At 43.0% G+C, this 143,521-nt stretch overlaps 8 protein-coding genes across 16 annotated transcripts; all 8 read left to right on the top strand.

Annotated features, from left to right (window-relative positions):
• The first annotated feature begins 740 nt into the window (after positions 1 to 740).
• Positions 741 to 14,226, top strand: LOC135507640 (ras-responsive element-binding protein 1-like). Its single transcript, XM_064927217.1, has 7 exons — positions 741 to 1,029; positions 1,262 to 1,392; positions 1,587 to 1,757; positions 3,992 to 4,153; positions 4,498 to 4,609; positions 9,708 to 9,835; positions 11,452 to 14,226. The coding sequence occupies exons 1-7, from the start codon at positions 741 to 743 to the stop codon at positions 12,376 to 12,378; spliced, it is 1,920 nt and encodes a 639-aa protein (XP_064783289.1). The 3' UTR covers positions 12,379 to 14,226.
• A 3,531-nt stretch (positions 14,227 to 17,757) lies between these two features.
• Positions 17,758 to 30,521, top strand: LOC135507670 (neurotrophin receptor-interacting factor homolog). Of its 3 annotated transcripts, none has more exons than XM_064927266.1 (6): positions 17,758 to 18,262; positions 18,669 to 18,799; positions 18,999 to 19,163; positions 24,270 to 24,434; positions 24,818 to 24,929; positions 27,434 to 30,521. In XM_064927266.1, exons 1-6 carry the CDS (start codon positions 17,980 to 17,982, stop codon positions 27,661 to 27,663), a joined length of 1,086 nt encoding a protein of 361 aa, XP_064783338.1. In that variant the 5' UTR covers positions 17,758 to 17,979; the 3' UTR covers positions 27,664 to 30,521. The 3 variants fall into 3 exon arrangements, with proteins under 3 accessions (XP_064783338.1, XP_064783337.1, XP_064783336.1); XM_064927265.1 differs by lacking the exon at positions 27,434 to 30,521 and adding an exon at positions 25,900 to 27,183; XM_064927264.1 differs by lacking the exon at positions 27,434 to 30,521 and adding an exon at positions 25,855 to 27,183.
• An 867-nt stretch (positions 30,522 to 31,388) lies between these two features.
• On the top strand, positions 31,389 to 52,938 carry LOC135507664 (specificity protein transcription factor 3-like). Its single transcript, XM_064927254.1, has 6 exons — positions 31,389 to 31,971; positions 35,429 to 35,559; positions 35,761 to 35,937; positions 49,299 to 49,460; positions 49,839 to 49,950; positions 51,614 to 52,938. The coding sequence occupies exons 1-6, from the start codon at positions 31,689 to 31,691 to the stop codon at positions 52,558 to 52,560; spliced, it is 1,812 nt and encodes a 603-aa protein (XP_064783326.1). The 5' UTR covers positions 31,389 to 31,688; the 3' UTR covers positions 52,561 to 52,938.
• Positions 52,939 to 66,507: 13,569 nt separating this feature from the next.
• Positions 66,508 to 78,809, top strand: LOC135507632 (uncharacterized). Of its 5 annotated transcripts, XR_010450683.1 has the most exons (9): positions 66,508 to 67,358; positions 67,707 to 67,837; positions 68,045 to 68,227; positions 70,664 to 70,804; positions 71,221 to 71,332; positions 71,573 to 71,700; positions 71,983 to 72,311; positions 72,555 to 72,629; positions 76,868 to 76,955. XR_010450683.1 is itself a non-coding variant. In XM_064927204.1 (7 exons), the coding sequence occupies exons 1-7, from the start codon at positions 67,076 to 67,078 to the stop codon at positions 72,564 to 72,566; spliced, it is 990 nt and encodes a 329-aa protein (XP_064783276.1). In that variant the 5' UTR covers positions 66,508 to 67,075; the 3' UTR covers positions 72,567 to 73,523. The 5 variants fall into 5 exon arrangements, 3 of the variants coding, with proteins under 3 accessions (XP_064783276.1, XP_064783275.1, XP_064783274.1); XR_010450685.1 differs by lacking the exon at positions 71,983 to 72,311; XM_064927204.1 differs by lacking the exons at positions 71,983 to 72,311; positions 76,868 to 76,955 and having other exon boundaries at positions 72,555 to 73,523.
• Positions 78,810 to 82,629: 3,820 nt separating this feature from the next.
• Positions 82,630 to 85,619, top strand: LOC135507689 (RE1-silencing transcription factor B-like). Its single transcript, XM_064927290.1, has 3 exons — positions 82,630 to 83,129; positions 83,291 to 83,421; positions 83,600 to 85,619. The coding sequence occupies exons 1-3, from the start codon at positions 82,853 to 82,855 to the stop codon at positions 84,773 to 84,775; spliced, it is 1,584 nt and encodes a 527-aa protein (XP_064783362.1). The 5' UTR covers positions 82,630 to 82,852; the 3' UTR covers positions 84,776 to 85,619.
• A 3,792-nt stretch (positions 85,620 to 89,411) lies between these two features.
• On the top strand, positions 89,412 to 99,417 carry LOC135507654 (zinc finger protein 76-like). Of its 2 annotated transcripts, XM_064927243.1 has the most exons (4): positions 89,412 to 89,893; positions 90,496 to 90,620; positions 90,808 to 90,993; positions 96,044 to 99,417. In XM_064927243.1, exons 1-4 carry the CDS (start codon positions 89,635 to 89,637, stop codon positions 96,089 to 96,091), a joined length of 618 nt encoding a protein of 205 aa, XP_064783315.1. In that variant the 5' UTR covers positions 89,412 to 89,634; the 3' UTR covers positions 96,092 to 99,417. The 2 variants fall into 2 exon arrangements, with proteins under 2 accessions (XP_064783315.1, XP_064783314.1); XM_064927242.1 differs by lacking the exon at positions 96,044 to 99,417 and having other exon boundaries at positions 90,808 to 94,278.
• Positions 99,418 to 100,323: 906 nt separating this feature from the next.
• LOC135507621 (zinc finger protein 35-like) lies at positions 100,324 to 108,889 on the top strand. Its single transcript, XM_064927179.1, has 3 exons — positions 100,324 to 100,843; positions 104,275 to 104,405; positions 104,592 to 108,889. Exons 1-3 carry the CDS (start codon positions 100,549 to 100,551, stop codon positions 105,873 to 105,875), a joined length of 1,710 nt encoding a protein of 569 aa, XP_064783251.1. The 5' UTR covers positions 100,324 to 100,548; the 3' UTR covers positions 105,876 to 108,889.
• Positions 108,890 to 109,756: 867 nt separating this feature from the next.
• On the top strand, positions 109,757 to 126,942 carry LOC135507701 (zinc finger and SCAN domain-containing protein 21-like). Of its 2 annotated transcripts, XM_064927309.1 has the most exons (3): positions 109,757 to 109,864; positions 117,119 to 118,082; positions 123,929 to 126,942. In XM_064927309.1, exons 1-2 carry the CDS (start codon positions 109,762 to 109,764, stop codon positions 118,072 to 118,074), a joined length of 1,059 nt encoding a protein of 352 aa, XP_064783381.1. In that variant the 5' UTR covers positions 109,757 to 109,761; the 3' UTR covers positions 118,075 to 118,082; positions 123,929 to 126,942. The 2 variants fall into 2 exon arrangements, with proteins under 2 accessions (XP_064783381.1, XP_064783382.1); XM_064927310.1 differs by lacking the exon at positions 123,929 to 126,942 and having other exon boundaries at positions 117,119 to 121,653.
• Positions 126,943 to 143,521: the final 16,579 nt, after the last annotated feature.

Raw genomic sequence — 143,521 nt, 5'->3', positions numbered from 1 at the left:
TTCAGTAAAGGAGAGGCCAAGGTCTTAATAAGAAGTTGTTTTTGAATTGAAGGACTTGTGGAACAGCGAGGGAAAGGGAAGACCCCTGTTTTAAGATCCAGGAAAGGGTGGGGGAGGACCTCAGGTCAAGAGAGAAGAGAGGGAAGTCTAATCACAAGGCTGAGACTCATAAGGCTCAACAGCACTTTGAAATCAGAAGGGAAACATTCAACTGGAAAGTGTGATCACTGCCAGAAGATGGAGACAGTGGAACAGATACCATTTCAGTGCCAGCAATAACGGGAGGGAAAAATACAATTTGTTACTAAGAATAAGGAATAATGGTATTGAGGAGTTAAATTGAATTTAAGAAAACCTTAAGCTGATATTGTATTTAATTCTGTATTTAATTTCCTAAGAGAAGGCAGGGTTTAATTGGGTAGAGCTCAACTTTAGACATCCCATGTCGCTGGTTCACACTCCAGTCCAGTTGGTGGAGGTAATGCATCACTAATGTTGATTGCCAACCGCGATTTAAAAACCACAGAAGTGTAAACGGAACTGAACGGTGACCAAGAAAAAATGTCAATGTTAGCGATTTTATTAGTTATTTAGAAACTTATTAACACACGAACTCAAAACATGACTCTTAACTAAACAGCATCACCTACTTACCCCCCAGGTAGTCTTTCATTCGTGTTGGAGACAGGACTTGGGTGATACATCTGTTATCTAGGTAACGCTAACGTTAGCTGCTAACAATGGCTAACTGTATGGTTTTTCACACTCAAATAGCCTCCATTATGGAGGTGCTAGCAAATGCAGCCGTGGCAGACATCTGTAAACTCGTAGACGATGACTATGCAGTGTTTCGTTTGGAAATAACTCAAAGCCAGAAAGAAAACAGGGTATTGCAGAGGAAACTACAGCAACTCGAATTGAAGATGGCACGGGAGCGTGTAGAGAGGACAACGCGAGACCGCGTCGTCGCCAGTCGTCCCAGTAACGTTAGCGCTAAGATCCTCGACCGATACAGAGGGATGGCAAGAGGTACATTTTTGCAGAGGTCGAGGGGCCTGTCGCCCCGTTCACATCTGCACGTTTGACTTTCGATGTGTTAATCACATATAGTAGGCTATAGTTCCCCTGATTACTAGCAAACTTGCTGAAAGACACTATCACATTCTATCCTGATAATAGATTTCCTATTATTTGCTCTTTGAAAAAATGAGCATTGACGACGTAGTACCTAACCACCTCTTTCCCCCAATCACTCTTTAAGGTGAAGGACATCTCACTGGAGGCCACAGAAGCTTTGTGAAGCCAGCGGAACACAATACATGGAGACATGACCAACCAATCAATGTTGATGAGGGGAATGGAACCTCAACCCAGGATGTTATTGTGATAGAGGTTAGTGTCATAGTATTACATCAAAATGACAGTACATCAAATATGGCCAGTTTATTTCATAAAGACTCCCATCAGCTATTCACTTTCTTATATTTACATCCTCATTTATTTGCCATAGGGGAGCTTGTGAGACTTCCCTATGACATTGTTATCCAATGCTACTCATGTACCAGTAATAACCTCTCTTGTGTCAGTCTGCAGAGGCTGCAGGTCCTGGGGTGAAGCAGGAGACATCTGAAAGAGAGGAGGACATACGGCACAGCAGAGACATCCAGACTGGAGCAGTGCCTGGAGTGGTTCCCCCTGTAGCTACTGGGTCCCCTGCCAATGTGCCCCAGGACAGGTCCCGATGCAGCATCACGGAGGTCAGTTTAACGCCGAATGCGGTCCTCAACACTACAGCGATGGACCCTGGCAACATATCCTTGGCTTTAGAGACCCAGACTGATCTGTCTAGAGGGGACTGGAAACAGTACAGTAGTAGTGTATACTCTGAAGGGTGCCTGGATATGAAAGGGGAGGCTCTAGTGGGAGATGGCAACTGTGAAAGATGAAGGTGATGTTCCTCTGACATGGAATGCAGACGAGACTCACTTAGGGGAGGACACTCACAAGGCAGAGATTTCTTAGACTACAGGGAAAGCTTAGAGACAAATCCAAATGTTGCAACCCACTCCCTTTTACACACGCTCAGGGGTCGCGACCCAGTGTCCTTGTCAATAGGGCCTTCCGATTCACATTACTGCTATCAGTTATTGAACTCAAAGGGCCAAGGCTCGGGGAGGGCGAGCAACATCAGGCAGTAGTAAAGATAAACGGTTCCTCTGCATGTTCTGTAACATAGGCTTCAGCAGCCCCCAGAAGGTGGAGATCCATCAGAGGGTCTACAGCTGTCCGTAGTGTGAGATGAGGTTCTCCTACCAGCCCCAGCTGAAGATGCACCTGAAGGTCCACGTTGGAGAAAGGCCGTTTGCCTGTACGCACTGCAGTTAGAGGTTCTCTAAGAGAAGCTACCTCAGGATACACCAGCAGAAAAAAACATTCCACTGTATAACATAGAAAGTAATCATTCCACTCGATAGCTTCTGACGTTAAATCAAACCCTGCATTGAAGACAAAGATTACTTTTAATTTTTGTCAGCATAAAAGATCCACAGATGCATTTGTAATAACGGGAGTAACAGATTTTAGTGTTGAATAATCCTTGGTAGAATGTTTTATCCAGAAATTGTAGGCTGTGATGTTCACAAATACCTATTTCATTACTTACATTCAACAACTTAAACTACATAAATTGCCATTAAAATTATCAAGTTAATGCAGAATTTTAGTTTAGACATTACATTTTTTTTGGGGGGGGGGATTCATTTTAAGATACTCTTTGAAGAGGTAGGGTCTCAGACGTCTTTGGAAGATGGGCAGAGACTTTGCTGTCCTAGCTTCAGCGTTAAGCTCGTTCCACCATTGTGGTGCCTTGACAGAGAAGACAAGACTGGGATGGGCAGATGCAGCCAAGAGACCAGAGGTGACAGAACGGAGTGCTCAGGTTGGGCTGTAGGGTTTGAGCATTGCCCCTCCATACCTTCAGACTGTTCCCCTTGCTGCTCCATAGGCAACCAAAATGGTCTTGTAGTGGATGCGAGCCACGACTGGAAGTCAGTGGAGTGTGTCAAGGAGCGGGGTGACGTGGAAGAACTTGGGAAGGTTAAATACCGGACTGGCTGCAGTGTTCTGGATAAGTTGCAGGGGTTTGATGGCACAAATAGGGAGCCCAGCCAACAGTGAGTTGCTGTAGTCTAGATGGGAGAAGACCATAGCCTGGATTAAGACCTGGGCTGCTTCCTGTGTGAGGAAGGCTTGTACTCTATGGCTTTTGTAGAACATGAACCTGCAGGAGTGAGTCACTGATTTGATTTTAGCAGAGAATGACAGGTTGTTGTCAAGGGTCACACCAAGGTTCTTTGCACTCTGGGAGAGGGACACCATGGAGTTGTCAACAATGATGGAGAGGTCTTGGAGCGTGCAGGCCTTCCCCGGGAAGATGGGCAGCTCTGTCTTGTCGAGATTGAGCTTGAGATGGTGGGCTGACATCCAAGCTGAGATGTCTGCCAGGCAGGCAAACATACATATCTATGTGTGGTTTTCATATGGTGTGTATATAATTTTTGTATGCTTAATGAACACAAAATGGGACTTTTCATTTTAAGACTTTCATTGAGACTCTCTTTAGTATACGTCACATCTAATCTCACCCTATTCTACGTAAACACGACAGCGTGTTATAACCAATATACACTTACGAAATAGACCTACACATACCCACACACTAACAAACACCTACTGTACACGTGAAAATAGTTTAGTCAGGTTTGTCTGATGATGACTTTTGACTTATCATAGTTGACTTGTTTTTATCTACAACAACATGTTTATGTCCACCATGATGGGTTTAACAACAATTAAGTAATTCTTTAACTACATTATAGGACTCAAACCTAGTGGGGATGGGTGAAGACTCCATGTTGAAAGTGTGTTTTTCTGTGTGTATGTACCTGAGGGAGTGTATGTCTGTGTAATCTGTATCACCTGTCTCTTCCAGGAGGAGGAGGGTCCAGAGGTGCTGCTGGTGAAGGAGGAGGGGTGTGAGGAGGGTCTGTGGAACCCAGAAGGGACCATGGTCATGGAGGACAACCAGACTACACCTCCTGAACCTGCAGAGGAACCAGCTGAGCAGCACAGGACCACACACATTCTCACTGAGGTGAGCCCACTGTAAACTACTGTCTGAATGGTATTAGGTCAGGGCCTGTATCCACAGAGCGGGAGTGCTGATCTGGATCAGTTTTGTCTTTTTAGATCATAATGAGTGACTATATAGGCAGGTGGGAACCTGATCATAGGTCAGCACTCTTACTCTGATGCTTTGTGAATGCGGGCCCAGGTCTTGACATGCCTTTGAATTTATAAAATTATTAAAGAGTGACAAGTGATCAAATTAACTAACATGTTTGCAATCCCTCATTGCCCAATCAGAAGATGCTCCATAGCAGGGTGCTCATATCAGATTTCTTAATCCAACATCCTCTCACTCTGTATCTCTTACAGTCAGTAGACATGGAGGATGGGAAGCCTGATCTGCTGCTGGTCAAAGAGGAGACAATAGAAGATGAACCAGAGAGCATTGATCTGCTGAGTGGAATAAAGATGGGGGAGCAAGGTAAGGGAGAAATACACACACTGCCTTCAGAAAGTATTCATACCCCTTGACTTAATCCATATTTGGTGTTACAACCTGAATTCAAAATGTATTAAATAACAACTCCTCATCCATTTACACACACTACCCCATAATGACAAAGTGAAAACATGTTTTTAGATAAAACAAAAAAAAATGAAATTCAGAAATATCTAATTCACAAATATTCACACCGCTGTGTCAATACATCCTATAATTACCTTTGTCAGCTATTACAGCTGTGAGCCTTTCTGGGTAAGTCCTGCTAAAAGGTGATTTTGTCTCCCAATGGAAAGCAGACTGAACCAGGTTTTCCTCTATTATTTTGACTGTTCTTAGCTCTATTCCATTTATTTTCATTCCCAAAAACTCCTGAGTCCCAGCATACCCATAACATGATGCAGCCACCACCATGCTTGAAAATATGAAGAGTGGTTCTCAGTGATGCGTTGTATTGGATCTGCCCCAAACATAACCCTTTGTATTCAGGACGTAGTTATTAAAATTCCTTTGCCACATTTTTTGCAGTTTTAGTTTAGTGCCTTATTGCAAAAATATTTTATTTTTATTTTATTTATTTTTTAGGGGGAGGGGACTACTTTTTACCCAATTTCTCACCAATTTTGTGATATCAAATTGGTAGTTACAGTTTTGTCCTATGTGCAACTCCTGTATGGACTCGGGAGAGGCGAAGGTCGAGAGCAATGCATCCTCCAAAACACAACCCCTCCACGCCGCACTGCTTCTTGACACACTGCTCACTTAATCTGGAAGCACCAATGTGTCGGAGGACCGAAATCAGTGCATGCGCCCATGGAGTCGCTCGAGCGCAGACAAGGACATCCCAGCTGGCCAAACCCTCCGCTAACCCGGACTACACTGGGCCAATTGTGCGCCGCCTCATGGGCCTCCCAGTCGTGGCCCGGCTTGAACCTGGGATTGAACCCGAATCTGTACTGACGCCTCTAGCACTGCGAAGCAGTGCCTTAGACCGCTGCACCACTCGGGAGGCCCTACAGGAAGCATGTTTTGAAATAGTTTTTTTCTTTACAGGCTTCCTTCTTCTCACTCTGTCATTTAGGTTAGTATTGCCGAGTAACTACAATGTTGTTGATCCATACTCAGTTTTCTCGTGTCACAGCCGTTTAACTAAACAAACTATTTTAAAGTCACCATTGGCATCATGGTGGAAATCTGAGTGGTTTCCTTCCTCTCGGCAACTGATTTAGGGAGGACGCCTGTATCTTTGACTGGGTGTATTGATACACCATCCAATGTGTAATTAATAACTTCACCAGGGCTCCCGAGTGGTGCAGCGGTCTAAGGCACTGCATCTCAGTGCAAGTGGTGTCACTGCAGTCCCTGGTTTGAATTCAGGCTGCATCACATCCGACTGTGATTGGGAGTTCCTTAGGGTGGTGCACAATTGACCCAGCATCGCCCGGGGTATGCCGTCATTGTAAATAAGAATTTGTTCTTAACTGACTTGCCGAGTTAAATATAGGGTAAATTCATTTGTTAATTTATTTTTATTTTTAAAAATGCTCAAAGGGATATTCAATGTCTGCTTTTTTGTTGATCCATCTACCAACAGATGCCTTTCTTTGTGAGGCATTGGAAACCTTCCTGGTCTTTGGTTGAATCTGTGTTTGAAATTCACTGCTTGACTGAGGGACCTTACAGATAATTGAATGTTTGGGGTACAGAGATGAGTCATGTTAAACACTATTATTTCACACAGTGAGTCCAAGCATCTTATTATGTGACTTGTTAAGCACATTTTTACTCTTTTACTCCTGAACTTTTTAGACAAAAGGTTTGAATACTTATTAACTCAAGATATTTCAGCTTAGAATTTTTTTATGAATTTGTAAAAATGTCTAAAACATAATTCCACTTTGACATTATGTCGTATTGTGTGTAGGCCAGTGACACAATCTCAAGGGGTGTGAATATTCTCTGAAGGCACTGTATAGCCTACATACTGTACAGTAATAGATATTCAATTTTCTTAATTCATGAAATCAATAGAACTTATGTTTACATAGAAAAACACACATTATAATGCATGAACTTGACTCAAAAAACATTGACTTATCAATGACCCAAGTCCAGCTCAGATAATCCCTACCATTGTGTCGCTGCAAATGTACATTGTCCCAGCGGTGTTGTCAGTCATAAGTAACTTAATTCATGTCACTCTAACTGCCCTGAGTGCCTCTGTTTATCCTACAGCTATTGTATGCTGTAATGTGCCTATGAACTAGAGTTCTACTCTTAGCACTGAGGTGGTGTGCCCTAGTAGGAATTCCACTGAGTGCAGCTCACCCTGCACTATCAACTCAAGCATAAATAACATTGTCATGTCTACTTATAAGCTTCCCAGAAAAGTGCTGAAAGCCCACATTAAGAAGCAAGGTTCATGAAATAAATAACTTGCTAGTAACAGATGACATTCATATTTTGACTCTGAAACGCACTTAGATAATACCTTTGATAATACAGTGGTAGCAATACATGGTTATAACATCTACAGGAAAGACAGAAATGCCGATGGGGGCGGTGTTGCGGTCTATATTCAGAAGCACACTCCTGTAGAGCTTAGAGAGGATCTCATGTTAAATATTGTTAAATACTGTTGAAGCAGGTTCATCTGCCTCACCAAAAGCCCTTCTTGTGGGAAGCTGCTATAGACCCCCATCTGCTAACAGTCAATATCTAGATAATGTGTGATGCTTGATAATGTATGTGATATCAACAGAGGTGTATTTTCTGGGTAATTTCAATATTGACTGGCTCGCATCAAGCTACCCACTCAAGAAAAAGCTTCAAACTGTAACCAGTGCCTGCCATCAGTCAACCTACCAGGGTAGTTACAAACAGCACAGGAATATATTCATCGACATGTATTGATCACATCTTTACAAATGCTGCCGAAATATGTTTTAAAGCCGTATCCAAATCCATTGGATGTAGTGATCACAATATAGTAGCTATATCTAGGAAAACCAAAGTTCCAAAAGCTTGGCCTAATATAGTGTATAAGAGTTTTGTAGTGATTTGTATGTTGTTGATGTAAAGAATATTTGCTGGTCTGTAGTGTGTAATGAGGAGCAACCAGACACTGTACTTGACACATTTATGAAATTGCTTATTCCAGTTACTAATAAGCATGCACCCATTAAGAAAATGACTGTAAAAACTGTTAAATCCGGATTGATGACGAATTGAAACATTTTATGGTTTTGAGGGATGAGGCAAAAGGAATGGCAAATAAGTTTGGCTGTATAATCGATTGGCGAACATACTGCAAATGTGACTAAACTGAATAAAAAGAAGAAACTGTACTATGAAACAAAATAAATTATATAAATAATGATCGTAAAAAGCTTTGGAGCACCTTAAATAAATGTTGGGCAAAAAGGAAAACTCAGCTCCATCATTCACTGAAACAGACATTCATTATATTGCCAACTACTTACCAATTATTTTTTTTCAATATTCAAGATTAGCAAGCTTAGGCATGACATGCCAGCAACAAACTCCAACACTACACATCCAAGTATAACTCACCAAGTTATGACAAGCATTGCAATTTTGAATCCCCTAAAGTGAGTGTGGAAGTAGTGAAAATATTGTGTTCTATCAACAATGACAAGCCCCCAGGGTATGACAACTTGGAGGTAAAATGACTGAGAATAATAATGGATGATATTGCCACTCCTATTTGCCATGTCTTCAATTGAAGCCTACTAGATCGTGTGTGCCCTCAAGCCTGGAAGGAAGCTAAATTCATTCATCTACCAAATAATAATAAAGCCCCCTTTACTGGCTCAAATAGCTGACCAATCAGCCTGGTACCAACCCATAGTAAACTTTTTGATTTTGTTTTGGAGGGGGGGGGGGGGGTCAGATACAATGCTATTTTACAGTAAACAAATTGACAAGACTTTCAGCACACTTCTTGGGAAGGACATTCAACAAGCATAGCATTTACACAATTTACTGGTGATTGGCTGTGAGAAATTTATGATCAAAATATTGTGGGAGCTCTCTTGTTAGACTTCAGTGTGGTTTTTGACATTATCGATCATAGTGGCTGGAAAAGCATGTGTGTTATGGCTTTACACCTGCTATATTGTGGATAAAGTGTTATCTGTCTATCAGAACACTTGAGGGTGCTCTTTAATGGAAGCCTCTACAACATAAACTAGGTAGAATCAGGAATTCCCCAGGGCAGCTGTTTCAGCCCCTTACTTTTCTATATTTACTAATGACATGCCACGTGTTGATACAACAGTGGGGAGAAGTCTGTCCATAATAAAGTGCTGCTCTGCCTTAGCACTATCAACAAGGCAAGTCCACCTGGACTACTGTTCAGTCGTATGATCAGGTGCCACAGAAGGACTTAGGAAAGTTACAATTGGCTCAGAACCTGGCAGCTTGGCTGGTCCTTAAATGTACATAGAGAGCTAGCATTAATAATATGCATGTCAAATTATAATGGCTCAAAGTGGAGGAGAGGTTGACTTCATCACTACTTGTTTTTGTAAGAAGTGTTGTCAAGCTGAATGCACCGAGCTGCCTATTTAAACTACTAGAACACAGCTATGACACCCATTCATACCCTACAAGACATACCAGCAGAGGTCTCTTCACCGTCCCCAAGTCCAGAATAAACTATGGGAGGTGCACATTACTACATAGAGCCATGACTACATGTAACTTTATTCCACATCAGGTAACTGATGCAAACAGTAGAATTAGATTTTTTAAAAACAGATAAATACACCTTATGGAATAGTGAGGACTGTGAAGAGACACACACAGGTACAGACACACGCACTCTACACACAAATATATTGTTGTATGGTGGTATTATACATCTTGTATTGTAGATATGTAGTGGTGTAATAATGCTATATGATGTACTGTTTTAGCTTTTGTTTTATGTGTGATGTAAGTGCCTTAATGTGTTTGGACCCCAGAAAGTGCAGCAGCTAATGGGGATCCCTAATAAATACATATGTAGAGTTCTCTACCATGTTTGTAAAGTCTACTTTGTAACCTCTTCCTGCAGGTGGTTGGCTGGAGGCTAACAGAGGAGACTGGGCAGCCATATTGGATTCCCAGATCCAGACGGATGCAGCCAAGGGCCCAGGGATCAACATCACTGAGCAGGTCAGGAACAGAGGCGACATAGTGGAGGTCAGTGGATGGGACAGCATCCTCAACTCTGGGCTGGGGAACAACACTGTTAACTACAACCAGAAACAGACAGTGGAACACAAAATGACAACCAAAATTAGTCTCCATGACAACAGACTGGCTGAGACCAGGGCGAGGCTTAGATTTGGTCTGCGGGGACAGGGAGGTGTCCGTAAAGCAACAGACACAGACTCGGCTAGCGATGCTCCATCCTGCTCCTATAGTTGTGATTCAGAGAGACTGATGACGCCTCAGGTTAACCCCCTACCAGGTGCTGCCTTCAGCCTGCCTTCTATAGGATCTATCAACTGGAACATGGACCCTGCGACGACACAGACACTCCCTGGCCTTAATCCTCCTCACACTCTCCTAATGTTAAACCAGACCTCAGACAATGCCAGTGCCTCAACACTAAATGGCTACACAAACCTATTGACAAATGACAGTAGTAGTAACACTATCAGTCGGTCCAGTGGCAAAGAGAAGCGCTTCCCTTGTTCATTCTGTGGGAAAACTTTCAGTTTTCCTAAACAGGTGGAGATCCACCAGAGGATGCACATAGCAGAGACATCGTTCAGCTGCCACCTGTGCCGGGCCTGTTTTTCACACTTGTCCAGCCTAAAGAGGCACCAGAGGGTCCACACAGGGGAGAAACCATTTGGCTGCCACCTGTGCAAGGCCAGTTTTTCACACTCATCCAACCTGACGAGGCACCAGAGAGTCCACACAAGGGAGAAATCCTAGAGCTGCCCCAGTGTGAGAAGAGGTTCTCGCACCAGCTGAAGATCCACACAAAAGAGCCCGTTCGACTGTACGCACTGCGAGAAGAGGTTCTCGGAGAGGAGCTACCTCAGGATACACCAGCAGAAAATGCACACAGCCCATGTGTAGTGACATGTAATTTAGTACTAGTTGGTTTGTAGTCAATTCTGTTTGTTTTGGATGTAAGTAGGGAAACTGAATGAGGTGAATTGAGAAAAGAATGAGTATGATGAGACAGAGTTGATGATATGGTGATCGTTGGTGTGATGGTGTCTCTAAAAATGCTTCACTAATGTAAAGTGAACCTTGTCCTGTTTTGATGCTGGTGTTTTATAATGAGGAAATGATAGTGCCTTAATTCATGTTTACTTGACTTGAAGTAGTGATGTTTCTAATGTTGAACCTTTTCCAAAGTATTCTAAAATTAATTTTCTCAAAGCGAGTGTCCAAGAGTTACAGAAAAAGTCAAGTGTTACCATAGTGAAGTTATTCTACTTGTCACATGTTTTGTACAATTATGAAGTACTGTCCTTCACTGTGTGAGTGTATGACCATTTTGTTGAAATTAAATACAACATTGACTCTGTTCTGACTGACTTGGTTATTTTTGTGTCATTGCAGGGACTGAGTTTTCCTTATCTCAGTTAAGCCAAAACATTATACTTCACTTTTTTAATCAACACATGGACATTTTTTATAATGAACTCCAAGGCTCCATATTGTTAGCTACTTGAATCACAGTGATTGAGATGGGCTTGACTGTGGTTATTTTTACTATCATGTCATGTTTCTGTGTACAGCAGAGAGTTTCTTATATAAACCTTTATGCTTTTCTGTTCAATTTGTGTTTACAGTCTGCAGTCCATGAGGACCTGCTGATATCCGGTGTTACTGGCGGGAGAGACTGGACCTCTGAAGCGGCTGGTCACAAACTCTGGCCCCGGATCAGGACCCTGGATCAGGAGCCGTCACTCTTCCTTCGTGAGTCGGAACCAGGACCCAACCACGAAGGACAGAGACCCCACCACCACACAGAACACAACCAGTGGACAGGTGGACTCAAGACCCTCAGTCCTGATGGTCATCAGAGAGACCGAGGATCTAGTCAGCAATTGAGGCTCTTGTCTTCACAGTCTCAGTGCAGGGATGAAGCAGGGCCTGGGGATGATAGAGATAGACCCTCCTGTTCCTATGATACAAACACCACAGTATCCATGATGAACAGAGCAGGTCACCCTGGGCTTCAGCCTTCACAGAGAGTGGTGGGAGACCCGCCTAGTGGGAGTCTAACAGGAAGTCTTTCTCCTTCAAGATCTCCTCTAATGCCTGGTGACTGGGTTCATAGAAAGCCTGGACCTGGGTCTAGCCTTTCTCAGCTGCCTCATAGTTATCCCACCAATACAGACAGGGTCAGGATGGGCTTTCACCATGAGAGGTACCTAGCCTATAACACTGCAGACAATCCCAACAACACCGAAACCATGGCTAGAGGTCAAGGAGGGAGCTCAAAGACTAACCACATGAGGGTGGTGGCTCCTGCTTCTACCTCCTCTGGTGTCATTGGGTCACAACGTGGGAGACCTAGTTTTAGGACGGACGCCGACAAGCCGTACGCCTGCCCCACATGTGGGAAGCGCTTTGCTGAGGCAAACTATGTGAAGAAGCACCAGACCGTTCACACCAAGGAGAGGCCCTTCAAGTGCAAACTATGTTACAAGAGCTTTTCCTTCCAGAGTAACCTTATCAAACATAGGAGTGTCCACAACGGGGAGAAATCGTAGCAGTGTGGCCATTATTTTTTAGGTCAATTAGGGTAATGTCTGTACTGAGCTTGAAAGAGACTCATCATGGCCTTATCTCATTTGGATTATCTCAACTTCTGCGTCTTCTGTCTTCCGACCTCTCTCGCCTCCTTTTGAAAAAGGTAATCGAGTAGAGCGAACGTGGATGAAAATGCGCTTGTTTTAAAATTGACTCACCTTCTCCACTTGTGCGTCATCAGGCAAGTGACGTTTACAGGGATGGATCCCAAAATAGATAAATGTGTAAAGTGATAAAAACAAATTTAGTTGTGAGAGACAACTAGCATACAGATCTGGGATAACTATAGTTTTAACTGTGCTTTGTGGAAAGTAACTATTTGTCAGAGGAAAAAAGTTACTTTGGAGATGACTACAATTATTTGAATATAGATCCCAAAAAATCACTACTTTTTAAAACTATTTTGAAAATATAGATCTCAGAAAGCAACTACTTTTTAATGTTTTGTAATACAGATCTCAGGAAGTGACTACTTTTCTGAAACTGTTGGATTGGCTGTCTTCAACTAATAGCAGGGTTGTACAGTGCCTAATTAGAAAGTATTCACACCCCTCGACTTTTTCCACATTTGGTGTTACAGCCTGAATTTAATTGTGATTTTGTGTCACTGGCAATACCCCATGTCAAAGTGGAACATTTTTTTTTTTTACATATTAAAAGTGAAAAGCTGACATTTCTTGTCAGGTATTCAACCCATTTTGTTATGGCAAGCCTAAATAAGTAGAGTAGTAAATGTTTGGATTGTACCTTTTTTCAATTCTAGCCTAAAATGACACACAAATCAAACTGCCTGTAGCTCTTAATATGTCACAATAAGTTGCATGCAATATTAGTGTAACATTATTTTTCAATTACTACCTCTGTACCCTGCACATACAATTATCTTTAAGGTTCCTCAGTCGAGCATTGGGTTTTTAACACTGATTCAACCACACAGACCAGAGTTTTTTTCCCCCCAATGCCTCGCAAAGAAGTGCACCTATTGTTTTAGATTTTTTTTAAATATACATTTTTTTACTGACATTCAAAATCCCTTTGAACATGGTGAAGTTATTAATTACACTTCGGATGGTGTGTCAATACACCCAGTTGCCGGAGAGGAAGGAAACCACTCAGGGATTTCACCATGAGTCCAATGGCGACTTTAATACAGTTACAGAAATGAATGGCTGTGATAGAACACTGTGGATGGAGCAACAACATTGTAGTTACTCTACAATACTAACCTAAATGACAGAGTGAGATGAAGGAAGCCTGTACAATATAAAAAAATGTTCTAAAACATGGAGCCTGTTTGCAATAAGCCATTAAAGTATAACTGTATCTGGAACTGCATGTTGAAGATAATGAATAGAGCACACACAATCTCCTATGCTATTCCAATATACTTGACAGTCATTTGATCTACACAATACATTTCTATCTGAACATTTTGTAAATGACCATTCTCCTGAATGTCCATTGCCCTTGGTCAGGGCTGCCCAACCCTCTTCCAGGAGATCTACTGTCCTGTGAGTTTTCAGTCAAACCCTAATTTAACACACCTGATTCTACTGATTAGCTGATCAACAAGACCTTAACGAGCTGAATCTGATATACTAAATTAGGGTTGGACTGAAAACCTACAGGACAGTAGATCTCCAGGAAGAGGGTAGGGCAGCCCTATCCTAGGTGTACAAAATTAAGTCATACCAATTAACCAATGATATTTTGTACAGATAAGTATAAATACATTGACGCTCAACTACTGTATGACTCTTTCAACATGCCACTGAAATGTTCAAAGCTCCAATACATTTTATGATACCTGAAAATACTGCAGAGTAATTCAAACCCATTTGCAAATGGCAAGTTGAATGCTTAGCAAAAACAACTTAGAACCTCTACGTTCATCTGAAGGTAAGTGTTCTTGTTTTGAGCATACCATCTTTAAATGGATAGTTTACTCAGAATACAAACTAAAATGATTTTCCACCTACCTTTTGCCGTAGTTGATAAAAGAAGGCAGTTTTGGGATATCTAGTTTACTAAATATACATATTTTGTTACTGTTAGCATTCTCAGTAATACTCTACGTTAAACTGTCATTGTGCCTGTGTAATAAAACAAACTACTTTTGGAGCAACATTTTACATTTACTTTTGTAAATGGATTTTGATTGCATGGCAATGAGCTTAGAGTTTTTAGCTACTGTACCTGAGGAATAGGGACTTCCTTATTCCACTTATGTAATAACTCCATTATGCTATTATAAACCCATTTCCAAAGGCCTATGTAACAATGTTGCTATTGTAACAAGTTACTACACATGTATAAGAACTTGTTGTCAAGTGTTACTGTATTACCTTATGTCTCACTCATGAAAACATATTTGTTAGTCATTTTGAAGTTGCAAAAGGAGTCTAGTGTAATGTTGAGGTGATTCCATGTTCCTCTATTTAATTCTAGGCTATAGGCTATATTAAGATTCATATCTGAGAGCCCTCGAAACCATGTGCTTATGATCATCTATTTAGACTAATTCAACTAACTGTTAGTTACTTTTCAAATGATTTGCCTAGATTCAAATACTTCCAAGTATGATTTGGTTTTCTGAGACCTGTATTTGAATGTCAAACAACAGTTGCCTTTTAGTTGAAACTCCATATAAACTATATTTGACTACTTCGAATTGGTATTTTCAAAAAAACAAACAAAATACAACTACTTTCTGCCGAGGACTGGTAGCATATTGTTTTTAAACGTGTGCATTCTTTTCCCCCGACAAAAAAGCTCAATTCAATAAACATGACTATCGTCAATGAAAGGTGGCTATCGAGGAGGGGAGGACACTGCAGTCAATACGTTAGTAATTAAACATCTCCTCGACCACGTCGATTTCCCGGTGTTGTGCTGAATATCTCCCTCCTGACAGAATCCCCCCGCGTGAACGCGCACACACTCAATTCTTCATTGCTGCGACTTGTTTCTTGCTAGTTGAGATTTCTGTTCTTCACTCCGTTGTCAGTTTAGCCTACAATTCTCTGATCTTAGTAGCAGAAAGCATTTTTTGTTTGGCTATTACCCTTAATCTTGTAATAAATCAAATCTAGTGATACGGAACTTGACATTTCTTCCATCCATTGTGATATTGTGGGAGCAATACCAACCTTCCAATTAATGGCCATGCTTTTCTTAGCCGCTATAAATGCTAGGTTACACAGTTTCTTCTGATAACTGTAGTGTCTACATTTCCAAGCAAACAAAAACAGGGTGAAGGGTGGATCTGTAGAAGTGTTGAGAAAAATAACACATTCTTTGCCGGAATTCAGCGAGCCTTCACAATATCATAGCATATGCAAATATGTCCCCTTTTGTTTTGAGAGCATATATTCAGTTTTACTGGTATAGGATTTTCTGTGGATGGTTTTAAACTGCAGGAATTTGTCTGAGATTATATGAACATGACTTGGCATTCAGACATACACTACATGACCAAAAGTACGTGGAAACCTGCTTGCCGAACAGCTGATTCCAAAATCATGGGCATTAATATGGAGTTGGTCACCCCATCGCTGCTATAATAGCCTCCTCTCTTCTGGGAAGGCTTTCCACTAGATGTTGGAATATTGCTGCGGGGACTTGCTCACATTCAGCCACAAGAGCATGAGTGAGTTTGGGCGATTAGGCTTGGCTCGCAGTCGGCTATCAAATCAAATGTAATTGGTCACATACACATGGTTAGCAGATGTTAATGCGAGTGTTGCGAAATGCTTGTGCTTCTAGTAACGTCAGCGCAATAATATCTAACAAGTAATCTAACAATTCCACAACAACTACTTGTACAGACAAATCTAAGAAAAAAGAAATGGAATAAGAATATGTACAAATAAATATGGATGAGCGATGACCGAGCGGCATAAGCATGATGGCATAGAATACAGTAATGCAAGATATGTAAACATTATTAAAGTGACTAGTGATCCATTTATTAAAGTGACCAATGATTTTGAGTATGTACAGTGGGGCAAAAAAGTATTTAGTCAGCCACCAATTGTGCAAGTTCTCCCACTTAAAAATATGAGAGGCCTGTAATTTTCATCATAGGTACACTTCAACTATGACAGACAAGATGAGAGAAAAAATCCAGAATATCACATTGTAGGATTTTTAATGAACTTATTATGCAAATTATGGTGGGAAATAAGTATTTGGTCACCTACAAACAAGCAAGATTTCTGGCTCTCACAGACCTGTAGCTTCTTCTTTAAGGGGCTCCTCTGTCCTCCACTCGTTACCTGTATTAATGGCACCTGTTTGAACTTGTTATCAGTATAAAAGACACTTGTCCACAACCTCAAACAGTCACACTCCAAACTCCACTATGGCCAAGACCAAAGAGCTATCAAAGGACACCAGAAACAAAATTGTAGACCTGCACCAGGCTGGGAAGACTGAATCTGCAATAGGTAAGCAGCTTGGTTTGAAGAAATCAACTGTGGGAGCAATTATTAGGAAATGAAAGACATACAAGACCACTGGTAATCTCCCTCCATCTGGGGCTCCACGCAAGATCTCACCCCGTGTGGTCAAAATGATCAAAAGAACGGTGAGCAAAAATACCAGAACCACACGGGGGGACCTAGTGAATGACCTGCAGAGAGCTGGGACCAAAGTAACAAAGCCTACCATCTTTAACACAATACGCCGCCAGGGACTCAAATCCTGCAGTGCCAGACGTGTCCCCCTGCTTAGGCCAGTACATGTCCAGGCCCGTTGGAAGTTTGCAAGAGAGCATTTGGATGATCCAGAAGAAGAATGGGAGAATGTCATATGGTAAGATGAAACCAAAATATAACTTTTTGGTAAAAACTGATCCGTGTAAAGGAAAGAATGAATGGGGCCATGTATCGTGAGATTGAGAGTGAAAACCTCCTTCCATCAGCAAGGGCATTGAAGATGAATCGTGGCTGGGTCTTTCAGCATGACAATGATCCCAAACACACCGCCTGGGGCAACGGAGTGGCTTCGTAAGAAGCATTTCAAGGTCCTGGAGTGGCCTAGCCGGTCTCCAGATCTCAACCCCATAGAAAATCTTTGGAGGGAGTTGAAAGTCTGTGTTGCCCAGCAACAGTCCTAAAACATCACTGCTCTAGAGGAGATCTGCATGGAGGAATGGGCCAAAATATCAGCAACAATGTGTGAAAACCTTGTGAAGACTTACAGAAAACGTTTGACCTATTCATTTTTGGAGGTTTGTTTGAATATACCCGTTTCCATCCCGCACTGTAGGTGGCAGCATGCGCAATACATTCTGCGAACTCAATATACCATGGAATAAGAAAATCACACGAGGAAGAGATAAGCGGATGTGAACAGTGACCAATAACAATTTCCACTTTGGCGTATTGTAATTTGTATTGTTGTTATTTAGACGTTTATGAACACACTGGAACTCGACATATCACTACTTTAACTGCACATCATCACTTAATCTAGTTCCCAAATTTGTGTTGGAGAAAGGACTTGGTGGATAGATTTGATCTAGGTAAGGCTAGCCTAGATGCTAACGTTAGCTAACAATGGCAAACTGCATGGTTTTTCACACTCAAATAGCCTCCGTCATGGAGGTGCTGGCGAATGCAGCCGTGGCAGACATATGTAAACTCGTAGACGACGACTATGCAGTGTTTCGTTTGGAAATAACTCAAAGCCAGAAAGAAAACAGGGCATTGCGGAGGAAATTACAGCTACTTGAACTGAAGGTGTCACGGGAGCGCGCAGAGAGGACAATACGAGAGCGCGTCTTCGCCAGTCGTCCCAGAAGTGTCAACATTCTTGACCGATACAGAGGAATGGCAAGAGGTACATTTAGCTTCGTTCCCCACTGCACATGTGTTCAGATTCTAGCTATGTGTACATGACCAATACATGTGATTTGATGTGTTACCCAGAACTGGGTCTTGATCAGTTTTTGGATAGTATGCAATAATTCCTCTGATTACTTAACTATCTTGTGCAAAGAGCCAATGTCATATTCTAACCAGATAATTTATTACTGTATTTCCTATTATTTAGTCCTTGAAAACAATGTGATGCATGGATCATAATACATTAATCAATAAATAGTATGTCAATAAGTTATGCTTAGTGTTACCTTACATCATTGCCAATTCTACACAGTATCAAAACTGTCAATAGTGTACAATATAGCGTTGACCATTGCCTTTTGCTAACCTAACCACCTCTTTTCCCCCAATCACTCTCTCAGGTGAAGGACATCTCACTGGAGGTTACAGGAGCTTTGTGAAGCCAGCAGGACACAAAACATGGAGAGATGACCAACCAATCACTGTTGATGAGGGGAGTGGAACCTCAACCCAGCACATTATCATGATAGAGGTTAGTGTAATGGTATTACATAAAAATGACAGTACATCAAATGTGGCCATTTTATTTCAGAAAGGCTCCCCTCAGCTTTTCACTTGCTTACATGTACACCCTCATTTATCTGCCATAGGGGAGCTTGTGAGACTTCCCTATGGTATTGTTATGCAATTCTACACATGACCGGAAATAACCTCTGCTCTTCTTGTCTCAGTCTGAAGATGCAGAGGCTGCAGGTCCTGGGGTCAAGCAGGAGATGACCAAAGGAGAGCATCCACCACACAGCAGAGACAACCAGACTGGAGCGCCCCCTGTAGCCACAGAGGAACTCAACACTGCCACCACTCCCCACGCCAGGACCCAACACAGCATCACGGAGGTCAGTGGAATGCCGAACACCGTCCTCAAGTCAGAGACCGACACAGAGACTTTAACTGTAACACACAGGCTCTTACACACAGGATCTGACCACAGATCAGCCCCAGTGGACACTGGGCTATCCTCTTGTCCCTGGCTCATAGTATTTACTTTGACCCGTTAGAGACCGGTAATGATCTGTGTTTTTCTTACACTACAGAGATGGACCCTGGCAAAATGCCCTTGGCTTTAGAGACACAGACTGATCTGTATAGAGCGGACTGGAACCGGTATAGTAGTAGTGTACACTTTGAAGGGTATCTAGATAAGAAAAGGGAGGGTCTGGTCGTAGATGAAGTGACTGGGAATGTTTTCGGGCGACGTTCCACCCACACGGAATGCAGATAGTCACAGAGGAGATGGACACTCATATGGGAAGAGTTCTTAGATTACAGGGAAAGCTTAGAGACAAATCTCGCGACCCACTCCCCTTTACATTCGCTTAGGGATTGCGATCCAGTGTCCATGTCAATGGGGCCTTCCGATTCACACAGCTGCATTCTTTTCAATTGGTTATTGAACTCAAACCACAGGGCTGGAGACCACTCGCAGGGAGTGGGAGCAACATCAGGCAATAGTCAAGAGAAATGGTTCCTCTGCATGTTCTGTTACAAAGGCTTCAGCTGCCCCCAGGTGGCGATCCACCAGAGGTTCCACACAGGGGAGAAATACTTAAGCGGTACCCATTGTCAGATGTGCTTCCCCGAAAGTGGCAACCTGAAGATGCACCTGAAGGTCCACACAGGGAGAAATCATTCGGCTGCCACCTATGCCTGGTCAGTTTCACCCATTCGTCCAGCCTGAAGCGGCACCAGAGGGTTCACACAGGGAAGATATCATACAGCTGAGAAGAGTTTCTCCCCCCAGCACCTTCTCAAGATACACCTGGAGAGAGGCCATTCGCCTGTATGCACTGCGGGAAGAGGAGCAACCTCAGGATACACTAGCAGAAAAAACATTCCACTCAATAACATAGAAAGTAACCGTTAAACTCGATAGCATTCAATATTTATATCAAATCCTTCATTAAAGTCAAAAAATGAATTCATTATTGTCAATAGAAAAGATCCACAGAAGCATTTGGAATAACGAGATTAACAGATTTCAGTGTTGAATATTCCTGGGTAGAATGTTGAATCCAGACATTGTGTGATACTCTGAGTGTACAAAACATTAAGGACACCTGACTTATTGATTTACATCCCCCTTTGCCCTCAGAACAGCCTCAATTCATCGGCATGGACTCTACAAGGGTCAAGTGTTCCACAGGGATGCTGGCCCATGTTAATGCCAATGCTTCCCACAGTTGTGTCAAGTTTGCTGGATGGGTGTTGGACCATTCTTGATACTAGAGGTCGACCGATTATGATTTTTCAACGCCGATGCCAATTATTGGAGGACCAAAAAAGCCAATACCGATTTAATCGGACATTTTTTAAATTTATTTTTTCCCCTCTTTTTTTTAAAATTTGTAATAATGACAATTACAACAATACTGAATGAACACTTATTTTAACTTAATATAATACATCAATCAAATCAATTTAGCCTCAAATAAATAATGAAACATGTTCAATTTGGTTTAAATAATGCAAAAACAAAGTGTTGGAGAAGAAAGTAAAAGTGCAATATGTGCCATGTAAGAAAGCTAACATTTAAGTTCCTTGCTCAGAACATGAGAACATATGAAAGCTGGTGGTTCCTTTTAACATGAGTCTTCAATATTCCCAGTTAAGAAGTTTTAGGTTGTAGTTATTATATGAATATTATATGTTCTTATAGGCACTTTAGTATTGCCAGTGTAACAGTATAGCTTCCATCACTCTCCTCACCGCTACCTGGGCTCGAACCAGGAATACATTGACAACAGCCACCCTCGAAGCATCGTTACCCATCGCTCCACAAAAGCCGCGGCCCTTGCAGAGCAAGGGGAACAACTACTCCAAGTCTCAGAGCGAGTGACGTTTGAAATGCTATTAGCGCGCACGCCACTAACTAGCTTGCCATTTCACATTGGTTACACCAGCCTAATCTCTGGAGATGATAGGCTTGAAGTTATAAACAGCACAATGCTTGAAGCATTGCGAAGAGCTGCTGGCAAAGCGCACGAAAGTGCTGTTTGAATTAATGCTTACGAGCCCGCTGGTGCTTACCATCGCTCAGTCAGACTGCTCTCTCGAATCATAGACTTAATTATAACATAATAACACTCAGAAATATGAGCCTTAGGTCATTAATATGGTCGAATCCGGAAACTATCATTTCGAAAACAAAACGTTTATTCTTTCAGTGAAATACAGAACCGTTCCGTATTTTATCTAACAGATGGCAACCCTAAGTCTAAATATTGTGTTATGTCATAGTTACGTAAAATTCTGGTAAATTAGTTCGCAATGAGCCAGGTGGCCCAAACTGTTGCATATACCCTGACTGCGTGCAATGAATAGGTACACTTCAACTATGACACAAAATTAAAGAAAAAATCCAGAAAATCACATTGTAGGATTTTGTAATGAATTTATTTGCAAATTATGGTGGAAAATAAGTATTTGGTCAATAACAAACGTTTATCTCAATACTTTGTTATATACCATTTGTTGGCAGAGGTCAAACGTTTTCGTAAGTCTTCACAAGGTTTTCACACACTGTTGCTGGTATTTTGGCCCATTCCTCCATGCAGATCTCCTCTCGAGCAGTGATGTTTTGGGGCTGTTGCTGGGCAACACAGACTTTCAACTCCCTCCAAAGATTTTCTATGGGCTTGAGATCTGGAGACTGGCTAGGCCACTCCAGGACCTTGAAATGCTTCTTACGAAGCCACTCCTTCGTTGACCCAGGCGGTGTGTTTGGGATCATTGTCATGTGAAAGACCCAGCCATGTTTCATCTTCAATGCCCTTGCTGATGGAAGGAGGTTTTCACTCAAAATCTCACGATACATGGCTCCATTCATTCTTTCCTTTACACGGATCAGTCGTCTTGGTTCCTTTGCAGAAAAACAGCCCCAAAGCATGATTTTTCCACCCCCATGCTTCACAGTAGGTATGGTGTTCTTTGGATGCAACTCAGCATTCTTTGTCCTCCAATAACGACGAGTTGAGTTTTTACCAAAACGTTATATTTTGATTTCATCTGACCATATGACATTCTCCCAATCTTCTTCTGGATCATCCAAATGCTCTCAAGCAAACTTCAGATGGGCCTGGACATGTACTGGCTTAAGCAGGGGGACACGTCTGGCACTTCAGGATTTGAGTCCCTGGCGGTGTAGTGTGTTACTGATGGTAGGCTTTGCTACTATGGTCCCAGCTCTCTGTAGGTCATTCACTAGGTCCCCCCGTGTGGTTCTGGGATTTTTGCTCACCGTTCTTGTAATAATTTTGACCCCACGGGGTGAGATCTTGCGTGGAGCCCCAGATTGAGGGAGATTATCAGTGGTCTTGTATGTCTTCCATTTCCTAATAATTGCTCCCGCAGTTGGTTTCTTCAAACCAAGCTGCTTACCTATTGCAGATTCAGTCTTCCCAGCCTGGTGGAGGTCTACAATTTTGTTTCTGGTGTCCTTTGATAGCTCTTTGGTCTTGGCCATAGTGGAGTTTGGAGTGTGACTGTTTGAGGTTGTGGACAGGTGTCTTTTATACTGATAACAAGTTCAAACAGGTGCCATTAATACAGGTAAAGAGTGGAGGACAGAGGAGCCTCTTAAAGAAGAAGTTACAGGTCTGTGAGAGCCAGAAATCTTGCTTGTTTGTAGGTGACCAAATACTTATTTTCCACCATAATTTGCAAATAAATTCATAAAAAATCCTACAATGTGATTTTCTGGATTTTTTACCCCCTCATTCTGTCTGTCATAGTTGAAGTGTACCTATGATGAAAATTACAGGCCTCTCATCTTTTTAAGTGGGAGAACTTGCACAATTGGTGGCTGACTAAATACTTTCCCCCCCACTGTACTTCTGTGTATTGATTTTAATAAAGGAATTCGTAACAGGCAGGCTCCTCGTGAGGCAGGTGGTTAGAGCGTTGGACTAGTTAACCTTAAAGTTACAAGATTGAATCCCTGAGCTGACAAGGTAAAAATCTGTTGTTCTGCCCCTGAACAAGGCAGTTAAACCACCGTTCCTAGCCGTCATTGAAAATAAGTATGTGTTCTTAACTGACTTGCCTAGTTAAGTAAAGTTGTAAAAAAATATATATTATAAATAAAAAATCTGCGCCCAAAAAATACCGATTTCCGATTGTTATGAAAACTTGAAATCGTCCCTAATTAATCGGTCGACCTCTACTTGATACACGCGAGAAACTATTGAGCGTGGAAAAACCCCGCAGTGTTGCAGTTCTTGACACACTCAAAAAGGTGCACCTGGTACCTTCTACCATGCCCCGTTCAAGGGCACTTAAACTATTTTTGTCTGGCCCATTCAACCTCTGAATGGCACACATACAAAATCCTTCTTTAACCTCTCTTCCTTTTCATCTACACAGTGGATTTAACAAGTGATCTCTCATTAAGAGATCTTTGCTTTCACCTGGTCAGTCTGTCATGGAAAGAGCAGGTGTTCCTTTTTTTTCAAGTCTTACATATTGTGTTTATACTGTGTATATGATGTTCACAAATGCCTATTTCATTACTTCCATTCAACTCATTACTTCCATTCAAGTTCATGCAGATTTTTTGTTGAGACGTGTATGTGGTTTTCATTTGGTGTATTTAAAAACATTATTTTAAATCTAAGACTTTCATTGAGACCCTCTTTAGAATACATCACCTGATCTCACCCTATTCTGAGTACACAGACAACGCTTTATAACAATTAGACTTAATAAATATACCTACGCTCTAACAAACACCTACTGTAAAATAGTTTAAGGTTTGACTGACTTTTGAGTTATCATAGCTTACCCACAACATCATATTTATGTCCACCATGATGGGCTTAACAACAATGATGTAATTCTGTAATTACAGTATAGGTAAACACTTCATGTTGAAAGTGTGTTTATTATCTGTGTGTATGTACTTGAGGGAGTGTATGTCTGTAATCTGTATCACCTGTCTCTTCCAGGAGGAGGAGGGTCCTGAGGTGCTGCTGGTGAAGGAGGAGGGGTGTGAGGAGGGTCTGGGGAACCCTGAGGGGACCATGGTCATGGAGGACAACCAGACTACACCTCCTCCTGAACCCACAGAGGAACCAGCTGTGCAGCACAGGACCACACACAGCCTCACTGAGGTGAGCCCACTGTGAACTACTGTCTGTATGGTATTAGGTCAGGTTCCACAAAGCCTCTCAGAGTAGGAGTGCTGATCTAGGATCAGTTTGCATTTGAGATCATATTGAATAAGACTTTAGACAGGTGCTAACCTGATCCTCGATCAGCACTCCTACTCTGATTCTCTTTGTGGATACGTGCTCAGGTCTTGATTAATTTGGTCTTAAGTGTGGGACCATGTCTTTTGAATTATCAAACCATTTAAGAGTGTTAAATAATTAAATTAACACGTTTGTATAGTACTCATAGCAATCCCTCATTGCCCAATCAGAAGATGCCCCATAGCAGGTTGCTTATATCAGATTTCTTGATCCAACATCCTCTCACTCGGTATCTCTTACAGTCAGTAGACATGGAGGATGGGAAGCCTGATCTGCTGCTAGTCAAAGAGGAGACGATAGAAGACGAACCAGAGAGCATTGACCTGCTGAGTGGTCTAAAGATGGGGGAGCAAGGTAAGAGAGAAATACATATAGCCTACATATAGTAATAGGTCTTCAATGGCTATAGTGATGCGCCTGATTTATTTTTGTATGAAACAATATGAGTACTTCATTTATAAATCAACATCAATACAATTTGTATGAAATACAAATAAACAATATGATGCAACATAAGTCATAAGCTAGGTTTCCATCTGATTGGTGAAAGATTTTAATTAGAATATTATCAAATCTGCATTTTCCCACCAATGTGTTTCCAACAAACTGACTTGAGGGTAAAAAGCAGTGTGTAATGACATAGTGCACATAAAAGGTACTTATTCCACTTTCATAAATTAAATGTTTCTCCATCACATTTTGAACTCTACTGATAGTAAACTGTTGCGTTATACGCGAATATGCCCACTCTGGTCTTGAGGAGTGCGTTCTAGGCAACAGCTCGCAGATACAGTGCTGGTAAACCAGCCTACATGATGAGATAATTATGGATAAGAGCAGGATTTTTATTTGTCAAATGGCAGCCAAGCATCGATCATGTCACCAGAATAAGTAGCTTCAAGCTGAACACTGTGCACTTTCACCACCCTGTGAAGTCCATCTTAACTTATTTGTATCTGTAATAAACTGGATGCTTTCCCAAGTGGTAGTGGGAGGACCACAAAACATCACGTGACTCCATGTTTATATCAATATTTTCGTATAATTTGTTTTACAGATGAAAAGATCCCACCATGTCTAGCATATTTTCTTTTGTCCACTTTTGGAAAGTTTAACAACAAAATTGCTGTTTCCATCAGGCCGTTTTTTTTAAATCGTAAATGTACGTTACTCACATAAGAGGTTGGATGGAAACCTGGCTATAGACATCACCAGGCCATGTCAATGATTTTTTTCTGTTGTGTCATGTTTAAGTCTGGATTGTAACATTTGCCTATAGGTGTTTGGTTGGAAGCTAACAGAGGCGACTGGGCTGCCATCTTAGATTCCCAGACCCAGACGGGTGCAGCCATGGGCCCAGGGGATGACATCACTGAGCTGGCCAAGACCAGAGGCAACATTGTGGAAGTCAGTGGATGGGACAGCGTCCTCAACTCTGGGCTGGGGAACAACACTGTAAAGCACAACCAGAAACGGACAGTTGAACACAAAACAACAACCAAGCAAAGTCTCCATGACAACAGACTTGCTGAGACCAGGGCGAGGCATAGATTTGGTCTGCGGGGACTGGAAGGTGTCCCTATGCGGCCGGAGAGAACAGACACAGACTCAGCTAGCGGTGATCCATCCTGCTCCTATAGTCATGATTCAGAGAGACTGATGGTGCCTCAGGTTAACCCCCTAACGGGTGCTTCCTTCAGCATACCTTCTATAGGATCTATCGACTGGAACATGGACCCTGCGACAACACAGACACTCCCTGGCCTTCATCCTCCTCACACTCTCCTAATGTTAAACCAGACCTCAGACAATGCCAGTGCCTCAACACTAAATGGCTACACAAGCCCATTGACAAATGACTGTAGTAGTAGCACTATCAGCAGATCTGGTGGCAAAAATAAGTGCTTCCCGTGTTCGTTCTGTGGGAAAGCCTTCAATTTCCCTAAACAGGTGGAGATCCACCAGAGGATGCACACGGGGGAGAAACCGTTCGGCTGCCACCTGTGTGAGAAAAGGTTCTCCCACCAGCACCACCTGAAGAGGCACCTGAAGGTCCACACAGGAGAGAGGCCATTCGCCTGTACACACTGCGGGAAGAGGTTCTCAGAGAGGAGCAATCTCAGGATACACCAACAGAAAATGCACACAGCGCATGTGTAGAGTGTCGTGACATGTAATGTAGTACGTGCTAGTTTGTTTGTAGTTAATTCTTTTGGTTTTGGATGTATTTATTTATTTTACTAGGCAAGTCAGGAACAAATGTAGTAGGGAACTGAGGAAAGAAAGAGTATGATGAGACAGAGTAGATGATATGCTGATGGTGTCTATAAAAATGCTTCACTGATGAAATGTGACTATGACCATTTAGTTTGATACTGGTGTTTTATAGTGCCTTAATTCATGTTTACTTGCCATAAAGATCTGTGTAATCTTTTTCTTTTTACTAAGTATTCTGAAAATATATTTTATCAGAGGGTCCCAGATTTACAGGAAAGGTTAAGTGTTACCATAGTGAGAAGTTATTGTTTTGTACAATAAAAGTGCTGCACTTCATGTTATGTGAGTGTATGACCATTTTGTTGAAATAAACATGTGCTGATTGACTTGGTTATTTTTGTATCATTGCAGGGACTGAATTTCCCTTCTCAGTCGAACCAAAACATTCATAATTCTTGAATCAACACATATGGAATAGTTTTTATAATATACTCCAATCACTCCATATGGTTAGGTACTTGAATCACAGTGTTAGAAATGGGCTTGACTATGATACTACATTGTATGATGTCATGTTTTTGTGTACAGCAATGAGTTTCTTATAAATATTTATGCTCTTCTGTACAATTTGTGTTTTGCAGTCAATGAGGACCTGCTGATATCCAGTGTTGCTGCTGGGAGAGACTGGACCTGTGAAGCGGCTGATCACAAACCCTGGCAACGGATCACGACCCTGGATCAGGAGCCATTGTTCTTCCTTCCCGAGTCAGAACCAGGACCCAACTGCAAGGGACAGCGACTCCACCACCACACAGAACACAACCAGTGGACAGAACAATCTCATTCCTGGTTGTCATCCGAGAGATGTTGACTCCAGTCAGGGATCAACTCTGCAGCCTGAAAACATTGTTTTTATGGGCAGAGGCAACTCATTCCATTCTGAGGCTCAAGTATACAAGAAAGTACATTTCCCACCATTACTCCTAAACCTGTATAAAAACCAATAGCGTGCCGTGGTTCTGGGGCCTGGTCCTTCAGTGAAGTCCTACACAGTCCCACCCAAATTAATCCACCTCTTATTACCATCATTATGATGCCATGGCTCTAGACACTATACATTTAGACAGAAACGCAGTATAACCAGGCGTTGCGTCACCTTGAAATTGACATTTTTATTCAGAGAATTGCAGGGGAAGAGTACAATACCTTTTCATTGTGCAGCTTTGTTGCCCTGCGCGCTTGTTCTTTGAGCTGTAGACCCACTCGGGTGTCCCCAAAAGTTTTCAAAAGCACCATTGTTTGTAAGTGCCCAGCCGTACTTTGGTGTCTCGTTGCTGCCTTGGTTAGACAACTCAGGTTTGCAAAGCCAGTGTGGCTCCAAACACCAAATCGATCACTTGCAAATAATAGGCATTCCCAGCAGTACAGTTTGCAGTGCTTCTCGGAGCCTGTCTTTGTAGCTTCGGCTTTGTAGCGTCGGCGTCTAGATTTCAGTTTCCTAGTTCTGAGACCTGCCCATATAGGACCTGCCTCTCAATATTGGTAATCCAATCAAAAGACGTGCAGGCACTACGCCTGCTAGCTGGCTCCTGTGTAACACTGGAGCCAGCCAGCAGGCGTACAATAGCCAACTCTAAATCTGATTGGTTGACACTAAATTTTAATTTCCATTCACTTTAAGCTACAAGCGCCCACACTGTTGATTCTGAAGGCCTGAGGGCAGATTTTAGACCCCTGGCAACACATGATGGCTGAATATGATTGGATAAAAGATCTAACATAAAGACCAGCCCTCCAAATCTCAACCTGGGGCTGGAAGCAGTGCAACCAAGAGGAACGCTATGAAATGAAGAGTGTAACTCTTGGGGAATAATTGAATACATATTTGTGGGAAAATATATTTAAAAAAAAATGTATATTCTGATGATGTTTAGGCCAGCAGAGAAGGCCTTGCTGGCCCTGATGGCCCACCACTGATAAAAACACATTAGCAACACCTGATCTGGTGCTGTGATTATGTGCATCCCTAAAACGGCGAAAGTAATCAGTTAGATATCTGGGCGCAGAACCATATATACTCCTGTAAACCAAACCTAGTCTCATCTGGGACACCCTAGTGGATGGCAGCCAACAGGCAGCCAGTTTAGTTCCAGAAAGCAGCTCCTGCCTATGTGAGTACATGGACTCACCTTCAATACTACCCTGATCAGCTTATACTGGGCTATCTGGAGCTTCCCCTTCATAAGTTTAGATAAGCCCCCAAACCAGGAAGTACTAGCGTAGTCAAAATGGCATTGAATGAGGGCAGTGGCTAGCACTTACACGGAGGCCTTATCAAGCAGCTTGGACTTTCTAGCCAAAAACGTAGTCCTGGCATTTACCTTCCCTAGCACTTTATTGGCCACCCTCTCACCTCCCAAACTTCCATCTAGAATGCATCCCAGGTAGCTAACAGAGGTTTTAGTAGTCACCCCCTAACTCCACTCTGATTTCAGAAAATCTACTCAATTTAGGTCTGGATCCAAAAATAATTGCCTCAGTTTTCCCTAAGTGCAGAGAGAGCTTATTATCTCCAAGCCATTTGCTATTGTTAGTAAGCTCTGTGCTAAGTATGCTCTCCAACAGAGTTTTACTTTTGTATGACTCCAGAAGTGTAGTCATTCGCATAAAGGAAAATAATATTTCATAACGTTAATATACACTAAAAACAGTAGAAGCCCAAGCACGCGCCCCTGCGGAATGCCACAACTCATTCATTTTGCCTGAGACAGTGAACCATTAACCTCTACTACTTGCTCCCTACCTGATAAATAGGACTTTACCCAGCCTTGCGGGATGCTGCATTACCCCAGTGCCTCCATTTCGAGATTACTGTGTCAAAAGCCTTTTGTAGGTCAAGCAGTACCATTCCACAGAGATTTCCTTCAATCTCTTTCCTGATGAAGTCAGTCAAGTAAAGTAGACATGAATCGGTGGAGTATGTTTTTCTAAAACCTGACTGAAAATCATACATTAGACTATGTTGACATATTCATAAATTTGCTCATGTACAACTCTCTCCAGGATCTTTGATGTTACACTGGGGATAGATACAGGCCTATAATTCCCATATTCAGACGTTATGCCCTTCTTATACAGAGGTATACCTTTAGCTTGTTTCATATCCCTGGGAAAGATGCCTTGTTCAAGAGAGAGATTATATATGCCTAATACAAGGGCCAATTTGCTCAACAGAATCTCTAAGAAACCTTGCAGGAATATTATCCAGGCCTGTGGCTTTGGAGCATTTAAGCTCTGCTAGCATACTGACTATTTTGGCTGTTGCTACCTTTGCAAAAGAGTTTGGCTGAACCCCTAACTCTGCATAATAATTCTTGACTTGGTTGTTTCCATGCTCGCCAGCTTGCCAGTCAGGATGGGCGTTCAACACAAGGTGCCTAGCCTATAACACAGCACACAATCCCAACAACACCCAAGCAATGGCAAGAGTTCAAGGAGGGAGCTCAAAGACTAACCACCTGAGAGTGGTGACTCCTGCTTCTACCTCCTCTGGTGTCATTGGGTCACGACGTGGGAGGCTGAGGATTAGGACAGACACAGACAAGCCGTACACCTGCTGCACGCGTTGAAGCGGTTCGTTAGGGCAAAATATTTGAAAGAACACCAGACCGTTCACAACAAGGAGAGGCTCTTCAAGTGCAAACTATGAGCTTCACCTTCTTGACTAACCTTATCAGACATAGGAGTGTTCACAATGGGCGAAATAGAAGTGTGGCTTGAGATGTGCACAGGGGCTATCTGGGAACCATTCTGTAGCTGACATACTTAATCCTATAAAACCGTTTTTCCAGGTTCTCTCTCGAAATCACATTTTTTTTAAATAGAAAAACAACATTTGATAAGTCCACCTAAGGTCTGGGAAAAATAGAAGATATTTAGTTTGTGTAGTTACCCTTTAATGCAAATGTGCACCAGCAAGAGACTATCTTTTGGTTGTGATGTTTCTGTAGCGCTCATGTGATTGCATAGTTTGCTAAACAAATGGCCGCTGGATTGATGCAAATAATCAAGCCAGGTCGTCATAGGCTACATTGTAGTTAACATTTGAATTAGTTTTTTGGGAAAGGCTTTCCATCTCTATCAGAAGAAGGTTATCATCAGCATCCTCGCTAACCGCTACACAAAGTGTTGACACAGACACACACACATTCATGTTGTAGGAAAATACGAATCACATGCATTCTTTATCTCTTATGATTCATATTTTAAATATCGTTGAATTACGTTTTAATGTATGGATTATGTGATTTCGTCCGATTTTATAGGGCTCCACATATCATGTGAAGTGTCTTGGTAAGAGGATAATTAACACAATCACTTTTTATTTGAAACATCCTTGTCTAAATACCTGTTTTTAGAGACAGTAAACCTAGGCTAGAACAAGGACAGTTTAATATTTACCGTACGGAGGAAAGAATAAAGTAATTATATTTTCTACTCTATTCTTACTGACACACTGTTCTAAATAAGTCTGGGTTGAGCTTGGAAAATCATGAATAGAATAGTTGACGTAAAACGTAATAAGCAGTACCGTAATTTAACAAACAGCGCGCATTCCTATTCCATTTCACCACAGCATTTTAGCTATGACGCCAACCAATAAGATGCCTTCTCTTTAGTGCGAAGTTAAGCTAACGTAACCAAGCTTAGTGAACGGATGTGCAGTAACCAAGAACAAATTCCACGTTAGCGTTTTTGTTATTTAGACGTTTATTGACACCGTGGAACTCAAACTATGACAGTAGCAGCACACACTTGCCTCAGGTAGTCTTTAATTCGCGTTGGAGACGGAACTTGGTTGGTAGATGTTATCTAGCTAGCTAGCTGCTAACAACAATGGCGGACTGTATGGTTTTTCACACTCAAATAGCCTCCGTCATGGAGATGCTAGCAAATGCAGCCGTGGCAGAGATCTGTAAACTCGTAGACGACGACTATGCAGTGTTCCGATTGGAAATAACTCAAAGCCAGAAAGAAAACAGGGGATTGCGGAGGAAACTACAGCTCCTGGAACTGAAGGTGGCACGGGAGCGCGCAGAAAGGACAATTAGAGAGCGCGTCCTCGCCAGTCGTCCCAATAGTGTCAAGATCCTCGACCGATACAGAGGAATTGCAAGAGGTACATTTAGCATTCGGCTGAGGGGAGTGTCGCCTCTGCACATATGTTACCCAGAATTGGGTATTGGTCCGTTTTTGGATAGTTTTGTAAAGAAACAGGCAGGGAGTGCAGCTCTAACCCTTAACCTTCAGGTCCATTGCCCCGCGGAAATCGATACATGCTCAAGTGGCAGAGTAGATATCCGCTACTTTCTTGCTAGTTATTGTTTCTGACCCTCTCATGATAAATTACTTTTAGTTACATTTTAACATAGACTGCACACATTGACTGTCTGGACTCAGCCATACCTTTTCTTACCCCCTTTTCCTGGTATCCAATTGGTAGTAGTTACAGTCTTGTCTCAGCGCTGCAACTCCTGTACGGACTCGGGAGAGGCAAAGGTCGAGAGCCATGCATCCTCTGAAACACAACCAAGCCACGCTGCTTCTTGACACAATGCACATCCAACCCGGAAGCCAGCCGCACCAATGTCTCGGAGGAAACACCGGACACACCAACCTGCATACCACTGCTGGCTTGCTTCTGAAGCTAAGCAGGGTTGGTCCTGGTCAGTCCCTGGATGGGAGACCAGATGCTGCTGGAAGTGGTGTTGGAGGGCCAGTAGGAGGCACTCTTTCTTCTGGTCTAAAAATATCCCAATGCCCCAGGGTAGTGATTGGGGACACTGCCCTGTGTAGGGATGGGACGTTAATCGTGTGTTCTGACTCTTTGAGGTCATTAAAGATCCCTTGGCATTTATTGTAAGAGTAGGGGTGTTAACCCCGGTGTCCTGGCTAAATTCCCAATATGGCCCTCAAACCATCACGGTCACCTAATAATCCCCAGTTTACAATTGCTCATTCATCCCCCTCATCTCCCCTGTAACTATTCCCCAGGCCGTTGCTGCAAATCAGAACGTGTTCTCAGTCAACTTACCTGGTAAAATAACAGCTAAATAAAATAAAAACACCTGGCGACCTGGTCAGCGTGCACTGTGCCCGGCCCGCCACAGGAGTCGTTAGTGTGCAATGAGACAAGGATTTCCCTGCTGGCCAAACCCTCCCTTACCAGGAAGTCGCTGGGCCAATTGTGCGCCGCACCATGGGCAACCCGGTCGCGGCCAGCTGCGACGGAGCCTGGGCTCGAACCTAGAATCTCTCGTGGCACAGCTAGAATCTCTGGTGACACAGCTAGCACTGCGATGCAGTGCCTTCGACCACTGCGCCATCTAGGAGGCACACACACACATCTTTAATCTCCATGTCTCTCTGGCACCCCCACTGCTCTGTTTGGTTTAATCCACCCTGTCATGGAATGTATGCGTGAAGGGCATGGGGCTTGTTGCTGTGCATTGATGACATGACACTTGGGTCCTGATGGTTATAATATGGGATGTCTTCTTTACACTGAACTGTCAGTGTCTGTGGGGTGGGCAAGTGGGGGAATGTGGTGTCATGTACAGTACCAGTCCAAAGTTTGGACACACCTACACATTCCAGGGTTTTTCTTTATTTTTCCTATTTTCTACTTTTTTGAATAATAGTGAAGACATCAAAACAATAAAATAATTATGTAATAACCAAAAAAGTGTTAAACAAATCAAAATATATTTTAGATTCTTCAAAGTAGCCACCCTTTCAAAGCTTTGCACACTCTTGGCATTCTCTCAACCAGCTTCACCTGGAATGCTTTTCTAACAGTCTTGAAGGAGTTCCCACATATGCTGAGCACTTGTTGGCTACTTTTCCTTCACTCTGCAGTCCAACTCATCCAAAACCATCTCAATTGGGTTGAGGTCAGGTGATTGTGGAGGCCAGGTCATCTGATGGAGCACTCCATCACTCCTTCTTTGTCAAATAGCCCTTACACAGGCCAGAGGTGTGTTGGGTCATTGTCCTGGTGAAAAACAAATGATAGTCCCACTAAGTGTAAACTAGATGGGACGGCGTATCGCTGCAGAATGCTGTGGTAGCCATGCTGGTTAAGTGTGCCTTGAATTCTAAATAAATCATGGACAATGGCACCAGCAAATCACCATCACACCACCTCGTCCATGCTTCAAGGTGGGAACCACACATGTGGAGATATCCGTTCACCTACTCTGCATCACAAAGACATGTCGTTTGGACCTGAAAATCTCAAATTTGGACTCATCAGACCAAAGGACAGATTTCCATTGGTCTAATGTCCATTGCTTGTGTTTCTTGGTCCAAGCAAGTCTCTTCTTATTATTGGTATCCTTTAGAAGTGGTTTCTTTGCAGCAATTCGACCATGAAGGCCTGATTCACAAAGTCTCTTCTGAACCGCTGATGTTGAGATGTGTCTGTTACTTGAACTCTGAAAATAATTTATTTGGACTGCAATTTCTGAGGCTGGTAACTCTAATTAACTTATCCTCAGCAGCAAAGGTGGTCCTCATGAGAGCCAGTTTCATCATAGCATTTGATGGTTTTTGCAACTGCACTTGAAGAAACTTTAAAAGTTCTAGAAATATTCCAGATTGACTGACCTTGTCTTGGTGGACTTCATGTCTTGGTGGACCAAGTAATGGTGGACTGTTGTTTCCTTTACCAAGTAGGGCTATATTCTGTATACCACTCCTACCTTGACACAACACAAATGATTGGCTCAAATGCATTAAGAGGAAAATACATTTCACAAATTAACTTTTAAGAAGGCACACCTGTTAATTGAAATGCATTCCAGGTGACTACCTCATGAAGCTGGTTGAGAGAATGCCAAGAGTGTGCGAAGCTGTCATCAAGGCAAAGGGTGGCTACTTTGAAGAATCTCAAATAAACAAATCAAAATATATTTTATAACACTTATTTTGGTTACTACATGATTCCATGTGTTTTTTCATAGTTTTGATGTCTTCACTATTCTACAATGTAGAAAATAGTAAAAATAAAGAAAAACCCTTAAATGTGAGTAGGTGTGTCCAAACTTTTGACTGGTACTGTAGGCAAGAGGAGTAGTGGTGCACATGCTCGTACACGCACTGTTGTGGATGCGATGTCCGACTCGTATCACTTCTGACACCAGTGTAATGAAACAGGCAGGGAGTGCGGCGCGAATCATCAACCTTCTGGCCTGTAGCCCTGCGGAAATCGACTGTGCCCCAAAAGCATGCTCAAGTGGTAGTCTATCCACGCTTATACATCCAGGGTAGCTACAGTATGCAACAATACTTCCCCTGATTTCTGAGCTATCTTGCACAATTTATTTTACCTTTACTTTACCAGGCAGGTCAGTTAAGAACAACTTCTTGCACAAAGAAACAATATCATATTCTATCCAAATTCTTGATTTACTGAATTTCCTATTTTCATACTCAATTAAAACAATGTGATGCATGGAATGGAACAATAAATAGTATATCAAGAAGTTATGAGAAGTGTTAGCTTACATCCTTGCCAATTGTAGACATTGTACAATATAACTTAACCATCCCCTTTCCCTCAATCACTGTCTTAGGTGAAGGACATCTCGCTGGAGGCCACAGGAGCTTTGTGAAGCCAGCGGGACACAATACATGGAGAGATGACCAACCCACACCTATAGGTGAAGGAAATGGAACCTCAACCCAGGACGTTATTGTGATAGAGGTTTGTGTCACAGTAAAACATTAAAAATGACAGTACATCAGATGTGGCCCATTTTATTTCAGAAAAGCTCCCTTCAGCTTTTAATTGGCTTACATTTACATCCTTATTTATCTGCCATAGGGGAGCTTGTGAGACTTCCCTACAGCATTGTATCCAATTCAACTCATGTACCGATAATATCCTCCTCTCTTCTTGTTTTAGTGTGCAGAGGCTGCAGGTCCTGGGGTCAAGCTGGAGAGGTCTGATGGAGAGGAGGACCCACAGCATAGCAGAGACATCCAGTCTGGAGCAGTGGCTGGAGTGGCGCACCCTGTAGTCACGGAAGACCTCGCCACCGCTGCAGCGCCCCAGACCAGGACCGGACGCAGCATCACGGAGGTCAGTGGAACGCTGAACGCCGTCCTCAAGTTGGAGACTTTAACTGTAACACAAAGGCTCTTACACACAGGATCTGACAACAGGTCAGACCCAGAGAGACTGGGGCAGGAAATGCTGGGCTGTCCTCCTCCTCACGACTCAGAGTATTTACTTTATGGTAACCCGAGTTTGAGGAAGGTTCCTTCCTATCGGGACTCAGATGACACGTTAGAGACCGGCAATGATTCGTCTTCTTCTTACACTCCAGAGATGGGTTCAGAGAGACAGGCTGATCTATCTAGAGGGGCCTGGAACCGGTACAGTAGTAGTGTATACTCTGAAGGTTGCCTCGATAAGCAAGGGGAGGTTATAGATGAGGTAACTGTAAAAGTGGAGGGCGATGCTCCTCTGACATGGAATGTAGACGAGACTCACTTAGTAGAAGGACACTCGCAAGGAAGATATTTCTTAGATTACAGGGAAAGCTTAGAGACAAATCCAAATGTCATGACCCACTCCCCTTTACAGGCGGTCAGGAATCGCAACCCAGTGTCCACGTCGATGGGGCCTTCCGATTCACACAGCAGTGTCCTTTTCGATCAGGTATTGGACTCAAACGACAGGGCTAGAGCCCAGGCTCAGGAAGGGGGAGACACATCAGGCAATACTAAAGAGAAACGGTTCCTCTGCATGTTCTCTAATAAAGGCTTCAGCTGCCCCCAGAAGGGGGTGTTCAACAAGAGTGTTCACACAGGTGTGAAATCTTTCAGCTGTACCCAGTGTCATATGCGCTTTGCACAGTCCGGCAACCTGAAGAGGCACCAAAGGGTCCACACAGGGGAGAAACCATTCAGCTGTACCCAGTGTCAAATGCGCTTTGCTCAGGCTGGCCACCTGAAGAGGCACCAAAGGGTCCACACAGGGGAGAAACCCTACAGCTGCCCCCAGTGTGAGAAGAGGTTCTCCCATCAACACCATCTGAAAATGCACCTCAATGTCCACACGGGAGAGAGGCCATTCAGAGAGGAGATACATCAGGATACACCAGCAGAAAAAACATTCCACTCTAACATAGAAAGTAATCATTCCACTCGATAGGTTCTGGTGTTTAGATCAAACCCTGCATTAAAGAGAAATATACATGTTCATTGTCAGCATAAAAATATCCACAGATGCATTTGGAATAGGGAGAGTAACAGATTTCAGTGTTGAATATTCCTGCTTAGAATATTGCTTCCAGGCATTGTGTGATTTATAAAGCATATAGAAGCCTAAAAAGTCTTACATATTGTGTTTTACTCTGTAGGCAATATGATGTTCACAAATGCCTATTTCATTACTTCAATTTAACTACATTTTTAATGAGAAAATGAATGCAGTTTATCACATTATCATGCAGATTGAGACGTGTCTGTGTGTTTATCATATGGTGTATTTACAACTTGTTTGTTTAAATAATAAACACAAAATGGGACTTTTAATTCTAAGACTTTCATTGAGACTCTCTTTAGTATATATTACATCTGATCTTACACTATTCTCTATACACCGACAGCGATTTATAACCAATATACTCTTAAGGCCAACTAAATATACCTACACATACCCACACACTAATAAACACTTGCTGTACACATCAAAATAGTTTAGTCAGGTTTGTCTGATGATGGCTTTTGCCATAAGTCATAGCTGACTTGTTTTTACCCGCAACATCATATTTATGTCCACCATGATGGTTTTAACAACAACTAAGTAATTCTCTAACTATCTAAAATATGATGGGGTCATTGCTGTGAGCCGGCAGCCTTCTGTGAGCCGGATGGCACCGCAATCGTTTCTCCTTCTTCCTTCAAGGCACTCTGAATCAGAATCACTTTTATTTGCCAAATATAAACTCATCAAAAAAAGAAATGTCCCTTTTTCAGGACCCTGCCTTTCAAAGATAATTTGTAAAAATACAAATAACTTCACAGATCTTCATTGTAAAGAGTTTAAACACTGTTTCCCATGCATGTTCAATGAACCATAAACAATTAATGAACATGCACCTGTGGAACGGTCATTAAGACACTAACAGCTTACAGACGGTAGTCAATTAAGTTTCATCATGAAATTTTACTATCTCTTCATTTTATTTTGGTGATTAAATGTATTTTTCCTGTTATTGTTAACTGTAGGCTATAACAATTTAATTGAAGTTCTATCACAAACCTTTTTGTCCTGAATGCCAAGCATCACATCTGGAGGAAATCTGGCACCATCCCTACGGTGATGCATGGTGGTGGCAGCATCATGATGTGGGGATGTTTTTCATCGGCAGGGACTGGGACCCTAGTCAGAATCAAGCGAAATATGAACAAAGCAAAGTACAGAGAGATCCTTGATGAAAACCTGCTTCAGAGCACTCAGGACCTAAGACTGGGGCAAAGGTTCACTTTCCAACAGGACAACGACCCTAAGCAGACAGCCAAGACAATGCCGGAGTGGCTTCGGGACAAGATTCTGAATGTCCTTTAGTGGCCCAGCCAAAGCCCGGACTTGAATCCGATCGAACATTTCTAGAAAGACCCGAAACTAGCTGTGCAGCGACGATCCCCATCCAACCTGACAGAGCTTGAGAGGATTTGGAGAATGGGAGAAACCATTTTTGCTTTGTCACTCTGGGGTATTGTGTGTAGAGTGATGAAGAAAAAAACAGGTTTAATCAATTTTAGAATATGGCTGTAATGTAACGACATGTGGAAAAAGTCAAGGGGTCTGAATACTTTCCAAATGCACTGTTGCCATCCACACACTGGATGTATTTTTCAAAATGTTCTTATTCTATTCTCCTTTGTCGTTGTCTATATTATGGCTATATTCAGCCTAATATTCCTTTATGTAGTTAAGGTCTTACCCACTCTCACTCTCAATGCACATGTGAAGCTTGTTGGGGCTTACTTCTGTGCTCAAATCATTTCACAGTTGCAGTTTGAGCTTATTTATTCCCTTTTATTTATGAAAATAAGCCGATACTTGCTTTTATCATTTACGATTTATTTCTGATATTTTAGATTAATTAAATTAATTTATATTATGGGGGTTTGAAAATACATGAAATACATTGTGCTGCCACAAAAAAAACAGAATATACAGACAGACAATAAACAAACAGAATATACGGAAAAGATAGACATGCATTCAGAACGTTTTCAAACCCCTTAACTTATTCCACACTTTGTTGTGCTACAGCCAGAATTCAAAATTGATTTAATATATGTTTTTTCTTAACCATTCGACACACAATTCCCCATAAGAGGAAAGTCGAAACATGTTTTTAGAATTTTCGCAAATGTATTGAAAATGAAAAGCAGATCTCTCATTTACATAAGTTTTCACACCCCTAAGTCAACACAAGTCAATGCAGCACCTTTGGCAGTAATCACAGTTGTGAGTCTTTCTGAGTAAGTCTCTAAGAGTTTTCCAAACCTGGATTGTGCAACATTTGCCCATTTTTCTTTCAAAATTCTTCAAAAATCATGTTAAACACTATTATGTGACTTCTGAACTTATTAACGAAGGAGTTGAATAATTATTGACAAAAGACATTTCAGCTTTTCATTTTGAATTAATTTGTAAAAATTGTTTTTAAAAAACAGATTTCCAGTTTGACATTATGGGGTATTGTGTGTAGGTCAGTGACAAATACATATACATTTAATACATTTTAAATTCAGGCTGTAACACAATTTATATATATTTTTTAAGTTAAGTGGTGTGAATACTTTCTGAAGGCATTGTATCGACACAGAATTTACTCAACCCACATACAGTATGTACATACCAGGCAAAGAAAACTACAGAGTACACTATAAACAGTCTAAACAACAGACTACACTATATGCCACGACACCTTAGTGGGGCTTGACAGCAGAACTGGCATCCTGGAACTACCCCCTCGATCCACCACTCATCTCTGCCCTGCCTCCTTGGCGCTGACACCGCTCATTCCACTTCAGGCAGATCCAACAGGATGTTCACTTCTGCCTGCTTGCTTACGTCAGCCACTAGCTTCTTCCTTGCCACTCCTTCAATGCTTAGTAGCCTCAGGGCTCTCCAGAGTGATTGGCCCGCGAAGCCCCTGCAGCCGAGCTAAATGAGGACCACCTGCTTGGTGCCTCTAGACGAGAGAACGATAACCATTGGTCAGACCTGCTTTGCAGTAGGAGAGCACATACTCGAGATAGGCTTGTCATCCACATATTGTGCAGCTGGGCTCCACATGTGGAGATTTTTAGTGTGGGCAAAACATTGTACACAGAGCAAGCCAGAAACTTAATCTGCTGTCCTTTCATGTTCTAGAACTGTTGCCAGGTGAATGCCCTGTCTGGCATACTCTCTCGACGTGTCCAGCTGCCCTATTTTTTCATGGCTACAGCTCTGACATGCCTGCTTTCTTCCTCAGCCATTGTGATCTCCCTCTGCACCATGCCTCAGCACTCTGCTTTCTTCCAGCTTGGCCTGGTTCTGCATACCAGACCCAGTCTGCCTTGGTTTACCGACCCAACAATGTCAGTCTGTTGTTGCCGTTGCTCCGCCTGTATGAGCGGTCTGCTGGCTGACCACTTGTGACCCGATCTGACCTCAATCTCTCACCTCCGTTCTGACCTCTCAAATAAAATAAAATCTATTTGTCACATGCTTTGTAAACAACAGGTGTGGACTAATAGTGAAATGCTTACATACGGGCCCTTGCCAACAATGCAGAGAGAAAGAAAATTGAGAAGTAATATAAAAATAAAATGCATAATAATTAAAGTAATAATAGATTCACAATGAGTAACGATAACTTGGCTATATACAAGTGGTACCAGTACTGAGTCGATGTGCAGGGGTAAAAGGTAATTAAGGTAGATATGTACATAACTAGGAATGAAGTGACAGACAGTAAGCCGTAACAGAGGTGTATGTGATGAGTCAAAAAAGTTAGTGTAAAAAGGTCAATGCAGATAGTTAAATGGTTAAACAAATAGCTACCTGGACTAACTATTAAGCATTCTTATTGCTTGGGGGTAGAAGCTGTTCAGGGTCCTGTTGTTTCCAGACTTGGTGCATTGGTACCGCTTGCTGTGCAGTAGCAGAGAGAACAGTCTACGACTTGGGTGGCTGGAAGACTTTAAAAAAAATGTATGGCCTTCCTCTGACACAGCCTGTTATTGAGGTCCTGGATGGCAGGGAGCTCGGCCCCAGTGATGTACTGGGCCATACGCACTACCTTCTGTAGCGCCTTGCGATCAGATGCCATGCAGTTGCCGTACCAAGCTGGGATGCAGCCAGTCAAGATGCTCTCCATGGTGCAGCTGTAGAACCTTTTGAGGATCTGAGGACCCATGCCAAACCTTTTCAGCCTCCTGAGGGGAAGAGGCGGTGTCGTGACTTCTTCATGACTGTGTTGGTGTGTTTTGACCATGATAGATCCTTAGTGATGTGGACACAGAGGAACTTGCAGGTCTTGAACCGCTCCACAACAGCCCCGTCGATGTGACTGGGGGGCGTGCTCAGCCCTCCGTTTCCTGTAGTCTACGATCAGCTCCTTTGTCTTGCTGACGTTGAGGAAGAGGTTGTTTTCCTGGCACCAGACTGGCAGGTCTCTGAATTCCTTTTATGCTGTCTGATCATCGTCGGTGATCAGGCCTACCACGTCATGTCATCGGTAACTTAATGATGGTGTTTGGAGTCGTGGTTGGCCAAGCAGTCGTGGGTTTTTTATTTATTTTTTATTTCACCTTTATTTAACCAGGTAGGCCAGTTGAGAACAAGTTCTCATTTACAACTGCAACCTGGTGTCGTGTCTTTGGCTATGCCGGATTAAGTGATATGACATGCTATTCTATAAAATAATTTCTCCGTAATTAATATCACCTGATTGAGCTAATCCTGTAAATGTAATTAACTAGAGAGTCGGCACCACAAAATAATATGTATAGAGCTGTTATCTTCCGAATAAACTCTTAAAGACCTAGTAATATTTTACATCAATAGCAATCAATATCAATCGTCATCTTAATTCAGTCTCATCTGAAAGTTATAAATTCTTGGTTATCTGCACGAACCCTGGCTAACAATTTGAATCAGCAATACAAAATTGGGTTTAATTATTTATTTACTATATATTCTAACTAATCACACAGAATTACACATACACATAATTAAATCAGTTATATTGATTACAAATTACGTCATAAAGGAAAACGTCCCTAGCGGGCGGAACAGATATGACAGCTTGTTACACAAAAGAAAAGGGGCTGGGTTTGAGAGAAGGAGCGGGAAAACTGAGGAACAAAGGCCGAAGCTGTGCTATCGTAAATACAGTATCTTGTGCATTCTAAATTACCGCCCATTTGGAAAAGGAAAATGCAATAAATATTTACTCTGAGCTGTGCTTCGGTAGGTTGGTGGTAGATGGAAGGCTGTGTTGCCCAACCGAGTCCTTTGAAGAATGTCTCTGGTTGTCAATTGGATACGTTGTAGTAATGCCGTTGTGTGGTGGACCGGATACTCTGTCTGTTCCTTCCTAACCTGCATTTGCAGTTGCTGTTGCTAACACAATGGCTAGGAGGTATCACTTCTGTAGTGAATAAGAGTTCAAAGTTCATACCATTCGCAACCAAAGCTCACGCTGAGGTTGGCTTCATTCTGTAGTTATTATCTGAACCATTCTGACATCGGACCGTCGTCCTACATCCTCGGAACAGGAAGTTATATTGTCGTCAAGGGCTTATATAGGAAGGGAGAGGAGGGCGTGTTTGAAAAGTTTTATAACCCATGTCCCTTCACAGGGGCGGGCCACTGATTGAGCAGAGCCCTATACATTTATGAAAACCCAAATCTCACATCTTAGAAGATAAAATCACATTTCATCCCATCACAAATAATTTCATATTCAAACATTTATATTGAACAACAATTCCATGTGAATCTGATAACTCTGATGTGTAGACTTTCCACTGTCGAGTTTATGTCATCTTATCATTGATGAGAATGTCTCAGATGACAACCGAACTGACATCATATTCATTAAGTACCACCGCATCTGTTCAATTGTTCGGATTACCAGGATATAGTTAATTTCCCCCCACCTTCTGATGTTCCCAGAATCTCTATGTTAACCAAGGGTTTTGCAAATATAACCTCAGTAGAGTAGAGAGAGGAAAAAGGGGGAGAAGAGGTATTTATGACTGTCATAAACCTATCCCCCAGGCCAACGTCATGACACTGGCCAAGATAAAGCAAAGCAGTGTGACAAAAACAACGACATAGAGTTACACATTAACAAACGTACAGTCAATAACACAAAAGAAAATTAAAAAAACAGGGAGGATGAACAGGGAGTACAGGAGCGTACTAAGCACGCACCCCAGAGGGGCCCCTGTGTTGAGGGTCAGAGTGGCGATATGTTGTTGCCTATTCTCACCACCTGATGTTGAACGCTGAACTATAGTCAATAAATAGCAGTCTTACGTAGGTCTTCCTTTTGTCCAAGTGGGGAAGGGCAATGTGGAGTGCAATGGAGATTGCATCATCTGTGGATCTATTGCGGAGGTAGGCGAATTGGAGTGGGTCAAGGGTGTCTGGTATGATTGTGTTGATGTGAGCCATGACCAGTCTTTCAAAGCATTTTATGGCTACAGAAGTGAGTGGTACGGGGTGATAGTAATTTAGACAGGTTTTCTTGCCGTTCTTGGGCACAGGGACTATGGTGTTCTGCTTGTAGGTGTTAGACTGGGGTCAGGAAGAGGTTGAAAATGTCAGTGAAGACACTTGCCAGCGGGTCATCTGCTCTGCGGCCCTGTGAATGTTAACCTTGTGACAGGCTTTGGTTTTCCATTTATATTTTGAGGTTGGGCGTTAGCACTTTCGCAAGTGGGGCGCACTGATTGGTGTCACCTCGTTAGTCAGTATGTATTCCACCTGTGCTGGCTTGTTCATCTCGTTAGTCGTAAGGTGTTTTACCTGTGCTGTCCCAGGTAATATTTGAGAGTGGCTGGCCCAGTGCTCAAGTTGTCTTGAGAGACATGGAAAGTTAACACCTTTAGTTGGCTCTCCCTATTTGATTTGTAGACAAACAATCCTTTATCTGATCTTCCCTGTTTTGCTCCACTTTTTCCTTTGCTTCCTGTCTTTAAGTTTGGTGTGGGTTTTTGTTTTGTTTGCCTCTTCTTGGGAAAATTTTGTGAACCCCTCCTAAAATCCCACCTGTTTTGTTTTGGTTGTGGTCAGTGACTCTTTGTTAGTTCCCCCTTCTGTTTGAGCGACATTTAGTTTTTCTTGCTGGGGAATGTAACAACCTGTTTAAAGGTCTTACTCGCATTGGTTACGAAGACCGTGATTACTGTCATCTAGAACAGCTGGTGCTCTCACGCATGGTTCAGTGTTGCTTTCCTCAAAGCGAGTATAGAAGGCATTTAGCTTGTCTGGTAGGTTAGTAGGCTCGTGTCTCTTGGCAGCTCACGGCTGGGTCTCCCTTTGTAATTTGTGATGGTTTGCAAGCCCTGCCACATCCGAACAGCGTCAGAGCCGATGTAGTAGGATTTGATCTTAGTCTTGTAATGACACTTTGCCTTTTTGATGGTTCGAATGGTATAGCAGGATTTGTTATTAGCATCTGGGTTAGTGTCCCTCTCCTTGAAATCATCAACTCTAGCCTTTAGCTCAGTGCAGATGTTGCCTGTAATCCATGGCTTTTGTTGGGGATATGTACGTACAGTCGGAAGTTGACATACACCTTAGCCAAATACATTTAAACTCAGTTTTTCACAATTCCTGACATTTAATCCTAGTAAAGATTCCCTGTTTTAGGGCAGTTAGGATCACCACTTTGTTTTAAGAATGTGAAATGTCAGAATAATAGTAGAGAAAATTATTTATTTCAGCTTTTATTTCTTTCATCACATTCCCAGTGGGTCAGAAGTTTACATACACTCAATAAGTATTTGGTAGCATTGCCTTTAAATAGTTTAACTTGGGTCACACGTTTCTGGTAGCCTTCCACAAGCGTCCAACAATAAGTTGTGTGAATTATGGCCCATTCCTCCTGACAGAGCTAGTGTAACTGAGTCAGGTTTGTAGGCCTCCTTGCTCGCACATGCTTTTTCAGTTCTGCCCACAAGTTTTCTATAGGATTGAGGTCAGGGCTTTGTGATGGCCACTCCAATACCCTGACTTTGTCGTTCTTAAGCCATTTTTGACTGATGTCTTGAGATGTTGCTTCAATATATCCACATCATTTTCCTACCTCATGAGGCCATCTATTTTGTGAAGTGCACCAGTCCTTCCTGCAGCAAAGCACCCCTACAACATGATGCTGCCACCCGCCGTGCTTCACGGTTGGTATGGTGTTCTTCGGCTTGCAAGCCTCCCCCTTTTTTCTCCAAACATAACGATGGTCATTATGGTCAAACAGTTCTATTTTTGTTTCATCAGACCAGAGGACATTTCTCCAAAAAGTATGATCTTTGTCCCCATGTGCAGTTGCAACCCGTAGTCTGGATTTTTATGGCGGTTCTGGAGCAGTGGCTTCTTCCTTGCTGAGCGGCCTTTCAGGTTATGTCGATATAGGACTAGTTTTACTTTAGATATACAGTGGGGCCAAAAAGTATTTAGTCAGCCACCAATTGTGCAAGTTCTCCCACTTAAAAAGATGAGAGGCCTGTAATTTTCATCATAGGTACACTTCAACTATGACAGACAAAATCAGAAGAAAAAAAATCCAGAAAATCACATTGTAGGATTTTTAATGAATTTATTTGCAAATTATGGTGGAAAATAAGTATTTATTGGTTCCTGCACGTTGGCCTCTATCACCGTCTCTTTCTTTCCGAGTGTTGGGGATTAGGGCCTGGTCTGGGGTGAGGAAATTGAAGAATCCGATGGCGACAACATTATGTAATATATTTTTCTTATATATCAGTGCAAAGAGTCACAACAAATATCAGAATTGGTCAGGAGCCTGTAAAACATCTGCTATACATTCCACCGCTATTCCTAATTTTTTTCTCATTCTAGCTGTCCCACAATGGAGCAGAAAATTCTTGGGACGACCAGCCATCTCCTGAGGAAGTGGTTCATTTTCCTGTCTCACGCCTCCACTGTTGAAAGAGCTACTTCATAGACATGCAGTGTCCAGAGGAGTTTAGGAAGTACCCAGTGTTGGTAGCCCTATGCCTTAAACTTTCCTGTTAGGCCGCTCTTCTCCAGAGATGTCATCCACTTGTCGGCTTGAAAGAACATCTCTTTCACACAATCTTTGTCATTGAGATCGGCCCTGTACCACTTTCCCAGGCTTCTCTCTGATGGTGGGAATGGTCTCCTCTCTGATTTTGAATTGTCACTTTTTCAGGACTAGGCTTCTTGACTTTGCAGACTTGAACTCCATTCTGGCCCATTTGATGAGCTCTTCCAGATCCTCCAAAATCAGCCTTCTGGAGCTGACTTCATTTTCAGATCGTCCAAGAATGCTCTGATTGGTGCCTGCTGGACGCCGCTTGCCGGTACTGCACCCTGTCTGAGCTTCTCTGCTGATATAACGAGGAAGTTCATAGCTGCAGAAAACAAAATGATTGTGAGTGCACCCGGCCACAATACCTACCTCCAGCCTCTCCACTTGTGAAGCGCATCTTGAAGTAGCATTGGAGGAGCTTCTGGAATCTTGCAGGTACATGAGTTGGGTTTGCACCAGCTTTTGGGGTATGGTTCTGTAGGCATTGGTTAGGTCCAGCCACAGGACTGCCAGGCCTTCTTAGTTCTGCTTTGCATCCTCTATCTTTGAGATGAAGATTGTGTGTTCAAGGCAGCCGGAGAGCTGGAACTCTGCCCTTTTGTATGGATGTGTCGATGTAGTTGTCCAACATGAATGTTGTCAACCGCTTTGCCTGGATTCCAAATAAGATTTTACCTTCTTCATTGAGGAGTGAGATGGTTCGGAATTGCTTGATGTTTGTGGAGTTATCTTCTTTGGGAATGAAACAGCCCTCAGCAACTTGCCAGCTTTCTGCAAGATAATTTTTCCTCCATGCCACTTTCAGCAGCCTTGTACTGAATACCATTAGACCTTGGTGCTGATCTTCCCCTAGCCTTCTTGAGAAAGTAATCTCCTGCCAGCTGGGTTCCGACACCTCGAAGGAGATGGTGGCTTCATTGGTTTGACGAGTGTTGACATCTCTTCCAGCTCCTTTTCATGCCTGAGGTCACTGTGGACTCCACGAAAGTGCTCCTCCACCTCTTCCTTCGTTGCTTTGAGTTCTCCTGATCTTTTGTCCCCCATGGGTTTTGATAGATACTGGAAGGGTAAAGTCGGTCCTCTTCTTCATCCGCCTCCTTCTGTCCCTGCGATGGTATTCAGCTCGGCACACGGTATTAATACGCTCCCTCAGATTGTCTCAGATGTCCTTCAATGCTGGTTTTGCTCCCTCCCTTGCTTGGTGAAAAGCCTTCTTCAGCCTCCGCAGGTCGCGTCTTAGGGTTATGTTCTTCAGATGTCGGTTTTCTCTTGTCTTGATGTTTTTTTCCAAGGCTGTCAGACCCTATGCTCCAGATGATAGTTGACATGGCTCGGATTTTCTTCCCAACATCTCCAGCACTTGATCCACGTCTCGGTCGAACATGTCCCATTCCTTCTTTGCTGACGCAGCAGACCATCTTAAGAACGATCAGGGCTTAATGATCGTGTACTCTGATAATCTCCAATCAGCACAGCCAGAAAAGAACTGGCAACCCCTCGGAGCCTAGTTCCTCTCTAGGGTTCTTCCAAAGGAGTTTTTCCTAGCTATTATGCTTCTGCATCCGCATTGCTTGGGGTTTTAGGCTGGGTATCTGTATAGCACTTTGTGACAACTGCTGATGTAAAAAGGGCTTCATAAAATAAATGTTATTGATTGATTGATTTCACAGGCTCCTTCCTGGTCTCTCGTGTTGTTCTGTACATATTGTATTGTATGTTGTGTTCCTTCCCTCTCCTGCTGGCCCTCTGTCTCCCCTGGTGCATCAGTGATGTTGCGATTGCCACCCCTTTTGTCATGCGCACGGCGATTCTGGGGACTGTAGTTTGGCTCCTGCCATGGCCTCTCCTCCATCTCATCAGGTTTCCCTATGCGTTGCACATCCCTATTGGGTAGTGTACACTATATCCTTGTCTGATGTGTTTTCAGACCTCTCGTTTTTACAAATCTTCACACATCTGTAGACCCTAGATAAATTGTTTAGCTGTTCGGTTGTCCTTCATGGTCTGTCCTGTACGTCAATCCTTCTCCTCCGCTTTCGCCCGAGAGTGCTATCTTATTAGGTATCTTTCCATAGTGATTGATAGTGGGTACCTTCTTGGGAAGGTTGTGCTTAAGCCTGCCAAGAAATATCTTTAATGTTATGGGGCTATTTTGCTTCCACTGGTCCTGGGAATCGTAAGGTCAATTGCATCATGAACTTTACTACCAGGAAATTTCAGCTAAAAACCTGGTTGCTTCTGCCAGGAGACTGAAACTAACCCCAAGCACATATCAAAATCCACAAAGAAAAGGTTATTTGACCACAAAATGTACATTTTGCAATGACTTGAACCTCATTGAAAACCTGTCGTTTGAATTGAAGAGGGCAGTCCATAAGCGCAGACTAAGGATTTCAAGGACCTGGAAAGATTATGCATGGAGGAATGATCTAATATCCCTCCCAATGTGTTCTCCAATCTCATAAAATATTTTGGAAAAAGGCTCAGTGTCGTTATCGAGGCTGCTGGACTATTGGATTTATTTAATTTTAGAAGAAAAAATCCTTGTTAAAAAAAATCTTTCTCGGAGCAATTCTATTAGTATAAAATAATAGAATTTTCCCAGTTTTGGGAGCGTATCATTTATCTTAGTATTTTTTTATACAGTCTTTTTTTGCTCATATTTATTAAGGGTGCCAATAATTTGAGGTGACTGTACATTTGCATGTTCAGGAATTGTACTTGGTGAAATGGTATAGGACTGAAAGGTATTGGGGGTGGGTAAACATTCCATGTTGAAAGTGTTCTTATTATAGTGATGGGGCAAAAATCAGTACAGTTACATATTGGGATATTATTTTGGGCAATATATTATATCGTTTTGACTATCACAATATTATTTTTGCACTGGTTGGCGCACCAAAACTCCAGTATGTTTCCTTCATAGCTTGTTCTCCATCTTTTTTTAAACAGGGAGCCAATTTGTTTTTCTCATGGTTCTCTCTGGTTCTCTCTGTTTGGAACATCAAAACGCAATATTGTATCGTGACATCCTTGGCAATTCCCAGCCCTAGTGTATTATCTGTGTGTGTATGTACTTGAGGGAGTGTATGTCTGTGTAATTTGTATCACCTGTCTCTTCCAGGAGGAGGCGGGTCCAGAGGTGGTGCTGGTGAAGGAGGAGGGCTGTGAGGAGGGTCTGGGGAACCCTAAGGGGACCATGATCATAGAAGACAACCAGACTACACCTCCTGAACCCACAGAGGAACCAGCTGAGCAGCACAGGACCACACACATTCTCACTGAGGTGAGCCCACTGTAAACTACTGTCTGAATGGTATTAGGTCAGGGTCCACAAAGCCTCTCAGAGTAGGAGTGCTGATCTATGATCAGTTTGCATTTTAGATCATAATGAATAAGATCATATGGAAAGATCCTAGATCAGCACTCCTACTCTGAGATTTTCTTCTGAATACAGGCCCAGGTGTTGATTCATTTTGTCTTATGTGTGGGACCATGCATTTGAATTATCAAACCATTTTAATGAGTGTCAAGTAATCAAATCAACTAATATGTTTGCATAATACTCATAGAAATCCCTCATTGCCCAATCAGAAGATGCTCCATAGCAAGGTGCTCATCAGATTTCTTGATCCAACATCCTCTCACTCTGTATCTCTTACAGTCAGTAGACATGGAGGGTGGGAAACCTGATCTGCTGCTGGTCAAAGAGGAGACGATAGAAGACGGACCAGAGAGCATTGACCTGCTGAGTGGACTAAAGATGGGGGAGCAAGGTAAGGGAGAAATACATATAGCCAACATAGTGTTTATAAAAGTATTCATATGCCTTGACTTATTCTACATTGTGTTGTGTTACAGCCTGAATTCAAAATATTATTTCTCCCTCATCTACATAATGACAAAGTGAAAACCGTGTTTTTAGACATTTTAGCTAATTTATTCACCCCTGAGTCAATACTTGTTAGAATCACCTTTGGCAGCGATTACAGCTGAGACGGCAGGTAGCCTTGTGGTTAGAGCTTTGGACCAGTAACAGTTAATTGCCGTGTTCAGGGGCAGAACGAAATATTTTTATCTTGTCAGCTCGGGGATTCAATCCAGCAACCTTTCAGTTGCAACGCTCTAACAGCTAGGCCATCTGCCGCCCCAGCTGTAATTGCTGCCAAAGGTGATTCTAACATGTATTGACTCAGTGGTGTGAATAAATTAGCTAAAAGGTCTAAAAACATGTTTTCACTTTATTATTTTGGGGTATTGTGTGTAGATGGGTGAGAAAAAATATTTTGAATTCAGGCTGTAACACAACCCCATTTCAGTTTAATCGTCACTTGTGTCAGGTACAACTTGTGTACTTATTACAGTGAATTGCTGTCATAATATGTATCTAGTATCTCTCATAGTAGAATAATAACAGAGTCATGATAATACAACATTAGATCAATAATAACACAAGGATAACCCGGATGAAAAAGTTTCAAGACAAAGTTTCATACTTGTAATTGGATGGAACTACATGAGTTTTCATAGCCTACTGTTATATTACATCAAGACAAACCCAGTTGGTCAGATCATCATCAAGTATGCTAGACATTTATAGAATAAATCCAACCTAGTTTGATGTTTCTGTGACAAACGGTAAATTAGTTATTGATTTATACCACTTTAAAATGGCATTTGATAGATTTTGATTTTGTATTTCTATCAAGTCAAAACTGGAATTTTTCATCAAAACAAAGGTTTGTAAAAGTATGCTAGACATTTATAGAATAAATCATCCCTAGTTTGATGATTCTGTCATAATCAGCGAAAACCAGTGAAACTGTTTCAGATGCAAAGTGTTAGCCATCCTGATCAGCTTACTAGCAGTAAAACGAACGTAACCATCAAAAGGCGGCAGATGACGTGTGACGTCCACAGGCAGGAGCGAGCTCTGTCTATACTCCTGCCTATCGCATTACTTCTTTCGTGCCAATACGCATTTATTATTTGAGTGCAATGAAAATGAATGGGACATATTGACACATGAAAGGCAGCGAAGCTCTCTGCCTGCCTTTTGGCGTCCGTTAGCTGCCAGTATAAGGTAGAAAAGACGCACGCGCAAGTCATGTCAATGCCTTGCATTGAGTTTGGAGTTTTGAGGGGCTGGAAAAAGGGATACAGCGAGGCTGCCTTTCTCCCTGGCCTGCTTGCTCATTTTGTACCAGATCACTACACACTTCCCAAATGAAGATGACAAGACACTGCCTACCCTGAATGCATGTCACTGCTACATACAGTAATATTTTTTCTTCATTCATAACATTTAATCAATGCATCTTATTTTTACATACAAAACACACACGTTATAATGTATGAACTTGACCAGGTAATTGACCAAATACACTCCATGTATAGAGTTTTCTGACATATTTTTGAAGTCTATTTTCTAACCCGCAGGTTGTTGGCTGGAGGATAACAGAGGAAAATGGGCGGCCATCATGGATTCCCAGACCCAGACCGGTGCAGCCAAGGGCCCAGTGGACAACATCACCAAGCAGGCCAGGACCAGAGGTGACATAGTGGAGGTCAGTGGATGGGACAGCGTCCTCAACTCTGGGCTGGGGAACAACATTGTTAATCAGAAACAGACAGTTGAACACAAAACAACATCTGAACTTAGTCTCCATGACAACAGACTGGCTGAGACCAGGGCGAGGCGTAGATTTGGAGGTGTCCGTATACGGCTGGAGAGAACAGACACAGACTCTGCTGGCGATGCTCTGTCCTGCTCCTATAGTTGTGATTCAGACAGACTGATGGCACCTCAGGTTACCCCCCTAACAGGTGCTGCCTTCAGCCTGCCTTCTATAGGATCTATCAACTGGAACATGGACCCTGAGACAACACAGACACTCCCTGGCATTCATCCTCCTCACACTCTCCTAATGTTAAACCAGACCTCAGACAATGCCAGTGTCTCAACACCAAATGGCAACACAAGCCCATTGACAAATGACAGTAATAGATACGGAATCACTAAAGGAGGCAGCGCTAAAGAGAAGCGCTTCCCGTGTTCGTTCTGTGGGAAAACCTTCAGTTTCCCCAATCAGGTGAAGATCCACCAGAGGATGCACACAGGGGAGAAACCATTCGGCTGCCACTTGTGCGGGGACAGCTTCTCCTATTTGTCGAGCCTGAAGAGGCACCAGAGAGTCCACACAGGGGAGAAACCATACAGCTGCCCCCAGTGTCAGAAACGGTTCTCCCACCAGCACCACTTGAAGATACACCTGAAGATCCACACGGGAGAGAGGCCGTTTGCCTGTACGCACTGCGGGAAGAGGTTTTCAGAGAGGAGCTACCTCAGGATACACCAGCAGAAAATGCACACTGCCCATGTATAGAGTATTGTGACATGTAATGTAGCTTGTTTGTATTTAATTATGTTGGTTGTGGATGTATAAGGAACTGGATGAGGTGAACTGAGGAAAGAATGAGTATGATGAGGCAGAGTAGATGATATGGTGATGGTGTCTGTAAAAATGCTTCACTGATGAAAAGGTTGATATTGGTATGTTATTATGAAATAATGATAGTGCCTTAATTGATGTTTACTCGTCATGAAGTAGTGAAGATGTGTAATGTGATGTTGAACCTTTTTCCAAAGTCTTCTAAAATTAATTTGATCAAAGCGAGTCTACCAGATTTAAGGAAAAGGTCATGAGAAAAGTGATTATACTTGTCACGTGTATTGTTTTGTGTAATAAAAGTACTGTACTTCATGTTTGGTGAGTATATGCCCATGTTGAAATTATATACAACCTGACTCTGTGGTGACTGACTTAATTTTGTATCATTGCAGGGACGGATTTTCCCTCATCTCAGTTGAACCAAAACATTATACTTAATTCTTCAATAAACACATGGACATTTTTTTATAATTAACTCCAATGGCTCCATATTGTTAGATAAACTATACAGTGCATTCTGAAAGCATTTAGACCCCTGCCCTTTTTCCACATTTTATGACGTTAGTCTTATTCTAAAATGTATCAAATATTTTGTTTTTCATCAATCTACACAGAATACCCCATAATGACAAAGCAAAAACAGGTTTTTAGAAATGTTTGCTAATTTATTAAATATAAAAACCAGAAATACCTTATTTACATAAGTATTCAGACCCTTTGCTATGAGACTCGAATTGAGTCCCGCTGCATCCTGTTTCCCTTGATCGTCCTTGAGATGTTTCTACAACTTGATTGGAGTCCACCTATGGTAAATTCAGTTGATTGGACATGATTTGGAAAGGCACACCTGTCTCTATAAGGTCCCACAGTTGACAGTGCATGTCAGAGCAAAAACCATGCCATGAGGTTGAAGGAATTATCCATAGAGCTCAGAGACAGGATTGTGTTGAGGCACAGATCTGGGAAAATGTACCAAAACATTTTCTTAAATGGAAGATGTTTGGAACCACCAAGCCTCTTCCTAGAGCTGGCCACCCGGCCAAACTGGGCAATCGGGGGAGAAGGGCCTTGGTCAGGGAGGTGACCAAGAACTCGATGGTCACAGACAGAGCTTCAGAGTTCCTCTGTGGAGATGGGAGAACCTTTCAGAAGGACAACCATCTCTGCAGCACTCCACCAATGAGGCCTTTATGGTAGAGTGGCCAGACGGAAGCTACTCCTCATTAAAAGGCATATGACAGCTTGCTTGGAGTTTGCCAAAAGGCACCCAAAGGACTCTTGGATTAAACCAAGATTGAACTATTTGGCCTGACTGCTAAGCGTCACATCTGGAGGAAACCTGGTGCCATCTCTACGGTGATGCATGGTGGTGGCAGCATCATGCTGTGAGGATGTTTTTCAGTGGCAGAGATTGGAAGACTAGTCAGGATCGATGGAAATATGAATGGAGCAGAGTACAGAGAAATCCTTGATGAAAACCTGCTCCAGAGCGCTCAGGACTTCAGACTGGAGCGAAGGTTCACTTTCCAACAGGACAATGACCCTAAGCACACAGCCAAGATAACGCAGGAGTGGCTTCGGGACAAGTCTTGAGTGGCCCATCCAGAACCCAGACTTGAACCCGATCGAACATTTCTGGAACATCTCTGGAACATCTAACCTGACAGAGCTTGAGAGGATCTGCAGAGAAGAATGGGAGAAACTCCCCAAATACAGGTGTGCCAAGCTTGTTGCATCATACCCAAGAAAACTCAAGGCTGTAATCGCTGCCAAAGGTGCTTCAACAAAGTACTGAGTAAAGGATCTGAATACTAATGTAAATGTGATATTTCATTTTTTTTTTTTTTTTTACATTTGCAAAAAAATTTAAAACTATTTATTTTTTTGTCATTATGGGGTATTGTGTGTAGATTGAAGAGGGAAAAAACGATATAATCCATTTTAGAATAAGAATGTAACGTAACAAAATGTGGAAAAAGTCAAGGGGTCTGAATACTTTCTGAATGCATTGTATATAGAAACATACACTACTATTCAAAAGTTTGGGGTCACTTAGAAATGTCCTTGTTTTTGAAAGAAAAGCACATTTTTGTTGATTAAAATACCATCAAATTGATCATAAACACAGTGTAGACCTTGTTAATGTTGTAAATTAATATTGTAGCTGGAAACTGCAGATTGTGTTAGCTAATCCAAGTTTATAATTTTAAAAGGCTTATTGATCATTAGAAAACCCTTTTACAATTATTTTAGCACAGCTGAAAACTGTTGTGCTAATTAAAGAAGCAATAAAACTGGCATTCTTTAGACGAGTTGAGTATCTGGAGCATCAGCATTTGTGGGTTCGATTACAGGCTCAACATGGCCAGAAACAAAGAACTTTCTTCTGAAACTCGTCAGTCTATTCTTGTTCTGACAAATTATGGCTATTCCATGCGAGAAATTGCCAAGAAACTGAAGATCTCGTACAACACTGTTGTCACAATCGTCGTTGGAAGCATACTCGGACCAAATTGCAGCGTGATCTGGGTTCCACATATATTGGAGTGAAACGCACAAAAAAACAATAAAGAATACACAACACGTGAAGCTCATGCAGTGCTCACAGGCAACTACACAGAAACAAGATCCCACAAAACACAGTGGGGAAATGGCTGCCTAAATATGATCCCCAATCAGAGACAACGATAAACAGCTGCCTCTGATTGGGAACCATACCAGGCCAACATAGAAACAAAACAACCTAGATAGGAACAACCCTCCTAGTCACACCCCGACCTAACCAAAATAGACAATAAAAAAAGGCTCTCTATGGTCAGAGCGTGACAACTGTGTACTACTCCCTTCACAGAACAGTGCAAACTGGCTCTAACCAGAATAGAAAGAGGAGTGGGAGGCCCCGGTGCACAACTGAGCAAAAGGACAAGTGCATTAGAGTGTCTAGTTTGAGAAACGGATGCCTCACAAGTCCTCAACTGGCATCTTCATTAAATAGTACCTGCAAAACACCAGTCTCAACGTCAACAGTGAAGAGGCGACTCCGGGATGCGACTCCGGGATGCTGATAAACTTGGATTAGCTAACACAACGTGCCATTGGAACACAGGAGTGATGGTTGCTGATAATGGGCCCCTGTACACTTATGTACAGTTGAAGTCGGAAGTTTACATATACGGTGGGGCAAAAAAGTATTTAGTCAGCCACCAATTGTGCAAGTTCTCCACTTAAGAGGCCTGTAATTTTCATCATAGGTACACTTCAACTATGACAGACAAAATTAGAAAACAAAATCCAGAAAATCACATTGTATGATTTTTTATGACTTTATTTGCAAATTATGGTGGAAAATAAGTATTTGGTCAATAACAAAAGTTTATCTCAATACTTTGTTATATACCCTTTGTTGGCAATGACAGAGGTCAAACGTTTTCTGTAAGTCTTCACAAGGTTTTCACACACTGTTGCTGGTATTTTGGCCCATTCCTCCATGCAGATCTCCTCTAGAGCAGTGATGTTTTGGGGCTGTTGCTGGGCAACACAGACTTTCAACTCCCTCCAAAGATTTTCTATGGGGTTGAGATCTGGAGACTGGCTAGGCCACTCCAGGACCTTTCCAACAAGTCAGTTCATCAAATGTCTGCCATGCTATATCTGCCCTGGTAGGCCACACAAGCTCACAGAACAGAACCTCCCGAGTTCCAAACTGCCTATGGAAGCAACACCAGCATGAAATGTGTTTCCATGGCCAAACAGCCGCACATAAGCCTAAGATCGCCGTGCGCAATGCCAGTGTCGGCTGGAGTGGTGTAAAGCTCGCCGCAATTGGACTCTGGATCAGTGGAAACGCGTTCTCTGGAGTGATGATTCACGCTTCACCATCTGGCAGTCCGACGGACAAATCTGGGTTTGGCGGATGCCAGGAGAATTCTAACTGCCCCAATGCATGCTGCTGACTATAAAGTTTGGTGGAGGAGGAATAATGGCCTGGGGCTGTTTTTCATGGTTCGGGCTAGGCCCTTTCCCCCCGAAGGGAAATCTTAATGCTACAGCATACAATGTGACATTCTAATCTAGACTAATCTGTTTCCAACTTTGTGGCAACAGTTTGGGGAAGGCCCTTTCCTGTTTCAGCATGACAATGCCCCTGTATACAAAGCGAGGTCCATAAAGAAATGGTTTGTCAAGATCAGTGTGGAAGAACTTGACTGGCCTGCACAGACCCTGACCTCAACCCAATCAAACACCTTTGGGATGAATTGGAACGCTGACTGTGAGCCAGGCCTAATCGCCCAACATCAGTGCCCGACCTCACTAATCCTCTTCTGGCTGAATGGAAGCAAGTTCCCGCAGCAATGTTCCAACATCTAGTGGAAACCCTTCCCAGAAGAGTGGAGGCTGTTATAGCATCAAAGGGGGACCAACTTTGATATTAATGCCCATGATTTCAAAATTAGATGTTCGATGAGCAGGTGTCCACATACTTTTGTCCATGTAGTTTACTTAAATCACAGTGTTAGAGATGGGCTTGACTATGGTTTGCATTTTATACTATCATGTCATGTTTCTGTGTGTACAGTAAATACTTTCTTATATACATATTTATATGCTCTTCTCTACATTTTGTGTTTACAGTCTGCAGTCCATGAGGACCTGCTGATATCTGGTGTTGCTGGCGGGAGAGACTGGACCTCTGAAACAATTGGTCACAAACCTTGGCTTCGGATCAGGACACTGGATCAGGAGCCTTCGCTCTTACTTCCTGAGTTGGAACCAGGACCCAACCACGAGGAACAGAGACTCCACCACCACACAGAACACTACCAGTGGACAAGTGGACTGAACCACCTCAGTCCTGGTGGTCATCAGAGAGACAGAGGCTCCAGTCAGGGATCCAGTCTGCAGCCCAGACCCTTCTCTTTACAGTCTCAGTGCAGGGATGAAGCAGGGCCTGGGGATGATAGAGATAGACCCTCCTGTTCCTATGATACAAACACCACAGTATCCATGATGAACAGAGCAGGTCACCTTGGGCTTCAGCCTTCACAGAGAGTAGTGGGAGACCCCCCTGGTGGTAGTCTATCAGCAAGTCTGTCTTCTCCTTCAGAGTCTCGTCTAATGCCTGGTGACTGGGTTCATAGAAAGCCTGGACCTGGGTCTAGCCTTCCTCAGTTACCTCATGGTTACCCCACCAATACAGACAGGGTCAGGATGGGCGTTCACCACGAGAGGTACCTTGCCTATAACACAGCAAATCCCAACAACACCCAAACAATGGCTAGAGGTCAAGGAGGGAGCTCAAATACTCATGTTTCTACCTTCTCAGGTGTCATTTTGTCACAACGTGGGAGGCCGAGCGTTAGGACCGACGCCAACAAGCCATACGCCTGCCCCACGTGTGGGAAGTGCTTCGCTGAAGCGTATTATGTGAAGATGCACCAGACCGTTCACACCAAGGAGAGGCCCTTCAAGTGTAAACTATGTTACAAGAGCTTCTCCTTCCTGAGTAACCTTATCAGACATAGGAGTGTCCACAACGGGGAGAAATCGTAGCAGTGTGGCTTGAGATGTAAACAGTGGCTATCTGGGAACCATTCTTTTGCTGACATATTATAGTAAGAGGGTAATCAACCACATACCCTTCATTAACTTTTCATTTGAAACAGGCTTGTAAATACCTTGTTTTTAGAAGTCGTATTATTTTCTATTCTGTTCATGCTAACGCCGCTCTTTCTTTCTCTCTGCTTGAAAGATACTAATCATAGGAGATCTGATGTGTAATGTCATTAGAGGTATTTGAAAGAACAGCGAGCTTACCTTTTTCATTTAACCACACCCTTTGAGGTATGACGCAAACCAATAAGATCGGTAGGTGGAAACCGGAAGAGATGACTCTGGCACAATGTCGGAAACGGATGTTTTGTTTGAAACTGCTGGCGAGTGAAGATGCCAGTGAGAATGAGTGGGTTTCACTGGCGAAAAAGAAAGGAAACAAGAGAAGTAAAATTGTGATGTAAAATAGGAAACAGGTTTTTGGTTGAGGTGAAGGTTAAGGTTTTGGACCAATGGAACCTGGGAGATCTGTTTGAAGTCTCCATAAATAAATACATTTAAATTGATTTGATTTGATTTGGGAAAAAATGTCTTGGGTGCGTCAGTGGCGTCAGTGAGTCAGAAGAAGTTGGCTTATTTAGATTTTTTGGTGTGTGTCGAGACAAGATCAGGTGTCACGGTCAATGAGAGAAGACTTGAAATAGACAAGATGGCGGCGTACACATTGTTGGATTACTTCATGGAGCAAAAAAAGTATTTATTTTAATAACAGATCATTTTCATCTGAATTCAAACGGAACCCTTGCAACTGGACACAAACATTTTATGGGACTCCTGTTTCCACGAATTGAGGACGAAGACAATATCACCAAACTAAAGTTGGTCGAAAAGGATCTGTGCTACACCAAACAGTACTTATCCTGTAACACCCATTAATGGATACCAAAAGTCTTCGGATAAATCACATCTGGTGTAACAATCTGTAGCTTAGGCAGTACAAGGAATCCTGTACCCTGAACCCGTGTAGGGATTTGATTTGGATTGGACTGTGAGTGACTGAAGAAGTGGGATGGTTTTGATTGATCTATATTTGTATTTAGTGTATTGTCATTTCTACCCCCCTCCCTCTTTCCCGCAATGGATTCTAGAGGGTTCACACAGGGGGAAAACCCTAAAGTTTCCACCAGCACCACCTTTAGATGTACCTGAAGGTCCACATGGGAGAGAGGCTGTAAGCCTGTACGCACTGCAGGAAGAGGTTCTCAGAGAGGAGCTACCTCAGGATACACCAGCAGAAAAATCATCCCACTCTATATGATAGAAAGTCACCATTCCACTCGATAGCTTCTGACGTTTAGATCAAACTCTTCATTAAAGACAAAGATTCATTTTCATTGTTGTCAGCAGAAAATATCATTTGGTATAATAAGAGTAACAGATTTCAGTGTTGAACATTCCTGGGTAGGATATTGCATCCAGAATTAAAGAATCTTTTATATTGTGTTTGTACTGTGTAGGCTGAATGATGTTCACAAATTAATTTGTATTACTTCCATTCAACTACTTAATTTTTTCCAAAAGCCACTTTTAATGAGAAAAAGTTCATGCAGTTGTTTTGTTTAGACTTGTGTATGTGTGGTTCTATTGCTAATACTCGTTTCAATGTGTCACTATGGGATTTGCTCGGGGGTGGATTATTTGTTTGAAGTCTCCAATCACACAGCATTTGTTGGAGACAGAGAAGTCGAGTGGTGCCCACTGGTCAACAAGGATTATCCCTCATCTTGGTAGCCCCTCGATGACCAGGGAAACTCTGTTTAGCGGAGATCAGTCTCCTGCTTTACATCGATCCCTGGCAACTACTGTTACGCAGAGATCTTTTGACCCAGGCGAACAGAGATTTTCCACCCTCACCCAGAAACCATGGCCCTCTGGGCCTGGCCTGTGAGAGGGTACATCTGAATGTGGCAGGCTTGCCTCTCTGAGTCATTGAGGCTATCCAGAATGCAAGAGCCCCTTCTACACGTTCACTGTATGGAAACAAATGATGCGCTTGTGATGAATTGGTGAGACCAAAACAGATTATTCCTTACCAATGCTCTGTATCCGAGGTTTTATGCTTCTCACAGGACTTTTTGGACATAGACCTTGACAGTGGAGAACACCTTCCCTATCTAGCCACTATCTTGGGCCATGTCATATAGGATTCGACAACAACACAGTAGGGAACACCCTCTGTTATGTTGTTTCATGAAGGGAGCTCGTCGCTTATGCCCAGTCTCCAAGCCTTCAGCCCCGTCTTGGGGTCTGTCTTTTGTGCTTGAGGCGATTTCACAGCAACCTTTTGAGCCGACTTGAAAACTTAGTTGAAAAATCTCTCCTTCAAGATGGCTTTGCTGATTGCCCTTACATCCGGAAAGCAAGTGAGTGAGCTGCACGCACTGTCAGTCCACCATTCGTGCCTACAGTTTGCCCTGGGGTTATCCAAGGTAACATTGTTACCCAACCCTGCCTTTATGCCGAAGGTTAGCAGCAATTGCAATTGTCTCCGCTTGGAGCTTATGGCTTTCCGCCCGCCACCCTTCACTTATATGGAAGAAGAGCACCTCCACCGTTTATGTCCAGTATGTGCTTTATGCATCTACTTAGATAGAAGTCTTGGGCATCCCCCTGTAAGTGCTGATCTAGAATCAGATTTGCCTTTTAAATCATAATGAATAAGACTATTTAGACAGGTTGGGACCTTATCCTCGATCAGCACTCCTACTTGGACTCTTTGTGAATACAGGCCAGGGTCTTCAATCATTGTAAGTGTGGGACCACACCTTTGAATTATCAAACCATTTAAAGTGTCAAGTAATCAAATCGACTTACATGTTTGCATAGTATCAAATGAACGAAAACGTTTTGCATAGTATCAAATGAACGAATAATTTTTGCATAGTATCAAATGAACGAAGACGTTTTGCATAGTATCAAATCAACTAACATGATGTTCTCAGAGGGGAGCTACCTCAGGACACACCAGCAGAAAACACACACAGCCCATGTATAGAGTGATATGTAGTACTAGTTTGTTTATTTGTAGTTAATTCTGGTGGATTCGAATATTGCAGGGAACTGGATGAGGTGAACTGGTGAAATAATGAGTGTGATGAGGCAGAGTAGATGATATGGTGATGGTTGATGTGATGGTGTCTGTAAAAATGCTTCCCTAATGAAGAGTGACAACTATGTCCCTTTTGGTTGAGACTGGTGTTTTATAGTGAGATAATGATAGTGCCTTAATTCATGTTTACTTGACATGAAGTAGTGAAGCTGTGTGTAATGTAATGTTGAACCTTTTCCAAAGTATTCAAAAAGGAATTCTATCAAAGTGAGGGTACCAGATTTACAGAAAAGGTAGTGTTACCATTGTGTCACGTATCGGTTTGTGCAATAAAAGTACTGTACTTCATGTTATGTGAGTGTATGACCATTTTGTCGAAATTAAATACAAAATTGACTCTGTGCTGACTGACTTGGTTATTTTTGTATCATTGCAGGGACTGCGTTTCCCTTCTCTCAGTCGAACCAAAACATTGTACTTAATTATTGAAACGACACATATGGAGAAAATATATCATAATAAACTCAACTGACTGTGGTTAACATTTTCTAATATGTCATGTTTCTGTGAGTACAGCAACAACTTATTTAAACCTTTATATGCTCTTCTGTACAATTTGCGTTTACAGTCTGCAGTCCATGAGGACCTGATGATATCTGGTGTTGCTCGCCACAGTCTCAGTGCAGGGTTGGAGCAAGGAATGGGGCTGAAAGAGATAATCCCTCGTGTTCCTATGACACAAACACCACAGGGTCCACGATGAACAGAGCAGGTCAGAGCAGGTCACCCTGAGTGGTGGCAGACCCCCCCTGGTGGTAGTCTTTCAGCAAGTCTGTCTTCTCCTTAAGGGTCTTGTCTAATGTGTGGTACCTAGTGTGTAATTCAGCCCGCAATCCCAACAACACCCAAACAATGACTAGAAATCAAGGAGGGAGCTCAAATACTGACCACTTGAGAGCGGTGGGTCATGCTTCTACCTCCTCAGGGTGACGTGGGAGGCCGAGCATTACGACAAGCCGTATGCCTGCCCATGTGTGGGAAGCGCTTTGCTAAGACAAAATATGTGAAGCAGCACCAGACTGTCCCCACCAAGAAGCCCTTTCTGAATATCCCTATGAGACATAGGAGTGTCCACAATTGGCACTGGGTCGTAGGTAGGAGTTGCCCGTAATCAGATATTTTGTCATCCTCCCCTCTATTAACTTTCATCATATCTGTTATGTGTAGTATTGTTATGAATCTCCCATGGCTGTTGCAAACATTGTCACTCAATAATTTACTTACTCAGCCACACAAGTCACACACTCAAATTTGACTGTATTTATACTGATGTACACTCACATATTTATTTGGACAGTGAAGCTAAAACTTTTAATTTGGATCTGTACTCCAGCATTTTGGATTTGAGATCAATGTTTCATTAGGCGACAATACAGAATGACACCTTTTATTTGAGGGTATTTTCATACATATGTTTTACCATTTAGGAATGAATTACTTTATGTATCTAGACCCCCATTTGAAGGTGTCATACAGTGCGTTCGGAAAGTATGTTTGTCTATGGAGATTGCATGGCTGTGTGCTCGATTGTATACACCTGAAAGCAACAGGTGTGGCTGAAATAGCCGAATCCACTAATTTGAAAGGGTGTCCACATACGTTTGCATATAAAGTGCATTCAGACCTCTTGTCTTTTTCCAAATTTTGTTACGTTACAGCCTTATTCTAAAGTGGATTATATTGTTTTTTCGACTCATCAATCTACACACAATACCCCATAATGACAAAACAGGTTTTTAGAAATGTTTGCAAATTTATTACAAAATAAAAAACTGAAATATCACATTTACATATGAATTCAAACCCTTTACTCTGTACTTTGCTGAAGCACATTTGGCAGTGATTACAGCCTCAAGTCTTCTTGGGTATTACGCTACAAGCTTGGCACACCTGTATTTGGGGAGTTGCTCCCATTCTTCTCTGCTCTGTCAAGTTGGATGGGGCTCGTCGTTGCACAGCTATTTTCAGGTCTCTTCAGAGATGTTCGAGCGGGTTTAAGTTATGGCTCTGGCTGGGCCACTCAAGGAGATTCAGAGACTTGACCCAAAGCCACTCCTGTGTTGTCTTGGTTGTGTGCTTAGGGTTGTTGTCCTGTTGGAAGGTGAACCTTTGCCCTAGTCTGTCCTGAGAGCTCTGGAGCAGGTTTTCATCAATAATCTCTTTGTACTTTGCTCCGTTCATCTTCCCCTTGATCCTGACTAGTCTCCCAGTCCCTGCCTCTGAAAAACATCCCCACAGCATGATGCTGCCACCGCCATGCTTCACCATAGGGATGGTGCCAGGTTTCCTCCAGACGTGACCTTTGGCATTCAGGCCAAAGAGTTCAATCTTGGTTTCATCAGACCAGAGACCTTTAGGAGTCTCTTGGCAAAATCCAAGCGGGCTGGCATGTGACTTTTACTGAGGAGTGTCTTCAGTTTGGCCACTCTACCATAAAGGCCTGATTGGTGAAGTGCTGCAGAGATGGTTGTCCTTCTGGAAGGTTCTCCCATCGCCACAGAGCAACTCTAGAGCTCTGCCAGAGCAGCCATCGGGTTCTTAGTCACCTCCCTCACCAAAGCCCTTCACCCCCGATTGCTCAGTTTGGCCTGGTGGCTAGCTCTTGAAAGAGTCTTGGTGGTTCCAAACTTCTTCCATTTAGGAATGATGGAGGTCATTGTGTTCTTGGGGATCTTCAATGCTGCAAAAATGTTTTGGTACCCTTCCCCAGATATGTGCCTAGACACAACCCTGTCTCGGAGCTCGACGGACAATTCCTTCAAACTCAAGGTTTGGTTTTTGCTCTGACATGTACTGTCAACTGCGGGACCTTCTATAAACAGGTGTTTCCCTTTCCAAATCATGTCCAATCCATTGAATTTACTACAAGTGGACTCCAATCCAGTTGTAGAAATGTCTGAATGATGATCAATGGAAACAAAATGCACCTGAGCTCAATTTCGAGTCTCATAGCAAAGGGTCTGAATACTTATGTAAATAAGGTATTTCAGTTTTATTTTTTTTATTTTTTTAACCAAAAATTTTTTTTTAAATATGTTTTTGCTTTGTCATTATGGGGTATTGTGTGTTGATTGATGAGGATGTTTTATATTTTTCATACATTTTAAAATAAGGCTGTAACATAAAAACAAAATGTGGAAAAAGTGAAGGGGTCTGAATACTTTTTCCGAATGCACTGTACATTTACAGAAAAGTGTTCCCATAGTGAGAAGTTATTCTACATGTCACATGTATTGTTTTGTGCAATACGAGTACTGTACTTCAAATTATCTGTGTATGACCATTTTGTTGAAATTAAATACTAAATTGACTCTGTGCTGACTGACTTGGTTCTTTTTGTGTCATTGCAGGGACTGAGTTTCCCTTCTGTCAGTCGAACCAAAATTCTTGAATCAACACATGGATTTTATATAATAATAAACCCCAATGGCTCCATATTGTTAGGTACTTGAGTCAGTGTTAGAGATGGGCTTGACTGTGGTTAACATTTATAATATCATGTCTCTATGTGTACAACAAAGAGTTTTTCATATAAACCTTTATGCTTTTCTGTTCAATTTGTGTTTACAGTCTGCAGTCCATGCAGAAAAAAGTAGTAGCTGGTCAATTTCCACAAGCGTGTGGCTAAACTTCTCAGCTGTTTTGGTTCAACCAATCCTTAGAGTGTTTTTGTTTGACCCACGCGAACATGACCAAAGCCATGACTGAAACAGGAATTAATTTACCCTGGATATTTACAAATAAGTGTGATATTTGAGGCTCTCTGTCACTAAGTGATTGAACAATGTACACCTGGGTTGGGCTCAATTCGAATTGAAGGCAATCCTTTCAGGGAGTAACCTGAAATTCCAATTCAATGTTTGAAAAAACAGCATCTATTTTCCATTACTTCTCAAACTGTAAATGAGAAGCCATTTACGTCAAAAGTAATAAAAAAAAAATATATATTTTAAATTCAAATTCCTTCCTGAATTGACTGACTGCAATTCAAATTGAGCCCAACCCTGGTGTACACACATCATGTTATGATTTCAGTTTGTGAGTGTGTAATATGGGGATTAGAATAGATGTTTATTTCGACATTATAAAGAAAACCTTTCATAAACAATGGCAAAGCTGCCATGTTGATCTGAGCCTTGCTGTTGGAAAACCACATTAGTTCGCAGATACGCCTCCCCTGACTTAACTCATCGACGTTCGTCAACTTATATCTGTGGTGCTGCTTGTGGCAACATCATCTCGCTGAATCTACCTTTAAAATATGAAGTCAATTTATACACCACCAAACTTAGTTGGAAGTGTTTTTGAGAAAGATGTGGCTTGCAGTGCAACCGTCCATTTAAAGTCTCCCAGTTTTCACTCCACACAGTAGGTGGCAGCAATACAACTTTTTGGTGCAGCCCAACTTGAAGAAGTAAACAGAAGGGAAAATCTGTACTGGAGATAGTATCATACAATGGAAACAGAAGGGAGGCGGTTATGTTGTTTAGGGTGAGATTAGGGCGTACTGGATTAAATTGATAGGGAAACATGGAAGAGGAAACGGTTGAACATGTATTATTATTTTGTGAAATGTATGATGTAACAAAGGAGAGGTGTTTGACAGGGTCAATCAAATTTTATTGGTCACATACACATATTTCACGGATGTTGGTGCGGGTGTAGCTCCAACAGTGCCAAGAGTATCTAACAATTCACAACAACACAAAAAAATCTAAAAGTAAAATAATGGAATTAAGAAATATATAAATATTAGGATGACCAGTGTCGGAGTGGCATTGACTAAAATACAGTAGAATAGAATACAGTATACACATATGAAATGAGTAAATCTGAACGTAAACATTATTAAAGAGACCAGTGATTCCAGATATATATATATATTACTATTTAACAGTGATGGCCTTGAGATAGAAGCTGGTTTTCAGTCTCTCTGTCCCAGCTTTGATGCACCTGTACTGACCTCGCCTTCTGGATCGTAGCGGGGTGAACAGGACATGGCTCGGGTGGTTGATGTCCTTGATGATCTTTTTGCCCTTCCTGTGACATTGGGTGCTGCTGTTATTGTACTGGAGGGCAGGCAGTGTGCCCCCAGTGGTGCGTTGGGCAGACCGCACCACCCTCTGGAGAGCCCTGTGGTTGTGGGCGATGCAGTTGCCGTACCAGACGGTGATACAGCCCGACAGCATGCTCTCAATTAGGCATCTGTAAAAGTTTTTGAGGGTATTAGGTGCCAAGCCAAATTTCTTCAGCCTTCTGAGGTTGAAGAGGCGCTGTTGTCTGTGTGGGTGGACCATTTCAGATTGTCAGTGATGTGTACGCCGAAGAAGTTGAAACTTTTCACCTTCTCCACTGCAGTCCAATTTGGGTGGGGTGATGGAAGTAGGAAGGTTTGTAGGGAATTATTTTATTTTATTATAAATGTAATGGGTTAGTTAAGATAGTATAGTGGAATAGATGTCGTAACGGTCTCACACTCCAGTACAGTAGGTGGCGGTGTATGCACATGGCAGTTGGTTGCGATTCTCCAATAAAACTTAAAATAAGAAAAAAAGAAAACAGAACTGAAAAGCTTTTTTGTTGTTATTATTTTGACGTGTATTAACTAACACCCTGGAACTCAAAATATGATCAATTTAAATTCACCGCATCGCGTTGGAAACAGGACTTGGTTGATAGATGTTATCTTGGTAACGCTAGCTAGCTGTTAACGGCTAACGTTAGCCAACAATGGATAACTGTATGGTTTTTCACACTCAAATAGCCTCCGTCGTGGAGGTGCTAGCGAATGCAGCCGTGGCAGAGATCTGTAAACTCGTAGACGACGACTATGCAGTGTTTCGTTTGGAAATTTCTCAAAGCCAGAAAGAAAACAGGGCATTGCGTAGGAAACTACAGCTACTGGAACTGAAGGTGACACGGGAGCGCGCAGAGAGGACAATGCAAGAGCGCGTCCTCGGCAGTCATCCCAGTAGTGTCAAGATCGTCGACCGATACAGAGCGATGGCGAGAGGTAAATGTAGCAGGAGACTGCGGGACCTGTCGCCCCCTTCCCCTCTGCGCTTGTGTGGCTTTAGATGTGTCAACCCCATCTATCTTGGTCAGTTTTAGGATAGTATGCAATAATTCCCCTGACACAATATCATATTCTCACCAGATTCTTGATTTACTGCATTTACTATTATTTGCTCATGCCTGGAACATAATACATGTATCAATACATAGTATATCAATAAGTTGTGAGAAGCATTACCTTACATCCTTGCCAATTCTAGACAGTGTCAAAACGGTCAATAGTATACAATATAGTGTTGAACATTAGATAACCTGACCACCTCTTTCCCCCCAATCACTCTCTCAGGTGAAGGACATCTCACTGGAGGCTACAGGAGCTTTGTGAAGCCAGCGGGACACAATACAAGGAGTGATGACCAACCAATCACTGTTGATGAGGGGAGTGGAACCTCAACCCAGAACATTATCATGATAGAGGTTAGTGTAATAGTGTTATGTAAAAAAGTACAGTTACTTTGTAAGTCAAATGTGGACGGTTTATTTCAAAGGCTCCCCTCAGCTATTCACTTGCTTACATTTACATCCTAATTTATCTGCCATAGGGGAGCTTGTGAGACTTCCCTTTGACATTGTTATCCAATTCAACCCATGTACTGATTGGAATGTCCTCTCTTCTTGTGTCAGTCTGCAGATGCAGAGGCTGCAGATGCTGGAGTCAAACTGGAGAGGTCTGGAGGAGAGGAGGACCCGCGGCACAGCAGAGACATCCAGACTGGAGCAGCATCTGGAGTGGGGCGCCCTGTAGACACGGAGGACCTCACCACCGCCGCTGCGCTCCAGGCCAGGAACCGTTGCAGCATCACGGAGGTCAGTCGAATGCTCTCCGACACAAAGACTTTAACTGTAACACACAGGCTCTTACACACACGATATGAACACAGATCAGGGCCAAAGAGACGAGGGCCACCAGTCTGACCTCCTGATCCTGGTTTCTACTATTTACTGGTGATTCACCAGAGCCAGAGGATGGTTTATTCCCGTGGAGATGCGTTAGACACTCGCGGTGATGATCTGTTTTGTCCTTACGCTACAGAGATGGTCCCTGGAAACATATCCTTGGGTTTAGAGACACAGACTGATCTGTCTAGAGGGGACTGGAACTGGTACATTTCTGTATGGACCTCGCTTAGTGCACAGGGGCATTGTCATGCTGAAACAGGAAAGGGCCTTCCCCAAACTGTTACCACAAAGTTGGAAGCACAGAATCATCTTGAATGTCATTGTATGCTGTAGCGTTAAGATATCCCTTCACTGAAACTAAGGGGCCTAGCCCGAACCTTGAAAAAATAGCCCCAGACCATTATTCCTCCTCCACCAAACTTTACAGTTGGCACTATGCATTTGGGCAGGTAGCGTTCTCCTGGCATCCGCCAAACCCAGATTCGTCTGTCGGAGTGCCAGATGGTGAAGCGTGATTCATCACTCCAGAGAACGCGTTTCCACTGCTCTAGAGTCCAATGGCGGCAAGCTTTACACCACTCCAGCTGACACTTGGCATTACCCATGGTGATCTTAGGCTTGTTTGCGGCTGCTCGGCCATGGAAACCCATTTCCAGACAAACAGTTATTGGGTAGACGTTGCTTCTAGAGGCAGTTTGGAACTCAGTAGTGAGTGTTGCTGCTGAGCTGCTGTTGCTTGTAAATGTTTCTACTTCACAATAACAGCACTTACAGTCGACCGGGAGGCTCTAGCAGGGCACTCTTACGTAGGTGTCATAACCAGCCATAAAATAACGCAAAACATGTCTCAACAGGTCTAAATATGTGTTATGACCATATTATTACAGGTTATAACGTGTTATGACACTGGGTGTCAAGTGAAGTGTTACCAACAATCCTTCTTTACCTTGTCTCCTCCACTTCATCTACACTGATTGAAGTGGATTGAACAAGTGACATCAATAAGGAATCATAGCGTTCACCTGCATTCACCTGGTCAGTTTGTCATGGAAAGAGCAGGTGTTCATAATGTTTGGTATACACTCAGTGTATAAGGCACGTAAAGCCTAAAAGTCTGTTTCATATTGTGTTTGTACTGTGTATCTGATGTTCGCAAATTTTCCAAAGACACTTTTTGTAATGAGAAAATGAATGCAGTTCATTAACTTCAGGCAGATATTTTTGTTGAGACATGACAAGTATGTGTGGTTTTCATGTGGTGTATTTAAAACTTGTTTGTTCAATGAACACAAAGTGGGACTTTTCATTCTAAGACTTTGATTGAGACTCGCGTTAGCATACATCACATCTGATCTTACACTATTCTGCAAACACACAACAGTGCTTTATAACCAATATACACTTAGTCCACAAAACATTAGGAAAACCGCTATTTCCATTACATAGAATGACCAGGTGAATGCAGGTGAAAGCTATGATCCCTTATTGATGTCACCTATTAAATCCACTTCAATCGGTGTAAATGAAGGGGAGGAGACAGGTTCAAAATGATTTTTAAGCATTGAGACAATTGAGACATGGATTGTGTATGTGTGGATGGGCAAGACTAAATATTTAAGTGCCTTTGTATGGGGTATGGTAGTAGGTGCCAGGTGCACCCGGTTTGATTGTGTCAAGAACTGCAACGCTGCTTGATTTTTCACGCGTGTATCAAGAATGGAACACCACCCAAAAGGACATCCAGCCAACTTGACACAACTTTGGGAAGCATTGGAGTTAACATGGGCCAGCAACCCTGTGGAACGCTTTCGACACCTTGTAGAGTCCATGCCCCGATTAATTGTATTTGGAAGGTGTTCCTAATGGTTTGTACACTCAGTGAACACTCACCAAATATACCTACAAATACCCATACACTATACACTAGTCAGGTTTGTCTGATGATTACTTGACTTATCATTGCTGACTTTTTACCCACAACATCATATTTATGTCCACCATGATGGGTTTAACAACAATTAAGTCATTCTCTAACTACAGTATAGGACTCAAACGTAGTGGGGATTGATAAACACTCCATGTTTAAAGTGTTTATTATCTGTGTGTGTACGTACCTAGGGCGGCAGGGTAGCTTAGTGGTTAGAGCATTGGACTAGTTGCAAGTTCAAGCCCCCGAGCTGACAAGGTACAAATCTGTCGTTCTGCCCCTGAACAGGCAGTTAACCCACTGTTCCTAGGCCGTCATTGAAAATAAGAATTTGTTCTTAACTGACTTGCCTAGTTAAATAAAGGTAAAATAAAGTACCTGAGGGAGTGTATGTCTGTATCACCTGTCTCTTACAGGAGAAGGGTCCAGAGGTGCTGCTGGTGAAGGATGAGGGATGTGAGGAGGTTCTGGTCATGGAGGACAACCAGACTACACATCCTCCTGAACCCACAGAGGAACCAGCTGAGCAGCACAGGACCACACACAGTCTCACTGAGGTGAGCCCACTGTGAACGACTGGCTGAATGGTATTAGGTCAGGGCCCATATCCACAAAGCCTCTCAGAGTAGGAGTGCTCTGATCTAGGATCAGTTTAGCCTTTTAGATCATAATGAATAACATAGGTAAAGAGTAGGAGTGCTGATCTAGGATCAGTTTAGCCTTTTAGATCATAATGAATAACATATGTAAAGATCCTAGATCTGCATTCCTACTCTGAGAATCTTTGTGGTTACGGGCCCAGGTCTTGACCATACCTTTGAATTATAAAACTATTAAAGAGTGTCAAGTAATCAAATTAGGGTTAGCTGCCAAACTAACCCTGATTCAGAAGACCATCCTACCCATGCTCCATAGCAGTGTGCTGATATCAGATTTCTTGATCCAACATCCTCTCACTCTGTATCTCTTACAGTCAGAAGACATGGAGGATGGGAAGCCTGATCTAATGCTGGTCAAAGAGGAGACAATAGAAGACGAACCAGAGAGCATTGACCTGCTGAGTGGAGTAAAGATGGGGGAGCAAGGTAAGAGAGAAATACATATAGCCTCCATACAGTAATACATCTTCAATGGGAATAGTGATGCACCTGGCTATGTGTTGTTATTTTTCTTCATTCATAAAATGAAATCAATACAACTTGTATTTACATACAAAAACACACATTTATAATGTATGAACTGGACCTGGTAATTGATGAAAGAAAATCCATATGTAGAGTTCTCTGCCATGTTTATAAAGTCTATTTTGTAACCACTTCCTGCAGGTGGTTGGCTGGAGGCTAACAGAGGAGACTGGGTGGCCATCTTGGATTCCCCGACTCAGACGGGTGCAGCCAAGGGCCCCGGGGACGAAAACATTGAGCAGGCCAGGACCAGAGGCGACATGGCTGAGGTCAGTGGCTGGGACCGCATCCTCAACTCTGGGCTAGGAATAATAAAACTGTTAACCACAACCAGAAACAGACAATGGAACACAAAACAACATCCTAATTTAGTCTCCATGACAACGGACTGGCTGAGACCAGGGCGAGGCGTAGAATTGGTCTGCAGGGTCGGGGAGGTGTCCGTATGTGGCGGGAGAGAACAGACACAGACTTGTTTAGCGATGCTCCGTCCTGCTCCTATAGTTGTGATTCAGAGAGACTGATGGCACCTCATGTTAATCCCCTAACAGGTGCTGCCTTCAGCCTGCCTTCTATAGGATCTATCAACTGGAACATGGTCCCTGCGACAACAGACACTCCCTGGCCTTCGTCCTCGTCACACCTTCCTAATGTTAAACAAAACCTCAGACAATGCCAGGGCCTCAACACTAAATGGCTACACAAGCCCATTGACAAATGAGAGTAGTTGAGACGGAACAGGTGGATATCCACCAGAGGATACACACGGAGGAGAAACCGTTCAGCTGCCACTTGTGCCGGGCCAGTTCCTCCCACTCATCCAGCCTGTAAAGGCACCAGAGGGTCCACACAGGGGAGAAATCCTACAGCTGCCCCCAGTGTGAGAATCAAATCAAATGTATTTATGAAACCCTTTTTACATTAGCAGATGTGACTAAGTACTTATACAGAAACTCAGCCTAAAACCCCAGGGTTTAGAGCTTAAGGTAGTCACCTCATACAAGTACTTGGGAGTATGGCTAGACGGTGCACTGTCCTCCTCTCAGCACATATCAAAGCTGCAGGCTAAAGTTAAATATAGACTTGGTTTCCTTTATCGTAATCACTCTTTTTTTCACTCCAGCTGCCAAACTAACCCTGATTCAGATGACCATCCTACCCATGCTAGATTACGGAGACGTAATTTATAGATCGGCAGGTAAGGGTGCTCTCGAGTGGCTAGTTGTTCTTTACCATTCGGCCATCAGATTTGCCACTAATGCTCCTTATAGGACACATCACTGCACTATATTCCTCTGTAAGCTAGTCATCTCTGTTTACCCGTCGCAAGACCCACTGGTTGATGCTTATTTTTAAAACCCTCTTAGGCCTCACTCCCCCCTATCTGAGGTATCTACTGCAGCCCTCATCCTCCACATACAACACCCGTTCTGCCAGTCACATTCTGTTAAAGGTCCGCAAAACACACACATCCCTGGGTCACTCCTCTTTTCAGTTCGCTGCAACTCGCGTCTGGAACGAGCTGCAACAAACACTCAAACGGGACAATTTTATCTCAGTCTCTTCATTCAAAGACTCAATCATGGACACTCTTACTGACAGTTTTGGCTGCTTTGTGTGGTGTATTGTTGTCTTTACCTTCTTGCCCTTTGTGCTGTTGTCTGTGCCCAATAATGTTTGAACCATTTTTTTTGCTGCTACCATGTTGTGTTGCTACCATGTTGTTTTGTTGTGTTTCTACCATGCTGTGTTGTCATGTGTTCCTCCTTGCTATGGTGTTGTCTTAGGTCTCTCTTTATGTAGTGTTGTTTCTCTTGTTGTGATGTGTGTTTTGTCGCATATTTATATACGCCTTATGCGTTTTGGTAGTTTGTCATTGTAAATAAGAATTTGTTCTTAACTGACTCGCTTAGTTAAAGAAAGATTAAATAAAAAACTATTAAATAAAAGCCAGGAACTTAGGAAGAAACCTAGAGAGGAACCAGGGCCTGAGGAGTAGGCAGTCCTCTTCAGGCTGTGCCAGGTGGAGATTATAAGAGTACACAGCCATTAAGGCCAGATCATTCTTCAAGATGTTCAAACATTCAAAACAAAGTTTATTTGTCACGTGTGCCAAATACAACCTTACAGTGAAATGCTTACTTACAGGCTCTAACCAATAGTGCAAAAAAGGTATTAGGTGAACAATAGGTAAGTAAAGAAATAAAAACAACAGTAAAAAGACAGTGAAAAACATTGTTTAGTCAGGCTGATTGAGGTAGTATGTACATGTAGATATGGTTAAAGTGACTATGCATATATGATGAACAGAGAGTAGCAGTAGCGTAAAGAGGGGTTGGTGGGTGGTTGGTGGCGGGACACAATGCAGATAGCCTGGTTAGGTAATGTGCGGGAGCACTGGTTGGTCGGGTCAATTGAGGCAGTATGTACATATGTACATGAATGTATAGTTAAAGTGACTGTGCATATATGGTAAACAGAGAGTAGCAGCAGCATAAAAGAGGGGTTGGGGGGGCACACAATGCAAATAGTCTGGGTATCCATTTGATTACCTGTTCAGGACTCTTATGGCTTGGGGGTAAAGACTGTTGAGAAGCTTTTTTGTCCTAGACTTAGCACTCCGGTACTGCTTGCCATGCGGTAGTAGAGAGAACAGTCTATGACTGGGGTGGCTGGGTTTTTTTTAACCATTTTTAGGGCCTTCCTCTGACACCGCCTGGTGTAGAGGTCCTGGATGGCAGGCGGGCTTAGCCCCATGTGATGTACTGGGCCGTACACACTACCCTCTGTCGTGCCTTGCGGTCGGAGGCCGAGCAATTGCCGTACCAGGCAGTGATGCAACCAGTTAGGATCTCTCGATGTTGCAGCTGTGGAACCTTTTGAGAATCTCAGGACCCATGCCAAATCTTTTTAGTTTCCTGAGGGGGAATAGGCTTTGTCGTGCCCCCTTCACAACGGTCTTTGTGTGCTTGGACCTTTCTAGTTTGTTGGTGATGTGGACACCAAGGAACTTGAAGCTCTCAACCTGCTCCACTACAGCCCCGTCAATGAGAATGGGGGCGTACTTGGTCCTCCTTTTCCTGTAGTCCACAATAATCTCCTTAGTCTTGGTTACGTTGAGGGATAGGTTGTTATTCTGGCACCACCCGGCCAGGTCTCTGACTTACTCCCTATACGCTGTCTCATTGTTGTCGGTGATCAGGCCTACCACTGTTGTGTCGTCTGCAAACTTAATGGTGTTGGAGTCGTGCCTGGCCATGCAGTTGTGGGTGAAAAGTGAGTACAGGTGGGGACTGAGCACGCACCCCTGGGGGGCACCAGTGTTGAGGATCAGCGTGGCAGATGTGTTGCTACCTACCCTTACCACCTGGGGGCGGCCCATCTGGAAGTCCAGGATCCAGTTGCAGAGGGAGGTTTTTAGTTCCAGGATCCTTAGCTTAGTGATGAGCTTTGAGGGTACTATGGTGTTGAACGCTGAGCTATAGTCAATGAATAGCATTCTCACATAAGTGTTCCTTTTGTCCAGATGGGAAAGGGCAGTGTGGAGTGCAATAGAGACTGCATCATCTGTGGATCTGTTTGGGCGGTATGCAAATTGGAGTGGGTCTAGAGTTTCTGGGAAAATGGTGTTGATGTGACCAATTACCAGCCTTTCAAAGCACTTCATGGCTACGGACGTGAGTGCTACGGGTCTGTAGTCATTTAGGCAGATTGCCTTTGTGTTCTTGAGCACAGGGTGGTCTGCTTGAAACATGTTGATATTACAGACTCAATCAGGGACATATTGAAAATGTCAGTGAAGACACCTGCCAGTTGGTCAGCACATGCCTGGAGCACATGTCCTGGTAATCCATCTGGCCCCGCAGCCTTGTGTATATTGACCTGTTTAAAGGTCTTACTCACGTTGGCTACGGAGAGCGTGATCACACAGTCGTCCGGAACAGCTGATGCTCTGACCAGCAGGGTCAAATAATAATCACAGTGGTTGTGCAACAGGTCAGCACCTCAGGATAAAATGTCAGTTGGCTTTTCATAGCCGAGTATTCAGAGGTCGAGACAGCAGGTGTGGGGGATAGTGAGATAGAGGGTCGAAAACAGCAGGTCCGGGACAGATTCGCACGTCTGGTGAACAGGTCAGGGTTCCATAGCAACAAGCAAAACTGGATGACCAGGTGGACTGGGAAAGGGGACAGCCAGCAGTCATCAGGTGAGGTAGTCCTGAGGCATGGGAGAATTAGAGGGAGCATAATTCATACAGGACAAGAGATAAGACAGGATAATTTCACCATACAGACTGACCCTAGCACCCCAGCACAGACTATTGCAGCATAGATACTGGAGGTTAAGGTGGGGCGGGGGACTCAGCTCAGGGGACACTGCGGCCTTGTCCAACGGTACCCCCGGCCAACCAGGCAGGATAAAACCCTGACCACTTTGCCAAAGCACAGCCCCCACACCACTAGAGGGATATCAACAGACCACCAACTTACTACCCTGACACAAAGGCTGAGTATAGCCCACAAGATCTCCTCCACCGCAGAGGGGGTGCATAACCGGACAGAAAGATCACGTCAGTGACTCAACCCACTCAAGTGACAAACCCCTCCTTGGGGTGGCATGGAAGAGCACGAGTAAGCCAGTGACTCAGCCCCTGTAATAGGGTCAGAGGCAGAGGATCCCAGTGGAGAGAGCAAGGGCAGTTCGTCATTCCAGTGCCTTGCCATTCACCTTCGCTCCCCTGAGCCAGAGTTATTCGCAGTCATGTGAAATCCATAGAGTAGGGCCTAATTTATGTATTTACATTGACTGCTTTTCATATATGAACTGTAACTCTGTAAATCTTTTAAAATGTTGCATGTCGCGTTAATGATTTTGTTCAGTATATGTTCCTTTAGGAGGATACTGTTTTTTTAATAGTGAGTTGAGGATATTGCCTTAATTCATGTTTACTTGACACAAAGTATTGAAGGTATTTGTAATGTAATGTTTAACCTTGTACAACATTTTCAAAATTTTATTTTAACAAAGCGAGGGTACCAGATTTACAGAAAAATGTAGTGTCAAAGTGAGAAAGTTATTCTTCTTGTCACGCATCGTTTTGTGCAATGAAAGTACTGTACTTCACGTTATGTGAGTGTATATATACCATTTTGTTGAAATTCAATACAAAATTGACTGTCTGACTTGGTTATTTTTGTATCATTACAGGGATCGAGTTTCCCTTCTCTCAGTCAAACCTAAACATTATACTTAGTTCTTGAATCAACACATGGATATTTTTTATAATGAACTTCAATGGATCCATATTGTTGGGTACTTGAATCACAGTGTTGGGGATGGGCTTGACTGTGGTTATTAATTTTCATGTTTCTGGGTGTACCGCAAATAATTTCTTATATAAACCTTTATGCTTTTCTGTCCAATTTGTGTTTACAGTCTGCAGTCCATGAGGAACTGTTGATATCCGGTGTTGCTGGCGGGAGAGACTGGACCTCTGATGCGGCCGGTCACAAACCCTGGCCCCAGATCAGGACCCTGGATCCGGAGCCGTCACTCTTCCTTCCTGAGTCAGAACCAAGACTGAACCATGAGGGACAGAGACTCCACCACCACACAGAAGACAACCAGTGGACAGGTGGACTGACCAACCTCAGTCCTGGTGGTCATCAGAGAGACAGAGACTCCAGTCTGCAGCCCAGACCCTCTTCACATTCTCGGTGCAGGGATGAAGCAGGGCCTGGGGCTGATAGAGATAGACCCTCCTGTTCCTATGATACAAACACCACAGTATCCATGATGAACAGAGCAGGTCACCCTGGGCTTCAGTCTTCACCGAGAGTAATGGGAGACCCCCCTGGTGGGAGTCGAACAGGAAGTCTGTCTTCTCCTTCAGGATCTCATCTAATGCCTGATGATTGGGTTCATAGAAAGCCTGGACCTGGGTCTAGCCTTCCTCAACTACCTCATGGTTACCCCACCAATACAGACAGGATCAGGATGGGTGTTCACCACAAGAAGTATCTAGCTGATAACACGGCACACAATCCCAACAACACCGAAACAATGGCTAGAGGTCAAGGAGGGAGCTCAAAGACTAACCAGATGAGGGTGGTGGCTCCTGCTTCTACCTCCTCTGGTGTTATTTGGTCAAAACGTGGGAGGCCAAACATTAAGACAGACGCTAACAAGCCATACGCCTGCCCCACATGTGGGAAGTGCTTTGCTGAGGCGAACTATGTGAAGATCCACCAGAGGGTCCACACAGGGGAGAAGCCGTTCAGCTGTACCCAGTGTCACATGCGCTTCTCAGAGGCTGGCACCCTGAAGAGGCACCAGAGGGTCCACACAGGGGAGAAACCCTACAGCTGCCCTCAGTGTGAGAAAAGGTTCTCCCACCAGCACCATCTGAAGAGGCACCTGAAGGTCCACACATGAGAAAGGCCATTCGCCTTCTCTGAGGTTCTCAGAGAGGAGCTACCTCAGGACACACCAGCAGAAAAACCATTACACTTCATAACATAAAAGGTAACCATTCCCTCCTCAGGGTACAGGAATCACTCCTGTAACCCCCTCGTTCCTTAGGGCCACCCAATAGCACATTGTCTTCCCATCATTGGTGTTAGAGAGGTGACATACTGCCGACCTTCACTTTCTCTCATTAGCTTTAGTCCTGCCCTCTAACCTCTCATTCCCTATTTGTGTTTTTGATCTTCTCTTCCTCTAAGCTAACCCTTAAATATTTCTACCTCACATTTAATAGTTCTCTCCTTTAGTCCACCTAACCATGCATGTACTCTTTGAGGGTGTCTCTTTTTCTGAGTTCCTTTTATTTGTGTGTACAGAACATGATTCCTTTCTCATCTTTATCTACCCTCTTATCTTCCTACTTCATGCTGCTCATTGGTTAACTGTCACCGTGGAAGCCCCCATTGGGCCCACCCCCAAGCCACGCAGCAAAGCTCTGGATAAGCTTGGTCAGGTGGACCAGATCCATAGAGCCAATCGGGATGCTTCTTAATCTTCTCTCAAGACAAAGATTAATTTTCATTACTGTCAACAGAAAAGATGCACAGATGCATTTGGAATAACGATAGGGACAGTGTTGAATATTCCTGAATAGAATATTGCATCCAGACATTGTGTGATATAAACAGTATAATGCATATATAAGTCTAAAAGGTATATTATAGTGTTTGCACTGTGTAGGATATATGATGTTCACCAATCCCTATTTCATTACATCCATTTAACTACTTTATTTTTTACTAAGACACTTTTAATGATAATAAATGCAGTTTGTTGAGACTTGTATGTGTGGTTTTCATATGGTGTATTTCATTTTTTTAAAATGTTTAATAAACACAAACTTATATTGAGACTCTCTTTAGTATACATCACATCTGATCTCACCCTATTCTACATACACCCAACAGCTTATATACACTTACTAAATATACCTACACAAACACCTATTGTACAAATAATTTAGTCACGTTTGTCTGATGAATTTTGATGTATTATTACTTATATTTTACCCATATTTATGTCCACCATGATGGGTTTAACAACAATGAAGTCATTCTGTAACTACAGTATGGGACTCAAACATAGTCAGCCTGGTCTCAGAGAAAAATGTTATGTTTTACTAAAATCAATGCCACACCATTTAGCATGATATGTTACTTTAGATTAGAGTTATGGTTAGGTTTAGGGGAAGGGTTAGCTAACATACTGAGTAATTAAAGTAGCAAGTAGTTGCAAATTAGCTAAAATGCTATATTTGTCCATGAAAACACGCAACCATTGGGTTGCTAGAAGTTTGCTTTATCCACCCATCCCATCCCCCCCTGACCAACCACCTTCTTATCGTCTTTTGCTTTAAGTAACCTACTGTCATACCAAGAGTAACATATACTAATTTGAGTGTCCCGGATTTATGTAGGCCAATGTAATGTAACCTAATCTAAAAAAGGTACAGAGGTTGTTCAGTCCACTGGTGGATGTAAATATTTTTCCTCATAATCCTGGACTATCGGACCAAAATTGTATTATGTTTGCAATCGTAACAGATAATCTGCTCAGACCACAACCAAGGATTATCAAAAGTTGCACTATAAATTCTCGGACAACCCAAAGATTCCTAGATGCCCTTCCAGACCCGCTCCACCTACTCAAGGATGTCAGAGTACAAAAATCACTTAACCACCTAACCGAAGATTTAACATTGAATAGATGGAGTCGCACCTCTTAAAACTAAAAACATTTGTCACAAGAAATCAGCTCCCTGGTATACACTAAATACACAAGCCCTGAAACAAACTTCCAGACAATTGGAACGGAAATGACGCTCCACCAAACTGGAAGTCTTCCGACTAACTTGGAAAGACATTACCGTGCAATATCGAAGAGTCCTCACTGCTGCTCGATCACCCTACTTTTCCAACCTAATTGATGGGAATAAAAACAATCCATATTTGATTTTTGATACTGTCGCAAAGCTAACTAAAAAGCAGCATTCCCCAAGAAAGGATGCCATTCACTTCAGCAGTGATGAATTCATGATCATAAAAAAAAAAATGTAAAATAGATTTCTCAAACTCAGTTGTCCAGAACTACTTAATCCTGTATCTCTCGACTCATTAACGAAAATAGTCATAGCCTCTAAACCTTCTAGCTGCCTACTGGACCCTATTCCAACTAAACTACTGAGAGAGCTACTTCCTGTGCTTGGCCCTCATATATTGAACATAATAAACAGCTCCCTGTACTCCAGGTGTGTATCAAACTCACTGGAAGTGTCAGTAATAAAGCCAAACCTGAAAAATCCAAACCTTGACTCGAAAATGTAAAAAACGATCAGCCTATATTGAATATCCCATTCCTCTCTCAAAAGAAAAGCTGTTGCACATTGACTCATACAATTAATGTAAAAACGGTCCAGTCTAATTTGACACCATCATAGTACTGAGACTGCACTTGTGAAGGAGGTAAATGACCTTTTAATGGCGTCAGACCAAGGCTCTGCATCTGTTCTCGTGCTCCTAGACCTTAATGCAACTTTTGACACCAATCACCACATTCTTTTGTAGAGATTGGAAATCCTAATTGGTAAACATGGTTTAGTTCTTGCCTGTGTTAGATCTTATCTGTCGGAATGATATCAGTTAATCTCTGTGGATTTAAGTTGATAAAAATATCTAACACAACATTAGGTAATAATATATGCATTATCAAGGATTTATAATCATCTACAATGGGGTGGTCATTTTGGACCAGGAACACAGAATTAATTAATATGAAACAAACACAACAGGAGGGTTAACCAAACCCTTTGAACTATGACCCCAACCAATAAGATCCTTTCTCAGTGTAAATGGAAGTGGGGTATCTTGATTTGGCTCAGAGAATGATTTAAACATCTAGTGACCAAAAGGACATATTAGCATGGGCAGCGCCATTGAGGGCTTCCACCATTTTAATGTAGTCAACATGGGACTTCCTGGTAACCCTGTTGGAGTCATGTCCAACCGGGACATCAGGAGGGATCAGCCAATCGTGAATAAGAAAATGTACAAATTCAAAATGGAGATAGCATGGGCAGTGCCATTGAGGCAATCACTGAAGCTATAATGGCACAGATACAACTATGAGTCCTCTACCTATCTCTATGATTTGTCGAGTTCTCTCTGACTTATAAACGCAGACGTGGAAGAATGGGAAGAAAGGCGCCAGGCTCAAACCTACGTCTCCTGAATATATACCTCGTAATGGTGTTAAAGAGTACAAATCAACTACTGAGTGTGAGACCCTGTCTCCTGTTACAAGTCACCAACGAGGGTGTGACATGGTGTTTGGAAGTGAGCCAGACCAGGATGAAGTACCTGAGGTGACAGGTGTGGTAGAGACTTCCAACGTTTGCCCTGAGAGGTGGATTCTGTTTTTTTGGCCAACCCGTACATTGTTTCAAGCGGTGTAAAGGACAAACTGGGAACTGTACATCTGTCAAAGTTTTGAGAAGTGGAATTGTTTAGCTTTTTTGTGCATCCTCCGGCACAGAGGCAGCGGGGAAACTGTGTCACGTGCCTCTGGGATCGACATGTGTAGTGCTTTGTTCTTCAGAGCAGGGTGCCACTCAAAAGAGTGATCAATGGGGTAGCGTTGAGTGTAGAGGTGGATCAAATGAAAAATAATATTCCTGGTGTTTGTGACACCCGCTGTTTGGTGAGACGTAGACCCGGTGCCAATGGCAAGACTGAGAATACGATCTGTCTCGTTGAGCTTTGACACAGAGTTTCTACCTGATACGGTCAGGTTAGGTTATATTTGCTAAACTGTGATGGCATCTGTTCCGAACCCGCTACGGTGCTTTATGTGCTAAGGACTCTGACATATTGCAGCAGTGTGTAGAAAGGAGATCCCGTGATGTGGGAAATGTACAGGAGGGCATAGTCGGAGATGGTGTAAAGTTGGGATAAAGAAAGCAGTCTCCACTGTGGGGGCACCCATGCAACTGGAGATCCGAAGTGCCCTTTGAAGGAGAGACAGGTTGAGATTGCCAGAGTTAGAGTGGGGTAGAAGTGTCCTATTCTGAGGCAGTGAAGAGAGGATAGCCCAAGGGTGAGTGATTAGACTGGGAGCCCCCCTGTGAATAAGAGAAAGATCCAGAGAGGATGAGTTTTAGTAAGGTAGGATTTCTTGTGTTTATTGCTATGGTTAATTGTACTGCACTGATGAAGCGTGAATCCCAGAAAATACATGTGGTAGTGGAAGTAGCAGAGACATTTGTGGGTGCAAGAGATCTACAAGGGGTTTCATGCTCCTGGTCAGTTGGCCTGGAGTATGATCTGGTAGGGCTAAAGTAGTGGGATAGGGGGTGGTGTGTTTTTTAGATATAGTGGTGTATATGTGTAGGATGATCAGGAACAGGCAACTCCAGTCTTTAGGGACCAGAGTGGTGTCACACTTTTTCTCCATCCCAAACACAGCTGATTTAACTAATTGCATTCTAAACTGAAGGTCATAATTAGTTGATTATTTGAGTCATGTTTGTTAGCTGGGGAAAAAGTGTTACAAAAATCAGGTCCCATCCCTGGATTAGATGGTGGTGAGATTAATTCCCCTTTTTGTGTGACAATGTGCAATTCACCCTCCGACCTGTGAAAGGCAGCAATACTTGTATAGTCTTCCGGAAACTCACACAAAGAAGTACACGGAAGTCAACAAGAACAATTTCCATCATAGCGTTTTTATTGTTGTTATTTCGACGTTTATAAATACCCCGGAACTTAAAATATGATTCATCTAACTGCACAGCATCACCTACTTACCATATGTGGTGTTTAATTGGCGTTGGAGACAGGACTTGGTTGATAGATGTTATCTAGGTAACGCTACCTAGCTATCTGCTAACGTCAGCTAACCATGGCTAACTGTATGGTTTTTCACACTCAATTAGCCTCCATCATGGAGGTTCTAGCGAATGCAGCTGTGGCAGAGATCTGTAAACTCGTAGACGACGACTACGCAGTGTTTCGTTTGGAAATAACTCAAAGCCAGAAAGAAAACAGGGCATTGCGGAGGAAACTACTGGAACTGAAGGTGGCTCGGGAGCGCGCAGAGAGGACAGTGCGAGAGCGCGTCCTCGCCAGTCGACCCAGTAGTGTCAAGATCCTCGACCGATACAGAGGAATGGCAAGAGGTACATTTTACAGAAGGCCGAGACTGGGTAGTATATCAGGAAGTTAGAGGTGTTACCTTACATCCTTGCCAATTGTAGACAATGTCAATATTGTACACTATAGTGTTGAGCATTGACAGTGCCTAACCTAACCACCTATTTCCCCCCAATCACTCACTCAGGTGAAGGACATCTCACTGGAGGCCACAGGAGCTTTGTGAAGCCAGCAGGGCACAACACATGGAAAGACAACCAACAAATCACTGTTGATGAGAGGAGTGAAACTTCAACCCAGCATGTCATCGTGATAGAGGTTTGTGTAATAGTGTTGCATAAAAAAATGTGTTACTTGGTAAATTAAATGTGGCCCATTTATTTCAGAAAGGTTACCCTCAGCTATGTACATCATCATTTATCTGCCAATGGGGAGCTTGTGAGACATTGTTATCCTGTTCAACTCATGTACCAGTAATAACCTCTCTTCTTGTCAGTCTGCGGATGCAGAGGCTACAGGTCCTGGGGTCAAACAGGAGAGGTCTGAAGGAGAGGAAGACCTACAGCACAGCAGAGACATCCAGGCTGGAGCACCCCCTGTAGCCACAGAGGACCCCGCCCCAGCGCAGCCCAGGACCCGACACAGCATCAGTGGACTGCAGAACGCTGTCCTCAAGTCAGAGTCCGGCACCGAGACTTTAACTGTAACACACAGGTTCTTACACACAGGATCTGACCACAGATCAGACCCAGAGAGACTAGGGCCACAGGCCTGTCCTCCTGCTCCCGGCTCAGAATATTTACCAGTATTTCACCAGAGCCAGAGGACGGTTAATTCCTGTGGGGATGTTGAGGGTGATGCATTAGACATTGGCAGTGATGATCCATCTTGTTCTTACACTACAGAAATAGATCCTGGCAAAATGCCCTTGGGTTTAGAGACACAGACTGATCTGTCTAGAGGTGACTGGATCCGGTACAGTAATAGATTATACCCTGAAGGGTGCCTAGATAAGAAAGGGGAGGTTATAATGGTAGATGAGGTGAAAGTGGAGGGCGACACTCCTCCCACATGGAATGCAGATAGTCACCTAGGAGACAGACACTCACAGGGCAGAGATTTCTTAAATTACAGGGGAAGCTTAGAGACAAATCTAAATGTCGCAACCCACTCCTCTTTACATGCGTTCAGGGGTCGTGACCCAGTGTTCACGTCGATGGCACCTTCCGATTCACATAGCGACGTCCTTTTCGATCAGTTATTGAACTCAAACAACACGGCTAGAGCCCAGGCTCAGGGGGAAGGAGCCACATCAGGCAATAGTAAAGAGAAAAGATTCCTCTGCATGTTCTGTCACAAAGGCTTCAGCTGTCCCCAGAAGGTGGAGAGGCACCAGAGGGTCCACACAGGGGAGAAACCCTTCAGCTGTACCCAGTGTGAGAAGAGGTTCTCCCGCCAGGACAACCTAAAGATGCACCAGAGGGTCCACACAGGGGAGAAACCCTTCAGCTGTACCCAGTGTCACATGCGCTTCGCCCTGGCAGGCAACCTGAAGATGCACTTGAAGGTCCACACGGGAGAAAGGCCATTCGCCTGTACGCACTGCGGGAAGAGGTTCTCAGAGAGGAGATACCTCAGGATACACCAGCAGAAAAACCATGCCATTCTATGATATAGAAAGTAACCATTCCACTCGATAGCTTCTGACATTTAGATCAAACCCTGCATTAAAAATAAAGATGAATTTGTCAGCAGAATAGATCCACTGATTACTTTTGACTTATCATAGCTGCCTTTTTTCAGTATAGGACTCAAACGTAATGGGGATGGGTAAACTCTCCATGTTGATAGTGTGTTTATTATCTGTGTGTTCATATATGTCTGTGTCCTCTGTATCACCTCTCTTCCAGGAGGAGAATCCAGAGTGTCGATTTATATATTACACTAGATGACTGATAAGGGGCTCTGTTTTGAAACCGCGCCTCCATCTTGGCACTCCCCCACCCATGTAAAAAATATTATGGAAGCTCCAGAAATGCATTTATTAATGTCTACATTTGTTTTTGCCTTGTTTATTATATTACAGACATCTTAATGCATACTTTAAATTATACTATGTAAGCTAAACATAATTTGTTTGAAAGGAAAATGAAAAAAAAAATTATACTTAAGGAAAATGTTAAGGTTCTAATATTACTGTCCCTACTAGGAAAATAAATACTTAAAGCTGCAATATGTAACTTTTTGGTGACCTGACCAAATTCACATAGAAATGTGAGTTATAGATCTGTCATTCTGATTGAAATCAAGTCTAAGAAGTGATCATTTTTGCGTCTTTTACTTTCCGTTTTGTACACCGGCTTCAAACAACTGAAAGTATAATATTTTTGGTCATGGAAAATATATTTCACAGCGGTTTAGATGGTAGATTGATTCTCTGCACTATACTTACTTGTTTTGTCACAAATGGAAATTAGGTTAACTATTTAAGCAATAAGGGCAGAGGAGGTGTGGTATATGGCAAATATACCATGGCTAAGGGCTGTTCATATGTGCAACGCGGAGTGCCTGGACACAGTCCTTAGCCATGGTATATTGGCCATAAATCACAAACCCCCGAGGTGCCTTATTGCTATTATAAACTGGTTACCAACGTAATTAGAGCAGTAAAAATACATGTTTTGTCATACCCGTGGTATAGGGTCTGAAATACCATGGCTGTCAGCCAATCAGCATTCAGGGCTCAAACCACCCAGTTTATAATTGAATTTGAACAACCAGGAAATGGGGGAGCGATTTCTGCATAGTGCAGCTTTAAAAACATATAATTTTGTCCTTGAAACATTTTAATTGAAAAACTGTGGAACTCCATTCCTTCCTATGGAGGACATGCTCCTTCTGGGGAGTGCCAATATGGCTTACCGGTGGCTTCAAAGCCGCTCACTGGCCAATAGGTCGTAATCAATAAAACATCACAATAAGATGCAGTGTTCGATTTGCCTGCTTGAGGGGCAAGGAGACCCCAGCTCCTCTAAAACCATTGACAACTGTGTGCCGTTTTCAAGGGATTGTTAAATAAATGTTAACCTGTCTAGGACTGAGGTTCTGCTAGCGGAAAAGCAATGGAACGAGAGCTACCTCTCGTGTGAATGCGCGTGGCTGAGATCGAGGCTGCTGCTGGACCTCTGACTCAATCCCCTCTCATTTGGCCCCCCTTCACAGTAGAAGCCTGAAACAACCTTCTAAAGACCGTTGACATCTAGTGGAAGCCTTAGGAAGTGCAAAATGACACATATCCCACTGTGTATTTGATAGGGACTGAGTTCAAAAACTACAAACCTCAGATTTCCCACTTCCTGTTTGTATTTTTTCTTAGGTTTTTGCCTGCCATATGAGTTCTGTTATACTCACAGACATCATTTAAACAGTTTTAGAAACGTCCGAGTGTTTTCTATCCAATACTAATAATGATATGCATATATTAGCATCTGGGACTGAGTAGGAGGCAGTTTACTCTGGGCTCGCTTTTCATCCAAAAGTGAAAATGCTGCCCCCTATCCCAAAAATATATTTGGTTGTAACATGATCACCTCGTCAGAACTATACATTTCCATGCAAAACAATTGTGCAGATTTAGTCACATCAAAGTTATACAGCAAATATACAGCATGCTTTTAATTATCAGTAAACATCAATTGATCATGTCATTTCAGATATTTGATGTTAGCCCACGACATCTCTCAGTAGTGGCCACTATTCATTTGATAATGGCATGATATAAAAGTGAACTATATCTGACAAGTATGAGTGGTTTAGGTTAATATCCCATCCTTTGTGGGCTCTGCCAGTCAAGTGGCAGAAGGGCGCACTTGCCGTTGCAATGTTAGCAGATAATGTTTACTTCGCAAGTTTTTCAGTGTATAATCACGATTGATGCTGACAGACATGATAGGCTATATTGATTGATGAACCAGGTGAAATTGGCTAGCTAGATAGGAAATAACAGATCACGTCAATATGGCTGGTTAACAAGCCAACTTTCAAAGAATTAACTAGATGGCTATATCCAAATCATGTTTGATTTGCGGGCCATCTATAATGGTGATGACAGTAGTCCGACTGACATCCTTACCAGGATGAGGATTTGACGATGTCAAGCTAAATTACGTATGTTGTTTGCTTAGCTAGCTAACTACATGCCAAATTGGTTATCTGAAAATACAGTGCCTTTTTAAAAAACATTTATTTCACCTTTATTTAACCATTGTACAAACAATACTACGCAAGTATAAACACCATGGGACCACGCATCCGTCATACCGCTCAGGAAGGAGACGCGTTCTGTCTCCTAGAGATGAACGTACTTTGGTGCGAAAAGTGCAAATCAATCCCAGAACAACAACAAAAGACCGTATGAAGATGCTGGAGGAAACAGGTACAAAAGTATCTATATCCATAGTAAAACGAGTCCTATATCGACATAACCTGAAAGGCCGCTCAGCAAGGAAGAAGTCACTGCTCCAAAACTGCCATAAAAAAGCCAGACTACGGTTTGCAACTGCATATGGGGAAAAATAACGTACTTTTTGAAAAAAATGTCCTCTCGTCTGATGAAAAAAAATTGGAACTGTTTGGCCATAATGACCATTGTTATGTTTGGAGGAAAAAGGGGGAAGCTTGCAAGCCGAAGAAGCACGGGAGTGGCAGCATGATGTTGTGGGGTTGCTTTGCTGCAGGAGTGACTGGTGCACTTCACAAAATAGATGACATCATGAAGCAGGAAAATTATTTGAAGCAACATCTCAAGACATCAGTCAGGAAGTTAAAGCTTGGTCACAAATGTATCTTCCAAATGGACAATGACCCCAAAGTTGTGGCAAAATGGCTTAAGGACAACAAAGTCAAGGTATTGGAGTGTCCATCACAAAGCCCTGACCTCAATCCTATAAAAAATGTGTGGGCAGAACTGAAAAAGTGTGTGTGAGCAACGAGGCCTACAAACCTGACTTAGTTACACCAGCTCTGTCAGGAGGAATAGGCCAAAATTCACCCAACTTATTGTGGATGGCTATCCAAAACGTTTGACCCAAGTTAAACAATTTAAAAGCAATGCTACCAAATACTAATTGAGGGTATGTAAACTTCTGACCACTGGGAATGTGATTAAATAAATCAAATCTGAAATAAATTATTATCTCTACTATTATTCTGACATTTCACATTCTTAAAATAATCTGGTGATCCTAACTGACCTAAGACAGGGAATTTTGACTATGATTAAATGTTAGGAATTGTGAAAAACTGAGTAAATGTATTTGGCAAAGGTGTATGTAAACTTCCGACTTCACCTGTATGTGGCTAAATCTAGTGCGCCTACTGCGATGACCAAATGAAATAGCTCAAATGACCAATCGAATAGCTCAAATCATGACCCGGCCAGAGCAAAGCTGATACTAGAGAATTAATAACTTTTTTTAAAACCATTACCAGAGAGAGACTGTCAAAGAATATAGCAAAGAGCTGCTGTTTTTATGTGTGTTCATGTCTCAGATTTTATTCAGAAACACAAAACGTGCATCTCCCTACTTACACTCGCGCTGCAATGAATCAGTAGCGAAGTGTATCGATAGCATTTTTATTATTAGCAACAGCTAGTCATGTTTATTTTAATATCAAGGAATATTTCACTTTCTCTGGTCTTAGGAACAATATGCATATGGGCACGAGGTAGATGCGGTGCGACTCAGGTTTCGGCATCAAGTGGAATACAGTGTCCCCTCTCTCTGGTCAGTCTCACAGGAGGAACAGAAAGAAAGAGCTGGAACAGAAGGAGAGAGCTGGAACCGCAAGAGGCGGACCCTCTGCTGCTCTCTCCCTCCCTTCGCTGAGACTAATGCCTTGTTCAAAACAACTAGGAACTCGGAAATCCCTCTGATTTCAGTGCATTCTATACAACTAGGAACTGAAAAAAACTAGATCCGACTTGGGAAAATCGTTTTGAACAGTCATCCAACTAGGATTTCCAAGCCAGAAACTCGGGCATCTTTCTAGAGCTCTGACTTTTAGACCTGAAGGTCACTGAAGTCATTATTTCATCTCTAGTTCCCAGTTGTCTTGAAAGCACCATGAGTACCATCAGTCCCGTAAAATAGTAAAGCAAAGTATTTGCAAATTGTATCCACGATGAACAGTTTAATTAGGTATGGTTCAACTTTAGAACTACCCTGTCTCTGTTCCACATCCCAGTCGGTGGCGGTAATGCATCACTAAAGTTGGTTGCCAACCGCGATTTAAAAAACACTGAAGAAGTGTAAACGGAAGTGAACAGTGACCAAGACAAATTTCTACGTTAGCGTTTATATTGTTAATTAGACATGTATTACACCATGGAACTCAGAATATGAGTCATTTAACTGCAGAGTATCATAAACTTATCCCATGTAGTCTTTCATTCGCGTTGTAGACGGGCCTTGGTTGATCGATCTGTTATCTAGGTAACGCTAACTATCTAGCTGCTAATGTTAGCTAACAATGGCTAACTGTATGGTTTTTCACACTCAAATAGCCTCCATCATGGAGGTGTTAGCGAATGCAGCTGTGGCAGAGGTCTGTAAACTGGTAGACGATGACTATGCAGTGTTTCGTTTGGAAATAACTCAAAGCCAGAAAGAAAACAGCGCATTGCGAAGGAAAGTACAGCTACTCGAACTGAAGATGGTACGGGAACGCATCCTCGCCACTCGCCCCGGTAGTGTCAAAATCCTTGACCGATACAGAGGAATGGCAAGAGGTACAGTTTACCGAGGTTGAGGGGCCTGTCGCCCAGTTCACATCTGCACATGTTTGACTTTAGATGTGTTAACCACATATGGTTAACCATTGTCCAGAAACCTGATGTTAAATTTCATGACATTGGAGCCCACGCCAAATGAGCGTTTGAATCAGGAAAGTTCTCTCTCAGGACCTCGACAAGCCAGAATGTTGAATAAAATACGTTTATTTATTTTGCCTGATGTCTGTGCAGTTGGTCATTTTGCAGGTAGGAATGTTAGACAATATATCCAAAGAAATTATGATTATGTCAACTTTTTAAAATATGAATGCACTTCCAGCACATTTATCACCCATAGCGGTAAAGTAACATAAAATAACTGTATTCAACATACTGGCTTGTAAAGGTCGTGAGAATAAACTTTCCTTATCCAAACGCTCATTTGTGCCTTTAGTAGAATTCAATGTAATTCGACATAGTTTCCAGGCTAAGTTAACCGGAATTGGGTCTTGGTCAGTTTTTTGTTAGTATGCAATAATTCTCCTTCAGTATAAGTATTAAGCATTGACAGTAGATAACCTAACCACCTCTTTTCCTCCCAATCACTCTCTCTGGTGAAGGAAATCTCACTGGAGGCCACAGGAGCTTTGTGAAGCCAGCGGGACACAACACATGGAAAGATGACCAACCAATCACTGTTGATGAGGGGAGTGGAACCTCAACCAAGAATGTTATCGTGATAGAGGTTAATGTAATAGTATTACAGTACATCAAATGTGGCCAGTTTATTTCAGAAAAACTCCTCAGATATTTGCTTGCTTACATGTACATCCTCATTTATCTGCCATATGGGAGTTTGTGAGACTTCCCTATGACATTATTATCCAATTCTACTCATTTACTGGTAACAACCTCCCCTCTTCTTGTGTCAGTCTGCAAATGCAGAGGCTGCAGGTTCTGGGGTCAAGCTGGAGAGATCTGAAGGAGATGAGGACCCGCTGCACAGCAGAGACATCCAGTCTGGAGCAGCTCATGGAGTGGCGCTCCCTGTAGCCACCGAGGACTTCACCACCACTACTGCTGCGCCCCAGACCAGGACCCGATGCAGCATCACGGAGGTCAGTGGAACGCCGAACGCCGTCCTCAAGGCAGAGACGGAGACAGAAACAGAGACTTTAATTGTAACACAAAGGCTATTACACACAGGATCTAACCACCAATCAGACCCCGAGAGACTGGACTGTCTTCCTGCTCCACACTCAGAGCATTTAATGGTATTCCATCAGAGGCAGGGGACAGTTAATTCCCGTGGAGATGGTGATACATTAGACACTGGCGTTGATGATCTGTCTTGTTCTTACGCTACAGAGATGGACCCTGGCAACATTCCCTTGGGTTTAGAGACCCAGACTGATCTGTCTAGAGGGGACTGGAACCGGTACAGTAGTAGTGTATACTCTGAAGGGTGCCTAGATGAGAAAGGGAAGGTTATAGTCATAGATGAGGTGACTGTGAAAGTAGAGGGCGACGCTCCTCCCACATGGAATGCAAATAGTCACCTAGGAGATGAACACTCACAGGACAGAGATTTCTTAGATTACAGGGGAAATCTAAATGTCGCCACCCACCCTTTACACACGTTCAGGGATCGCGACCCAGTGTCCACATCAATGGCACCTTCCGATTCACACGGCCATGTGATTTTTGATCAGGTATTACATTTAAACGATAGGGCTGTAGCCCAGGCTCGTGGAGGGGGAGCAACAACGGTCGGGAAAGAGAAACTGGCTAACTGGAATGCAGACGAGACTCACTTAGGAGAAGGACACTCGCAGGGCAACACTAGTGACTTCTTAGACTACAGGGAAAGTTTAAAGACAAATCTAAATGTCGCAACCCACTCCCCGTTACACACAGTGTCCATGTCGATGGAACCTTCCGATTTGCACGGCCGTGTTTTTTCCAATCAGGTATTGAACTCAAACGACCAAAGGGCCAAGGCGCGGAGAGGTGGAGCAACAATGGGCGGAAAAGAGAAGCGGTTCCTCTGCATGTTCTGTAACAAAGGCTTCAGCTGCTCCCAGAAGGTGGAGATCCACCAGAGGGTCCACACAGGGGAGAAACCATTCAGCTGTACCCAGTGTCACATGTGCTTCACCCATGCTGGCAACCTGAAGAGGCACCAGAGGGTCCACACAGGGGAGAAACCTTTCAGCTGTGCTCAGTGTCATATGTGCTTCGCTCAGACTGGTGACCTGAAGAGGCACCAGAGAGTCCACACTGGAGAGAGGCCGTTCGCCTGTACGCACTGTGGGAAGAAGTTCTCAGAGAGGAGCTACCTCAGGATACACCAGCAGAAAAACCATCCCACTCTATAACATAGAAAGTAACCATTCCACTCGATAGCTTCTGATGTTTAGATCAAATGCTGCATTAAAGACAACAAATAATTGTAATTGTTGTTAGCAGAAAAGATCCACAGATGAATTTGGAATAACGAGAGTAAGATTTCAGTGTTGAATATTCCTGGGTAGAATATTGCATCCAGACATTGTTTCATATACAGTGAGGGAAAGAAGTATTTTATCCCCTGCTGATTTTGTATGTTTGCCCACTGACAAAGAAATGATCAGTCTATAATTTTAATGGTAGGTTTATTTGAACAGTGAGAGACAGAATAACAACAAAAAAATCCAGAGAAACGCATGTCAAAAATGTTATAAATTTATTTGCATTTTAGTGAGAGAAATACGTATTGACCCCTCTGCAAAACATGACTTAGTACTTGGTGGCAAAACCCTTGTTGGCAATCACAGAGGTCAGACATTTCTTGTAGTTGGCCACCAGGTTTGCACACATCTCAGGAGGGATTTTGTCCCACTCCTCTTTGCAGATCTTCTCCAAGTCAATAAGGTTTCGAGGCTGACGTTTGGCAACTCAAACCTTCAGCTCCCTCCACAGATTTTCTATGGGATTAAGGTCTGAAGACTGGCTAGGCCACTCCAGGACCTTATTGTGCTTCTTCTTGAGCCACTCCTTTGTTGCATTGGCCGTGTGTTTTGGGTCATTGTCATGCTGGAATATCCATCCACGACCCATTTTCAATGCCCTGGCTGAGGGAAGGAGGTTCTCACCCAAGATTTGACGGTACATTGCCCTGTCCATCGTGCCTTTGATGCGGTGAAGTTGTCCTGTCCCATTAGCAGAAAAACACCCCCAAAGCATAATGTTTCCACCTCCATGTCTGACGGTGGGGATGGTGTTCTTGGGGTCATAGGCAGCATCCCTCCTCCTCAAAACACGGCGAGTTGAGTTGATGCCAAAGAGCTCCATTTTGGTCTCATCTGATCACAACACTTTCACCCAGTTGTCCTCTGAATCATTCAGATGTTCATTGGCAAACTTCAGACGACCATGTATATGTGCTTTCTTGAGCAGGGGGACCTTGCGAGCGCTGCAGGATTTCAGTCCTTCACGGCGTAGTGTGTTACCAATTGTTTTCTTGGTGACTATGGTCCCAGCTGCCTTGAGATCATTGACAAGATCCTCCTGTGTAGTTCTGGGCTGATTCCTCACCATTCTCATGATTATTGCAACTCCACGAGGTGAGCTCTTGCATGGAGCCCCAGGCCGAGAACAGATGACAGTTCTTTTGTATTTCTTCCATTTGCAAATTATTGCACGAACCGTTGTCACCTTCTCACCAAGCTGCTTGGCGATGGTATTGTAGCCCATTCCAGCCTTGTGTAGGTCTACAATCTTGTCCCTGACATCCTTGGAGAGCTCTTTGGTCTTGGCCATGATGGAGAGTTTGGAATCGGATTGATTGCTTCTGTGGACAGGTGTCTTTTATACAGGTAACAAGCTGAGATTAGGAGCATTCCCTTTAAGAGTGTGCTCCTAATCTCAGCTCGTTACCTGTATAAAAGGCACCTGGGAGCCAGAAATCTTTCTGATTGAAAGGGGGTCAAATACTTTTTTCTCTCATTAAAATGCAAATCAATTTATATCATTTTTGACATGCTTTTTCTGGATTTTTTTGCTGTTATTCTGTCTCTCACTGTTCAAATAAACATACCATTAAAATTATAGACTGATCATTTCTTTGTCAGTGGGCAAACGTACAAAATCAGCAGGGGATCAAATACTTTTTTCCTCACTGTATAAGCCTAAAATGTCTGCTACATATTGTGTTTGTACTGCGTTGGTTATATAACTATTTAATTACTTCCATTCAACTTCTACTTTTTCCCAAGACACTTTTAATGAGAAAATTATTTAATTTATGCAGTTTATCAAGTTCATGATAATTTTTATTTGAGGCATGTGTATACTGTATGTAGTTTTCATGTGGTGTATTTTAAACTTGTTCATCTTTAATAAACACAAAATGGGACTTTTCATTCTAAGACTTTCACGTCACATCTGATCTCATCCTATTCTGCAAACACCGACAGCGCTTTTGAACCAATATACACTTACTAAATATACACTACAATTCTTCTTCTGAAACTCGTCAGTCTATTCTTCTTCTGAGAAATGAAGGCAATACCGTGTGAGAAATTGGCAAGAAACTAAAGATCTCGTACAACACTGTGTACTACTCCCTTCACAGAACAGCGCAAACAGGCTCTAACCAGAATAGAAAGAGTGGGAGGCCCCGGTTCACGACTGAGCAAGTGGACAAGTACATTAGAGTGTCTAGTTTGAGAAACAGACGCCTCACAAGTCCTCAACTGGCATCTTCATTAAATAGTACCCGCAAAACACGCGTCTCAGTGTCAACAGTGAAGAGGCGACTCCAGTATGCTTGCCTTCTAGGCAGAGTTCCTCTGTCCAGTATCTGTGTTCCCTGAGTCGCCTCTTCACTGTTGACGTTGAGACTGGTGTTTTGTAGGTACTATTTAATGAAGCTGCCAGTTGAGGACTTGTGAGGCGTCTGTTTCTCAAACTAGACACTCTAATGTACTTGTCCTCGGCTAGCGATTCTCTGGTCCTGCCCCTATAGTTCTGATTCAGAGACTGATGGCGCCTGAGTTTGACCCCCTTACCGATGCTGCCTTTAGCCTGCCTTCTATAGAATCTATCAACTGGAACATGAACCCTGTGACAATTGACACTCTCTAGCCTTCATCCTCCTTACACTCTCCTTATGTTAAACCAGACCTCAGACAATGCCAGTGCCTCAACACTAAATGGCTACACAAGCCCATTGACAAGTGACAGTAGTAGTAACGCCATCAGTAGATCCGGTGGCCATGATAAGCACATCCTGTGTTTGTTGTGTGGGAAAGCCTTCTGTTTCCCCAAACAGGTGGAGATCCACCAGAGGATGCACATGGGGAAAAATCTTTTGGCCTGTGTGAGAATATGTTCTCCCACCAGCACCAGCTGAAGATGCACCTGTAAGTCCATAAGGGAGAGAGACCATTTGCCTGTACACACTGCTGGAAGAGGTTCTCAGAGAGGAGCTACCTCAGGATACACCAGCAGAAAATGCACACAGTCCATGTATAGAGTATAGTGACGTAACATAGTACTAGTTAGTTTATTTGTAGTTAATTCTGTTGGTTTAGGATGTAGTAGGGAACTGGATGAGATTAACTGAGGAAAGAATGAGTATGATGAGACAGAGTAGATGATTGTGATGGTTGGTGTGATGGTGTCTGTAAAAATGCTTCACTGATGAAGAGTGACAACCTTGTCCTGTTTGATGGTCATGTTTTATAATGAGGAATTGAGTGCCTATGTTTACTTGACATTAAATAGTGTGTAATGTAATGACAGTGTTAAATATGAATTTGATCAAAAGCGAGGGTACCAGATTTATAGAAAAGGTCAAGTGTTACCATAGTGAGATTGGTTATTCTACTAGTCACGTATCGTTTTGTGCAATAAAAGTACGGTACTTCATGTTGTGAGCGTATGACTATTTTGTTGAAATTAAGGTTTTTCTTATCTCAGTTGAACCAAAACATACTTAATTTGAGTCAACACATTGCCATTCTTTTTTAGAATCTCCAATGACTCCATATTGTTTGGTACTTGAATCAGTGTTAGAGATGTGTTTGACTGTGGTTAACATTTTATCATGTCATGTTTCTGTGTGTACAGCGAAGAGTTTCTTATATAAACCTTCATGCTTTTCTTTTCAATTTGTCTTTACAGTCTGCAGTCCATGAGGACCTGCTGATATCCGGTGTTGCTGGCACTTGAGGAGCGGGACACTAATCTGGACCCCTATAAGAAATCCAGCTATGCCCTCAGACGAACCATCAAACAAGCAAAGTGTCAATACAGGATTAAGATTGAATCATACTGCACCTTCTCTGACGCTCGTCGGATGTGGCAGGGCTTGGAAACTATTACGGACTACAAATGGAAACCCTGCCGCGAGCTGCCCAGTGATGCGAGCCTACCAGACGAGCTAAATGCCTTTTATTCTCGCTTCAAGGCAAGCAATACATAAGCATGCACGAGATTACCAGCTGTTCTGGATGACTGTGTGATAATGCTCTCTGTAGCTGATGTGAGCAAGATCTTTAAACAGGTCAACGTTCACAAAGACACGGGGCCAGATGGATTACCAGGACGTGTACTCAAAGCATGCGCAGACCAACTGGCAAGTGTCTTCACGGACATTTTCAATCTCTCCCTGACTGAGTCTGTAATACCTACATGTTTCAAGCAGACCACCATGGTTCCTGTGCTCAAGGAAGTAAAGGTAACCTGCCTAAATGATTACCGCCCCGTAACAATCATGTCGTTAGCCATGATGTGCTTTGAAAGGCTGGTCATGGCTCCCATCAACAGCATCATCACAGATACCCTAGACCCACTCCAATTAGCATACTGCCCTAAAGATCCACAGATGATGCAATCTCAATCGTACTCCACACTGCCCTTTCCCACCTGGACAAAAGGAACACCTATGTGAGAATGCTATTCATTGACTCATTGTGCCCACGAAGCTCATCACTAAGCTAAGGACCCTGGGACTAAACACCTCCCTCTGCAACTGGATCCTGGACTTCCTGACGGGCCGCCCCCAGGTGGTAAGGGTAGGCAACAACACGTCTGCCGCGCTGATCCTCAACACTGGGGCCCCTCAGTGGTGTGTACTTAGTCCCCTCCTGTACTCCCTGTTCACCCACGACTGCGTGGCCAAACACCATCATTAAGTTTGCTGATGACACAACAGTGGAAGGCCTGATCACCGACAACAATGAGACAGCCTATAGGAACGAGGTCAGAGAACTGTCAGTGTGGTGCCAGGACAACAACCTCTCCCTCAATATGAGCAAGACAAAGGAGCTAATCGTGGACTACAGGAAAATTTGGGCCGAACAGGCTCCCGTTAACATCAACGGGGCTGTAGTGGAGCGGTTCAAAAGTTTCAAGTTCCTTGGTGTCCAAATCACCAATGATCTATCATGGTGCTAACACGCCAAGACAGTCGTGAGGAGGGCATGACAAAACCTTTTCCCCCTCAGGAGACTGAAAAGATTTGGTATGAGTCCCCAGATCTTCAAAAAGTTCTACAGCTGCACCATCAAGATCATCCTGACCGGTAGAATCACCGCCTGGTATGGCATCTGACCGTAAGACGCTACAGAGGGTAGTGCATACGGCCCAGTACATCACTGGGGCCAAGCTTCCTGCAATCCAGGACCTATATATTAGGTGGTTTCAGAGGAAAGCCCATAACATGGTCAGAGACTCCAGTCACCCAAGTCATTGACTGTTTTCTTTGCTACAGAACGGCAAGCGGTACCGGAGCGCCAAGCCTAGGACCAAAAGGCTCCTCAACAGCTTCTACCCCCAAGCTATAAGACTGCTGAACAATTAATCAAACAGCCACGGGATTATTACATTGACACCCCCCCCCCCCTCCTCCATTTGTTTTATTGCTACTTGCTGTTTATTATCTATGCATAGTCACTTCACCCATACCTATATGTACAAATTGCCTTTAACCTGTACCCCCGCACACTGACTCTGTACCGCTACCCCTTGTATATAGCCTTGTTATTGTTATGTTATTGTGTTACTTATTTTTTACTTTAGTTTGTTTGGTAAATGTTTTTTGTTGTTGTTTTTTAAAACTTTTTTACTCCTTTTTTCTCCCCAATTTTGTGGTATCCAATTGGTAGTAGTTACAGTCCTGTCTCATCGCGGCAACTCCTGTATGGACTCGGGAGAGGCAATGGTCGCGAGCCAAGCATCCCCCGAAACACAACCCAACCGAGCCGCACTGCTTCTTGACACAACGCACATCCAACCCGGAAGCCAGTCGCACCAATGTGTCGGAGGAAACACTGTACACCTGGCGACCTGGTCAGCGTGCACTGTGCCCGGCCCGCCACAGGAGTCGCTAGTGCGCGATGAGACAAGGATATCCCTGCTGGCCAAACCCTCCCTAGCCCGGACGACGCTAGGCCAATTGTGTCGCGGCCAGCTGCAACAGAGCCTGGGCTCGAACCCAGATTCTCTAGTGGCACAGCTAGACCACTGCGCCACCCTGGAAGCCCTTGTAAATATTTTCTTAACTCTTCTTGAAATGTACTGTTGGTTAAGGGCTTGTAAGTAAGCATTTCAGGGTAACTTGTTGTATTTGGCGCATGTGACAAAGTTTGATTTGATTTTCCTCTCCTGAAAACCCTGAGCAGTCGAGAGATGGTGAACTCAGAAATTGAACCTGAGAAAAATGATTTGTAAGATCCTGCGCTAAGAGGTGAGGTGAAGTCTTCCAAGCCTCAACCGAATCACCAGGAAAATACTAGAGATGACTTGGGCCCAGTGGGAGTACAATTCTTGAGGAGAATGCTAACAGATACATTGTGATATAGCTAGTTAGCATTGGCTTGCGAAACTAGCTCTAACTTCCATACTGCACATAAAAATGGTATCCACTAGTTCATCTGCCTGGGGAAGTAGTATCCTGAAGTATCCCTTTAAATTGTACTGTACAGATGGAATGGAAATCCCAGGAGATTGAATTGGTAGTAGCAGCAGATAAGTTTTTGGGTGTCATATTTGAATGTAGAAGGAACTACGGGGGTTTTGAGAGAAGGGGTTCCAGCCTCCCAGACTGATGGTGTTGATGTAGGACCTGTTAGGGCCAAAGTAGTGTGAAGGGGTGGTGGAGTGTGTTGGGGGATAATGCTATATAGAGAGCAATTTTAATGGTGTCTTTTCATAGGCTCTAAAACCCTCCATGGTTTGTTGTACAAAGCCTATAGGGAAATTAATGGAGTTTTTGTAGGGTTTTTGGATAAATGCCGGAAATAAGGTGTGTGGTAAACACAGGTTGTGTCTGAATACCCATACCAGTGTACTATATACTTAAACTGCATGGTATGTACTCATCTCAGTGCTAGAGGCGTCACTACAGACCCTGGTTCGATTCCAGGCAGTATCACAACCAGCCGTTATTGGGAGTCCCAAAGGGCGGCTCACAATTGGCCCAGCGTCGTCCAGGTTAGGCCATCATTGTAAATAAGAATTTGTTCTTAACAGACTTGCCTAGTTAAATAAAGGTATAAAACAAATTGTCTCATACTATTTATGACAATGTTTAGTAAAAAGTATGCGTTATGTAGCAACCTCCTTTGATATGGCTTCGCAGATATAAACCAGAAAGTGAATCCTCAAAAATCTCTCGATACACAGTTCTAAATCCAAATATCATCCCTATTTATAAATCTGTTTTCAAATATGTTCAATTCCAATGGTCATGATAACTTTAAGGACAACAAAACACACATTACATTTTAACCGAGACTCTTTGCTCGTCTTCTTTGCCAGCTTAAAAAACAATGTTTTACTTCCAGAGAACTATGATATCTCAATGTCCTCCTTTTTTCCCAGTTTGAATATATTGTGGGTGTGAAATGTCCAAAACGTTTACAATTCATTCATACTACGCGAGAAGCCGAAATGACTATGACATCCAGGCATTTAAAGCATACAACATTTTCAAAATATCACATACTATAAAACAAAACAAAAATCACATACTCAAACGGCCTTTTTTAATTTAAGATGTAGTATGGGTATTTGGATACAACCACTGGCTTAGATCTTAAACGTTTTGTTCTATGACAATCTTAATCAGCTAACATCAAGGCCTAAATTGTACTTTTTGGTCCACCAGCAGGTACAGGAAAAAATCTACCAGCCACTCAGATTTTTTTAATCAGTCAAATTATTTTTGGGCCATAATTACATACACGGATGACCATGCTTTGTAATGTTTATAATACAAATGTATTAGTAAGAAGTAACGTGGTATATTACTAAATTTCACAAAAACAATTGTGACTTCAGTCTTTTAACCAAAATATCAGATGATGTTTCCCTTTTTTGTGAACAAATGTGCAATGCACTTTCCGAACAGTGAACAGCAGCAATACGCAACAAAGCGTCTACCCGGCCGGAAAACGACACGAAGAAGTAGTAAACGGAACTGAACAGTGATCAAGAACAATTTCCACGTTAGCGTTTTTTTGTTATTTAGACATTTATTAACACCCTGGAACTCAAAATAGGATTAATTTAACTGCACAGCATAACTTATGTATCCCTGGTAGTGTTTAATTCGCGTTGAAGACAGTACTTGGTTGATATAGGTGATATAGTTCATGATAGTTAGCTGCTAACGTTAGCTAACAATGGCTACCTGTAACTCAAACGTTATGATTTTTCACACTCAAATAGCCTCCGTCATGGAGGTACTAGCGAATGCGGCCGTTGCAGAGATATGTAAACTCGTAGACGACGACTATGCAGTGTTTCGTTTGGAAATAACTCAAAGCCAGAAAGAAAACAGGGCATTGCGGAGGAAACTACAGCTACAGGAACTGAAGGTGGGACGGGAGCGCGCCGAGAGGACAACGCGAGAGCGCGTCTTCGCCAGTCGTCCCAGTAGTGTCAAGATCCTCGATAGATACAGAGGAATGACAAGAGGTAGGCTACACTTTGCAGAACACCGAGGCTGCGGGGCCTGTTGTCCCGTTCCCCTCTGCGCATGTGCTCAGATGTCTTACCCAGAGTTTGGTCTTGGTCAGTTTTTGGATAGTATGCCATACTTCCCCTATCGTGCATTTTTTTCCCCATGTTACCTTTTATTTTACCAGGCAGGTTAATTAATAAGAAATAGTTATTGCCCAAAGACTATTCTAACCAGATTTTTGATGTAATATATTTACTATTGTTATGCTCAATTAAAATAATGTGATGGATGGAACAAAATCAATAAATGTCATGAATTTATTATAAGTGTTACATTACATCCAGTGCCGTATTACCAAACAGCACGCAGCGCATGTGTCTTAACCTCCAGGGCCCCCCACCAATATTTTGGGGGCCCCAATATTTTGCTGGGGGAGGTCGGGCTCCCCCAGATAGCATATGAAAGCACCAGTTTGGGGGCATTGAGCAAATGTTAACATGCCGCTGGCCAAGAACAGAGCAGCACGTTTTGCTCTTCACTGTAGTCAGAGGGCTAATTTCAATGCTATATATGCCAGTCTTTCTTGGCTAAAAGTTTAGGAGAGACCGACTTCATTGCTTCTCGTTTTTATAAGAAACAATGTGTTGAAAATTCGTAATTGTTTTCATTGTCAACTTACACACAACACTGACACACACACTTAACCCACCAGACATGTCACCAGGTCCAGAACAAATTCAAGGAAATGTATAGTATTATACAGAGCCAGGATTGCATGGAACTCCCATCTCATATAGCGCAAGTGAACAGCATATCTGTTGTTTAAAAAAAAAAAAATGAATAATGCAACACCTCACCACTAATGTTGCCTCAAATTTTCTTGGGGAACTCAGCAAATGTTTGGTCTTTGTTTGGGAAACTTGAACGTTGTGAGTTGTACCCTGCAAACTGAAGGGATTTCTTCTGAGCAGCAGTCCTTCGATGAGGTTTAACGGCGGTTGGCATCCAATAAATGTTGCATTACCGCCACCTACTAGACTGAAGTACAACACCCTTATACTTTTGCTTAAATAAATAAATAAATACCCTACCATCTAACACTACACAAAAGAAGAAAAAAAAGAAAAAAAGATCACCACTATTTAAAACTATTTTCGTGCTACCTCAGGCCAACAACCTGAAAGGATGGGACACCACCACTTAACACACCCTGTAACTCTTTTGATGTCAAGTCTCGCACACCCAAATATCTCTCTGCAGTTTTCTGTGACCTACATTCCATCCCCGCAGTACAGTTGATGACCATTTCTATAAATGCTAAAAATCCAGTCTTACTGAAACATATATCACTTGTTGGCCTATCTCTCTGTATTGGTACAAATCTACTACTCACACCACTCCAATCAGGATCCATCCACCTTGACCCATCTTCCTCTACTTTCTTCACTTGCCTCAGCATATGACAACTTCTGCACTACTCTAACCCTGGAAACCTCAGCCCGAGTCTCTCGAACAGGACATTTCTGATCCCCAGTCCCATGGGCACCCCTACAATTAACACATACCACTACTTTCCCTAATGCTATACATTCCTTTGTCTCATGCCGTTCTGCACACTTCTCACACCTAGGAACTTCCCTCCTAAACACTGCTGCCACATGCCCAGAGCAGCAGTCCTGGAGGAGGTGGTTGTGGGTTGGTTGTGGGTCACCTGGAGGTCAGGCCCCCCCAGATAGAGTACAATCAGGTCATAAACTATAGCAAATGTGTAGAATTGCAGGGAATTCGGTTAAAAACTCAAAACGTTTCTCTCAGCCTCATGGCAAAATTTGTACAATATCATGAGATTAGCTATAAAACGGTACATTTTTCTCTCTACCTCATGGCAAAATGTGTAGAATTGCAGGAAATGAGCTAAATGTGTAAAATAGCATGAGATTATCTATAAAACTGCACATTTGCCCTGGAGGTACAGTGGGGTCCGATATTATTGACACCTTTGATAAAGATGAGAAAAAATGACTGTAAAATATATTATTAAAATACTGAACTATATTGTATGACTTTTTTGGAGATGGAGGGTGTATATTATTTTCACCACCACTGATGGTCATGTCAGCTGACTAAAGCACCGCTTCTAATCCAAGTGACAATGCTGTTTAGCAAACTCCAGGTGTTTTCCTTTTTTGGATGACATTAAAATAGAGCTCTTTAGTCACGCACACCAGTGGTGGGCTTGGTGTTGAAATGAGGATGCATGAGCAGAAAATAACCCCATACCTACTGTAATATATGGTGGTGGATCTTTGATGTTATGGCTCTATTTTTTTGTTTGATGTTATGGCCCAAGGACCAGTGGAAGTAAGCGCAGACGAAGGGTATCAATAATCTGGAAGGATTCTGTATGGAGAAATGGTCTATAGCCTTGTTCACATTGGCAGTTTGAAGTGACTACATTTTTTTCCCTTGCGTATCTGATTTGAATCTGATCATTTACCTACATTCTGACAGCCAAAAAGCACATTGAATCAGATATTTCAAGCCATACAAGTCTGATTCCTGGCCATGCGACTTGTGTCTGAACAGTCAAATCTGATTTATTTGCCCTCGAGTGGTTTTTAAGACATATTTGGCATATCTTGTTGCTTGCTAGCTACTCTGCTGACAGTTTTGACAAGATTATGTGGTAGCGAACTAGCTTGTTCATCGTTTACAAACAAATGAGTGAATATGCTAGAAAGCTAAATGTCTTCCCAGCCAGCTAGTTGACTGCTGTGACTAGCCAAAAAGGACTCATTTTGAAAGTTGGATCTTTAAAAGCCTTCATAGCAGGCATGGTTGTCACCTTAGCTTGCTACATAACTTCTGAGTGATAGGAAGCAGGTGCACCACCACCAATCAACCTACACAACTGTGCACACACCCGCCGTTGCTATGACAACTAGCATAGCCATTTCAGGAAATTACTGATTTGAGCGTCAAGGCCTTCAGCGTGAACAAGGCTTTACATCCTTCTCAATGTGTTCTCCAACTCAAAAAACATTAGGAAAAGGCTCCCTGCCATTATCCTCATAAGGTGAGGTATTGAAAACAGTAGTGTCAATAATTTGGACCCCTACCCTTTTTGAGGATTGTATTTATTACTTGTTAAACCAAATCGATTTCTCAGAGCAATTGTATTATTATAATTCCCTCTTTTTTTGGAGCATACAATAAAGTTCAGTATTTTAAGGGTTTATTTTATACAGTCATTTATGTTCATTTTTATTATTAAGGGTGTCAATAATTTCGGACCCCACTGTAGATGCCCCGGGGCCCCAGATGTGATAGTCCAGCCCTGCTTACAGCTTTGCCAATTGTAGACAGTGTCATTAGTGTACAATATAGTGTTGAGCATTGACCGTACCTAATTTAACCACCCGTTTTCCCCCAATAACTCTCTTAGGTGAAGGACATCTCACTGGAGGCCACAGGAGCTTTGTGAAACCAACGGGACACAAAACATGGAGAGATTACCAACCCATAGCTATAGATGAGGGGAGTGGAACCTCAAACCAACATGTTATCCTGATAGAGGTTTGTGTAACATGACAGTACATCAAATGTGTCCCGTTTATTTCAGAAAGACTCCCCTCAGCTATACACTTGCTTACATGGACATCCTTATTTATCTGCCATAGGGGAGCTTGTGAGACTTCTCTATGACATTGTTATCCAATTCAACTCATGTACCAATAATAACCTCCTCTCTTCTTGTGTCAGTCTGCAGATGCAGAGGCTGCTAGTCCTGGAGGATCGTCTCTGGTCAAACAGGAGAGGACTGAAGGAGAGGAGGACCCACGACACAGCAGAGCCATCCAGATTGGAGCGGTTGGAGTGGCGCCCCCTGTAGCTACGGAGGACTTCGCCTCCGCGCCCCAGTCTAGGGCTCAATGCAGCATCACGGAGGTCAGTGGAACGCCGAATGCCGTCCTGAAGTCAGAGAAAGACACAGAGACATTAGCTGTAACACAAAGGTTCTTACACACAGGACCTGACCAAATGTCAGACCCAGAGAGACTGGAGTTGGGACCACTGGGCTGTCCTCCTGCTCCTGGCTCAGAGTATTTACTTTACGGTAACCCGAGCCTGAGGACGGTTCATTCCCATGGGGACTCACGTGACGTGTTGGAGACTGGCAATGATCTGTCTTGTTCTTACACAACAGAGATGGATCCTGTCAACATGCCCTTGGGTTTAGAGACACAGACTGATCTGTCTAGAGGGGACTGGAAACAGTACAGTAGTAGCGTATACTCTGAAGGGTGCCTAGATAAGAAAGGGGAGGTTATAGTCATAGATGAGAGGACTGTGAAGGGCGAAGCTCCTCTGACATGGAATGTAGATGAGACTCACTTAGTAGTAGGACACTCACAAGGCAGAGATTTCTTAGATTACAGAGAAAGCTTAGAGACTAATCCAAATGTTGCTTCCCATTCCCCTTTACACACGCTCAGGGATCTCAACCCAGTGTCCACGTCAATGGGGCCTTCCGATTCACAGAGCCGGGACTTTTTCGATCAGGTATTGAACTCAAAGGATCAAAGGGCCAAGGCTCGGGGAGGGGGACCAACATCAGGCAATAGTAAAGAGAAGCGGTTCTGTAATGAAGGCTTCAATTGCCCCCAGAAGGTAGAGATCCATCAGAGGGTCCACATAGGAGTGAAACCCTTCAGCTGTACCCAGTGTCATATGCACTTTGCTGAGGCTGGCAACCTGAAGAGGCACCAGAGGGTCCACACAGGGGAGAAACCCTTCAGCTGTGTTCAGTGTCACATGCACTTCGCCCGGACGGGTGACCTGAAGAGGCACCAGAGGGTCCACACAGGGGAGAAACCCTTCAGCTGTACCCAGTGTCACATGCGCTTCGCCCAGGCTGGCAACCTAAAGATGCACCTGAAGGTCCACACGGGAGAAAGGCCATTTGCCTGTCCTCACTGCGGGAAGAGGTTTTCAGAGAGGAGATGCCTCAGGATACACCAGCAGAAAAAACATTCCATTTTATAATAAAGAAACCATTCCACTCAATAGCTTCTGACTCTTAGATCTAACCCTGCATTAAAGACCAGGATTAATTTACATTGTAGTCAGCAGATGCATTTGAAGTAACGAATGTAACAGATTTCAGTGTTGAATATTCCTGTGTAAATATTGCATCCAGACATTGTGTGATACAATGCATTCAATTCAAGTATTTTTCAACATTTTGTTACTTTACATCCTTATTCTAATATTGATTTTATATCTTTTCTTCATCAACCTACAGACAATACCCCATAATGACAAATCAAAAAGTGTTATTTTTTTATTTTTGCAAATTTATAAAAAAAAAAACTGAAGTATGACTTTACATAAGTATTCAGACCCTTTACTCAGCACTTTGTTGAAGCACCTTTGGCCTCAATTACATCCTTGAGTCTTCTCACACACAGGTGTTCCTTTCCAAATCATGTCCAATCAATTGGATTTACCTCAGGTAAACTCCAAGTTGTAGAAATGATGATCAATGGAAACAGGATGCACCTGAGCTCAATTTCGAGTCTCATAGCAAAGGGTCTGAATTTGCAAACATTTCTAAAAACCTGTTTTCGCTTTGTCATTATGGGGTATTATATGTCAATTGATGAGGAAAAATAATTATTTAATCCATTTTAAAATAAGGCTATAACATAACAAAATGTGGATGAAGTCAAGTGGTCTCAATAGTTTCCGAATGCACTGTTTTATAAGCATAATATACAATGAACAAAAAACATGAATGTGAAGTGTTGGTCCCATGTTTCATGAGCTGAAATAAAAGATCACAGAACTTTACCATATGCACAAAAAGGTTATTTCTCTCAAATTATGTGCACTAATTTGTTTACATTCCTGTTAATGAGTTTCTCCTCTGACAAGATAGTCCATCCACCTGACAGGTGTGGCATTTCAAGAAACTGATTAAACAGCATGATCATTACACAGGAGCATCTTGTACTGGAGACAATAAAAGGCCACTTTTAAATGTACAGTTTTGTCACACAAGTTTTTCTACCTCCCTATTTCTCACCAATTTCAATGTTGTCTCATCGCTGAAACTCCCCAACGGGCTCGGGAGGCGAAGGTGGAGTTATGCGTCCTCCGAAACATGCCCCGCCTTTGAGGGAGCATGCAATTGGCATGCTGACTGCAGGAATGTCCACCTGAGCTGTTACCAGAGAATTGAATGTTCACTTCTCTACCATAAGCCGCCTCAGCGGTTTGCTGATGTCAACGTTGTCAACAGAATGCTCCATGGTGGCGGAGGGCTGATGATATGGGCAAGCATAAGCTACAGACAACAAACACAATTGCATTTTATTCGTAGCTATTTGAATACAGAGATAGCATAACTAGATCCTGAGGCCTATTGTCTTGCCATTCATCTGCCGCCAACGTCTCATGTTTCAGCATGATAATGCACTGCCCCATGTCACAAGCATCTATACACAATTCCTGGAAGCTGAACATCCAGGTGCACTTTTGCAAACTTCAGAGGTGCAGCAATGCTTTTTTTGGACAGCAGTGGCTTCTTCCGTGGTGTCCTCCCATGACCGCAATTCTTGTTTAGTGTTTTACGTATCGTAAACTCGTCAGCAGAGATGTTAGCATGTCCCAGAGATTTCTGGAAGACTTTAGCTGACACTCTAGGATTATTCTTAACCTCATTGAGCATTCTAGGCTGTGCTCTTGCAGTATTCTTTCCCATAAGGCCACTCCTAGAGAGAGTAGCAACATTGCTGAATTTTCTCCATTTATAAACAATGTGTCTTACTGTGGACTGATGAACGTCAATGCTTTTAGAGATACTTTTGTAACCCTTTCCAGCTTCATGCAAGTTAACAATTCTTAATCTTAGGTCTTGTGAGATCTCTTTTGTTTGAGGCATGGTTCACATCAGGCAATGCTTCTAGTGAATAGCAACCTCAAATTTTGTGAGTATTTTTTTATAGGGCAAGGCAGCTCTAAACAACATCTCCAATCTCGTCTCATTGTTTGGACTCCAGGTTAGCTGACTCCTGACTCCAATTAGCTTTTGGAGAAGTCATTAGCATAGGGGTTCACATACTTTTCTCAAACTACACTGTAAATGTGTAAATTATGTATTCAATATAGACAAAAAAGGATGTGTGTGTTATTAGATTAAGCACAGTATATTTGTCTATGGTTGTGATTTAGATGATCAGATTGCATTTTATGACCAATTTATGCAGAAATCCAGGTAATTCTAAAGGGTTCATATACTTTTTCTTGCCACTGTATATGAACTGCTGCATGTTGCATTCATATTTTTGTTCAGTGTATATAATCCTAAAATGTCTGTTCCATATTGTGTTTGTACTGTGTAGGCTATATGTTCACATGCCTATTTCATTCAATTACTTTATTTCTTTCCCAAGACACTTTTAATGAGAAAATGAATGCAGTTGATCAAATTCATGCAGATTTTTTGTTGATGTGTGTGATTTTCATATGGTGTATGTCGTGGACTTATTGTCATCAAAAGGAGAGCCTTTTACATTTCTTCAAAACAAGTAAACTTTGTTATTTAATTACTGCAGTAATGGAGCTTCTCAACGAGCCCCCGTGATTCTTTGAGAGCCCAACCAGCAGGACTAAGCCACAGCATTTTATAGCGAAGTCCATCCTCCTGGATGTTCATGACAAATCACAGATGTATAGAATGGGTCACGAGGTTAGGATTCGTATGAAAGATACTAATAATTAACAGCAAACAGTATCTGCTGTAAAGACTGATCTCATTGTGTAGAAACCAGAGTCTGGACCCCAGCTCCATACTGGAGCCATCGGAAATCATCTGTCAGTGTTAAATCTCCCAGAGGCCCATCCTCAGTAGAACACACACAGATGAACGTGTTTTCTTAGAACCCCCTATTCTGTTGCATAAAACAACCATTTGATGCATTAACAGTATTGTAACAATCTTGCCATATGTATTTAAAACTTGTTTAATAAACACAAAATGGGACTTTTCATTCTAACACTTTCATTGATTCTCTTTAGTATACATCACATCTGATCTCACCATATTCTGCATAAACCCAACAGTGCTTATAACCAATATACCCACACAAACACCTACTGAATGTCAAAATAGGTTAGTTAGTTTTGTCTGACTTTTGACTTATCATAGCTGACTCATATTTACCCACAACATCATATTTATGTCCACCATGAAAGGTTTAACAACAATGAAGTCATTCTGTAACTACAGTATATGACTCAAACATATTGGGGATGGGTAAAGACTCCATTTTGAAAGTGTGTTTATTTGTGTGTATGTACCTGAGGATGTGTATGTCTGTGTAATCTGTATCACCTCTCTTCCAGGAGGAGGAGGGTCCAGAGGTGCTGCTGGTGAAGGACGAGGGTCTGGGGAACCCTGAGGGGGAGGACAACCAGACTACACCTCCTCCTGAACCCACAGAGGAACCAGCTGAGCAGCACAGGACCACACACAGTCTCACTGAGGTGAGCCCACTGTGAACTACTGTCTATATGGTATTAGGTCAGGGCCCATATCCTCAAAGCCTCAGAGTAGGAGTGCTGATCTAGGATCAGATTAGCCTTTTCGATCATACTGAATAAGACTACATAGACAGGTGGGGACCTGATCCTCGATCAGCAATTCTATTCTGAGACTGTGGATACGGGCCCAGGTCTTGATTCATTTTATCTTAAGTGTGGGACCATTCCTTTCAATTATCAACCAATTAAAGAGTGTAATAGCATTACATTTACGCTACATAGCAATCCCTCATTGGCCAATCAGAAGATGCTCCATAGCAGGGTGCTGATATCAGATGTCTTGATCCAACATCCTCTCACTCTGTATCTCTTACAGTCAGTAGACATGGAGGATGGGAAGCCTGATCTGCTGCTGGTCAAAGAGGAGACAATAGAAGATGAACCAGAGAGCATTGACCTGCTGAGTGGACTAAAGATGGGGGAGCAAGGTAAGGGAGAAATACATGTAGCCTACATACAGTAATAGATCTTCAATGGGAATAGTAATACATATAGCCTCCATACAGTAATACATCTTCAATGGGAATAGTGATACTCCTGGCTGTTGTTTTTGCTTCATTCTAAAAATAAAATCAAAATAAGTTATGTTTACCTTCAGAAGTCTCAAGTTTTATTTGTCGCATACACAACAAGTACAGTGAAATTCTTAACTTGCAAGCCCAACCCAGAAGTACAGTATTCAATATCAAATAGTATAACTAATACAAAATATATTGAAAAGGAGAAATAAAAGAGGAAGCTATATACAGGGTCAGTGCCAGTACCAAATGTACAATGTGCACCGATACTGGAGTGTTTGAGGTAGATACAGTGCCTTCGGTAGGTATTCACACCAGTGGCGGTTGGTGCCATTTAAGATGAGGGAGGATTTTTTATTTTTATGAGCATGGCCTTTTCTATTACAGCATATTGAATGACTGTCATTCGTATTTTATTCGTCCAGCTCAATGTAACAATTGACAGGTTTAGGATACTACATGATACTCAAATTTTCCCTACACTCATCATGAGGTTGCTACAAAAGGTCAAGAGAAAAATGAGAGTAATCCAGACAGTTAACACATTCAATACCGCCTTGCACACTCTTGCCTGCATCTAGCTGATCTAGGGTGTAGTCATTAGTCCAACAGTTGCAAATGAGAGTTTCTATTGGACAAATGTATGTATGTTTATCCCTGTTTCGTTCCGTTTAAGAAATGTTTTTCAACAGAATCAGCAGAATGAATACACTCCTGATCACCACAAACACAGTTCACTTTCATAGCAGCCACATACAAAAAATAATGATCATTTGCTCATTGTATAATTCGTTCTTGCATCTATGCGCTCTCCTCCTGGACTTCAGTGCACAAGACAGGCAAAAAAAACTTTCCAAGCCAAACCTTCATTCCATAACTGCTAACCGCTACACACAGACTGAAACAGCTTCTATCTCAAGGCCATCAGACTGTTAAACAGCCACCACTAACATTGAGTGGCTACTGCCAACACACTGACACTGACTCAACTCCAGCCACTTTAATAATGGGAATTGATGGGAAATGTAAATATATCACTAGCTACTTTAAACAATGCTACCTTATATAATGTTACTTACCCTACATTATTCTTCTCATATGCATACGTATATACTGTACTCTATATCATCGACTGCATCCTTATGTAATACATGTATCACTAGCCACTTTAACTATGCCACTTTGTTTACATACTCATCTCATATGTATATACTGTACTCGATACCATCTACTGTATCTTGCCTATGCTGCTCTGTACCATCACTCATTCATATATCCTTATGTACATATTCTTTATCCCCTTACACTGTGTATAAGACAGTAGTTTAGGATTTGTTAGTTGATTACTTGTTGGTTATTACTGCATTGTCGGAACTAGAAGCACAAGCATTTCGCTACACTCGCATTAACATCTGCTAACCATGTGTATGTGACAAATAAAATTTGATTTGATTTGATTTACATCGTTGTCACCTAACGTCATAGTCAACATATATAGCTACCAGCATTAATAAATCAGCAACAAACGTTAGTTTTCAGCAAGCGGTTTAGTATTTACACCGGCGGTAATAAATTAATAAAACCAAAAGCTTACCTTGACTTGGAAGTGCTCCAGTGTTAGATGTGCTATGTTAGCTAGCTTGCTCTCTCTCCGTTCAAAAGTTTGGGGTCACTTAGAAATGTCCTTGTTTTTGAAAGAAGAGCAATTTTTTTTGTCCATTAAAATGACATACATTTTTTATCAGAAATACAGTGTAGACATTGTTAATGTTGTAAATTACTATTGCTGCTGGAAACAGCTGATTTTTTTTAATGGAATATCTACAGTTAAAGGGAAGATTACATACACTTAGGTTGGAGTCATTAGTTTTTCAACCACTCCACAAATGTCTTGTTAGCAAACTATAGTTTTGGCAAGTCGGTTAGTACATCTCCTTTGTGCATGACACAAGTAATTTTTTCAACAACTGTTTACAGACAGATTATTTCACTTATAATTCACTGTATCACAATTCCAGTGGGTCAGATGTTTACATACACTAAGTTGACTGTGCCTTTAAACAGCTTGGAAAATTCCAGAAAATTATGTCATGGCTTTAGAAGCTTCTAACAAGCTAATTGACATAATTTGAGTCAATTGGAGGTGTACCTGTGGATGTATTTCAAGGCCTTCAAGGCCAATTTCCAAATGCCTGAAGGTACCACGTCCATCTGTACAAACAATAGTACGCAAGTATAAACATCATGGGACCACGCAGCCGTCATACCGCTCAGGAAGGAGACGGGTTTTGTCTCCTCGAGATTTGCGAAAAGTGCAAATCAATCCCAGAACAACAGCAAAGGACCTTGTGAAGATGTTGGAGGAAACGGGTACGAAAGTATCTATATCCACAGTAAAACGAGTCCTATATCGACATAACCTGAAAGGCCGCTCAGCAAGGAAGAAGTCACTGCTCCAAAACCGCCATAAAAAAGCCAGACTATGGTTTAAAACTGCACATGGGGACAAAGATTGTACGTTTTGGAGAAATTTCCTCTGGTCTGATAAAACAAAAATAGAACTGGCCATAATGACAATTATGTTTGGAGGAAAAAGGGGGAGCCTTGCAAGCCAAAGAACCCTATCCCAACCGTGAAGCACGGGGATGGCAGCATGATGTTGTGGGGGTGTTTTGCTGCAGGAGGGCCTGGTGCACTTCACAAAATAGATGGTATCATGAGGATATATTAAAGCAACATCTCAAGACATCAGTCAGGAAGTTAAAGCTTGGCCCCAAATGGGTCTTCCAAATGGACAATGACCCCAAGCATACTTCCAAAATTGTGACAAAATGGCTTAAGGACAACAAAGTCAAGGTATTGGAGTGTCCATCACAAAGCCCTGACCTCAATCCTATAGAAAATGTGTGGGCAGAACTGAAAGTGTGTGCGAGCAAGGAGGCCTACAAACCTGACTCACTTACACCAGCTCTGTCAGGAGGAATGGGCCAAAATTCACCCAACTTATTGTGGGAAGATTGTAGAAGGCTACCCAAAACGTTTGACCCAAGTGAAACAATTTAAAGGCAATGGTACCAAATACTAATTGAGTGTATATAAACTTCTGACCCACTGGGAATGAGATGAAAGAAATCAAATCTGAAATAAATCATTCTCTCTACTATTATTCTGACATTTCACATTTTTAAAATAAAGTGGTGATCCTAATTGACCAAAGACAGGGAGTTGTTACTTGGATTAAATGTCAGGAACTGTGAAAAATGGAGTTTAAATGTATTTGGCTAAGGTGTATGTAAACTTCCGACTTCAACTGTACATAGGCGTACAGAGGCCCATTATCAGCAACCATCAGTCCTGTGTTCCAATGGCACGTTGTGTTAGCTAATCCAAGTTTATCATTATAAAAGGCTAATTAATCATTAGAAAACCCTTTTGTAATTATGTTAGCACAGCTGAAAAGTGTTTAACACTATTTCTTATCAATTCAATGTTATTTTAATGGACAAAAAATGTGCTTTTCTTTCAAAAACAAGGACATTTCTAAGTGACTCCAAAGTTTTGAACGTTAGTGTACATACCCCAACCAGAAGCCATGGATTACAGACAACATTTGCATTGAGCTACAGGGTAGAGCTGCGGACTAACCCCGGAAGCTTATAAGAAATCCCGCTATGCCTTCCGACGAACCATCAAACAGGCAAAGCGTCAATACAGGACTAAGATCGAATCGTACTACACCGGCTCCGACGCTGGTCGGATGTGGCAGGTCTTACAAACTATTACAGCCTACAAAGGGAAGCACAGCCGAGAGCTGCCCAGTTACACGAGCCTGCCAAACTAGCTAAATAACTTCTATGCTCGCTTCGAGGCAAGTAACACTGAAACATGCATGAGAGCATCAGATGTTCCGGACGACTGTGTGATCACGCTCTCCGCAGCCGATGTGAGTAATACCTTTAAACAGGTCAATATACACAAGGCTGCAGGGCCAGACGGATTACCAGGACCTTACTCCGAGCATGTGCTGACCCACTGGCAAGTGTCTTCACTGACATTTTCAACCTCTCCCTGTCTGAGTCTGTATTACCAACATGTTTCAAGCAGACCACCATAGTCCCTGTGCCCGAGAACACTAAGGTAACCTGTTTAAATGACTACCAACCCGTAGTACTTACGTCTGTAGCCATGAAATGCTTTGAAATTCTGGTCATGACTTACATCAACACCATTATCCCAGAAACCCTAGACCAACTCCAATTTGCATACCGCCCCAACAGATCCATAGATGATGCAATCTCTATTGCACTCCATGCTGCCCTTTCCCACCTGGACAAAAGGAACACCTATGTGAGAATGCTATTCATTGACTACAGCTCAGAATTCAACACCATAGTGCCCACAAAGCTCACCACTAAGCTATAGACCCTAGGACTAAACACCTGCCTCTGTACTTGAATCCTGGACTTCCTGATGGGCCACCCCCAGGTGGTACGGGTAGGTAAAAACACATCCGCCACGCTGATCCTCAACACTGGGGCCCCTCAGGGGTGCGAGCTCAGTCCCTTCCTGTACTCCCTGTTCACTCATGACTGCACGGCCAGGCACGAGTCCAACACCATCATTAAGTTTGCCGATGACACAACAGTAGTAGGCCTGATCACCGACAACGATGAGACAGCCTATAGGGAGGAGGTCAGAGACCTGACCGCGTGGTGCCAGGACAACAACCTCTCCCTCAATGTGATCAAGACAAAGGAGATGATTGTGGACTACAGGAAAAACGAGGACCAAGCACGCCCCCATTCTCATCAACGGGGCCGTAGTGGCGCAGGTTGAGAGCTTGGCGTCCACATCACCAACAAACTAACATTGTCCAAGCACACCAAGAAAATCGTGAAAAGGGCACGACCAAACCTATTCCCCCTCAGGAGACTGGAAAGATTTGGCATGTGTCCTCAGATCCTCAAAATGTTTTACAGCTGCACCATCGAGAGCATCCTGACGGGTTGCATCACAGCCTGGTATGGCAACTGCTCGGCCTCCGACCACAAGGCACTACAGAGGGTAGTGCATACGGCCCAGTACATCACCGGGGTCAAGCTTCCTGCCATCCAGGACATTTATACCAGGCGGTGTCAGAGGAAGGCCCCACAAATTGTCAAAGACTCTAGCCACCCTAGTCATAGACTGTTCTCTCTGCTACCGCATGGCAAGCGGTACCAGAGCGCCAAGTCTATGTCCAAGAGGGTTCTAAACAGCTTCTACCCCTAAGCCATAAGACTCCATTACATCTAATCAAATGGCTACCCATACTATTTGCATTGCCCCCCCCCCCCCACGCTGCTGCTACTCTTTCTGTTATTATCTATGCATAGTCACTTTAACTCTACCTACATGTACATATTACCTCAATTACCTCGACACCGGAGGGGCCCCCCGCACATTGACTCTGTACCAGGACCCCTGTATATAGCCCCCGCTATTGTTATTTTACTGCTGCTCTTTAATTATTTGTTATTTTTATCTTACTTTTGGGGGGTATTTTCTTAAAACTGCATTGTTGGATAAGGGCTTGTAAGTAAGCATTTCACTGTAAGGTCTACCTGTTCTATACAGCACATGTGACAAATAACATTTTATTTTATTAATATATTTAGTATAGTTTTATCTAAAAAGGAACTTTATTTTTATGAAATTCACTGAGGAGATCGGTCCTCCCCTTCCTCCTCTGAGGAGCCTCCCTTGATTCACACCCCTTGACCTTTTCCACGTTTTGTTGCCTGAATTTCTTTTTTTTGTCACTGGCCAACACACAATACCCCATAATGTCACAGTGAGTTTGTTTTTCAAAATGTTTACAAATGAATAAAAAATGAAAAGCTGAAATGTCTTGAGTCAGTAAGTATTCAACCCCTTTGTTATGCCAAGCCTAAAGAGCCTCAGGAGTAAACATTTGCTTAACATGTCACATAAGTTGCATGGACTCACTCTGTGTGCAACAATAGTGTTTAATGTGATTTTTTACTGACTACCTCATCTATGTACCCCACACATAGAGTTATCTGTAACCCTCCGTCGAGAAGTGAATTTCAAACACAGATTCAACCAGGGAGGTTTTCCAATGCCTCGCAAAGAAGAGCACCTATTGGGTAAAAAAAAGTCACTACAAAGTTGCGGAGAGGAAAGAAACCTGAGGATGGATCAACAACATTGTAGTTACTCCACAATACTAACCTGAGTGAAAAGAAGGAAGTCTGTACAGAATAAAATATTCCAAAACATGCATCCTATTTGCAACAAGTTACTGAAGTAATACTGCAAAACAATTGGCAAGACAATTAACTTTTTGTCCTGTATACAAAGTGTTATGTTTGGGGCAAATCCAATACAACACATTACTGAGTACCATTCTCCATATTTTTAAGCATAACGATGGCTGCATCATGTTATGGGCATGGGTTATCGTTAAGGACTGTAGTGTTTCGGCATAAAAAATAAACATAATGGAGCTTAGCCCAGGCAAAACCCTAGAGGAAAACCTGGTTTAGTCTGCTTTGCATCAGACAATGGGTGATTAATTTGCCTTTCAGAAGGACATTGACCTAAAACAGGCTAAATCTACACTGGATTTTCTTACCAAGAAGACAATGAATGTTCCTAAGTGGCCGAGTTAGTTTTGACTTCAACGTACTTTAAAATCAATGGCAAAACTTGAAAATAGTTGTCTAGCAATGATCAACAACCCATTTGATAGAGCTTGAGGAATTTTGCAAATATGTTGCACAATTGTTGCACAGTCCAGGTGTGGAAAACTCTTAAGAGACTTACCCAGAAAGACTCACAGCCGTAATCGCTGCTAAAGGTGCTTCTACAAAGTATTGACTCGGGGGTTAATAATTAGATAAATTAGCTGTTTCTGTATTTCATTTTCAATAAATCTGCTAAAACATTTTTTAAACGTTTTCACTTTGTCATTATGCGATATTGTGTGTGGATGGGTGAGATTTTTTGTTTATTTTTAAACTATTTTGAATTCAGGCTGTAACAAAAAAATGTGTAATGAGGAAAGGGTTATGAATCCCTAATAATGTATGAACTTGACCAGGTAATTGACAAATAAAACAACCATGTTTATAAAGTCTATTTTCTAACCTCTCCCTGTAGGTGATTGGCTGGAGGCTAACAGAGGGGACTGGGCAGCCCTTTTGAGTTCCCAGACCCAGACTGGTGTAGCCACGGGCCCAGGGGACAACATCACTGAGCAGGGCAGAACCAGAGGCGACATGGTGGAGGTCAGTGGATGGGACAGCGTCTTCAACTCTGGACTTGGGAACAACACTGTTAACCAGAAACAGACAGTCGAACACAAAGCAACAGCTGAACTTAGTCTCTATGACGACAGACTGTCTGAGACCAGGGAGAGGGGTAGATTTGGTCTGCAAGGACGGGGGCGTGTCCGTATGCAGCGGGAGAGAACAGACACAGACTCGGCTAGTGATGCTCCGTCCTGCTCCTATAGTTGTGATTCAGAGCGACTGATGACACCTCAGGTAAACCCCCTAAAAGGTGCAGCCTTCAGCCTGCCTTCTATAGGATCTATCAACTGGAACATGGACCCTGCAACAACACAGACCCTCCCTGGCCTTCATCCTCCTCACACTCTCCTTATGTTAAACCAGACCTCAGACAATGCCAGTGCCTCAACACAAAATGGCTACATATGCCCATTGACAAATGACAGTAGTGGTGACACTATCATCAGATCCGGTGGCAAAGAGAAGCGCTTCCCATGTTCATTCTGTGGGAAAGCCTTCAATTTCCGCAAACAGCTGGAGATCCACCAGAGGATGCACACAGGGGAGAAACCATTTGGTTGTCACCTATGCCGAGCCAGTTTCTCTCACTCGTTCACCCTGAAGAGGCACCAGAGGGTCCACACAGGGGAGAAACCCTACACCTGCCCCCACTGTGAGAAGAGGTTCTCCCACCAGCACCATCTGAAGAGGCATTTGAAGGTCCATACGGGAGAGAGGCCGTTCGCCTGCACTAACTGTGGGAAGAGGTTCTCAGACAGGAGCTACCTCAGGATACACCAGCAGAAAAACCATTCCCATCTATAACATAGAAAGTAACTATACCACTTGATAGCTTCTGATGTTTAGATCAAACCCTGCATTAAAGACAAATGCATGTTTTGTTGTCAGCAGAAAAGATCCACAAATGCATTTGGAATAACAAGAGTAATAGATTTCAGATTTTCTTCTAGACTTGTATAGTGCCTTCAGAAAGTATTCACACCCCTTTTTATTTTATTTATTTTTATTTCACCTTTATTTAACCAGGTAGGCTAGTTGAGAACAAGTTCTCATTGGCAACTGTGACCTGGCCAAGATAAAGCATTGCAGTGTGAACAGACCACAGAGTTACACATGGAGTAAACAATTAACAAGTCAATAACACAGTAGAAAAAAAAGTCTATTATACATTGTGTGCAAAAGGCATGAGGAGGTAGGCGAATATTTACAATTTTGCAGATTAACACGAGTGATAAATGATCAGATGGTCATGTACAGGTATGGATATTGGTGTGCAAAAGAGCAGAAAAGTAAATAAATGAAAACAGTATGGGGATGAGGTAGGTAAAATTGGGTGGGCTATTTACCGATCGACTATGTATAGCTGCAGCGATCGGTTAGCTGCTCAGATAGCAGATGTTTGAAATTGGTGAGGGAGATAAGTCTCCAACTTCAGCGATTTTTGCAATTCGTTCCAGTCACAGGCAGCAGAGAACTGGAACGAAAGGCGGTCAAATGAGGTGTTGGCTTTAGGGATGATCAGTGAGATAGACCTGCTGGAGCGCGTGCTACGGGTGGGTGTTGCCATCGTGACCAGTGAACTGAGATAAGGCGGAGCTTTACCTAGCATGGACTTGTAGATGACCTGGAGCCAGTGGGTCTGGCGACGAATATGTAGCGAGGGCCAGCCGACTAGAGCATACAGGTCGCAGTGGTCGGTGGTATAAGGTGCTTTAGTAACAAAACGGATGGCACTGATAAACTGCATCCAGTTTGCTGAGTAGAGTGTTGGAAGCTATTTTGTAGATGACATCGCCGAAGTCGAGGATCGGTAGGATAGTCAGTTTTACTAGGGTAAGTTTGGCAGCGTGAGTGAAGGAGGCTTTGTTGCGGAATAGAAAGCCGACTCTAGATTTGATTTTAGATTGGAAATGTTTGCAGGGTAGCCTAGTGGTTAGAGCGTTGGACTAGTAACCAAAAGGTTGCAAGTTCAAATCCCCGAGCTGACAAGGTACAAATCTGTCGTTCTGCCCCTGAACAGGCAGTTAACCCACTGTTCCTAGGCCGTCATTGAAAATAAGAATTTGTTCTTAACTGACTTGCCTAGTAAAATAAAGGTAAAAAAAAATATGAGTCTGGAAGGAGAGTTTACAGTCTTGCCAGACACCTAGGTACTTATAGATGTCCACATATTCTAGGTCGAAACCATCCAGGGTGGTGATGCTAGTCGGGCGTGCGGGTGCACGCAGCGAACGGTTGAAAAGCATGCATTTGGTTTTACTAGCATTTAAGAGCAGTTGGAGGCCACAGAAGGAGTGTTGTATGGCATTGAAGCTCGTTTGGAGGTTAGATAGCACAGTGTCCAAGGACGGGCCGGAAGTATACAGAATGGTGTCGTCTGCGTAGAGGTGGATCAGGGAATCGCCCGCAGCAAGAGCAACGTCATTGATATATACAGAGAAAAGAGTCGGCCCGAGAATTGAACCCTGTGGCAACCCCATAGAGACTGCCAGAGGACCGGACAGCATGCCCTCCGATTTGACACACTGAACTCTGTCTGCAAAGTAGTTGGTGAACCAGGCAAGGCAGTTATCAGAAAACCCGAGGCTACTGAGTCTGCCCATAAGAATATGGTGATTGACAGAGTCGAAAGCCTTGGCAAGGTCGATGAAGACGGCTGCACAGTACTGTCTTTTATCGATGGCGGTTATGATATCGTTTAGTACCTTGAGCCTGGCTGAGGTGCACCCGTGACCGGCTCGGAAACCAGATTGCACAGCGGAGAAGGTACGGTGGGATTCGAGATGGTCAGTGACCTGTTTGTTGACTTGGCTTTCGAAGACCTTAGATAGGCAGGGCAGGATGGATATAGGTCTGTAACAGTTTGGGTCCAGGGTGTCTCCCCCTTTGAAGAGGGGGATGACTGCGGCAGCTTTCCAATCCTTGGGGATGTCAGACGATATGAAAGAGAGTTTGAACAGGCTGGTAATAGGGGTTGCGACAATGGTGGTGGATAGTTTCAGAAATAGAGGGTCCAGATTGTCAAGCCCAGCTGATTTGTATGGGTCCAGGTTTTACAGCTGTGTACGGGTCCAGGTTTTACAATGTGTTATGTTACAAAGTGGGATTAAAATGGATTTATTTGTACTTTTTATGTTAACAATCTACACAAAATACTCTTTAATGTCAAAGTGTAAGAAGAATTCTAACATTTGAAAAACATTTATGAAACATAAAACACTAATATACTGTATCCTGATTAGTATTCATACAGTGCATTCGGAAAGTATTCAAACCCCTTGACTTTTTCCACATTTTGTTAATTTATAATCTTATTCTAAAAATGGATTCAATTGTTTTTTTCCCCTCATCAATCTACACACAATGCAAAAACAGTTTTTTTTTAATTTTAGCACACTTCATAAAATATTTCTTAACTGAAATATCACATTTACAAAAGTATTTGTTGGAAGTTGAACCTTTGCCTCAGTTGGAGGTCCTGAGCGCTCTGGAGCAGGTTTTCATCAAGGTTCTCTCTGTACTTTGCTCCGTACATCTTTCCCTCGATTCTGACTAGTCTACCAGTCCCTGCTCGCTGAAAAACATCCCCACAGCATGATGCTGCCACCACCATGCTTCACTTTTGGGATGGCGGCAGGTTTCCTCCAGACATGATGCTTGTCATTCAAGCTAAATAGTTACATCTTGGTTTCATCAGACCAGAGAATCTTATTTCTCATGGTCTGAGAGTCCTTCAGGTGCCTTTTGGCAAACTCCAAGTGGGCTGTCATTAGGGCTGTGGCGGTCACCAATTTTCATCAGCTGGTGATTGTCAAGCAAATAACTCTCTGTCTCACGGTAATTGACCGTTAATTAACATAGACATGTTTAGCATGTCCCGGCTTCCACACATAGCCTACAAGCCACTGATGCAGACCTTAGGAACATCTACATTTTAAAAAGCATAGTAAATCCATTTAATAAAGCCTACACCTTCACAATCTATTTATTTTAGACAGGTCTAAAGAAGCATGATATGAAGAAAATGTAGTCTATTTCACAAGAACAGAATAGCATACTCTGAGTTGTCCTTGTGTTAGGTCCTGATCTGGCTATGCCAATTGGGTGTGGGCTACACTATTTCATTTAGCAGACAAGATTTGCTTAGAATACCGTGGCATTATTTTATAGTATGAAGAATACAATTGAACAAATCTGAAAAGAATTAAGGATATTTTCTCCAAATTATTTGAGGGAGTGCGCACATGCAGTTATTCTGTGTTGAGCGCTTAACAAAGAAATAGGTAGTCCTATATGCTTAATTTATGAGTTATTCATGTAACTTTCGTCGTCCTGCAAATGTTGGGCTATATGTTTTGATTTGTAATAAATTGTAAGGCTGCATGATGTGACTCTAATGATGCTTTGAAAAAAGTAACTTGAAAGGCATGAGCTCTGCTTTGGTTTTTTGATAAGCACTTGATAATGCATTGAATTTTAAGGGCGGCTTCCCCTTTGTGTGGCCGTAATGCACCTAAAAAAATCCATGCCTTTTGCGTCCTTTGGCCATTATGCCCTTCTCCCTGAGTGCTGTGTGCTCCGAATCACCACTTTCATGTTTCGCCATCACGTGATCAGATCTTTCTCACAGGCTAAAAATTAAGATAAATGAAGACACATCAGGGACGCAACTGCGAGGTGCATATTGAATATATTGGAAGAGCTGCCCACATTTACTTTTCGCCAGCAAGATGAGTAGCCCTAACAAACAGCAAAAGCACTAGCCTATGTCAATCTACTATCCCCCATAGTACAAAAGTCGACCTATTCTACTCTCTGTGCGAAATAAATATTCCTAACAGTCTGGGACCGTTGTGGAATGCGATAGATTCCAAAATAATACAACCACTATCAACACAATGCGGCTTACGCAACAGATCAGAACATTTAGCTTAAAATGTTGATAAACTATTAGGTTATTTCTTCACATTATACGTGCAGCAATGCGCACATAGTAGTAGGCTACACGCGCAAATGTTCCATTAGCGGAAAACACCATTATCAAAGGTGACCGTAATGCAATTATGTATGTAATGTTTTTATTATAAAGGTGCATTTTTATGGTGAAAATTCTTTCCCAAACTTGAAACTCACACGCTGCTTATGTATGCCAGTTAGGCGCTACACCCCTTGTAAAGTGAATTAATGTGCTTAATTTTAAGAAGTTATTTGACGCTTCAGTTGTAATACAAACCTTATCAAAACATAAAGGCCTAGGGCCTCCCGTGCTTTGGTCTAAGGCACTGCATCACAGTGCTAGATGTGCCACTAGAGATCCTGGTTTGAGTCCGGGCTCTGTCGCAGCCTGCCGTGACCGGGAGACCTATGGGGTGGCACACAATTGGCCCAGCGTTGTCTGGGTTAGGGGAGGGTTTGGCTGTCAGGGATGTCCTTGTCCCATCGCGCTCTAGCGACTCCTGTGAAAAGCTGGGAGACCTGAATGCTCGGCCTGCGACCTGTATGCTTTCGTTGGCTGGCCCTTGCTACATATTCGTCGCCAAACCCACTGGCTCCAGGTCATCTATAAGTATTTTCTAGGTAAAGCCCCGGTCACTGGTCACCCGTAGCATATGCTCCAACAGGTATATTTCACTGGTCACCCCCAAAGCCAACACCTCCTTTGGCTGCCTTTCCTTCCAGTTCTCTGCTGCCAATGACTGGAACGAATTGCAAAAATCACTGAAGCTGGAGACTTATATCTCCCTCACTAACTTTAAGCATCAGCTGTCAGAGCAGCTTACTGAACACTGCACCTGTACACAGTCCATCTGTAAATAGCCCATCCAACTACCTCATCCCCATATTGTTATTTATTTTTTGTTACTCTTTTGCCACCCAGTATCTCTATTTGCACATCATCATCTGCACATCTATACCTCCAGTGTTAATGCTAAATTGTAATTATTTCACCACTATGGCCTATTTATTGCCTTACCTCCCTAATCTTACCTCATTTGCACACACTGTACATATATTTTTCTATTGTTTATCCCATGTGTAACTCTGTGTTGTTGTTTTTGTCGCACAGCTTTGCTTTATCTTGGTCAGGTCGCAGTTGAGAACTTGTGAGAACTTGTTCTCAACTGGCCTACCTGGTTAAGTAAAATAAAAAACATATACTGTAGGCCTATGGGCTAGGCTACATGAGGTGTGTGAATAGGATTTTTTTAAAGTCGGGAAAAAAGGCATTGTTTCTTATGCTGGGCATCATTCACAAGTGATAATATATGAATCATGAAGTGTTTGATTGCGCACCCTCGGACTCGTGCAGTGGAGGAGATCTTCGTGGGTTATACTCAGCCAAGTCTCAGGGTAGTAAGTTGGTGGTCTGTTGATATCCCTCTAGTGGTGTGGGGGCAGTGCTTTGGCAAAGTGGGTGGGGTTATGTTCTGCCTGATTGGCCCTGTCCAGGGGTATCGTCGGACCGGGCCACAGTGTCCTCCGACCCACCCTTGTCTCAGTCTCCAGTATCTATTCTGCAATAGTCTTTGTGCCGGGGGGCTAGGGTCAGTCTGTTATATCTGGCGTAATTCTCCTGTCTTATCTTGAGTCCTGTATGAATTTAAGTATGCTCCCTCTAATTCTCTCTCTCTCTCCTTCTTTCTCTCCCCTCCCGAAGGTCCTGAGCCCTATGATCATGCCTTAGGAATACTTGGCCTGATGACTCCTGGCTGTCCCCAGTCCAACTGGTCGTGCTGCTGCTCCTGTTTCAACTGTTTTGCCTGCGGCTAGGGAACCCTGACCTGTTCACCGGACCTGATACCTTGTCCCGGACCTGCTATTTTCGACTCTCTCCCTCTCTTTACCGCACCTGCTGTCTCAACCTCAGAATGCACCGATATGAAAACGCAACTGACATCTACTCCTAACCTGTTGTTGTTGCACCCTCTACAACCACTGATTATTATTTGACCCTGCTGGTCATCTTGAACGTTTGAACATCTTGAAGAACAATCTGGCCTTAATGGCCATGTTCTCTTATAATCTCCACCCGGCACAGCCAGAAGAGGACTGGTCAACCCTCAGAGCCTGGTTCCTCTCTAGGTTTCTGCCTTTCTAGGGGGGTGCTCCTAGCCACCGTGCTTCTACATCTACTTTGCTTGCTGTTTATGGTTTTAGGCTGGGTTTATGATTAGCACTTTGTGACTTCCGCTGATGTAAAAAGTGCTTCATAAATATATTTGATTGATTGATTACATTTGTATTAATGTCAGAGGGATGAGAGGGACCATAGAGTGCGGAGTACCAGGCAATTAGCAAGTTTGGTAGGCTACTAACCAGCAGCATCAGAACATGGAGAAGCTTAATTACCGTGACTCAACAGTCAGAATATAAATTGATGGCCTTCATGACTTGACCGGTGTGGCGGTAAAACTGTCACCCCAACATCCCTAGCTGTCATTTTCCTTTCACTAAGGAGTGGCTTCCGTCTGGCCACTTTACCATAAAGGCCTGATTGGTGGAGTGCTGCAGAGATGGTTGTCCTTCTGGAAGGTTCTCCCATCTCTACAGAGGAATTCTGGAGCTCTGTCAGTGACAATCGGGTTTTTGGTTACCTCTCTGACCAAGGTCTTCACCTCCGATTGCTCAGTAGGCCGGGCGGCCAGCTCTATAAAGAGTCTTGGTGATTCCAAACCTCTTCTATTTAAGAATGATGGAGGTCACAGTGTTCTTGGGGATCTTCAATGCTTCAAGAAATGTTTTGGTACCCTTCCCCAGATCTGTGCCTCGACACATTCATCAGGGCTGTATGGACAATTCCTTCGACCACATGGCTTGGTTTTTGCTCCGACATGCATCGTCAAATGTTGGACCTTTATACAGTTTAAGTCGGAGGTTTACATACACTTCGGTTGGAGTTATTAAAACTCATTTTTCAACCATTCCACAAATTTCTTGTTAGCACACTATAGTTTTGTCAAGTCAGTTAGGACATCTACTTTGTGCATGACAAGTAATTTCCAACAATTGTTTACAGACAGATTATTTCACTGTATCACAATTCCAGTGGGTCAGATGTTTACATGCACTAAGTTGACTGTGCCTTTAAACAGCTTGGAAAATTCCAGAAAATGATGTCATGGCTTTAGAAGCTTCTGATAGGCTAATAGACATCATTTGAGTCAATTGGAGGTGTACCTGTGGATGTATTTCAAGGCCTACCTTCAAACTCAGTGCCTCTTTGCTTGACATCATGGAAAAATCAAAGGAAATAAGCCAAGACCGCAGAAAGACCTCCACAAGTCTGGTTTATCTCTGGGAGCAATTTCCAAATGGCTGAAGGTACCACATTCATCTGTACAAACAATAGTATGCAAGTATAAACACCATGGGACCACTCAGCTGTCATACCGCTCAGGAAGGAGACACGTTCTGTCTCCTAGAGATGACCGTAATTTGGTGTGAAAAGTGCAACTCAGTCCCAGAACAACAGCAAGGACCTTGTGAAGATGCTGGTGGAAACAGGTACAAAAGTATCTATATCCATAGTAAAACGAGTCCTATATCGACACAACCTGAAAGGTCGCTCAGCAAGGAAGAAGCCACTGCTCCAAAACCACCATAAAAAAAGCCAGACTATGGTTTGCAACTGCACATGGTGACAAAGATCATACTTTTTGTAGAAATGTTCTCTGGTCTGAAGAAACAAAAATAGAACTGTTTGGCCATAATGACCATCGTTATGTTTGGAGGAAAAAAGGGGAGGCTTACAAGCTGAAGAACACCATCTCAACAGTGAAGCACGCGGGTGGAAGCATCATGTTGTGGGGGTGCTTTGCTGCAGGAGGGACTAGTGCACTTCACAAAATAGATAGCGTCATGAGGCAGAAAAATTATGTGGATATATTGAAGCAACATCTCAAGACATCAGTCAGGAAGTTAAAGCTTGGTCGCAAATGGGTCTTCCAAATGGACAATGACCCCAAGCATACTTCCAAAGTTGTGGCAAAATGGCTTACGGACAACAAAGTCAAGGTATTGGAGTGGCCATCAAAGCCCTGACCCCTCAATCCTATAGAAAATTTGTGGGCAGAACTGAAAAGGCGTGTGCGAGCAACGATGCCTACAAACCTGACTCAATTACACCAGCTCTGTCAGGAGGAATGGGCCAAAATTCACCCAACATATTGTGGGAAGCTTGTGGAAGGCTACCCGAAACATTTGACCCAAGTTAAACAATTTAAAGGCAATGCTACCAAATACTAAGTGAGTGTATGTAAACTTCTGACCCACTGGGAATGTGATGAAAGAAATAAAAGCTGAAATAAATCATTCTCTACTATTATTCTGACATTTCACATTCTTAAAATAAAGTGGTGATCCTAACTGACTTAGTCAGGGAAACTTTACTTGGATTAAATGTTAGGAATTGTGAAAAACTGAGTTTAAATGTATTTGGCTAAGGTGTATGTAAACTTCCGACTTCAACTGTATAGACGTGTGTGCCTTTCCAAATCATGTCCAGTCAATTGAATTTACCACAGGTGGACTCCAAGTTGTAGAAACATCTCAAGGATGATCAATGGAAACCGTATGCAACTAAGCTCCATTTTGAGTCTTATAGCAAAGAGTCTGAATACTTATGCAAATTAGGTATCTGTTTTTTATTTGTAATAAATTGACAAACATTTCTAAAAACCTGTTTTCACTTTGTCATTATGTATTGTGTGTAGATTGAGGTAAAAATTGTATTTAATCAATTTTAGAGTAAGGCTGTAACGTCACAAAATGTGGAAAATTGAAGGGGTCTGAATACGTTGAATGCATTGTACACACACCATTATATACATTGAGTGTACAAAACCTAAGAATTTTTAAGCCTTGAGACAATTGAGATAGTGGGTGCCAGGCGCACCGGTTTGTGTCAATAACTACAATGCTGTTGGGTTTTTCATGCTCAACAGTTTTCCGTGTGTATCAAGAATGGTCCACCACCCAAAGGACGTCCAGCCAACTTGACACAACTGTAGGAAGCATTGGAGTTAACATGGGCCAACATGGGTTAACATGGATGATCATTAAGACTCTTGTAAGAATGTTCTCTGGACAGATGATAAATAAAAATAAAAAAACACTGCATTCCACATTAACAACCTTAAACCAAAGGTCAAGCATTCTAGTGTGATGGTTTGGGGATGCTTTGCTGCTTCAGGACCTGGACAACTTGCCTTAATAGAAGGAACCGTGAATTCTGCTCTGTATCATAGAATTCTACAGAATAAGGATAATGTCAGGCCATTCGTCTGTAAGACAATGATCCAAAACACACAATCAGGTCTACATGAAAATTATTTTTTGGAAGGGTTTAGTCAAAGTAAGCTGTAAACTGTGTTACAAGAGTTTCTCCTTCCTGAGTAACCTTATCAGACACAGGGGTGTCCACAAAAGGGGAAAATTGTAGTAGTGTGGCTTGCATTTCACTGCACCTGTGATAACATTCTTTGAAGTGTCCTGGAGTAAGAGTTTTTTTTCATTATTACTACGTCCCTCAGTTGAGGACATGCTCACATTCTCACATGATATACTTGTTTGGTGTGCTGGCATAGCCAAAACACTCATTTTATTTCCCCTCTGAATGTAGTTTTGCCTACAGCCTATTCATAAAATAGACCCTCCTTTTTTTTATACCACCTTTATAACAAGTCAGGTCTGCTGAGAAGACATGTATCCAAGTGTAAAGCATAGCAGGGGAATTTGCGACAAACCTTTACTTGGCGATACTTCCTTGATTCCCGACTTGGAAGACAACCCATGTCTTCTAAACTTCCAGGTCTAGTTAAAGGTGGTTATTTGGAATTTAGAAAACTCTGTTTTGAAATGAAATCCATTTATTTCTCCTGACCACCACACCCCAGGCCAGGACCAGACGCAGCATTACAGAGGTCAGTGGAACGTCCGTCCTCAAGTCAGAGATAGACACCGAGACTTTAACTCTAACAAAGGCTTTTATCCACAGAATTTCACCAGAGCCAGAGGCCTGTTCATTCACATGGGGATGGGGATACGTTAGACACTGGTGTTGATGATCTGTCTTGTTTTTACGCTACAGAGATGGACCCTGTCAACATGCCCTTGGGTTTAGAGAGACAGACTGATCTGTCTGGTGGGGACTGGAACCGGTATAGTAGTAGTGTATACTTTGAAGGGTGCCTAGATAAGAAAGGGGAGGGTCTGGTCGTAGATTAAATGACTGTGAAAGTGCAGGGCGACGTTCCTCCCACATGGAATGCAGATAATCAGCTGGGAGACGGACACTCACAGGGCAGAGATCTTAGACTACAGGGAAAGCTTGGAGACAAATCCAATTGTTGCGACCCAGTCCCCTTTACACATGTTTAGGGATCGCAACCCATGGTCCACGTCGATGGGGCCTTCCAATTCACATGGCCACATCCTTTTGATCAGGTATTGAACTCAAACGACAGGGCTAGAGTCCAGGCTCAGGGAGGGGGAGCCACATCAGACATTAGTAAAGAGAAACGGTTCCTCTGCATGTTCTATAACAAAGGCTTCAGCTGCCACACAGTGTCACATGCGCTTTGCAGAGGCTGGCACCCTAAAGAGGCACCAATGGGTCCACACAGGGGAGAAACCCTTCAGCTGCCCCCAGTGTGAGAAGAGGTTCTCCCACCAGCACCATCTGAAGAGGCACTTGAAGGTCAATACGGGAGAGAGGCCATTCGCCTGTATGGACTGCGGAAAGAGGTTCTCCGAGAGGAGCTACCTCAGAATACACCAGCAGAAAAAACATTATACTCCATAGTGTAGAAAGTAACTAAATTGTCCTCTCTGAACTACTCTTGAGGGAAGTGAACACAAACACATAATTGTCACTTACATCATTGTTTTCGTCAAGGGCAATACAAAAAACACGGCACCATGGAAATGTCAGTAATCAGTTGCTTACCGATGTCTTCTATTTTATGGTCGAGTCTGAGAGTTGCAGTCCCTTAATTTGCTTTAAAATAGCTTCCTTGTTTGTGAAATCAGCAAAACATTGTCAAATAATCTCTGCGTCTGTGAGGACTTTCTTGTTACTCGCGAGTATCCAAGCAATCTCATATGTTGCCTCTGTCGTTTTCTCTGCAACAGTGCTAGACTTGTCCATCATTTGTTGCTGTCCTTTGAGTTGCGCTATTTTGTTGTTTGAGGTTGCTTTGTGGCGGATATGTTTTGTCAAAGTGGCCATGGTGTAACTGGAAATGTCACTCTAAATTTCTTGTTAAAAACAATTGACTGTCTAAAAGAATACAAGGTGAGCTAGTTCCATCATGCAGTACAGAAAAATAGTTGTCTGTCCATTTCTCTTTGAGCTTTCTGTGTTCTTGAATCGACCGTATCATTATCTTAGCCCCTGGAGCCACGTTAGCTAGCTGCATTTCCCCGCCGCCATCTTCCCAATTTTTTGGGGGTTCTCCAGTGGTTGTTCGTTCATAGCTGTCACATTGTTCTCCAGCTCTTCCCCCTAATTTTCATTGTCAATAGATTTACATTTATTTTTTACAATAAATCGATCCATGTCAACCAGACTGCAAAATTAGCGAGTAGCAAACTAATGTGTCGGTCGCTGTAGCTGAGCAGTTGTGTTCTATTTTGGCAAACGTTCTATTTCGGCCTTTCTTTTCAACAGCTGAGCTATAGTGCCATCTCTCTCCCGTCCAGGGAACAATATATATATTAAATGAAGTGATTCAGGCCTGCATTAAAGACATTGAATTGAAATTGTATCATTGTTATGTATTATGAATGGAAAATCACCACAAGCTGCTAATTAAGGGCTTGCTGGCCAAAAGCGGCCTGCAGGCTGCGCAATGAGGACCACTGGCCTATACTATATGGAGGAGGTCAGAGACCTGGCATTGTGGTGCCAGACAACAACTTCTCCCTCAACTTGAGCAAAACAAAGGAGCTGTTCATGGACTTCAGAAAAAGGAGAGCCAAGCACGCCCCCATTCGTATTGACAGGGCTGTAGTGGAGAAGGTCGAAATCTTGAAGTTACTCGGTGTCCACATCACTAAGGACCTTTCAGGGTCCAAACTAGGGTTGCACATTTTGGGGAATATTCAGAGGTGGAAACGTCTAATGGGAATTAATGGGAATATATAGGAATTAACAGAAATGTCTGCAAATTAATATTAATACCATTTGAATGTAGATGTTTTTTGCATTGAATATACACTACCGCTCAAATGTTTGGGGCACTTAGAAATGTCCTTGTTTTTTGCAGTTCCTATGGCTTCCACTAGGATGTCAAGTCTTTATACAAGGTTTTAGGCTCATTTTTTTAAATTAAGAAGTATTTGTAGTCTTTCCAAGGTGAGCGCCAGGGCAAAAGTAGTATTTTTGCGCGCGTGAACGTGGGCACGCTCTTCGTTCTTTTCCTTTCCTATTGAACATAGTAACCCCCTGTCTGAAATATTATTGTTTATTTACATATTAGACAACCTGAAGATTAATAAAAAACATTGTTTGACTCGTTTGGACGAACTTTGCTGGTAACTTTTTGGAATCCTTTTGTATGCATGTTGAAGGAGATGATTATTGAATTCAATGGCGCCAACTAAACAGCGTTTTTGGGATATAAAGAAGGACTTTATCGACCAAAACAACCATTCATTGTGTAGCTGCGACCCTTTGAATTTCAAACAGAGGAAGATCTTCAAAAGTAAGTGATTTATTTTATCCCTATTTGTTATTTTGTGACACCTGTACTGGTTTGGAAAATATGCTAATGTTAGGCGCTGTCCTCAGACAATCGAATGCTATGCTTTCGCCATAAAGCCTTTTTGAAATCTGACAACGCAGTTCGATTACCAAGATTCTAAGCTTTTGAAACATGTAATTCAATTGTATTTTCATGAATGTTTAATATTACGATTTTTTTATTTTGAATTTGGCGCTCTGCAATTTCACCGGATGTTGTCAATTTTGATCCCGTAATCGGGATCCGTGCGCTAAGAGGAAACGGCTAATTTTTTATGGAATATCTCATAGGCGTACAGAGGCCCATTATCAGCAACCATCATTCCTGAGTTCCAATGGCACATTGTGTTAGCTAATCCACGTTTATCATTTTAAAAGGCTAATTGATCATTAGAAAACCCTTTTGCAAATATGTTAGCACAGCTGAAAACTGTTGTTCTGATTAAAGAAGCAATAAAACTGTCCTTTAGACTAGTTGAGTATCCGGAGTATTAGCATTTGTGGGCTCGATTACAGGCTCAAAAATGCCAGAAACAAAGAACCTTCTTCTGGAACTCGTCTTGTTCTGAGAAATGAAGGCTATTCCATGCGAGAAATTGTCAAGAAACTAAAGATCTCGTACAACGCTGTGTACTACTCCCTTCACAGAACAGCGCAAACGGGCTCTAACCAGAATAGAAAGGAGTGGGAGGCCCCAGTGCACAACTGAGCAAGAAGACAAGTACATTAGAGTGTCTAGTTTGACAAACAGATGCTTCACAAGTCCTCAACTGGCAGCTTTATTAAATAGTACCCACAAAACACCAGTCTCAACGTCAACAGTGAAGAGGCGACTCCGGGATGCTGGCCTTCTAGGCAGAGTTGCAAAGAAAAAGCTATATCTCAGACTGGCCAATAAAAAGAAAAGATTAAGATGGGCACAATAACTGACATTGGACAGAGGAACTCTGCCTAGAAGGACACAATCCCGGATAGAAATAAAAAAAAACGATTTAGTTACGAATTGAACTTTAATTAAATGAGTTGACTCTTCACATGGGATGAGTTCACTGAACAACAAAAGAAAGGGAATATTGAATGATCCCCAATGTACCATCGTATTGACCCAAAAATATTTTCAACATACATCTGTAAAATGATAGTCAAGAAACTAAAGCTTTGGTTGTCTTCCTCTCAGGCTTCCATGTCTTCTCCCTGGACCTCCTCAATGTCCACCTCTTGAACTTCAGACTCTGAGGCCTCATCTTCACTGTCACTTTCCAACCTTGTTGAGGATGGCTCGTTGTCAGGCTCAAAAAGCCTCAAATCTTCCCAGATGGCCACCAATTTTTCAACCCTTGTATTGGTCAGCCTGTTGTATGCTTTTGTGTGTGTGTGTTCCCAAACAAGGACCAGTTGCGTTCTGAGATGGCTGCTGTTGGGATTTGGAGGATGATGGACGCAACAGGGAAAAGAGCCTTAGATCCACAAAGCCCCTTCCACCAGGTGGCTGATGAGATATGTTGGCACAACTGCCATATTGCATCTCCATCCCAAAGCCCTTGCTTGGAAGTGTACTTCGCCAGACTGCCAAGAACCTTGCCCTCATCCAGGCCAAGGTGGTGAGACACGGTAGTGATGACACCATAGGCCTTGTTCATCTCTGCACCAGACAGGATGTTCTTGCCAGCATACTTGGGGTCCAACATGTACTCTGCAGTGTGTATGGGCTTCAGGCAGAAGTCTTCACGCTTTTTGATGTATTTCAGAACTGCAGTTTCCTCTGTTTGGAGCAACAGGGAAGTGGGCAGGGCAGTACGGATTTCTTCTCTTACATCTGCAAGCAGAGTCTGAACATCAGACAGGATGGCATTGTCTCCCTCAATCCGTGTAATGGCTACTGCTATAGGTTTCAGGAGCCTCAGACTGCTTACCAGTCTCTCCCAAAATACATCATCCAGGAGGATCCTCTTGTTGGGGCTGTCCATATCGGCAGACTCCTCCCCCTCCAGGAGACTGTCAAACATGATGACAACACCACCCCAACGGGTGTTGCTGGACAGCTTCAATGTGTTGCTCTTATTCTTCTCACTTTGCTTGGTGAGGTAGATTGCTGCTATAACTTGATAACCCTTCACATACCTAACCATTTCTTTGGCTCTCTTGTAGAGTGTATCCATTGTTTTCAGTGCCATGATGTCCTTGAGGAGCAGATTCAATGCATGAGCAGCACAGCCAATGGGTGTGATGTGAGGGTAGGACTCCTCCACTTTAGACAAGCAGCCTTCATGTTCTCAGCATTATCTGTCACCAGTATAAATACCTTCTGTAGTCCAAGGTCATTGATGACTGCCTTCAGCTCATCTGTAATGTAGAGTCCAGTGTGTGTTGTCCCTTGTGTCTGTGCTCTTATAGAATATTGGTTGAGGGGTGGAGATGATGTAGTTAATTATTCCTTGCCTACGAACATTTGACTACCCATCAGAGATGATTCCAATACTGTCAGCCTTCTCTATGATTTGCTTGACCTTCACTTGAATTCTGTTGAACTCTGCATCCAGCAAATTAGTAGATAAAATATGTCTGGTTGGAGGGGTGTATGCTGGACAAAGAACATTCCGAAAAAACTTCCAATACACATTGCCTGTGAGCATCAGAGGTCAACCAGTTGCATACACAGTTCGAGCAAGACAGTCATCAGCATTTCTCTGACTACGTTCCTCCATTGAATCCAAAAAAACTTCTGATTCCAGGAGACCCATGAGCTGTTGCTATCGATAAAGTGTCTGATTCATCATTTTCTCCGAGAATAGAAGTAGAGGGACTTTTGTCAGAGGTTGCTTGTGAGCGCTGAGGGAACTTTATGCACTTGGCTAGATGATTCTGCATCTTTGTTGCATTCATCACATATGATTTGGCACAGATTCCAAGAACACAGGATGAGATGTTACTATCCGTTGTGCAAGCACTTCCAAGAGTTAATAAACAGTGAACGTGGTGAAATTTGGGGAGCGCATCGTCAGTAGTGTACCTTTGGTTCCTAGGGTGTTTCGGCCTTTCACACTATACACCCTCCCCAAAGGCGGCCAGCGACAGGGTGATCAATCCTACGCTTGCGTCCCATTCCCAATTAGTCATAGGAGTTGCCTTGTTGTTGATAGCCAACATCCCATGGGACTATGCATGGCAGGGGCGTCCTCCTCCCTGAGTCAAGCATTGTTGACCGCATACCTCCTGGCCCTCTCACTTCGGGGCCCAGCTGGGGTCTTTCCTCTTCATCCAGAGCCACTGACTGCTGCCTTCTGCCGCCTCTGATACAGCTTTGATTGCCGAACGCTGGCTCTGGCCCTTAATTCCCAGGTCTCTAAGCAGTCTGGTTGTAGATGTTGCCACAAAACCTCTGCAGCCCACCTCCACTGGTCGGACTTCTGTGTTCCAGCCATGATGCCGTGCTTCGGCAGCTAGATCAGCATAGCGCAGATGTTTTCGCTCATAAGCCTCATCTACTGAGTTTTCCCAGGGTACTGTGAGCTCAATGATGAAGACCTTATTGAGTGAACGGGACCAGAGCACCATGTCAGGTCTTAGGGTGGTGGTTGCGATCTCCGGAGGAAACACAAGTTGCCGGCCAATGTCAGCTAGCATTTTCCAGTCGCGGGCCAAGCGCAGCTGGTCTCGCTCTAATGGTGTAGAGCCGCTCTTCGGTGGTTTAACCCCTTCGCGGACAAAGTTTGTCCGTAAGGAGTGTGATGCTGCTGTGGGTGGTAGGGAGTTGGTGGCAGCTCGCTTGTCCTCCAGGGCGGACGCAAGGTTTTTAAGGACTTGGTTGTGACGCCAAGTGTAGCGTCCTTGGGTGAGGCTTGTTTTACACCCTGTGAGAATGTGCCTGAGGTTGGCTGGTATGGAACAGAGGGCACAGTCCGGATCTTCACCATACCATTGGTGAAGATTAACTGGTGTTGGAAGGACGTCATATGTTGCTCTGATTGAAAAGCTCAACCGCCTCGCTTCCATGGCCCACAGATCCTTCCAGCTGATCTTCCTCTTCTCCACACTGTCCCATCGAGTCCACTGTCCCTGTTTGGCAAGAGAGACTGCCTTGGCCCTCCTTGCAGCCTCCTCCTGATGGCGTACTTCCTGCACTACCATCTTCCGCCGCTCTGGTGCAGTGGCCTTACTCCAAGCAGCACGGCTAGTTAGCCCAAGGCCTCCTCTTCCTTGCTGAACATGACCCACAATGTCAGCATGTCTGAGGGCTGCTGTTGCCTCCTGGACTGCTTTTCCTGGCCTCCATTTGCGCCCAGTTGCCAAGGTCGGCGCGTTGTTGCTCACCACTGGGTCTCGAGATTCATTCAGTGTCATCTGGAGCCTGGTTTTTGCACACTTGAATTCCTCTGTTAGACTGGTGAGTGGCAGCTTGAGGACACCATCTCCATAGAGGCCTATGGTGGTAAGGCATCGTGGAACTCCGAGCCACTTCTTTAAGTAGCCTGTGACTCCTCTTTCCATCTTCTCCACTGTTGAGATTGGAACCTCATACAGTGCTAAGGGCCACAACACCCGGGGTAGGAGACCAAACTGCAGACACCAGGCCTTTAACTTTCCAGGTAGCTGGGTGTTGTCGATGGACTGTAGGCTACTACTGATGTCTTTGCGCAGCTGTTGCACCTGGTCTTTGTCCTTCAGGCTTGCATCATACCACCTTCCAAGGCTTTTTACCGGCTGCTCAGACACTGTTGGGATTTGGTCATCTCCGATGAAGAATTTCAGGTCAGAGAGTACTCCCTTCACAATCGAGATGCTGCGTGACTTGGATGGTTTAATCTTCATACGGGCCCAGCTGATGTTCTCCTCGAGTTTTCTGAGCAGTCTCCTGGTGCATGGGACAGTGGTGGTCAAATGTTGTAATGTCGTCCATGTAGGCTCTGAGTGGAGGGAGGCGGAAACCAGAGTCGACTCGCTGTCCACCAGCAACCCATTTTGAGGATCTGATGATAACCTCCATTGCCATTGTGAATGCCAACGGAGAAATGGTACATCCCGCCATTATACCTACATTCAGGCACTGCCATGAGGTGGTGAACTCTGAGGTGGTGAAGCAGAACTGCAGATCCTGGAAGTACGACTTCACCAGGTTTGTGATGGTGTCCGGTATGTGGAAAAGTCTGAAGGCAGACCACAGGAGTTCATGGGGCACAGAGCCAAATGCATTGGCGAGGTCGAGGAAGACTACATGGAGGTCCCTTTTCTCCACCTTGGCCATTTGGATCTGGTGCCAGATCATGCTGGAATGTTCAAAGCAGCCAGAGAACCCTGATATTCCTGCCTTCTGTACAGATGTATCGACGTACGCATTCCTTTGCAGGTACTCGGCCATCCTCTGGGCAATGACCCTAAAGAAGATTTTACCCTCGACATTCAATAAGGAGATTGGGCGGAATTGGCTGATGTTCACTGCATCCTTCTCCTTAGGGATCAGGACCCCGCCTGCCCTACGCCACACTTTGGGTATTATCTTCTTCTGCCAAGCTGTTCTCATAAGCCTCCAGAGGAACCTCAGGACGTCTGGTGCGTTCTTATACACTTTGTACGGGACTCCATTTGGCCCCGGGGCTGATGCTGTTCTTGCCCGTCGAACTGTGTTTTCCACCTCTTTCCATGTCGGAGGGCTGATCTCAATATGATGTTCCGAGGGTTCAATGGGTGGGATATCTGATGGGATGGCCAGATGTTCATGTCGCTTTGAGTCAACGTTTGTTATTCTCAGGTGCTCCTCTAGGTCTTTCTTTGTTGTTTTTAGAGCTCCACTATTTTCCTTTGTGAAGAGACTTTTAAGGAACTTGAAAGGATCTTTGTAGAATCGAGTTCTAGTTTGTTCTTTCTTCCTTCTGCGTTTCCGTAGGTTCTCTGCTCTACGGAGGGATGCCAACCGGGTTTTGATGTCAGCCTGAAGTGCCTCTATGCCCTCCTTTTCCACTTCCGAGGCCTTCTTCCACTGTTTCTTAAGCTGCCGCCTTTCTTGAACGAGGCGCTTGATTTCTTGTTGCCTCCTGGAAACTGGTGGGGTTGGAACCTTTCTCCCGCCTTTTGCCTCTTCCACTCCAAATCTTTCTGTCCCGTACTCATAGATGATGTCCCCCATCCTCTCCAACTTCTTCTCCACTGTGCCTCGAAGTCTCTCGAGGGTCAAAGTAAGGTCAGTATTCACTGTTTCCCACAACTTCTTGTCACTGGCGCCAGGCCACTTCACATACGGTCTGTGCCCTGGTAGTCTCCTCTCGACTGCAGGTCTGGGAGGCTGGGTGAGTTCCACTCCTGTTGTTGGTTCCACCTCAGTTGCTACTTCGGTGCTTGAGTTTATGTCCTCCATGACAGTGGTACTGATGCACTGCAAACTATGGTTTGCGTCCAGTTGCTGTGCTTCATTCGACTGATTTGATCGCTTTCGCAGAATGTAATCAATGCGAGTTCTCTGTCTCTCTTTACCCAAACACCCCTTTTTCCCCTGGTGGATCCTCAGCCCATGGTGTGATGTAACTTTCCTCCAACCACAGACACATACCTGCATCTGTTTGTGGCCCACTGTTGCAGCAGAACTTGTGACAGTTGCTGTGGTGTTCTCTTGTGCTGTGCTCTCATTACTCGTAGTCGTTTCCAGTCCAGTCGTTACCATGTTGTCAGCCAATGAGTCATCTTCCGCCCCCACTCTCGCAGACTCTAGGGGTATTCTCGTATGTTGACTTTCTGTAGCTAAAGCGGGTGTTTCCAACATACTGCGAAGCATGGGAAACTACAGAAATGGGAAGCTACCCCATGACTGTCCCAGTGGGGTCTATTCCCTCCTGTCAGCCGTCTCTCCGTCCCGCCACAAGGACTTTCCCCTGTTGTCAGCTGATCTTTCTCAACAGTCACTGGACAAGTCCAGATATTCAGATTCCAAGAACACAGGATGAGATGTTACTATCCGTTGTGCAAGCACTTCCAAGAGTTAATAAACAGTGAACGTGGTGAAATTTGGGGAGCGCATCGTCAGTAGTGTACAGTATTTGCAAATGTACACATCTTCTACAGTAGCTGCAATGAAATGTCTCCACACACCAGATAGTGCCCATGGCATTTTCCTGTAAAGATTTGAAAAAACAACAACCAAATAAATAGTTAAGCAGTTAGATTAAACAACTCCATTGTAAGATAAATGTTTTAAAATGAAACATGTATGGACACAGGTGAATTAACAGTCCTCAGTTAGCAGGCTCAAGCAAGCTAAAACCTACATGGTAGCAAAAACTAACTAGCAGAAATTGTTAACAAGTTAGAAATGATTTAAACACACTTTTCTGTAGGCTGCTAGTTAACAAAAGAATAATGTATGTCCTATAAAATATATTCACCCCACCCAGTATTGTAATCAAAACACTTACCAGAAAGCATATAGTCAGACAGTGTAGTAGTGTGGGCTCAATAGCATCTCATTAGTGTACAAGATCTTGAGAATCAACTGTACATGTGATGGAAGTATGCACTGTGCATGCAGAGGGTTGCAATTCCATTTAATTGGGGATAGTTTAACCAGAATATGCCACAAGACCTAGAATTTCCTTATGTGTATCCCACAAAAATGTTTTCACTGTTTTAAGCTAACTTTTTTGATGAATTTAAGCAAAATTCCCCAAATTCCAGCTCTTAACTTCCCATGGAAAATGTCAGAAATTTTCCGGAAAGTTTCTGACCCTTTGCAACCCTAGTCCAAACACGCCAACACAGTCATGAGGAAGGCACCACAATGCCTGTTCCACCTCAGGAGACTGAAAAGATTTTTCATGGGTCCTCAGATCCTTCAAAAGTTCTTTGCACCAGAGAGAGCATGGTTGCATCACCGCTTGGTATGGCAACTGCTCGGCATCCGACCGCAAGGCTCTACAGAGGATAGTGCGTACAGCCCAGTACATCACTGGCGCCGAGCTTCCTGCCATCCAGGACCTCTATACCAGGGGGTGTCAGAGAAAGGCCACCCAAGTTATAGACTGTTCTCTCTGCTACCGCGCGACAAGTGATACAGGAGAGCCAAGTCTGGGAAAAATTCTCCTTAACAGCTTCTACCCCCAGCCATAAGACTGCTGAACAGTTAATCAAATGGCTACACAGACTATTTGCTTTGACCCCCTTGTTTTACTCGTATCTATTCTTATTTTTTGCACTGACTTGTTCAAGTGTATGTCTGCGTAATCTGTATCACCTCTCTCTTCCAGGAGGAGGAGGGTCCTGAGGTGCTTCTGGTGAAGGAAGAGGGGTGTGAGGAGGGTCTGGGGAACCTTGAGGGGACCATGGTCATAGAGGACAACAAGACTACACCTCCTCCTGAACCCACAGAGGAACCAGCTGAGCAGTACAGGACCACACACAGTCTCGCTGAGGTGAGCCCACTCTAATCTACTGTTTGAATGGTACTAGGTCAGTGTCTCAAATTAGGAGTGTTGATCTAAGATCAGTTTTGCCTTTTAGATCATACCTAATAAGATTATATGGACAGATCCTTTATTTAACTAGGCAAGTCAGTTAAGAACAAATTCTTATTTACAATGACGGCCTACCCCGGCCAAACCCTCCCCTAAACCGGACGACCCTGTGCGCCGCCCTCCCGATCACGGTCGGTTGTGATACAGCCCGTGATCGAACCAGGGTCTGTAGTGGCGCCTCTAGCACTGCCAAGCAGTGCCTTAGACCGCTGCGCCACCCTATATTGGTACTCCTACTATGAGGCACTTTCTGGATACCGGCCCTGGTCTTGACATGCCTTTGAAAGATCCAATTCCAACCCAAACGGTGTCAACTAAACCCAAACTTATCTCTTGCAGTCAGTAGACATGGAGGATATGAAGCCTGATCTGCTGCTAGTCAGAGGAGACTATAGAAGACGGACCAGAGAGCATTGATCTGCTAAGTGAACTAAAGATGGGTTGCCACACTCAGTAACAAGTTCCAAACTGCCTTTGGAAGCAACGTCAGCACAATAACTGTTCGTCGGGAGCTTCATGAAATGGGTTTCCTTTTCCGAGAAGCCGCACACAAGCCTAAGATCACCATGCGCAATGCCAAGCGTTGGCTGGAGTGGTGTAAAGCATGCCGCCATTGGACAATGGAGCAGTGGAAACACATTCTCTGGAGTAATAATTCATGCTTCACCATCTGGCAGTCCGACGGACGAAGCTGGGTTTGGAGGATGCCAGGAGAATGCGACCTGCCCCAATGCATAGTGCCAACTGTAAAGTTTGGTGGATGAGGAATAATGGTCTGAGGCGGTTTTTCATGGTTCGGGCTAGGCCTATTAGTTCCAGAGACGGGAAATCTTAACCCTACAGCATACAATGACATTCTAAACGTGTCTGTGTTTCCAACGTTGTGGCAACAGTTTGGGGAACGTCCTTTCCTGTTTCAGCATGACAATGCCCCCGTGCACAAAGCAAGGTCCATACAGAAATGGTTTGTTGATTGGTGTAGAAGAACTTGACTGGCCTGCACAGAGCCCTGACCTCAACCCCATCAAACACCTTTGGGATGAATTGGAACGCCGACTGCAAGCAAGGCCTAAGCGCCCAACATTGGTGCCTGGCCTCACTAATGTTCTTGTGGCTGAATGAAAACAAGTCCCTGCAGCAATGTTCCAACATTTAGTGGAAAGCATTCCCAGAAGAGTGGAGGCTGTTATAGCAGCAAAATGGGGGGGGGGGGGACCAACTCCATATTAATGCCCATGATTTTGGAATGAGTTGTTCGGCGAGCAGGTGTCCACATATTTTTGGTTATGTAGTGTACATACATATACAGAACTTAGATATACTTCAATGGGAATTGTTGGGGATGAATCAGAATTAGTTAGGGTTGGCAGTTTGCAGTTATCCCTTCTCAGCTAGGGCTCAGTTACGTGGGCCCCAGAGAGGGGAGAGATCAGGCTTGTCTTCATATGTGAACGTATCTTTTAAACCATGTGAAGGGATGATTGTGGGAAACAATTCTCTTGGCTCCACAATGTCTGTGTGCTAGTCACTCCCTCCTTTTCCCATTTGGGGGAAGAGTATGGCAGTGTCTGGAACCATTGTATCTCCCCTCTGATGTTGCCCTTCTCTTGACCTAGAATGAAACATTAACCTCACCTCATGTTAACTCCCCGTCTTCCTTTCCTGGTAAATTATCTACTTTTTCTCTTCTCTTTCAAGTGCATTGCTGGAAGACCAGTAGACTATTATTGATTTTATTTCAAGTGCATTGCTGGAAGACCAGTAGACTATTATTGATTTTATTTCAAGTGCATTGCTGGAAGACCAGTAGACTATTATTGATTTTAGAGCTTTTCCAGGAGGGAGTGTATTTGAGATGGGAGTATCTAAAATTGACAAGTGATATATGTCATTGGATGAGGTAATGTTTTGGTACTATGTTGTACCAAGAAGGAGATTAGAACCTCGTTTAGGAGACCAAACTGAACAATAATTTATAGCTAATGCTGTCTGGCTATGAGATACTCCTCTCTCAAGTAAAAGTCTTTCTTTGTGAACAGTTCCTATCGTCTGTGGTTTGTCATGTTGACTAGGGGGTGGGTCTTTGCTATAAAAGATCTCAGTTGCCATTATGTTGAACACTCCCAACATTTCATTAGAGATACTGAAATGTTGAAAGTCAAATGCTAAAGCAAAAGCTTAATTCTTATTAAAGGTGAAGTTTAAGTGTACCTCTGACCGGTGTGATTTGCTCTCTCATCATTTGGTAATACAGGAAATTTCCACGACAGACTTGATGCACCTTGCTATTATTTATTTTCATTCATAAAATTAAATCAGAACAACTTATGTTTACATGAAAAAACACATGATAAAATGTATGAACTTGACCAGGTAATTGACAAAAAAGAAACTCTAGAGTTTTCTCTGCCATGTTTGTAAAGTCTATTTTCTAACCATTTCCTGCAGGTGGTTGGCTGGAGACTAACAGAGGAGACTGGGCGGCCATCTTGGATTCCCAGACCCAGCTAAGGGCCCAGGGGACAATGTCAACGAGCAAGCTGGGACCAGAGGCTACATAGTGGGTGCCAGTGGATGGGCCAGCATCCTCAACTCTGGGCTGGAGAACAACACTCAACCAGAAACAGACCGTGGGACACAAAAAAACATCTAGACTTAGTGTCCATGACTATAGACTGGCTGCAACCATGGCAAGGCGTAGATTTGGTCTGCGGGGACCGGGAGTTGTCTGTATGCAGCGGGAGAGAACAGACAGACTTGGCTAGTGATGCTCCATCCTGCTCCTACAGGTGTGATCCATATGGTCAAGTGCTGCAGAGCACGGACTTGAACCTGATCAAACATCTCTGGAGAGACCTGAAAATAGATGTACAGCAACGCTCCCGATCCAACATGACAGTGCTTGAGAGTTTCTGTAGAGAGGAATGGGAGAAACTCCCCAAATACAGGTGTGCCAAGCTTGTAGCGTCATACCCAAGAAGCCTCGAGGCTGTAATCACTGCCAAAGGTGCTTTAACAAAGTACTGAGTAAATGGTCTGAATACTTATGTAAATGTGATATAAATGAGCAAAAATTTCTAAAAACCTGTTTTTGTTTTGTCATTATGGAATATTGTGTGTATATTTAATCAATTTTAGAATAAGGCTGTAATGTAACAAAATATGGAAAAAGTCAAGGGGTCTGAATACTTTCTGAATGCACTGTACACACAAAACGTAGGTCACATGGGGAGAGGTGCTGAGGAGTGGTTTCCATCTGGCCACTACCATAAAGGCCTGATTGGTGGATGTCAGTACATACACCCAAAACGTAGGTCACATGGGGAGAGGTGCTGAGGAGTGGTTTCCATCTGGCCACTACCATAAAGGCCTGATTGGTGGATGTCAGTACATACACCCAAAAAGTAGGTCACATGGGGAGAGGTGTTGTGCTGTGAGGTGTAGCTTTGTTTTTAAAAAAACAGATTTGTTGTTCACTGGCACTATATGAGATGGAAGCGAGTTCCATGCAATCATGGCTCTGTACAATACTGTGCTTTTCCTTGAATATGTTCTGAACCTGGGGACTGTGAAAAGACCCCTGGTGGCATGTCTGGTGGGGTAAGTGTGTGTGTCAGTGCTGTGTGTAAGTTGACTATGCAAGCAATTAGGAATTTCCAACACATTCATGTTTTTTATTTAAAAAATTAAAAAAGCGATGCAGTCAGTCTTTCCTCAACTCTTAGACAAGAGAGACTGGCTTGCATATGATTGATATTAGCCCTCTGATTACAAAGAGCAAAACATGCTGCTCTGTTCTGGGCCAGCTGCAGCTTAACTAGGTCCTTCTTTGCAGCACTTGACCACATGACTGGACAATAATCAAGAGGTAATAATCTAGAGCCTGCAGGACTTACTTTGTGGAGTGTGGTGTCAAATAGCAACGCATATCTATCCTGGACAGACCTCCCCCATTTTTACAACCATGATGCTGGTGTTTTATGAGGAAATGATAGTGCCTTAATTGATGTCG

This window comes from Oncorhynchus masou, chromosome 21, assembly GCF_036934945.1.
Source record: "Oncorhynchus masou masou isolate Uvic2021 chromosome 21, UVic_Omas_1.1, whole genome shotgun sequence".
Lineage (NCBI taxonomy): Eukaryota > Metazoa > Chordata > Actinopteri > Salmoniformes > Salmonidae > Oncorhynchus > Oncorhynchus masou.
The sequence above is the reverse complement of the archived record's forward strand: the minus strand, read 5'-3'. Positions and strand labels throughout refer to the sequence as shown.

Excerpts from the sequence above, each read along its gene's own strand:
- LOC135507640 (XM_064927217.1), top strand. The coding sequence starts at position 741 with ATGGCTAACTGTATGGTTTTTCACACTCAAATAGCCTCCATTATGGAG. Across the intron at positions 1,393-1,586 it reads AGGATGTTATTGTGATAGAG|TCTGCAGAGGCTGCAGGTCC; the intron begins GTTAGTGTCATA and ends CTCTTGTGTCAG. Across the intron at positions 4,610-9,707 it reads AATAAAGATGGGGGAGCAAG|GTGGTTGGCTGGAGGCTAAC; the intron begins GTAAGGGAGAAA and ends CTCTTCCTGCAG.
- LOC135507670 (XM_064927264.1), top strand. The coding sequence starts at position 17,980 with ATGGCAAACTGCATGGTTTTTCACACTCAAATAGCCTCCGTCATGGAG. Across the intron at positions 18,263-18,668 it reads ATACAGAGGAATGGCAAGAG|GTGAAGGACATCTCACTGGA; the intron begins GTACATTTAGCT and ends TCACTCTCTCAG. Across the intron at positions 18,800-18,998 it reads AGCACATTATCATGATAGAG|TCTGAAGATGCAGAGGCTGC; the intron begins GTTAGTGTAATG and ends TTCTTGTCTCAG.
- LOC135507664 (XM_064927254.1), top strand. The coding sequence starts at position 31,689 with ATGGCGGACTGTATGGTTTTTCACACTCAAATAGCCTCCGTCATGGAG. Across the intron at positions 35,560-35,760 it reads AGGACGTTATTGTGATAGAG|TGTGCAGAGGCTGCAGGTCC; the intron begins GTTTGTGTCACA and ends TTCTTGTTTTAG. Across the intron at positions 49,951-51,613 it reads ACTAAAGATGGGGGAGCAAG|GTTGTTGGCTGGAGGATAAC; the intron begins GTAAGGGAGAAA and ends TCTAACCCGCAG.
- LOC135507632 (XM_064927202.1), top strand. The coding sequence starts at position 67,076 with ATGGATAACTGTATGGTTTTTCACACTCAAATAGCCTCCGTCGTGGAG. Across the intron at positions 67,838-68,044 it reads AGAACATTATCATGATAGAG|TCTGCAGATGCAGAGGCTGC; the intron begins GTTAGTGTAATA and ends TTCTTGTGTCAG. Across the intron at positions 68,228-70,663 it reads ACCGTTGCAGCATCACGGAG|GAGAAGGGTCCAGAGGTGCT; the intron begins GTCAGTCGAATG and ends TGTCTCTTACAG.
- LOC135507689 (XM_064927290.1), top strand. The coding sequence starts at position 82,853 with ATGGCTAACTGTATGGTTTTTCACACTCAATTAGCCTCCATCATGGAG. Across the intron at positions 83,130-83,290 it reads ATACAGAGGAATGGCAAGAG|GTGAAGGACATCTCACTGGA; the intron begins GTACATTTTACA and ends TCACTCACTCAG. Across the intron at positions 83,422-83,599 it reads AGCATGTCATCGTGATAGAG|TCTGCGGATGCAGAGGCTAC; the intron begins GTTTGTGTAATA and ends TCTTCTTGTCAG.
- LOC135507654 (XM_064927242.1), top strand. The coding sequence starts at position 89,635 with ATGGCTAACTGTATGGTTTTTCACACTCAAATAGCCTCCATCATGGAG. Across the intron at positions 89,894-90,495 it reads ATACAGAGGAATGGCAAGAG|GAAATCTCACTGGAGGCCAC; the intron begins GTACAGTTTACC and ends TCTCTGGTGAAG. Across the intron at positions 90,621-90,807 it reads AGAATGTTATCGTGATAGAG|TCTGCAAATGCAGAGGCTGC; the intron begins GTTAATGTAATA and ends TTCTTGTGTCAG.
- LOC135507621 (XM_064927179.1), top strand. The coding sequence starts at position 100,549 with ATGGCTACCTGTAACTCAAACGTTATGATTTTTCACACTCAAATAGCC. Across the intron at positions 100,844-104,274 it reads ATACAGAGGAATGACAAGAG|GTGAAGGACATCTCACTGGA; the intron begins GTAGGCTACACT and ends TAACTCTCTTAG. Across the intron at positions 104,406-104,591 it reads AACATGTTATCCTGATAGAG|TCTGCAGATGCAGAGGCTGC; the intron begins GTTTGTGTAACA and ends TTCTTGTGTCAG.
- LOC135507701 (XM_064927309.1), top strand. The coding sequence starts at position 109,762 with ATGGAGGATGGGAAGCCTGATCTGCTGCTGGTCAAAGAGGAGACAATA. Across the intron at positions 109,865-117,118 it reads ACTAAAGATGGGGGAGCAAG|GTGATTGGCTGGAGGCTAAC; the intron begins GTAAGGGAGAAA and ends CTCTCCCTGTAG.